We start from the raw sequence: 144,179 nt of genomic DNA, 5'->3' as shown, positions 1-144,179 counted from the left end.
TTTCTTAACTTTGTTAGGATGCGTCTCCTTTATCTATAAAATGAGGACAATCAGAGCACCTACTTCATAAAGGTGTTGTGAGGATTAAATTAGCAGAAATACATGGAAAGGTCATATGGCACATAATAAGTTTTTAATAAACACTAACTGTTTTTAGGTGCTTGGAGTCTTAGTATACTGGATACTCACATTGTCCAGAAAGGAAACTGGAAAATATTGCCCTAATCGTAAGCACTTGGAAACACTCAACCCTGCATCTGCCAAAATTTATAGCTGATTAAAGCTGGACAGAAAGACATTTACATTTGAGAAATGGTTAAATTTAGTTATGAGACAAGAGCCAGGCGATATGAGATTTATTCTTTATCAATGAAGGGTTCATAAGTTAAAGTGAGTTGCTAGAGACACAATTTTGAAGGAGAAACGAACAAAATAGCAAACAAATAAGTTCATTAAAGGTTATAGCAAAAAGCCCAAAGCCTGTCTAGACCAGAACCTTACAAGCCATTGTTTTATAGAAGATTTTGGAGTAACTGAGCTGGTTGTAGATGCTATAATGGAAGGGAAAAGTTCCAGTTTGCCTCTTCATAAGCAGAGATTTTGCCCAGATCTCTTTTTTTCCCCTCTTTATAATTGGGTTTTGCTTGTTGTCTTTAGCTTGGCAGAATGTGGTCACAAGGATGCCTATGGTTTCTTCCAGTCTGCCTCTCCCTACAGGGTTCTCAAAGCCTTAAATCACAAAGAGGGAAACTGTTGAAATTGTTTCTCTCAATCTCGAGGGTTTTTTTAATATTACTTTTGCTTTGGCAAGTGCATTTATTCATGCATAGTCTCGTCAGTACTCTAGAAAATGTGATACCATTTTGCACTGAATTTTTAAATGCAAAAAAAGAAAATTGGCCGATTAACAAATATAACTTCTTCTGATTCTGTTCCAATAATCTTGGCGAATTGTTATACTGTAAACTCAGAAAATTAACATTGCCAGATAAACAGTCTGATTATATCTGGCATGATCAAGGTTTCACGGTGAGAAAATGTACAGTTTCCTTAGGCCCCTGACAGAAAGCCATTCTCAGACCTTTTCAAAGGTTTTCAGAAGTTATTACTTGAGATTAACTATGGCATTAGCAAAAAGGTTTAAAGTCTTGTTTATAGTTAGCCCATGGCTCTGAGTTGGCAAGTTCTCTCTTAAATGATCAGTATTTGAGTTCTGGGTGCTAATGAGCGAAGGTTAGCCAGAGGGAATGGGGATGAGGGAAGCAAAAGACTAAATCATTCTCCATAGGGAGAAAGAAGCATTAAAATAAGATCTCAATAATTTTTAGAAGTCAAATTGTGCTTTAATCACTGCTTCAAAATAAGCTGAAGAAGTCCCACGGACGTTCCCAGCTGTAAGAGAAGAAGTCTGGTTTCACATTTGCATGATTTTGAAGGTCAAATGCCTGCTATCCAAGTCTTACTGATCCATATGGACTAGAAATGCCACAATATGCAATCATCATGAAGGCAGATTGTCTCCTGTAAATCTGTCCTTTCTGTAACACATTCAAAATGTACCGTATTGGCTGGATTATAAATCCTTTCAGGAAATGTGTGCACATTTGCAGAAGCAGCTTCATGTTGATGGATGATGGCATTGGTGTTCAGAGAACCCTTAAAATAATTTATCATGTGTATAAATCTGATTTTGCATGTGTCTGGATTTCCTGTGACCAGGTATACCTCTAACTCAAAATCTTTTTTCTAGAAGTAAATAAAACCATATTCAAGCTGCTCCTCATGTCCTCATGTTTACCATAGATATGGGACCTGGAGATTTTGTGTTATTCCAGATCCCAACTTTATTTGCTAAGTAGAAATTCACTTAAACAAAACCTTAAAGTTTGAGAATGCATTTATCAAAAGATTCTTCTGAATAGTATTTATTTCCATTAAAGTAATCAATGTCCCTAATATTTTAAAAATATCATTAATTTTATTATTATTTAAATATACAGATTTTCAGAAACAACCATTGTATAAAAGAAAAATAAATAAATTTGATGATAATTCCAAAGCATTCCATTGTGTTGTGGGAATTAATAACTTTTGCAAACCTGTTTTTGAGGCTTTTCTAGTATGTACTAAACATTACTAAACTCAACTTTCACTATTCTCTAAGTAACTTCCCTCACTTTAAAAAAATAAGCTATCATTCCTTCTGTCTTAGAGACCATGTACCTTTTATAGCATTGATGAAATAAGCATTTTCTGTGGTCATAAATACATAAATTAGATCCACTCCATGGACACTGAGGAAAAACTTTTTTTAAAAAGTGAGTTCTAATTCCAATTGTTTGAAAATACTGTAGGACATTAGAATTAAGAGAGATTGCTTTCTAAATAAATGCCCTTATTAAGCAAACAAGGATACTGAAGCCCAAACTGAAGTGACCAAATAAAATCAAATGGTGAGTCTGTGGCTAGCCTGGATTTAGTACTAGAGCTTCAGCTGGCTGTCAAATTATTACGTGTGCTTTCCCACCACGGGGTACAAGGCCTCTCACTGTAGTAAAAGAGTAAATGAGAAGCCGAACAGATTTTCCACAAGTTGATTTTTGTTCATTAGTTTGTTTTGTCCAAATAATATGTCTCATTTTGCACTTAAATTGGTTTACTTATAGCATTTTCCTAAAAGTAAGATATCATTCATTCACCTATTCATTCATTCCACAAACATCTTCTGAGAATCGGATACATGGCAGGCACCTTAGTGGGTGATAAAAGAGCATTTATAATCTAGTAATATAACCCAGTGTACAGCAACACAAGTGTGGATAAACAAGGAGCTTCCTAATACAATCCCAGCACATGTTCCTCCAACTAACCTTAAAATAAGATGTAAACCCTGGGGCTATCGTACTTGGTCTTGTCTCAGCTCTACCACTTTCCTGCATGCCCTCAGGAAAATTACTAAATCTCACTGCTGCAGTCTCCTAATATGTATGATTATAGTACTTACCTTATAGAGTGGCTATAATGATTAACTAATTGGTAATTAATTGACATAACTTGAAGATTTTTCAAACATCCAGACACCTAAGAAGTGTTCAATAAACAGAATTATTATGATTACTTTTGCTACCACCAAAAAAATGAAAAGTTTTCCACAGATAGCCTCCAAGACAACCAAGGTCTAAACTCCATTTCCTGTTATTTTTAATCCCTTCCAGTTCCCCTGTCTCCCCTTTAATTCTGACAGAGCATCTAATTTTAAGATACATTTTAATGGCTATTTCTGCAAACAGAACATTTAGCAGTTTGGTGATGAAATCAGGGCAGTTTGAGATGTCGCACGCTAACTAGTTACACTGCACAAAGCCTAACAGTTTGCTTTCTGTTTTTAAAGAAGCGTTTCGTTTAGCCATACTTGTGGCGGCACATGTAATTGAAAAGAGGCATATGGAGACCAGCATGCGAAGCCTAACAAACACTTCAGAGTGGCTTAAAAACTATGCTAATCAGTTTTGGGAAACCATGTTTTAATCTAAAAGAAAAAAAAAAACCTCCTCAAACCTAAGGTGATTTTTAAAGAAATGGAGTCATTGTTGATATTAACTAACACTGGTTTATTTCCCTGTGCCCTGGCAAATGTCAGAAATAAAATGGAATAATATAAAAAGAAAGGAATGAGAGCACTCGTGACCTGTAGTTTTATGGAGCAGAAATGAACTCTTAATGGAGGCAAGCCAGGACACCAGCACATGGTCAGAGTCTGAGTGCAGACTGTCTCCTCCAGGACATGGAGAAACGACACAGGCTCATTCTTCCCTCTGCAAGAAGGCGCTGAGCATTACCTGAAAACAAGGAAGGCATCAGATGAACAGACCTTTATAACAGAATGTGCATCTGCCAAGACAAAAATACACGACAAGCTTCTGGTGCTGGCACGCTGACAGTATGAGCAAGCTGTCTTAGTAGTGATTTTGCAAATCATTTGAGTTTAAATTCTATATAGGCCGTAGGGCCCCTGGAGCATCACTTTCTATATTTGGCCTCCTCATTTAGCTATGTTTGGAATAAATAGGCTATGGATAAAAATCATGCCCTTTAAGAGTTTTGCATACACACACTAGTTCTACATATATATCATATGTGAACTGAGTGATTAATGCAAGTCTATGTTCGCATGCACACACACACACACACACGCATGCTTGCACGCAGGCTTTCTAAATGTATTTTTAAGTTGTTTTCCTTTGTGATTTTTTTTCCTCTCTCTTTTTTTTTAAGTTCAGCTCTCTGGCATTTAGTAACCCACAAGCTGCTGTTTCTTTTTCCAAAGAAGTTCAGCTCGATGGAGGGGCCAAGAAAAATGAGCCCAACTGATGATTGTAATCTCAAAAGAAAATATGCTTTTTATCAGGGACCACATGTTGCCAATGCCAATTAAAGTAAAACTGGGAGATTTCATCAGATATCAACCTGGAGAGCAGACATGACATGCCAAGTATAAGAAAGGAAAAGTATGTTTCAGGTGGAATTTCAGGGATGTCTATTTGAGGTGAAATGTAAAAATATAGGGTGGAAAGTGTAACACAGATTGCAGATTGAGCAACTGTTAACTATCTAGAGAAGAAATAGTACAAAAGCAATGTCATCGATTTTTATTTCAGCTGATCTAGATGACATCGTGACTCTGCCACTGACTGCTGGAATTATCTTCACATCTCCAAGGCTTAGTTTCCTCATTTGTAAATCAGGAATCACAAAATTCTGTTGGGATTTTTAAAAGTATTAATAATAATGTTAAGAGACCAGTTTCACAATATTTATTTGATAAAAGTTAAAACAGAGAGAGAGAAATTATTAGTTTGTGGATAGATGGATCAAGAAGGAGATCATGTTCCTTTTCAAGTGTTATGGGCAATCATTTAGACACATTCATCTTGCAAACATTGAATATTCTGTTCATTATTCTAGTGTCTTTCAATGGTAGGCAAGGAGTATTGCAACGGTATGGCATCTTCTTACAGTTTTATTTCTGACACCAACTAGTAACATAGTCATGAGATCACCTGATTGTACCCCGTCAACAGAGATTGCTTTTTACATTTGCTTTGGAGGTAAAAAATATTAAAGGTTACGGAAATCTTCACTTCAAGGTTACTCTGACTTAGTTCATTCCTAAAATGATTACGTCAACCTTGAAAGAGTATTGTATGGGTAAAATGAGAAGAACCATGCAAAATTACTGATACCCAGTATATAATAAAAATAGTTTCTTTCTCCTTTCCCTTAGGTGAGTTGAGTGTTTTTCATATTTTAAGAACTAGTAGGAGTTTGTTAGCTTTTGGACTGTGTCTTTGTCTTAAAAAATGGGTACAAGGGCTGAAATTCACGATTGAAAGCCTGGAAATATTTTTGTGCTTTCCGAAGTGTTGAACTTGAGAGAGTTCTTTGAACTTGATGAAAATGATTATTTAAAAAGTTGCAGGATGTTGGATATAGTAATTAAGATATGGAAACCTGCTATTGAGCATATATTTTTTCACACATATTCTTTATATAAACCTACCACGTTTCATTTTTATGCCTCTTCAAAGTTTATAGTTAGTAGAAATAGATACTTACACTGTACCCATCCATCATTTATTTGAATATTATACTGATCCTGAAATTCTGGAATTTGGTCATTTCTTTCTAGAAAGATTCACCATGCATATTTGTGTGAAGTAAGAAACAAGCTCTTACTCAAATAAAATTTTCCTTATTCTGTGTAGATAGATCCTTTTAAGTCAGTTAAGAAGTTTCGAGTTTCAAAAGGCCAATAACCAGGTCATACATGTACTAATTTGGCAAAACCTGAGGCAGTGTTAAGGTCACTGAAGGAAATGGGTTTGTATTAATGTTTCATTCAACTCCTCATATTTGGCCCCAATCACAATAATCACATACGTTTTGTCAACTTTCCTGGGTATTCTGCTCTCCTATAGGGAGAGAATAGAGTTAGAAGTTCAAAGAACTAAATAAAGTGCAGCTGCTACAACTTTGGTTGAAAAGAACATCATTTGTTTGGCTCAAAAGTTCTGTGATCCTTCAGGGTGTTCAATTTGTCTTCCCACATAGTTCCAGCCTTCTGAAAATGCTTTAAGACATTCTCAGGAAAACAACATAAGTGTAATTCATACTGTTTATCTGAAGTAGTCACACTCAAAAAAGCTATCTTATTTCCATAAATGTAGACTCAAGTTGGGTTCATGCAAAGACAAGATTATACCTACTTTTTAAGCAATCTGGACCTTGCTGTTATCAGTTGTTGCACAGAACACAATGTAATTTGTTTTCATAGAGTGCATATGTATGTGGATTTCTCTATCAGCTCAATACTGTTCATCTTTATTGTTGCCAAGTTTCTATGGTTTGAATGTGTCCACCAGAGTTCATGTGTTAAAAACTTAATCTCCAATGATTAACTTTCAGTGATATTGAAAGGAGAGGCCTAACAGGAGGTGTTCACATCATGGGGCACCACCTTCATTAGTGGAGTAAAGTCATTATCACAGAAGTGGGTTTCTTATAAAATAATTCATTCAGCCCCTTCTTATTCCCACTTGCTCTCTCTTTGCACTTCTTTCATGGGATGATGTAGCAACAAGGTCCTCATCAGATGGCAGCCCCCCAGTCTTGGAATTCCCAGCCTCCAGAATCATGAGGCAATAAATTCCTATTCATTGTAAATTACCCAGTCTGTGGTACTTTGTTATAAAAACACAACTAAGACACCTGTGTTGATGGACTTTGCTAACAATAATGAAGGGACATTGTTAACATAATTATTTATTATAGAAAAACACAAAAGTGATCTAAATATTCAATAAAGTTAAAATAATTATGAAACATTGTATAATATTACTAATGTCTATGTAATTAATGTTATTGAAATTTGACTTATAGGCAATTTTAAAAATTTTTGAGGGCTGCACCTCACGTCTATTAAATCAGGTAAAGGACTAGATAGTCTGCACTTTTAAGAAATAGATAAAGCAATTTTGGAGGATTTTGTAATAAAATGTGAGCTTAATGTGAAGGTAAGAACCATTACTGTTTTGCTTGCTTCTATAATGCTCTGTACATAACAGGCATTTAATACATTTATGCTGAATAAATCCATGAAGTATTATCCTCTACAGAAAACTATGTTATTTTTTCAATGATTGTTGAAAATATACAACACTAAAAGGTACCGTTGATATAATACTCAATGAAACAGAGAATAAAAATTGCATGTATTCTATGGTTACAAATAATTTAAAACATATTTTTAAATGGATAAAAATCACACCCAAAGAATCATTTATATACAATAAAAAATGATAAATAGAACCTCACCAAAATTAAAATTTTTCTTTGCAAAAAGACACTATTAAAGGAATGAAAAGACAGGACCATGCCGAGAGAAAATATTTTCAAATTAATCATCCAACAAAGGACTTGTATCAAGAATATGAAAAGAACTCTTAAGCTCAACTCTAGGAAAACAAACAATTTTAAAATAGTCAGAAGATTTGAATTTGTATTTTACCAAAGATACTTGGATGGCAAATAAGCATAAGTAAGGATGCTCAACATTTTTAATTATTAAGAAAATACAAATTAAAACTACTATAAAATACCACTACTCATATATTAGGATAGCTTAAAAAATGTTGATAATATCAAGTGCTGGTGAAGAATTAGATTAACTAGAACTCTCGTATACATCTAGTGGGGATGCAAAATGGTAGTTTTTTTAGAAACAGTTTTGCAGGTTCTTATAAAATTAAATATATACTTACCACATGACTCAACAGTCCAACTTGTAAAAATGGAATCTTTTATTTACACAAAACTCTATACCTGCATGTTTATAGCAACTTTAGTTATAATCTCCAAAAACTGGAAGCAATGCAAATATACTTAAACTGGTGATTCATAAACTGTGGTGCAGCCATTCAGTGGCATTCTCAAAAATACCAAATATATGGTATATTTTGCCAATCATTTATAAATATACATATATGTCTGTGTGTGTGTGTGTATGTATGTGTGTTGATCCATGCAACCACATGGATGAATCTTAACTCAAATGCATTACGCTAAGTGATAGAATCTGTGGGCAAATTGATACAACTTGTTTGATTCCATATATACGACATTCTATAGCCATTTATATGAAAAAAGCAAAACTACAGGGATAGTGAGTAGATCAGTAGTGGCTAGGGGTCAAGAGTGGCAGAAGGGTTTGACAACAAAACGGCAGCATGAGGGGATTTTTGGAGGGAAATGAATTGTTCTGTTTCTTGATTGTGACAGTGGTTACATGACTACATTTGTCAAAACTCGGAACTATACATTAAAAATAGTAAATATTATTATTATTATATTTATATTATACAAAATAAAAAGGTAAATGTAAAGAAATGAAAGGAACTCAAAATTAAAAGAGTGTCAATGTGTTATGTTGGTGAATTTCTTTTTTTACCTTCCCTTCCCAATTTTTTTTCTGTGATATAATTTAAAATATTTATTTAAGTAACAATTGAGTAATAATTATAGTAACTTCTCAGTATCCATAGTGGATGGGTTCTGGGACCCCCAAGGGCACCAAAATTTACAGATGCTAAAGTTCATGATATAAGGTAGTGTAATATTTGCAAATAACCTACACACATCCCTCTCATTTACTTTAAATCATCTCCAGATTACTTATAATACCTAATAGAATGTAAATGCTATGTAAATAGTTGTTATACTGTCTTGTTTATGAAATAATGACAAGGAAAAACATCTGTACATTTTCCACACAGATGCAACTTTTTGTGAATATTTTTGGACCACAGTTGATTGAATCCATGGTTGTGGAACCCACAGCTACAGAGGGATGACTGTATCATATATAAAGGAAAGAGTTCTACAATAACACTGTGTTTAATTAGCAGAGTCACTGGTCATTTGGTCTTCCTCATAAATTAACATTGCATTTATCTTTGCAAAGTTAAGTGTTACCTGCAATTGGATCCATATGGCTGCAAACCAACCAATTAAAAAAATAGTTAACAAACTAGATGCTTTCTCTATACCACATCCATCTGTTTAATTGCTACATTTAATAAAATATAAACTTTCTCTATATGCTCCTTCTTTATCTCAAGCTATTTGCCTCCGTCTCTTACCTGCTACCGCTACAGCTACGTTCACACCTTTGACACTTACAGTAAGACACTTCCAACCTGGCAAATTCCTGCACATTGTTCAAAATACGGCTTTGATATTTTCTCTCCTAAAATCTGTCTGATTCATTTGCCCAATCTTTCTTCTAAAGATGTCTTCTCTTTGCCTCCATATCAGAGTTCACATTAAACTCACCATATTTTATTAAAACACTCTTTGCAGTTGACTTTATTCACCACCTAGATTATAAGTTCCTTAAAGCAGCTTGCCTAATACATCTTACACCCTCAATTATTAGACAAAAGCCTGGTACACAGTAGCTACTTGACACATTTTTATTGTCCCTATACGATACGTTTTATTGCCTGTACTGAATAAACCTATTATTTTAAGTGTATCCTACATATATTGTTAGTTTTATGGTCAATACTTTTTTTAAGAAATTATTTTTAAAATGAAAAGAAAATCCCTCATTGTTACATGTTAAGGTGGTTGGCCTATGTTTTATTTGAGTTGGATAGATTCTTAGAGCCACATGCCTTGCTTGGTTCATTCGTTCATTAGAATGGGCCACATTCTGACAGCTGAGGGAAAGTACGTTGTAATAAACCTTCAATGATGCTCATAACCTGGCTGCTTTCTAAGATTGTGTTAGTTACTTTATTTTACTGAATAGATAAAGATTAAACTTTTATAGAAATGAGTAGATTAAATACTATACAGATAATTTGTACGGATGATATTATGCCACTTCATAGGTAATATACTAAGTTGTATGGCCTCCCAAAGTACATAAACTCATAAGCTCATAAAACCAGAAGGTGAGAAAGCTGTCATCCAATCCCATTATTTTATTTGTAAAATAAACATACCCATACTTTATCCAGCTAGTTAGGGGCAGAACCATGGTCAAAACTTTTAGTGACTGAAACATATGTAATTTAGTAATTTGTTTAAATTTTGAAAACAGAACATTGGGGAGAAATCAGAATGGATTAATGTGCATTATGGGCTCTCTGCATTTTTCTAAAACAAAGAATAAAAACTTTAATAAAGTACAGTGATTTACTAAAGTAAATTTAGGTTTTCTAAAGTACTGAAGGTGAAAAGTTTGAGAAAAGATAAGGTAATTCCCAATACATAAATTATACCCTACAAAGATTTTTATCATAGAAACTAGGTCAATCCTATTCAGAAGGGCAAAGATAAAGCTAATATTTGCCAGGACCTGCCCACCACACCACCCCTTCATCCCCGCATAGTAGACAAAGAGGAGTCCGGTTACTAGAATTTTCAGTTTCTGACATATCAACAAGACAAAGTATTTATATATAATTCTTTTTAAGATGACCAACTTCTATCTTTGAGTCTTACTATTCCATGATACTAGTTGTCAACAAGGATGACTTACAAGCTGGTTAGCAGTGCATATTTTTCAAGACAGGTGGCTAAGAAACCGCAGCATGAACCAGCTCCACTCTGTGCTCATCCCACAGAAACATCCACTCAGTGTGACACTTTCATTTGACCCATGAGCAGAGAGTTTCACCTGATACAGGGTGACCCCATTACAAATAAATACCTGTCTTTTCCATCCCAAGCTTCCTTGGTTAAGTAACACAGCTTCCATTAAAGACATTACAGGGGGACTCAATCACTTGTCCAAAGGGGATAATGAATTGAAAAGTACAGTGGGGATAAAGGTGGCATTTCCATGGATAACAAGAGACGCATCAGGCTCAGTTCAAAAGAGTAGAAGTGACAAAGCCAGTCCGTATTGACCACCAATTACTTCTAACAAAAATAGCAACCATGCTTCACAGAGAGACATTCTGCATCCAACTAGGTCTCACCTAAGCCCTACTGCATGTCTTCCAAGTTCCACTATCTTTGCCTCAGCCCCAGTGCATGTCTCCCAAGCACCAGTGCCCTTGAGTCTTCTGCCCATCAGAACTCTTGCAGAAGCAGTGAATACCCAAGCTTAAGTGGCTCATATCCCTTTGATTAAAAGATTAAAACATATTTTTCTGTCACTGTCTCTTTGTGCAAGAAATACTCTTCTGGCTTTCTTTTTTTACAGAAATTGGATTAAACAGCATGCTTTGCAAACAACAGATAGGAATGCTAATTAAAGGACAGACCTCACAATCACACAAAAAGAAGCTCTGCACAAAAGTCTTTTTATTTCATTTCGAATGTGATGCCTGTGATTTAGAAAGACAGAGCTTATGTGAACTCTATTTACTGAAGATAGAACACCAGCAAATAGACTTAGCAAAGAAGGTAAAGCCACAAATTTAAACAACAATTTCCTTACATTTCTATTATGATTAGTAATATTTGATCAGTATGAGTGAAAGCTAATGTCTTGATTACAGATGCCAGCAAAAGAGGTGTTAGAAAAGCCTAGGTTCCTTCTGAGAAAGGCAAAAATATAATGTTAAAATGTGATCTGACTGCTGAAATTTAAATATACTTTTTATTATTACTCACTGGGACAAAGAATTTGATTAGAAAGTCTTAATTTTTAAAAGCACAAACACAATAGAAACATTAATATAGTACAATCTCTATTATTTTTCTTCTAATTTGGACCACAATTATTCATTCAACATGTTGATATTGAGTGTATCAAGCCCTATGCTTTGTACTGAGAATACAAAGGTGAAGAAGTCATGGTCTCCACTCCCCAAGTATCACACTCTAGAGGGGATGAATGATGTTTGAACAGATGGTTACAAAGCAAGGTAATAAAGGCAACAATAGTTAAATGCACAAAGTATTCTGAGTATCTTCCATAGTCTAAGAAATATGTGTGTTGCTAAGGCTGCAGGGGAGGGAGGAGCGCTGATCAGGGTAAATCCTTGTAAAGGAAAAAGAGGAGGTTAACTATATTTAATATGAACAGGGCAAGAAATTGAGGCATTGTGTCAGTGTTCCAAGTAATTTGTCATTACTTGAGGGTACAGAATTAAAGGGCGTTGCAGGAGCTAATGCTAGGATTGTGCACATCAGCTAGATTAGGAAGGTCCCGGCACACAATGCCAAGAAAAGTAGGCTCTGTTCTCTAGGTCTGTAAGCTATCAGAGACTCTAGCTGAAGGTTCGTGTGTGCAGTGTGAAGAATCCCAGGTGATTCTGTCATGCTCTCCTGGTTCAGAACCATATATTAATTCCTTCAACAAATAATTGTCATGTGCTTACCTTAGGTCAGGCAGTGTTCTGGGTACTAGGGATCTGATATTGAATAGTTAAAGTCAGACTCCTTGTAGAGTAATTGATGGTTAACAATTTGAAGATTTTAGGTGAGATTTTAAAACTTTCTGGCTGTTATGTGAAGAATGGGACCAAGACTAGATACAGGAAGACAAGTTAGGAGGCTCTGAAAGTAATGAGAGGCTCTAAAGATTGACAGTGATAATAATACTGGACAAAGATGAATTATAAAAATATTTAGAAGTAAAGTAAACAGGATGTGATTATTGGAGGTAACATGAATGGAGTTGGAGAAGGTGAGGAAAGAAAAAGTTAAGAATAAATTCCAAGATTTTAATTTAGGTTATTGAGTGAACATTGGCCCCACAAACCAAGATAGATAATAAATCAAAAGTATTCAATCTTTACCCATGACCATAAACAAAAGGCATGGGAAAAATATACATAGCATTACATGTAGGATTAAATGTACCTACATTACATGTAGAATTAAAATAAGGATGGACATGCAGCTGTTGATTTATGGTGTGCAAGAAAACAATAAAATATTTGATGATGTATCAATAGAATTTCAGAAACAGGACTTTTTTCACATAAAAATATATTATCACATTAGCAGAGGATTTAATTTAAATATTTCAAAAATTCCAAAATTTTGAATATACATCAGTCATCACTTCATTTCTGTTGGTAATTGCTCATATTGACACTAGCATGAACTAACCATGGCTCAGGTAGGAAACAATGCAACTGACACTATATTTTCCTCTGCCAAGAACTCAGGAGGGAAGGAATCCACAAATTAGGTTGACACATGGTGTCTAGAAAGAATTAATTCCCACTCGATTCTGGGCAGCCTTACAAGCTGGGTTCCATCCATAAAGACTGATGGGAACTCTGGGGTTTGGTTTATGTGGTGATATTTTCTGTTGCCATCAACAACCGGACATAAGAATACTGATCACTGAAAAACATTTCTTTTGTTTTTGCTACTATATTATATCAAGACACTTGGGAATTGTTCTACACTTGGGAGTTGTTCTTAACCTGCATTCGATAGTTTTTCTGTATTTGTCATGTTGATATCTTCTGGCAGGAACACTGAGACATTTATTGTAAAAGCTTTATCAGGGGACAAAAATATTTTGGATATGCCAAATCAAATTAGAGTGCACTTGAACAGTCATCATCCATCTTTTATCCATGATTAGCATTCATTATGCAGTATCAGAAGGATTTACATTAGAATTAATAGACATCATGGAAAAAATATTTTTAAATGTTTCCTGCTGAAACCAGGACTACTTAAGGAGCAGTTATTCAGCATAACTGGATTAATTATGACCGTAGTACTCTCCCAAATATTTCTAACACCTATTGGCTGGCATTCAAATTAGTGTTAGACAAAAATGGTAAAGTAGGCCAAATTTTATCTTTTGGATCCCCTTGTTCTCAATTTACTCTCATTTATTCAAAATTTATTTATTAAGTGCCCATTACGCACTAGACACTATTCCAAGCAAAAAGTCCTACCCTCACAGAGATTACCCTCGATCTTCTTTCAGTTCTTCTAATTTCCAGCCCTCAGTGTGTTCTTTTGCTCTGGTTTTCCTAAAAGTACAAAATTCTATTTATTTTTCTTCCTCATTAGTCCATCAAGATACATCTCATCCATTAGTGATTACCTCTCCATGGGCTTTTGGAAAAAATTGCTTATCTCTAAGATATTATTATAACAAAGGGAAATTCAATTGTGTGTTCGGCTGATGTGGGAAATATTTGACGAAAATGAAAACAATTCTGAGTGTTCATATCAAATCATAACAGCTGGACACTGCAGCTCCTGGACAAAGCAGTGGCAGCATAACCAGCAGGAAGAGGGTGATTTCTGAAGCCAGAGAGACAGAAATTCAAATCCTAGCTGTATCCCTTGCTAACAGTGTGACTTACCTCTCCTGAAAAACATGTCCCTGGAGTTTACTAGTGCACACTAGTAAAGGACTAGAGATAACATGTTTAGTGGCTGGCATAAAGTAAATGCTTAATAAATATTTCCTTAATATTAAAATTATTTTATTTCCTTAAGATTAAAATTAAGGGATATGTCTATGATCAGCTCCATTTGTTCAGTGACTATATTGTATATAGATTTTTCTTTGTGTTCATGGAAATAGTGTACCATTGGTTTTAAGATCTATATGGTTTTGGGGGGAAACTTTAGAGGCAATTTTTGAAATTTTGCAATAATTACAGTAAAGTTGTATATTCAATACAAATAAATTTTTATTTTGCTGAACCATTTGTAAATTGCTGACCAGACGTGATATCAGCCCTACCTACTTAAACGTGCATTTTCTACAAAGACATTTTTAACATAACATATCTAAATCAAGAAGCTAATATTTATAGATTACGATCTTCAGATTCTTGGGCTTTAGTCAAGTTTCTTCATTCTTCCAATAGTATCCTTTATAGTAAAATGATCCAGTTAGGAATAACACATGACATTTACTAGTCATGTCTCTTTAGTTTTATTTCAAGCAAAACAGTTTCTCAGCCTTTGACTTTTATGACTTTGAATCTTTTGAAGACAACAGACCAGTTATTTTATTGAATGTTCCTCAATTCGGATTTGTTTGATATTTTCTTATGCTTAGAGTCATGTTATGTGTCTTTGGCAAAAACATAGAAGTGATTCTGTATTCTTATTGCACCCTACTTGGTGGTGCACAGTGTCAATTTGTCCTATTACTGAGAATGTTCATTTTAGTCAAGTGATTAATGATGTGTCTGCTAGGTATCCTTACTGTAAATATAGCTTTTTTTTATTTTTAATTAATACATATTTTTTGGGGTGGCACTTTGAAATTTTATACATTTATTGTTCTTCATCAAAATTTTAATGTATTCAGCTATCTGTTTTTATACATATGTGCTTGTGGATTCCAATTTTATCTTATGCTTTGTAATCTATATGACCATTCTTTAATTTTATGATAAAATTTTCCTGGTTTGGCCAGTGGGAGCCCTTTCAAGTGGGCTTCTGAGTCTTTTTGGCATGTGTGTCCATAATTGTAGCAGAATCACAAATACTCCAGCCTCATCTTTTACTTTCTTGGCCTCAGCCCTAGGAATCAACCATTTCTCCAAGAACATCTTTTCTTCTGAGTAGCAAATGGAATTAAGAAACCAATATTTGGGTGCTAGCTGCTATTGGGTTATCTCTTCTCACAGATCCTCCCATAATATATATGGATATTTTCATCTGTATTGATTTCTATATGTATCAAAATACATTGAAAACCATGAGATCTCATCAATAATTCAACATCCAGTCCAACACCACAGAGAAGGAAAGGAAAGAAAATAGAAAGAAAGGAAAGGGAATAGGTAGGGTGAAGAAGGAGAGTGAAAGGAAGGGAAGAGAAGGGGAAAAAAAGGAAAGGGGAAGAGAAGAAAAGGGAAAGGAGAAGTAGAATTCAATGAAGTTTAGAATATCCTTTTAGAAAAGCTTAGAGGAGAAGCAGGAATTCACATTCACAACCATAAATGAAGGCACAGAGAAAGTTTTTGAAAGACAAGTGAGTGAGAAGGGTAGAAGTTTTACTGATTCTTTTTTTTTTTTTTTCCAGATAGCAGATACTCTGAGATTTTTAGAGCTGTTAACAATGATCATGTCTCTATGACATGGAAGACAACTAATATGGTACTTTTGCCTTTTGAAAATGTATGTGGTTGTTGTTAGATCACCAAAATAATACTGGATGAATAATGGTTTTTCAGTAACAGTAATTTTTCCCTCTCCAGTTTTGTTTTTGGCTCTATTTTAGCATTTGAATCAAATTATGAACATGTACTAATGCCTTGTATGTTATAGGCTAGAAACTGGGGATACAAACATGAGTAAAAACTATATTCAAGAAGTTTACAGATGAATAGAGAAGAGACATAAAAGTAAATAGACCACTGTGATTTAATTGTAATTGGATGTTAGCTGTTCTGACAGAGTACTTCCCATGTGTAAAGTAGCATGCTTTAAACTTCCCTGGCACATTGGTCCCAGTTTATGTGCATCCCCAGATCCATACCACTCTGCCTGTTCCCCACCTCAGTAATGTCCATTGCTTCTTGGTCAGAGGAGACCTCTCAAAATCTCGCTTCATTCACGTGGCCATAAAATCCTGCCTGCTGCCCTGCCATAGGCCAGGTAGCCCTCACTTGTCATGCCAACTGGTAAGAGGAGACCATTCCACCCTTGCGGTGGTCAGACTAAACCCACAGAGGTTACAGCTTCCCCATTCGTTGCTAGACAAAATAGCTTAACCTTTACATGTGGGGGAGTAAGTGACTTGACCAATGGAAGACAGGAGTGTAGAAGGAGCCACAGAAAAATTGCTCATCTATCTTGTCCTGACTCAGTGATTTACAGCAGATCGGTTTTCCCTCACATGACTGAACAACTGGCTTTGTTGTATTGCAACACTGTGCTTACTTCTGTAACGTGCCACCTTGTGAATACGTTCTCTCCTTACCTGCCTTGTTCCTCTTTTCTTCTTCATTTGACTTCACTCTTGCCTCTCTAGGATTTTACCTTCAAATAATAAATTCACACAAAAATGTTTGCATCACTTATATATTCCAGGAAACACAGGCTAAGAGAAGTTGCATTAACTCAACTCTCATCACAATCTTCTGCACTTGGCATAAACTATTAATGTCACCTCTTAGGCTCATATTTTTTGACTTCAGGGTTCATGTGCGTGACCAGTAGACTGTATCATGATGGAACTAGAGACACATAACTCAGCCTAGAATGAACAGTCAGAGGAGTTAGTGCCCAAGCTGAGCCTTGAAAGACTGTAGGAATTTGGCTGGTGAAGGGGAAGAAGCATTACAGATATAACATAAACAAAGGTAAAGAAGAAATACAAAGCAAAAATATGTCTCTATTGTTGGAAAAGGAAAGAAGCACTGGAAATAATGATAATAGATGTTAGTAAGGGGGAAAAGTAGATAAAATAGTAGCTGAAATGGGATTTGGAGTTTGAGCACAATTAAAAACCAGTAAGAAGAACCAAGTTAGGTGAGGGAAGTAGAATATATAAGAAAAGGACAGGATAATCAACAGTGTGTGTTTCCTGAAAAGGAAGAACAGATGAAATTCATGGAACAGGTGCAGAATTTGGCATCATGTAGGGATTAAATAAAAAGGACAGTCAATGTCAAGAGAAAAACTTTTAAATTCTCTCTTGAGACTTGTCCATGTTTGTAGTCTGGAGAAGAGAAGCCCGGAGAAAGAGAGAACAGAGAGGAGATGAGACTGATTATTATCTAGAGGCTATCAGGATAACACTGAATTTTCTGAGACTGGAGGAAAGAGTTAAGTCGTAAATAAGTTAGCAGGAGAGAGGAGTATAATAAAGTTAAAGGACACACTGCTCCCAATGTTCTTTTTGGTTTTCATCTAAAATTAGAGAGGTAATCTGTTAATAATGGAGGATTGCCATTTGACAGCTGGTTGACAATAGTGGGGAATGTTTGGACTGCTTGATGAGAGGAAAGAGAGAAGGAGTTGTCCAAGTAAAACAAATGACTTGGTCAAGTGGCATTTGGGAAGCAGTGGAGACTTAAAACATAAATCAACACTGAGTGTCATTGAGTCACATAGCTTTGCATTATTTTTTCTCAGCAGTACTTACTACCACTGCTGTAGGAATGATTAAAGTTGGTAAATTGCTGATGGGTACAGGATTGGGCTTTTGCTGGTGAGTGGAGCAGAAGAGTATTAGAGTATATTTTCTAACTAAAAGCTCTTTTATGATCTATACAGCCATATAGTAACTTCCTCTTTGACATATCCCACAAATTAAATGTGATTCAACATGAGGACAGAATTAAAAACAAAAACCATATGATCTCCTCAATAGTGCGGAAAAAGCTTTTGAGAAAATTCAACATCTCTTTATATTAAAAACCCTCAAAAAACTAGGCACTGATGGATCATACCTAAAATAATAAGAGCTGTCTGTGACAAATTCACAAACAACATCATACTGAAGGGGCATACGCTGGAAGCACAACGCTTGAGAATTGGAACAAGGCGAGGATGTCCACTCTTACCGCTCTTGTTCAACATGGTACTGGAAGTGCTAGCTAGAGGAACCAGGCAAGAGAAAAAAAAAAAAAAGGGCATCCAAATAGGAAAAGAAGAAGTCAAACTATCTGTCCTTGCGTACAATATGATTCTATATCTTGAAAACCCTACAGACTTCACCAAAGTGCCCCTGGAACTGATAAATGACTTCAGTAAAATTTCAGAATACAAAAATCAATGTACAAAAATTAGTTACATTTCTATATACCAATAATATCCTTACTGAGAGCCACATTAAGAATGTAATCCTATTTAAAATGGCCAGAAAGAAATAAAATATCTACAAACTCCTCCAGCCTAGAAGGGGGAAAAAAGACCTCTACAAGGAGAACTACTAAGCACTGCTAAAAGAAATCAGGGACAACACAAACAAATGGAAAAACATTAAAAGCTCATGGATTTAATAGTAATTGGCCACACTGCCCAAGCAATCTATAGACCCAATGCTATTTCTATCAAACTGCCAAGATCATTTTTCACATAACCCGCAAAAAAACTATTCTAAAATTCATATGTAACCAAAAAGGAGCTGGAATTGCCAAAGCAATCCTAAGCAAAAATAACAAATATGGAGGTTTCTCATTATCTGACTTAAAAATATATTATAAGGCTCCAATAACCAAAACAGCACAATACTGGTGTAAGAACAGACACATAGGCCAATGGAACAGAAAAGATAATCCAGAAATAAAGCCACACTCTGACAGCCATCTAATCTTTGACAAAGTCAACAAAAATAAGCAATGTTGTTAGGACTTCCTACTCAGTAAATGGTGCTGTGATAGCTTACTAGCCATATGCAGAAGAATGAAACTCGACCGTACCTTTCAACATATACAAAAATTAACCAAGATGGATTAAAGATTTAAATATAAGACCTCAAACTATAAGAATCCTAGAAGAAAACCATGAAACACCATCCTAGACATGGGCCTTAGGAAAGAATTTATGACTAAGTCCTCAAAAGCAATTGCAATAAAAACAAACATTGACAAGTGAGACCTAATTAAACTAAACAGCTTCCGTCCAGCAAAATAAACTATCAACGAAGTAAACAGACAGTCCACAGAGTAAGAGAAAATATTCAAAAACTCTGCATTCAGCAAAGGTCTAATATCCAGGATCTTAAGGAACTTAAACAGCTCGGAAGCAAAAACAACAACAACAACAACAAAAAAGTCCCATTTAAAAGATGGCAAAGGACAAGAACAGATACTTCTCAAAAAAGACATACAAGTGGCCAAAAAACATATGAAAAAATGCTCCAACTCACTAATCATCAGAGAAATGCAAATCAAAACCACAATGAGATACTCTCTCATACCAGTCAGAATGGGTATTATAAAAAAGACAAAAAAATAGCAGATGCTGGCAAGGCTGTAGAGAAAAGGGAACACTTATAAACTGTTAGTGGGAATGTAAATTAGTTCCGCCACTGTGGAAAAAAGCTTGGAGATTTCTCAAAAAACTTGAAATAGAACTACCATTCGACCCACCAATCCCATTACTGCATATATATTTAAAAGAAAACAAATCACTCTAATAAAAAGACACATGCACTTGCATGTTCATTACAGCACTGCTCACAATACTCAAGTCATGGACTCAACCTAGGTGACCATCAGTGTTGAATTAGATAATGTAACAGATATACACCATGGAATATTATGCAGCTACAAAAAAGAACAAAATCATGTTCTTTGCAGAAACATGGATGCAGCTGGGGGACATCATTCTAAGTGAATTAATGGAGGAACAGAAAACAAAATACTTCATGTTTTCACTTACAAGTGGGAGCAAAACATTGGGTACTCATGGACATGAAAATGGCAACAATAGGCTCTGGGGACTACTGGGAGGGCAGGAAAGAGGACAAGTGTTGAAAAACTAAGTGTTGGGTACTATGCTCAGGACCTGGGTGAAGTGATCATTTGTTCCCCAAACCTCAGCATAATGGAATATACTCAGGTAACAAACCTGCACATGTACCCCCTGAATCTAAAATAAAAGTTGAAAGAGAAAATAAATACATACATAAATAAATGTTTGTTGAATGCTGTAATACTATGCCGAGATCATAATGGGATTAAAGACGTAGGCAACCTAGAAACCTAAGATTTTATGGTTAAAACATTGAACATTGGTATGAAATGATTTAGTTAGAATTGTTCCAAATCATGACAAGATTGAAGGTATGGCTGTGAAGGTAGATAGCTATGGTGGATAAAGTTGAAGGTTGTCAGAGTAAAACAGATTTTTAAAAAAATTTCTAAAGTCAATACGTTTGTGGATTATTCAAGAAAATACTTATAATTAAAGTCCTTAGGTTAGAAAGAAGTACAAATACTGGGGTCAAATTCTTTGATTAGTATGGGGGAATTGTAGATGACTGAAGCAGGGAGATGTAAAAACTACATAGTAAGATACCAAGGACTCCAAATGAAAAGGAGCTGTTACGTAAGATAAAAAGCAAAATGACTGAGAAATGATTAAATACTGAGAAGACTGTTGAGTACCTATCAACTCACTCACTCTGGGAAGATCCAGCTCTCCAGGATGATGGTAAGATGTCCTTGACTTCAAAGTAGAGCACCTGGAGAATAAGTTCCACCTCTGTCCTGTCCTGGGCTCATGATTTTTTGGTGCCCCTTCAAGTAGCACTGTAGAGAAGATGGGAAGAAAACTGAGATGTATACCTGCATGATTTGTATTTGGTATACCTGACCAGAGTCCTTAGGAGGAGCGATGAGTTATCAATACACAGTGAATATTCCTTTCTTTTTCAATGTGAATGCTCTAGTTGATCCCTTTGATACAAATTACATTCTTACTCCTCTTGTCTGTAGCACAAATTTCTCAAAGTCTTCCACAGATTTTGCCCAAAGCGGAGCTAGCCACTTGAGGCTGACCTTGATTTACACCATCAGTTGCATATTGTTTGTTCTCATAAAATTCTAGTGCCATAAAAAGGGAAATTTTAAGCAAGGACAAATAAAGTCTTAGGAGTAATTCTTTTTACAGAAACATTTAAATCTACCTAGCTGGAAAATTATGATACTATTGGCTATCTTAATTCTTCTGAATAAAAGAATGTAAACCATCCCACTATCCTGCTTGTTTTCTCTCTTTATTTTCTCTCTCTTCCTCCTCAAAGCTGCTGATCTTCAATCCATAATTTGACTCTTGTTTTTATGAGATAATGTCTATATCTTACACTTCCTATATAAGATATTCCCTCTCTGGTCAATATTTACTATTCAATAGCGTTCACTAACTATGCCTCATTTATCAATCTGTCTTCAGTGTGTATATTCACTGGATTGTGAGCTTTTCACATCAGAGCATATTATACATTGTGGTAAATTAATAGTATTAATAATTTTACTTAAGGCCCACCCTGAATGCACACCCTGTGGTTTAATAGTTCATCCCACCTGAGCACAACGACTGGCCATGTGACTTGCTTTGGCCAGCAAGATGTCAGCAAATGGAACAACAGCAAAGGCTTTAAAAATGTATGTGTATTTCTACTTGTGCTCCTAACAATTGAGCTTGCTCATTCGTATACTTGTCTCTTCATGAGCACATGTGAAGAAGAGTTGAGGCTATTCTAGACTAGTCATCAGCACTGATTCCTAAATACATGAGAGCTCAGTCAAAATGAATGCAATGGCTTTCCCAACACTCAGCTATTGGTCAGCACATACAGAGCATAGCTGAAACTACAGGAACTTTCCTGCTGACCTGTAGCCTTGTGAATAATAATAATCTGGTTATTGTGATGGCCTGGCGTGGTGGCTCACACGTGTATTCCTAGCACTTTGGGAGGCTGACGCGGGTGGATCACCTGAGGTCAAAAGTTCAAGACCAGCTTGGGCAACATGGTAAAACCCTGTCTCTACTAAAAATACTTAGCTGGGTGCGGTGGCACATGCCTGTAATCCCAGCTACTCAGGAGGCTGAGGAAGGAGGATCGCTTGAGCCCGGGAGATGGAGGTTGCAGTGAGCTGAGATTGCTCCGTTGCACTCCAGCCTGGGCAACAGAGCAAGACTCTATCACGAAAAAAAAGGAGTAAATAATAACAGTAATCTGGTTATTGTTTTAAGCCACTGAGGTTTGGAATAAAGTGTAATGTAGCATTGTTGTGTTGTATTGAATTGAACACTTAACTAATTATACATTTTCTGCAAAATTTAGTATTCCATAGGCATTGTTTTATTTAAAGATGGGTAAATAAACCATGGTCAGATTTCAAGGTAAGTTAGATGTATGTGAATGAGACCACCATAATAGTATCTCATCTCTGACTCATTACATAACCAGAGACTACAATCCATTGCCAGAAAATGAGCTTTTCCAGAGCATAATCAATGCATTTTTTTGTATACCCTGTACCTAGGAGAGTGTCTGGTATATTCACAATATCATAGGCACTCAGTAAATAAGTGAATGAATAAAAAGACAAATTAATTAATTCTAGTCAGTTATTTTAAAAATTGAGTACAATATTTATTTAATGAATGAGGGAATAAGGATTCAACATTGCTACACAAGAAGCTCTTTGTTTATTACAGTTGCTCCCTGAAATATGATTAAGGAGTGGAAAACAATCCAATTAAACTAAGCCTACAAATAAAGAAATATATAGGAATAAAGGAGAGATGGGCAATCCTGAAGAATGGAACATATTTTGTAATGCAAGCATCCCAGAGAAAGGAAGAGTTAGGAAGGAAAAACATTCTATTTTGCTAAAACAGCTTCCCCAGAACTTCTCATGCAATGTTTTCAAAGTGAGTGTGCATAAAGTCTACCAAGGACTTCTTATTTCTGTAAGTTGGGTAACATTGCTTTAGAATGAGATGTATGTAGTTGTATTTCTTGTGATTTCAACCAAAACTAATTTTGTTGTTAGTATCTTTTAAAAGTAAATGCCTTTCCTTTTTCAGATTCCAATTAATAGCAGGATTTTAGTAGTTATTCTTGGAGACCAAGTAATGTTGATACATTACTATGCAGATAGCTCCATGTTGCAGCAATGATGTTTTGTGCTTGGATGATAATAACTGTCAAAATGCAAGGGGTTAGTGAACAGGACCCATGGGGAATGGCAGGATGACACTCTATGCAAGACATTTTGCTAATAGGTCTGAGAGCAATTACTGTATGGTTTATGATCACAACACTTAACCCTCTCACTCTCAAATTGTGGGAAGCCTAGCCAGCAAACTGCTTGAGGAAATTTTTGACACTATATAATGTTTTATCAGTAAAGTCTGTTGAGGGAGCATGCTATGAAGACTGCTAACTATGTCTGTATATCAGAAACATCAACTTGGTCTATAACATAGCTGCTGTACAGGAAATGAGCAAATCAGAGAAGATAGGGGTATTTTTAATTTACTAGATCCTGAACTAGCCTATTCTGGTTACTTGCATTTATAACTTTAAGTTCAGCTGATCAGTTACTCTTTTCTCGTTTTCATTAACTGCTCCTTCACATCAGCGTTAAGATCTCTTCGTGTCATACTTGAGTGTTGTTATGACATTTTGCTAGTTCCTGTTTCGTCTGAAGAAAATGTAATCACATGAGTTGTGTTTACGAAGATACCATGGGCCCTTTACTCATCATTCAATATTCTTTCCAAAATATTCTAAATCTGCTTTCTGTCTTTCTGTCAAACAATAAGATACCTTGGCTTCTCAACCCCATCATTTTTTGTATACACCAACACATGTTCTGTTATTTATTTGCTCTTCATCTGCTATGAATAAAAAGGATCAAGTTATCTTCAGATTAAACCATAACCAGGAGTGTGGGGGTCATAAACAAATGCGATTATTAAAAGGAAGCTTTATAATTTAGAGATCTGGCAAGAGGGTGGCAATACGGTAGAGGGTAGATGTGACATTAAGTCACTAAGTGATTTGGAGATAGGCTCTGAGCCCATAGCATTCAGATGTAATACGTTTCTAATTCCAATCAGCATGCCTTGCAGAGATTGACAAATTAAGTTGAAAAATTCACAAAAATTATCTTCAAATTTGATAATTATGTATAATATAGGCATTTTTATAAGTAGCTACTATGAGGTCCTTCTAAAAAATTTATGTTTGGATAGGTGAGAATATAGTTTTTTCCCTAGAATCTCATACAATAAACTTGGCATTCTTTTCTGTAATACTTATACTGCATCAATTTGCAAAATAGAAGGACAATTGCCAATAATAATAAGCTTCATTTTTAATGTTTATTAAAGAAAGTCATTGAGGTACCTATCCAATCAGTTCATAAGAACCTCAGCCAAGGCTTTTTGATACATGTGTACCTTTGTAGTCATTATAGATATATAAGTACACTTATTATAATAAATTTCTAGCCTTAAGCAGTAAACTTTTGTTGAGAAATGAGCAGCTTTTTAGAGTTTACACAAAGGCACTGTTTAGTCCAGCAATAAGAGTGACATCTTCTTAGATATGATTTTTAACCCCAAAATGTGAAGTCTCCAGAAGGAGTTGATACTAAATGACTTTGCTTTCCTGGATAGAGCTGTTTGGCTCAGTGGAGGACACGTGCTCATGCTGGGCTGCTCAGAATCACTCTCCTGGTCCATTCCTACTTGAAATCAAAAGCTACAAGGTAGTTACTTTTTGCCTTGTGATGAAGTCAAAGAAGCTAATCTTATGAAGACAAGAATCATAAACTGATGAAGAGAGGAATAGGGAAAAGAAGGGGAGGAGGCATAGTATGTAACGGTTGGCTTCATTTTCAACGGTTTTCCACCTCCTGGCTCCAGGCACTTCTGAAGTCTGGCTATCTTTTGTTGCCATGGATTTTAGGAGATATGCACACATTATTTTAATGAAACAACTCCCTCCCATTTAAGAAAATCAACTTAGATTGAGTAGAGAATAGTAGCCTTATCAATAGAAAAATTATATCTGAGATGGAAAAGAACAGAGTGTGGTGAAAACCTACAGAAAAGACCTCAGACTCAAATTTGGGGAATGTGGTTATTTTCTTGGAGACAGTACCAACCATGGGGGTAGAGAGATGGAGTTAGCCAGAAGAATAACAGAATGGACTCCAGAAAGAAAAAACAGTGTCATGAAGGCCATGGATGAGAAAGATCAAGTGGAGTTGAGGGAAGGGAAGTGGTTCAGGCTGGTGAAAGATGAGGCTAGACAATAAAACAAAGTTTAGATTTTAAGATGACTTAATAAACTGTCATGAAGAGCTTGGACTTGATCCTGAGAGCAAAGGAGAACACCATAGGCAGGGATCAGCCACTTAAGATATTTGTAGCCTTGTGGTATTCATTATTTTTTATCCAAATAGCATGGGAAGAACAGGTTGGAATTTCAGGGAGAAATAGACACATCTAGTTAGAATTACTGTAGAAATGTAGGAACTAAGTGATGAGGAAAAACAGAAAAGGATAAAAAAAGATTACATGGTTATAAGAGATATTAGTAGATGGCAGATAAATTGGATATGAAGGGTTAGTGAGAGGGAAGGATCTTGGAGGAGAGCTGGCAGTATAAAACTTACCACATTATCAAGAAAAACCAGTGTCTTAGTTTATTTGGTGTTGCTATAAAGGAATACCTGAGGCTGGGTAACTTAAAAGAGGTTTATTTGGCTCACAGTTCTGAAGGCTGCACAGAGCATGGTGCCAGCATCTGCTTCTGGTGAGGGCTTCAAGATGTTTCCACACATGGTATAAGATGAAGCAGAGCCAATATGTGCAGAGATCGCATGGAGAGAGAGGAAGCAAGAGAGGCAGGGGAAATGCCAGGCTTTTTTTAACAACCAGGTCTCGTGGGAACTAATAAATGAGAATTCATTCCCCACCTCCTCACTGCAAGAGGGTATTAATCTATTTATCAGGCATCCCCCTCCACAAACCAAACACCTCCCACTAGGCAACATCGCCAACATTAGAGATCACATTTCAACATGAGATTTGGAGAGGAAAAACATCCAAACTATAGAAAACAGTGTGAGATTTTTATTTCCTTGAGAATCATGTTTTTCTCCCATTTATTCACTTGTATGTTGTGATGAAGTAGAAAAAACAGGAGCTATTTAAGATAAGACCAAAGGACCCAAATCACTATAGAACCTATTCTGTCTGAGAGCACCTGGCTAGTCCCAAAAACTATCCAAGGGGTGAGGTGATCTCTCGTCTAATATAGGGAGGTGTTAACATTCAGAAGCTGTGTTTTTTGTTTTTTAACAAAAGCACCCTAGTTTGAATTCACTTACAAGGCACTGTGCTAGGCATTGGAGGATGTATTGGAAGATATATAGAAGACACATCGGAAAACAAGGTATGAAAACTAACTACCTTCATGAAGCTTATAGACTACTAGGAGAGACAGACATTGAACACATAATTAAAAAAATTATTTGTAGTTTGGGAACTGTATAACAGGGAGTTCTGACTAAAGTGTATGTGTTTGAGAAACCTTGAGGAAGTAGTGCTTAGGTGGTGTTATGAACCAAATAGGGTTCCCCTTCCAAATTTATATATTGAAGCCCTAATCCCCAATGTGATTCCACCAGAAGATAACGTCTTTAAGGAGATAATTAAGGCTAAATTAGGTCACAAGATTGGAACCCTCATCTGATAGGACTGGTGTCTTCATAAGAAGAGGAAGAGACATCAGGAGAGTGTGCACATACAGGAAAGACCATGTGAGGAAACAGAGAGAAGGCAGCATCTGCAAGCCAGAAAGAGAGACCTCACCAGAAACCAATCCCACTGGCATCTTGATCTTGGACTTTCTGCATCCAGCACTGTGAGAAAAAAAAAAATGTTATTTAAGCAGCTCAGTCTGTGGTATTCTTTTATGGTGGCCCAGGAGGTCTAAGATGGATGGCATTCTGAGGGACAAGTAAGAATACACTTGTCACATGGGGGCAGCGGGGGAAGGAATATATCCTGCCAAGGGAAGAGCATGTGCCAGAGGTGAGAGGCCTTGAGGGTGTTGCAGCAACCAAGCGATCTGTGTGGGAGCAAGGAGTGAAGCAGCAGGACCAGAATGGCAGCCTTGGAGCCCAGGTATGTTGATTGCTTTGCTTTTTATCTAAAAAGTATTGGAAAACCCACTGTAAAGATAAAATTAAGGGAGTATTATAAACAGATTTTCTATGAAAAAAAAATGTAATCCTGGCTTCAGTCCAGAGAACGGGTTGGAAGGAGCCAAGACTCAATGCAGGAGGTGAGGTCAGTGGCCGGTGTAGAAATTCGCGAGTGACAATTGTGGTGGCAGTGCAGGGCAGGGGAGTGGATGGACTCTAGAGCTGCTTAGGAGGGGCCATTGACTTGTTTTGTGATTGGTGACATATTTTGGGATGAGCAGACAGAGGTGTTCAGAATGGCTTTTGGTTTGGGGGCTTGCTTACCTCAGTGGATGGCAGTGTGACTTACTTAGGGAACCATAGAGGAAAATACTTTTAATGGGGAATATTCTCATTTTTGTGACAGGTGAAACCAAGAGTCCGGTGGGTCTGGGAACTGTGTTTAGGAGCCACTGATTTTTGCATAACAGGAAACTACTGGCTGCAGATGTAGTAAACAAGATTCATCTGCTGAGAGCCAGGCAGCCTCCAAAGCAGGAGATCCTCAGTTACAGGCACTGGTCAACATGGGAGTGTGCACTATGATAGGAAGAATTCGGTGCCCTGGGATCACCCTTCATCCGGATACCAAGCCTCTAGTAGCAAGATTCACTTCACCTTCAATCAGGCTGAGGTGTTGATATTCTTTATACCCTAAGCAGGACTAACTCAGCATCTACACCAAGAGAAGGCATGGGTGATTCCTCCTCCCTGAGCCTGCTCTCTCAACTTCCAAATGAATGAAAGTCCCACTCCTCCCTTGTAATTATTGGCCAGGAAGCAATAGTCAGGCAGCTGATGTATTTACATATGTCTGCATAAATTCTTATTTAACAAATGTTTACGCAGTGCATACTGTAGCAACTTATTTTTTCCTCATAAGAACCTGATGAAGTACATAATATTATTATCATCATTATACAGAAAAGGAAACTGAGTCATAGAAAAATCTGTGACTCTTGCTAACAAACTCTAGCTGTTAAGAAGCATAGAGCTAGGATTTATTTTTGGAATGTTGGTCTATTCTTACCATACCTACTACAATATTAATTGATTTTTTTCCCTTTTATATATTTAATTAACTGGAATAACATTGACAATTTATGTTATGGAAGACTCAGATGTAAAAAGGCCTGTATCTAGTCCCTTGTGGTTCAAATGAGCTCCCAGAATTGGGCCCCTAGTAGGATCCATTATCAATCCCCACATTTTAGCAGGTCCTTCTTTGGTTTTGCCAAAAAAAAAAAAAAAAAAAAAAAAAAAAAAAAAAAAAAAAAAGTCACATGCCCTTTTAGAGGAATCCCAAGAATAAACCGTGGTAAATACAGTTGGTGCCAGACAGCCTACGCTAGAAACTGATTGTGTCTGCTTGGGCAGAGAACACAGACAGCCCTGGCAGAAAAGAAGTACAAGCTGTCCTTCTGTCGCCCCGGCGATGCATCCCAATTTCCACTACCTGCTGTTCCCACCTTCCTTTGGAAGGAGACAGAGAACTCTTGTAAATCTTCTGCTGGGTTTGTCAAGCCAGGTTACAGAATAAAGCAGAAAACTCCCTTGCACTCCAGCCTGCTTTGCAGCTCAGTTGTAGCTGCAGTGTGTGTGTGTGTGTGTGTCTGTGTGTTTCACACCAAGATGTGTCTCTTAAAGAAAGGCTGCAGCGAGGTACCGTGAACTGTTAGTGGAGAGAAGGGCTAGGGCACCAACCATCCATACAACTATTACCCTTAGGGGATGTTAGCTTTCGGGCTGCTATTTTTAAAAGTAAAGTTAAAAAAGAAACTTAAAATATAAGAAAGTACACAGTTATAATTTGCTCAAAGAGAATAATAGAAGGATAAAATTGTAAAAATCAAATAAAGAAAAAATAAAAACAAAATAAATAATATAGATGGCATAAAGGTAAAAGAACTGTTAGACAAAATAAATCTAAAGCTTAATACAAGCAGCATGAGACGCACGGGTGAGGGCCGTTACAGAGAAATAAGGTATTCTGTACTTCTCCCTTTTCCACAAAAAGCACCTAAATCTGGTGCTTTGGGCCTTGAGGCATGAGACCCTTGGAGGGATTGCCTCAGTAGAATGTCTCAGGCAAAAGCAGTAGAATCTAGCACCCCTGCCTAATTCAGACATGTCTTCATACCCAAGGTTTTGAAGGTCTAATCAATACCCAGCTCCCAAGGGGCCCCTAGTATCCAGCAGTACAGTAAATACTGATAAAAACCAAATGATCAAGCAGAAATGTCCATTGCCCTCACCTCCATCTGCCTAGAACTTGCCTTAATTCTACTACTATTGAAGAACATATGGTTTCCCTCTCAATATTCACTTAGATTTTCAGTAAGAAGGTTTAAGGCCACCTATCCTATCTCACAGACATCAAATTTAGCAATACTATTGTTGGTATTACTGATAATAACTGTGGCATTTGTTGCATGGTATTTGATTCTGTGTGTGGCGGGGGGCTGTATTTTGAACATATTTTATCTCTTTTTTTAATTAAATGGCACTGATTTAGGTAAGTATGTAGGTAGATTATATTAGTGGCCCTGAGTCTTCACCATTCCCTGTATGAAAGCCCTTTGCCATGTGTATTATTCAGGCTTTGATTTAAATATTAATCTCACCTAGAAACAATCTCACAGATACACCCTGAATAATGTTTTACCAAATGTCTGGGCACCACATGGCCCAGTCAAGTTGACATATAAAATTAACTAGCCATATGAGTTTGCAGTTACTCCCACAAAAAATATAAACTGTTTCCTCACCCTTTAACTTAGATTTGGCTATGTGACTTGCTTTAATCGTTGAATCTTAGCTGGCATGTCATGACCTAAGGCTTTAAAAGCACTTTCGTGTTTCTACCTGTCCTCTTGCATCTCTGCTAACACTGTGAGATAACGTGTCTGGGATAGCCTGCTGGTCCCAAGGGGAAAATGAGTGACTCATGAAGCAGAACTGAGTTGCCCCAGTTGAACCCAGTCCAAATCAGCCAGTTCCAGCTAACCCATAGCCACATTAACTAAATAAAGGCTTACGATTATAAGACTCTGAGAACTTGTTGGTTTCATTGTGCAATGTTCATTGTGCTCCTAGTTAACCATTGCAGCATCCTTTTTTTAGGCCTTTTTAAAAATCTCTTCTATATGTTTTGTTGTTGTAAATTTTCTTATGATATCCAGTTCTTTCATCTGATTTTTATAACAATACCTGAAATTATTGATAGCACAGATGTTTTAACGTAGGTTTAATAGCAACCTCATCAACGGTATAATGTTCACTTTCAGTACTGAAAGTTATGTAGGACAAGTTAAACAAAGCCAGCCCTCTGTAAGTGTATAATATAAGGGAGCACATACTTTTATGCAAAGAACTAATGTCTGTAACACAGAGATGTAATCCTGTTAGCCTCCTGTTCAAAACCCTTTGATGTCTCTCCACCAGCTTGCAGAATAAAATCCAGAATTCTTAGTCCAGTAGTCAGCCCTATGCCATTTCATCCAAACTCCTCTTTTTGTCTTGAGTAACCTATATGTTGAAAAGAATTAATGAAATACAATTACAAAAGTAACTTACTTTTTAATCTTTCACCATCCCGTTAAACCTGTTTGGTATGTGTACTCCTTCCCCTGCTCCTAGATGCAAACTTAGACAACTTCACGATCTTTTTCTTCCTGTTGGATTTTTTCTTTCTTTTACTCCTTTTAAGTTACATGCATAATCTAAATTCTGTGACTAAATTTGCCAGTAAAACAGATGAATCAAAGCTCAAAAGCTAATGTAAAGTCAAATCTCTTTTCTTTACCTATGCTGGATCCTGTGAGAAACTACTGCTTGCTGTAGAAAAGAGAGATCTTCCTTTTTGTTCATTCATTTCCTCCTTCACTAGTCAACTGCTGTTTCTGACCATGCCAAGGTGGAAAACTGGAGTATGGAAGGAGAGAGAGAGGGTAAGGGAAGTCTCATTGACCAATGCTAAAATAAGATGGCTTCATGTTTTCTGGTCCTGGCCAATGTTTACTATTTCTTCCTCATATTAAACCTCTCTGAATGCATTTAACCATGGGAGCAAGTCCTCTCCCCCAGCTGCGTCCCCCAAATTTCTTTCAGCTCCCAGTGTTCCCACATAATCTCTCACAGCTGGAGGTTCACTCAGTATGTAAGACTACCATCTTGGGTACAATCCCTTTCAAAGCAACTAACCTACTTTAGTTTCCATGGCCAGTCCTTCAAATCTGCATATATCTGACTAGCTGTAAGTGGAGCTGTAACTCCCATTTTGCTGCAAAGACCACGGGGCCAGAGTTCGGTTGCAGTCTGACATATCCCTGATGACAGGATACACACATTAAAGCCTCTGAGTGGCCCCCCCATTGAAATTCTTACTAAATTGATGTGAAGAAGTAATAATGGAAGAGGGAGAGATCCACCAATGCAGGTTTCTCTCAAGAAATCCTTCTGTCTAATTTTCCCACTTTTATTTTTCAATGCTTTTACAATGTGACACACTGAGAAGTTCAAAAGAGTCAGATAATTGGTTTTCAGCCAAATCCTTGGAAATGTTTCATCTGGTTCAGTATTCTATTGTATATGAACACCTCAGTCAAAACTTCCAATTTGTCACCTGTTTCACTTGTTTCTTAGTATTTCTCATGTGGCTTATTGTTCACTTTTACATGATTCTTGTGGTTCTCCAAACTTTTAAGCATTCATTCCCTCTTATGAGAGTGTTGTTCTTCTATCCGCCCTTTTTGCATAAGGCTAAACTCTAGCCTTCTTTCAAAGATTCACATACTTGTTTTCTCTTTGATCTTCTGGTCAAAATCAATATTTCCTTCCGTGTTTTCAGGACATGTTGCATCTTTGTTACAGCTCTTAATAAAGCATAGTTTATATTTGAGTTCTCAACCACCATATTTCATGAATTCTAGGATAAACAGATTTTTACACTAAAACATATTTGAAATTGACGTGCATCTTTCAGTGAATGCAGTGATACCTTATAATTACTTGGCAGCGTTTTGTTTTGTTTTTCTTCTACTCTGTGTTACATGAAATAATGGTGCCTCTCACAACTGATGGCACCTTAGTAGTTTGTGAATCCCTTAAATTTCAAACTTTGCCTCATTACATTGTATATATTGCCCAGCAATGAATACAGCACCTTGCATAAACTAGAAGCTAAAAATTTAAATGTTGAACAAAATGTGTGTTCTATATAGTGCTGGTATACTCTGATTTTCTTTAGTGTCAAAAACATTCCCTATTACAATTTCACTCAAATTAAAGAGGCTTTGATGGGACAGTCACTACCTAAAAAGTAACATTTATTAGTCTATGTGTTGTGATTGGAGCTTTAATGTCATCAGGAAGAAGTTTAATTTGACTTCATTTTCACTCCATTAAAAACTGTAACAATGTTCATAAATTATACCTCCAGAGTCATAAAAATATATGTCGTAGTTCCAATCTGCACAATTTAGACCACATTGGATATTTAGCATAATTTTAGATTTGGAAATCTCTACCATTTATACACATTAATGTTTCTCATGATTTTAATGAGGGCACACAAATATATAAATTGTATAATTTTGGCCTATCCTGTTGTCAATGACACTCATAAACCAGGGACATGTTGCAGCAATTAGAGTTCATTTGTTTGCTTAAAATGAACACTTTTTTATTGTGAGCTCATCATAGGCTTGCCTTGCCTACATAGAATTATAATTAGATATCATAAATACAGTCAACTAGACCTATTATTTTAGGAAAAAATAAGACCTAAGGGAACAAAATAAACTGAAATAGTAGTATTATGGAATGATTGTGATGCTTAAATGTCTTCCTATGCCCAAACCTTAATTACCAAGATTCTCAATTTAAAATCATTCAAGAACACACACATTTACTAACTTGCAGGCAATTTCACTTGTTCAGTGGGGTGAAGACCTTAGAGTGGAAAAGGGAAAACAACAAAAAAGAGATGAAAAGCCTTCAGCAATAGGCCACCCTACCATACCTCAAATGTTCCCTTTCCTGAATGCCAATATGAAAACATTTGGGATGGGAAAACATATTTTATGCATATACCGAGTGAAAACCTTCTCCGATGCAAGTAAATATGTAGGTTTCCACTAATCCATTTATTTCTTCTTTCATTAACTTTGTTAAGTATTTTCTGAGTTTCTCAAGAAACAAAAATAAATTGTTGGAATCCTAATAAACTGTGAGGTAGTTCATCAAAAGATTGGTTACAGAAACAATAGTTCCTAACTAGAAAATTCATGTTCTATTGTATAAGGTTGTTGTGAGTAGAAGTCATTAGCCATGACTAAGAATAGTTGTTTCCTAAAGTGTCCTCTTTGCACATATATTAATCAATGTTCACAATAACCCTGGAAAAGGTGTTACGTTCTCATTTTAGATTAAAAAAATTGAGTAAGAACTCACATAGGGTGAAGCTAAGATTTGAATCTTGGTCTTGATGTGTCTCTGTCTTTCATTCAATTTCACCACAGATAAGAAATTTTGCCATAACTCTATTTGTTGTAGAGTAGAACTATTCTTGAGGTTAGTCTTAAGACTATTTTAAAAACTCAAATCCTAAAGGCATTGTGTTTAGACTACATTAGTTATTACTTGGTTTACCAGGATATGCTCTATGTAAAATTTTGCTTTCTTATATGAAAGAATCTTGTAATGATTTAGAGCACTTCAACAATGGGATGAAAATAATTCTAATCCTGGGGCAGGACCACAGGCAGAGTTGCAGAGTTACCCTGCTTTGGAAGAAAGTTTGGACACCTTAGATCTGTAAAGTCGTTTCTAATTTTCATGGTTCATGACAACATTGTATAAAGTAGCTGTGATGAAGTAAAAAGGGTAAAGGAATGAGTCATAAGTTCTAGAGTCAATAGTCAAGAGATCAAGTTTTGGCTTTTAATATAAGCCTGTTTGAGGGTTAACTTCTTGATAGCTCTCTAGGTCTCACTTTATTCAACTAAAAAATAAAATGGGGGGCAGAATTGTGAAGTTCACATAGTCTATTAAAATTAATTGAGAAGCTAAAAGCAAAAACACATAATAAACTTTAATATACTAGCCACCATATTATGTGTTGATATAAGGCATAGTGGGTATAGTAATGCACCCAGAATTATTCTTTAAACTGATCTTTAATAGGAACTTGTCCATTCTCAAGAGAATTAGTCTGTTTCCATTATATAATCCTAAGCCTCTCATATGGTTTTCATCCATTTTTTCTTTTTCACTTACTATTTCAAGTAGAAAAGTCTGGTTTCTTTTTTTTTTTTTTTTTTTTTTTTGTAGTACCATGTTTGAAATTTCTTTAGGAATTCAATATGGGTGTCTTCTGTCAGAATAATACAAATTTCCTTTAAGTGTTTGCAACACATTGTTTTTTGTTTTTTGTTTTTTGTTTTCAGAAGCCTCTCTTTGGGCCTGTGGCTCCATGCTAACCTACAGATAACACTAGAAAGTAACTGTTCCCTATCCCATTTTAACTTGCCTTTTCTGTCTCATGCACCTACTGTTTGAAATGACTTCTTGTTCTGTAGGGATACCCCCTGAAACTATTGCTACGGAATAAAAGATGAAATGCTCCTGATTATTGTAAATACAAAATTGCATGCAGGATTGTGTAAAGACAATGCCAGGTTGGGCTGCCAGAACGAGCCAACAGCGGGTGACGTGCTTCCCCCTGCAGAGAGCCTATGAATGGACGTGCAGTCAGGGAGGTTTCACATCACCAAGATGCCTATCCCAGAAAAGCAGATGTTCATAGATCTGGGAATGGAATGCGACCCTTGTGGAGAGCCTATAAATGGATGCATGGGGGGCGCCTGTCCATATGGATAAGATAGGGCTATAAACGCCCTCATCTTGCTGCGGCTCTTCTAGGCCTCTTTAGGGTTAAAGCATACTCCCTTCTGAGAATTTCTGGTCTAACCGGTTGTCTAGCTTCACGTCCTGTTTCCATGGATTGTTTGTAATGAGCTTTTGTTGCAATTGTTACTGCTGATTATTATCTTACTAATCATAGGTTATGGAAAGATTGTGTTTCTGTTTTAAGGCTCTGTTAGAAATTACTGATGCACACACTATACTGTAAATTCTTATCTCTGTATACTGTACTTCTAGATACAAATGTACTGTACTTCTACATACAAATGTTATGTTAAAGAATTACTTCATCCCCATGTGACCATCTCACCTCACAATCAAATGACCCTAAATCTCTACTAACTAACCTACCCCCGCCCTCACTAAACTTAATAATAAATGCTGGTATATCCAGTGCATTGTTGGCACTGCAGGACGAGAAGGCGGTGACCCCCCTGGACCCAGCTTTCACTATCTTGTGTGTGTCTTTTTTTTCTCAACCTGCCAATCTGCCTGGGAACAAAGAGAGAGCCCCGTTGCCTTGCGGGCTGCTGGCCAGATCCCGCAATATTATTCAGTGTAGAGTGTACTTGAATGTAATGGTTAATTATAAAGATGGAAAAGTAACTGTTATACCTGCCTATGCTTTAAAACAAGTATACTTTACGCTTAACAATAATTATTGAAATAAAAATTTCTAGCATTTATTTGCTACCAAACATTATTTGTTTAGAGACCATGTAGGATTGTTTTCTGGATCTTAAGCCTACTCCACTTCTGATAGTGTAAGAAGGGTTTGTGGGGGAAAAAGAAGAAAATTTCTGGGCCTCATTTCTTCCCTACTTGTATATTTACCTAACTCTCGTAAGCATTTTATAACTTACTAAAACTTATCTGAATGAGAAACTGAAATATTGTAAATAATAAGAGCCCACAATGGAGGTGTGCCGTCTGTGTGGCTCAACAGGGAATAGTCATTACAAACGAGCATTGACAAGACTGGAGTAGTGAGGTCAAAATCAGGGCCAGAGCTTAAAGGGAAAAGCTTAGCTTATGAGGTGTAGGAAAGCTCAGCAGTGGTCAGGATCAGAAACTCTAAATTGAAAAAAACAGCACAAAATGTCAACATTCCTTAACTTGTATGGAATAAAGCAAGCTTGAGCCAGTGAGAAGATAGTACACAAAAGCTGGGAGGGAAACATGTGGGTCATGACAAATTATTAAGAATAGTGTTAAGTTCTAGCCCCTGGTCAATCTGCTTATATTCACCTATCCAAGACTGTCAGAATCCCCCAGACTTTTTCAGTAGACTAAAACAGACCAAGGGAGCAAACGTTATGCTTGGATGTGTAAAATTGATTATTCCGAGATAATGTCAAATCAGTTCTGCCTTGCCCAAGGGGAGACTGTATTGCTCCAGGAATAGCATTCAATTGTGGCAGGGATAAGAGAATTCGCCTGATCTATTCCCCTGATCTATGATAGGCTGTGAGACCATGTACCCAAGTCTCATAAAGAAGCAAATTACCAACCTTAATTCTATATTCCTTGAAGCACTAAAATTAACATTTTCGGGGGAGGAAGAAAACTGAGTATCCTACAACAAAAATCTAACTTTTGTCCTTGCAAGAACATGCTGACTAACAATTTCACATGCTAAAGGAAAAAATTAGCAATAGGAATCTCTTTTGGAGTCTCATAGAACTAGAGCACATATATTCTTCAATCAACTTTATTAATATCTCTAAGGGAACAGTGCATGCTTGACATTGGTTTACAATGTAGTATCATTAAGTTACTCCAAGTCGATTCTTTCTCATTTCTCTTCTATGTCATTAGTGGTTTGATGGAGCCTGCTAGAATTGCCACAGTGAACAGACTGTCCGAGTCTTAAAAATAAACTCTTGTTGGCAAGGGTTTATATCTGCAATTTGGGGTGGAATTTTGGCACATGAAAGATCAGCTACTTAAGTGATTTTTTTTTTGCGTTTGTCTGCATGATAAATTTGTTGTACAGAGTTCTCACATAGAGAGAGAATAATAAAGTGAAAGCCATGATCAGATCATTTACCTATCTCAAAATACAGCTTTTTAGGGTAATTCTTTATTCAGTCATAAATTCTTATACCAAAACATTTTACCACCTTCCTTTCTTTATATTGACATTTTTAATTGTAATGATTTGTGACCTCTTTTCCCTTGTCATTAAAAATACACGTACTTACAAACTGGATTTTGCTTTTAAAGATCTCTTATAGATTAGAATAAAATGTAGCTCTATATTAAACAAGCTTCTTCCACATACACACTTATATAGAAGATTATAAGTGAATTACTATTCAAGCTTAGGTAGTCCAAAATGGAAGCAGTAGTCAATGAAAATATAAACTCATTTTATCATAATTAAAATTATATACACATATTAAATATACACATATAAATTATATACACATATTAAATACTCATGTTATATATACACATATAAATTATATACACGTATTAAATATTTTTTCCAACTTTTATTTTAGGTTTGGTGGCACATGTGTAGGTTTGTTTCAAAGGTATACTGTGTGATGCTGAGGCTTGGGTTACAACTGAACATGTCACCCAGATATCAAGCACAATACTCAATAGGTAGTTTTTCAAACCTTTCTCTTTTCCCACCCTCCTCCGACTTGTAGGCCACAGTGTCTATCTTTAAGTCCATGTGTACTCAATGTTTAGCGACCACTTGTGAGAACATTTAGTATTTGGTTTTTGTTTCTGGATTAGTTCACTTAGGATAATGACCTCCAGCTGCATCCACGTTGCTGCAAAGGATATGACTTCATTCTTTTATATAGCTGCCTGGTATTTCATGGTGTATATGTGCCACATTTTCTTTTTCCAATTCACCATTGATGGGCACGTATGTTTCCATGTCTTTGCTATCATGAATGGTGCAGTGATGAACATATGGGTGTGTAAGTTTTTCTGGTAGAGTGATTTATTTTCCTTTGGGTATATATCCAATAATATTTGAATAATAAAAGGTCACTTGTCCAAGACTGGTCCCCAGCAAGCTGGCCTCTCAGAAAAGAAGCTGATCCCCTACAAATCTCCTAAAAAATTTACTACTGCCCTGTCCTTGAGGAAACAGATCTTGGTCCAGCAAAGCCTGGGACCATCATCCTCCTCATCACACCAGAGGAGGAGATAGAGCTTCCTGCAACATAAAAGCGGAAGTAGCAAACCCTGCAGTAAGCTTCCCTTGTCATTCAGCTCCACTATGTGCCTGGGACTGCAGCCCCCTAATTGCATAGTGTCGAGGAGGCTGGTGCTCCATCCTCCAAACATGTGCACTCACTTGCTAGAAAGATGAGGCTGGAGACAAGATTCCTCCACAATCATACTGCTATTGCATCCCAGCCCCTGCTTAAGCTAGGGAATTGATGGAGGGTTCTGTAATTTTCCTGCTTAAGAACTTCCCTGAACAGAGGGACTAGTCTTTCTTCCAGGGTTGGAAGTCTGGCTCGACTAGTCCTCTGTGTCTGCCTGAGAATGCATAGACAACCAGAGTCCCATCTTAGAATGCTGCTCCAGCAAGTCTGATGTGTGTGCTATCCAGCCATGTGCCTTGTTGACATGACATTAATAACAGTCACCATACAACTATTTACTGAGCTAAAGGCAAAAACCCAATGAAGTAATTAAATTGTCTTGAATTTAGAACTGGAATTATAGTCAAAAAATATTAATTAACTTGCTCACATCTTAGATAATATTGATGAGATCAAGTTTTAAACCCAGATTTGTCTTTAAAGTCTTTGCTCTGAACCTATATAGTATTATTTCCATGATTTATACTTTTCAAATAGAGGAAACTTAACAACTTTAAGTCCTAAACCAAAAATCTTTAAATCACTGTGGACTGAACATAAAATTTTCTGAAATGGCTAAAACCACACAAAATGTCCTCAGGGGATAACTATTTATAATTTTTCTTGAATATATAAAGAGGCAGGTGCTCTCATTTGGGCGACTGGAGCAAAACAGCAAATGGGAAATGACATAAGACACATCTAATTTTTTATCATATTTTATTTTTTCTGAAAAGAGTAGGCCACATTTTACTGAGATCATGGATTTGTTACATGTTACGTTTTGGTCTTCTAACATTCTTCAGTGGATTTTATCTAAAGTATGTACGTACAGAAAGAGTTGAATAGCAAAAGTGTAAATCATGTAATCATTGTGAGATTTTTGGGTTTGTCACAACTGAGAAATATTGTTGACGGTGGATGGTCCTCAAGTGTGAAAATATTCCTTGTGAATTGCTTGTATCCAAAATATACACACAGCATTAAGGGCTGGTTTTTATTTTTTATTTTTTCCAATCCTCTTTTCTTCTCAAGGTGTCCAAGTCACACAGAACCACAGAATCTCACAGGTGTCTCAGAATTCCTTCTCCTGAGACTCTCAGAGGATTCAGAACTGCAGCCTGTCCTCGCTTGGCTGTCTTTGTCCATGTACCTGGTCACGGTGCTGGGGAACCTGCTCATCATCCTGGCTGTCAGCTCTGACTCCCACCTCCACACCCACATATACTTCTTCCTCTTCAGCCTGTCCTTGGCTGACATTGATTTCACCTCGGCCATGATTCCCAAGATGATTGTGGACATGCAATCGCATAGCAGAGTCATCTCTTATGCGGGCTGCCTGACATAGATGTCTTTCTTTGTCCTTTTTTTTTTTTAATTATTATTATACTTTAAGTTCTAGGGTACATGTGCACAATGTGCAGGTTTGTTATATATGTATACATGTGCCATGTTGGTGTGCTGCACCCATTAACTCATCATTTACATTAGGTATATCTCCTAAAGTTATCCCTCCCTCCTCCCCCCACTCCACGACAGGCCCCGGTGTGTGATGTTCCCCATCCTGTGTCCAAGTGTTCTCATTGTTCAATTCCAACCTATGAGTGAGAACATGCAGTGTTTGGTTTTCTGTTCTTGCGATAGTTTGCTGAGAATGATGGTTTCCAGCTTCATCCATGTCCCTACAAAGGACACGAACTCATCCTTTTTTATGGCTGCATAGTATTCCATGGAAGACATGTCTAATGTTTAACGGTTGTAAATAAGGCAAATAACTCATAAATAAAACATGTCCTGTTCTCTTATCTTGATACATATACCTTAATAGCAACAAGATCAATGTATATACAAATGCATATGTATGCATAAAACTATGCATTTTTATATGACTGCAAGCCAGTAAAATATCAAGAGAGCTTAATTTAATTATTATTGTGCTTTTCTGAATGTTCTCTTTAGGCCTGCTGTGCTCTAACAAATAATAAAATGAAGATACATAATTCACAAATACATGTTTTTAATAAATTTATGTTTACTTTCATTTCAGCAAAATCACCAATTATGTAGTTGTAATCACTATTTTCACATAATTTGGCAATATTTACAGCAATTACAGATTAACCATTCTTTCTTGGAACATTGTGGCTCTTTGATGGCTTGTTTTAATACGTTTCCATTTAGAGAAACTTCATTTTGTTAGCAAAGTAACACTTGGGATTTTTTAATGACATTTTAAAAGCATTCCTTATATTCAGAAATTAACCATGAATTTTACAAATTATGTTTATTCATTGCAATAGGGTAGAATTGGATGCATGATTATCATAGAATTTATTGCAAAACATTTTAAATGTATCATATGAGTCACTATCACCTATGCAGCAATTTCACTTCCTCTTAAAGCAATAACTAGGTTCACAGAGTATTTAAGTTTGACTTTAAAATTTTTAAACACTGGAATATTATAAAGAAAATTATAAAATGTAGTATACAGCTATTTCTTTTTCAAATTTCTCTTTAATTCAAGACCACACTTGATATACAATGTCAAAAAAATAGTCTGTAGAGAAATTATTTGGGGGATAATTTGTATCTGATTCTTCTCTTCACAGTCATGTAAAGGTTTCCATGTGCTTCTTACTTCTACATATTTTAAAATAATGTCATGTTTGTTACTTGGTTTATTTGAAATTTTTTACGATTTAGGAAAACCTTTATTTTCCAGATTTTTACTAAAAAAATCAATTTTTAAAAAGTGAAATACTCAAACTTATATCTGCTTGGAGTTTTTCTGTATTCAATAACTGTGAATAGAACAAATTCTAAATAAATTTTCTTTTCCATGAAAGACCATGATTTACTCTTTACTTGATGATCTTTTGTTATTTAGCTCAAGTATTCTGATATGCCTCATATCTTTTATAAGTTAAGTCAAATTAGTTTAACATTCATGAAACGACATTTCCTCTCATGTCCAAGAATCCTTGGAAAGAAACCCAGCAGGGAGCGAGTTAAGGGAAATGCTTGCATGGCCTGTTCTAGCTCTCCATTGGCCAAGGTTAGCGGAAGCCAGAAAGCACAGATAGAAGCTGTTGTTATGCAGCCCAGAGCCCTGAGATCCCTCTCAATGAGATGGTTGGTGTGCTCATTCCTCAGTTGCTGCAGGTGCTTCTGCTATAGACTTACACCTGCATCCTTCTCAGAAGGCTTGCCCTTAGGTGACTGAGGTCCCCTTACCTGGAGGTGCCTGGGAATTATATATTCTTTCCCCATCTAGGGACCAATGGCCCAGGACTGACTGGAGAGGTGCTGCAAAGTCCCTGTTTCCTTGTCCCAAGTTGGAAAAGACTCTGCATCAGAATTTACACTCCAGAGCTTTCCATGGGATCATGCCAAAGCTAGATTTCACCTGGAACCACATTTTTCATAGCTCCTTTTCATTCCATGTCTGCCTCCCTCACTCCCCTGAAGGTTGCTCCTGGGAGCACTCTCTCAATACGTCATGTGTACTCAAATCCCCACCTCAGGATCTATTTCTAAAGAACTTGGCCTGGGAAAGCATGGTGGCCTGTGGAATGTAGCCCTGGAGATCAGCCTCCAGAGTAGAGAGCAGAGTGAGAAGGGCAGAGAGTAGGTCTGAAGGAGCACATGGAAGATTCTGACAAACTGGGATGTTGTGCAGCTGTGGGAGGCACTGCTTGTTGCCATTTCTAAGTATGCTACTCCAGTCTTCCTTACTAACACTTTCTACATTTGTTAGAGAGTGAAACAGAAATAGCTAGGTGTCACAGTTCAGGTCAATGAGATGCAAGCAGAAATCTCAAGGGGGACAGAGGGGAATTGTCTCTTCCTAATCAAACAAAGCTGCACTAGGAGAAAGATGTCTGACCCTTTTTCTGTTCCTCTTCTTCAGTCTGGAACACAGGAGCTGGAAGCCTGGAAGGGCAACAGCCATCTGGTGACCACGATCTGAAAAGCATGAGGACAAAAGACAAGATGTTAGGATTACACAGCGAAAGAGATTTCAGAGTCTGTTGTGTCAGCCTGGACTGCCTACCCCTCAATATCTGGTCATGTGGGAAAAATAAACCCTTCTCTTTTTATACTACTCTTGGTCAAACTTTCTATTATTTGTCATCATTTGTAACTCATTCCTATTACAGCAGCCATTAGAAGAATAAAGTAGAGTTATATCAGAGACTCAGAGTTTTATTTTATTAGAGCAACACCCACCATAACAAAAGATTCACACCTTTTACCTCTAAGCATTCAGTCCAGTTTATGGTTTCTGCACCAAGAGCACTGAAAAATAAAGCCTAGCACTCTGGCAGGACTTATCAATGTTTTAATCATGCATAGACTCTAGATTCTGCGGCCTGAGACAAACTATCTGGAGAGTATAAAGGCCATTCAGCATGCAGAACAATTTTAACAGGTGCAAGAAAATTAGCCAAATGGAAATGGGCTGAGGCTGAGGCTAATTCTTCATGTCTTATCCAAAAATTTGTCTGGGAATTATTAACTAGTACAAATGCTCCTGGCTCTGGTTTCAAATCTTGCCCAAGAGAGGAAATAAGTCTTGTCACAACAAAGTATCCAAGTGCCTTTTTGGCAGATATTGTACATGTTTTCCAGGAGGAATAGTTTTCTGGGTCAAGTAACATTCATATTACAGGGACACAGACACAAGTGCCTTATTTAAACAGCAATGCACAATTTGATAAGTGCTAATACTTCTGACAAGTGTTAAAGTTTAGGATCTATTTTTTAAGCACTTGTGGGTAATATCTTTTTGCCTCTGTGACATATATATAATTTTATAGTCAAGTACCAGAAGCTATAGCTCTGAGATTGAATTGAATAAATTGAGGGTAGGAGAATTATGAAAAATAATGAAGTAACAATAACCAAAACTAATTTATCACAGCCTAAATGAATATGCAAAAGATGTAACTTTCTAGTTTTCCAGCAGAGGTGATGAAATTCTGTTTAGTCCAAAAAAGATGCTTTACAAGAAGTTTTTATGTTTCAAAGTAGAACATCAGAATAAAACTATACATACTACACATACATATACATACACACACACTTCATACACATATATACACCTCATCCCCCTATAATCTTTCATTTATTTCGTAGCTTGAACCTACTGTTCTCTGTAGCTTTGAACAGTTCTTTATGAATCCCATTGCTGAAAACAAAATTCAGCCAAAATTTATATGGGGGAGAATCAATGCTGAATGATGTAAGAAATGTATTCCCAGATAAATTATAATTTCTGCATGTAAAATGCTATTATAAGGAGGAAATTTAAAGTTTATTCTTACCAACTACAAAAACAATGAGTCTGACTACCTTAGAAGAGTGTACAAATCAAAACCCATTTCACTAGTGTGTTTAATACAATCAATGTCTACATGGACAAGCAATTGATGGAGAAACACTATTTAAAAAATATTTTCAACTTTTATTTCAAATTCAGGAGGTGCATATGGAGGTCTGTCACATGGGAACACTATGATGCTGAATTTTGGGGTAGAGATGATCCCATCACCCAGGAAGTGAGCACAGCATCCAATAAGCAGTCCTTCTGCCCTCACCCGTCTTCCCTCTGGAAGTCTCCAGTGTCCATTGCTCCCATCTTCACTTCTGTGAGAAATACTCCTTTTTGAGAAAAATGTTTGGTTTAGTTTTATGTTCCCAATACTCAAAAAGTTTTCATGCAGGGTGTAGATATTGGTGAACCACAGAAGAGGGTTCATCTTCTAGTTCAAGTGCATGGCCTACTTCATTTCCTGTTCATTCACTCATTCATTCATTTAAAACAGATATTGACTAATTACTGTGTGACTGGCTAAGTACAGGGCTTCAAAGACATAAATGGCAAAATTCCTGAAAGAGCTTACAGCCAACTTAGTAGCAAATGCAAATCTATAAGGGAACAATTACAATTATAAATATATGTACGATAAACACACACAAACAAGGCTGTGTCATTGTACAACTCCAGAGGGAAATGTAGAAAAAGAATGTCAAGAAAAGCTTCACAGAAATATTTAGGCAAAATCTTAGAGAATCAGTGAGAATTTGTCAACTTAAAACTGAGTGTAAGAAGACAATACCAAATGAAATGTATTGCATAGAATATAAAAATTGTCATGGGAATAATTGTAAGCCTAAGTCTGTGGAGTGAGGCCTGGTCATTAAAATCCTTGTTGGTCACATAAGGATTTGGATTTCAATGAGCAATGGGGCCTTATGGAAGGATTTGAATATGTAATATGAGCACTTATGTATTTTAAGAGCATGACTTTGACAAAGGTAGCTATATTGGAGGGGAATGATGGTTGAAACAAAGACAGATAGCAGGGCAGTAAAAGAGTCACTTTTTGTATTCAATAACTGTGACTAGAACAATATCCAATAATATTTGAATAATAAAAGGTCACTTGTCCAAGACTGGTCCCCAGCAAGCTGGTCTCTCAGAAAAGGAGCTGATCCCCTACAAATCTCTTTAAAAATTTACTACTGCCCTGTCCTTGAGGCAATAGATCTTGGTCCATCAAAGCCTGAGACCATCCTCCTCCTCATCACACCAAGAGGAGGAGATAAAGCTTAGAAACTGGACTAAAACAGCTATTTCAGTGATAAAGTGGACAGTGCTGTGACATGTTTAGATGTAGAAGTTGGTGGGGATAAAAGCTGATAAATTATCTTAGATTTCTACTTTGGAGAGTTAGGCAGATAATGGAACACTCAATAGTATAGGAAATATAAAGAAACAGGCACATGACAAAGAGTAAATAAGATAGTTCAAATATGGTTATTCAGAACACACAGGTACAATTTTCTGGTGGGTACTAGAAAATATAAACATGAACCTCAAAAGAAAGGTAGAAAATGGAAAATAACTTGGAGTAAGAGTAGAATTTAAAATAAAAGGATTGGATGCAATCTCCCTCATGGAATGCATTATTGAAAACAGAAGAGAATTAATGATAGATTCTTGGAAAATATTCCCATTTAACGGTTAATCCAGGAATGAGAGGATGTTAATTTTAATTCTATCATTATATCTACTTTACTTACGTCTTTTTGTGTGCATGTTTATTTGTTTGAATATTTCAGTCTGGATGAAATTCCATTCAATTGGCCAGTATAATGAAAAAAAAGCCTGAATTTAAATTCCATATCAATAAATGTACTAAATATTTTCAGAGGAGTCTCATAAAATCAATATGAACCTATATTAAAATATTATGCACTTTTTTATTTGCATCAAGAAGTTTGAGACTTTTGGAAGATAGAAGTGGCATCTGCATAGTAACTTTATACAGATATATATTTTAAATTTCTCCAAACTATTTTAAGACTCTAATACAGCGTTAACACAATTCTTTACGGTGATCAGACCTTAGATTATCAATTCAAGAATGAAAATCTGGAAAGCTGCCTAGGAGAATACAAAAAACATAGAAACCTGTCTATGAAAAGAATCCCATTTCTAGGTATATATGTTTTAATGAATATTTACCACTGGGTTAATAGTTTTTTTCATTTTTTTTAATTTTCAGGGAATCTTAAGGGAGATAAAATATTAAGAAACTAAAGGTTTCCTATTTGGAGAATAATAAGAACAACAACAAAATACAGTGTCTCATTTATTAATTGAAAAAGAAAAAATTAATTGAGATGGTGATTTTGTATATATGACATCAATAAATGTTACTTTATTGACTTAGGACAATGTAGCTTTGTCGTTGACAGAGAGTGATAGCTTTGTAAGAGTAACTACTGTCCCAGTTTTACTTTCTTACTGTTAAAGTAGTAGACAGAAGAGAACCTTAAGATTAACATATCTTCTGGCAAAACATTTTCTAAGCCTTAGCATTTGGCACTGTTTTCCAAGTATGTTTCTGCCCAAGAAAATTCAAGAAAATCATTTATAAATTTCCTTTTTATATGTATAGTTTTATATACCACATTGCCTCATTTGATACTCAAAACAACCTATAGCGTAGACAAAGAAGATACAATTATTTCAATTTTAGTGATGAGAAAATAATAAAATAAATTAGTAATTTTTCAAAATGTAGCATGTTGCAAGCACTGTGCTATGAGCATTCATCTATAATTGATCTTATCTTCACAGCCAACTATAAGATTAATACTATTTTTAATTTTAGTATCCAGAGGAAGAAACTGAGTTTTAGAGGCTTGGGAAGTTGTCCAAGGTCACATAGCTAGTGAGTGTTAAAAATGGGACCCAACCAGTTCTGTCTGATGCTAAATTCTATGTTCTTAACTTTTGTTCTTCTTTCTGTATATGAAATGGCTTTGCAGAGTTCTTGTCAAAGAAGAGTATTTAGGAAGAGTTAGAGAATATGGATGTTGTAGCAATTGTGAATCACTTTGAAACATATGGCTACTAAATGGAAGAACTGGAATTGAATTCAGGTTTCTGACTCCAAATCATGGGACCCAAGTCTTAATCTCTGTAGGGTACCCTACATACTGAAACACTTGAGTTAAACAGATGACCAAGTTCACAATCATCCATTAACTCCTTAAATCATATGGAAAAATAATTGCTAACTTTGAATTTTAAATTTTCATATCATTATATGATTATCTATGCTGACACCTAGAGTAGTTAAATTTATTTAGCACTGATGTGTACTCTATCTAGGATTTAAGGACGGTTGACAAAATTTCTCTTGAATAATAAACCCAGAAGAGTCATGGCAATAATGATGTCTTAGGAGTACTTTTTATATTTCAGGCACTGAAGGTAATGATTTATCAGCATTACCTTCTTTATTCTTAAAAGCATCTCCATTGTAAGTTTATTTTTTATACATTTGTCATGTTGTAAGTTTATTCTTTATATATTTAAATTTCAAGAGACATCAGGTTTTCAAGGGAATCAGTGTCCAGGAAATGAAATCAGGCTTCAAGAGTTAATAGATTGTCTAAGAGATTTCCAGAAGCAATACATGGAGTTTACAGCAGAATTTAGTGAGACCAAACTGGCTGTATGATTAAAAGGTATTTTTGTCATTCCTAGACTGGGAAGGTGACTAGAACTGAGACATGTTCAACCGAATGGCTCAGCCCAGGCCTTCTCTGGGCAGAATGCATTTCACCCCTGTGCTGGCTGTGCTCGCTAACCAGAACCATGTTTTCAGTCCAATGACCCCCTGAGACAGTATGCTTTCAAGGCCTTCAGCTACAAGGTTTGGAAAGTCCTGCACTTTGAAATATATTGCAAAAATTACACCATTATGAAGAACAAAGGGAAAGCATTAGAACTCAATCCTATCACGAGACGAAATGTGCTGAAAACGTACCTACAGGGTAACTGCCTGTTTTTATTCGGTTGCCAACTGTATGATATGAAAGAATCAGTTTGCTCACCTAGTGATTATATATGAAGAAGAGTAACAGCTTCCAAATTAAAATAATACTCTTCCTTTGGTGAGTGTACGTGAGCATAATATTTCATGGAATTTTTTCCCCAGACAGTTAAATTAACTCATTGGAAATGTAGCATACTAAATGATTCCTTCCAAAAAGTAACATGTAATCATTTCTTTTTCAGGCTTGATTAAATTTCCTCTGCCTGTACAAATTTTATATCTGCGCCCAAATTTTATGTATCCATTTCTGATCATTGAACAGAGCACAGACCCTGCATGATCCATCTCTATTATTAGGCAAACTCAAGTAACAGCAGTTCTAGGGCATTGCACTGTATTTGGGGTTATGTTCTAAGGAATGCTATATACATAGGCTATGTGAATGGCACATACTCCCCAACAATCATACAACAGGATCTCATTTTTATCTAGTGATAGGAGAGCAGTCTAACTAAAGCAGGTCTTTACTGTAAGTGAAATGCATAGCCAACTCAACCTTTCCCATCCCTGTCCCTAATGACCTTCTCAGTAATGTAGAGAAACCAGATATCCTAAATGATCTTATCTCACCTTATCCTTGATCTCACCACCTAATATTCTAATCCCAGCGCTGCATGCTAATAATGTAAGTTGTCCATCAATACACAGAATTATTGTTATTCAGGTTTAACATACAGGACATTCCTATGCAAAGCTGGAGACCAGAGCAGAATCTCAAAGCAGAGTCCAGTAGACAAGCTAGAATGAAAGGGAGATTCCAGTGATGGTGGCAAATTAAACTAGATTGGGAGCATTTACATTCAGAGAATCACCACTTTTTCCATCAGCAACATAGAGACATGCTTAAACTATGAGGACAGGCACCGTAGCCGCCGCTGTGGCAATCCTGCCAGCCCTCCTTCTGTGGTCACTTCCCCAGTCACTGCACTGACCAGCTCTTCAGCCACAAGGGGAAGGAACTGGGGATACCACAGACCATTGCCAGAGCTTTGTTGTGGAATCATAGACAAGTGACAGAAATAAAAACTAAATGTGAAACTCTATAGCACTTATTATAGTTGATTATTGCCTACTCCTTTAGTTTGAAAGCATTACAAGCTATGTAGCAAGTTTATGAAACTCTTTAGCTGGTATATAAACTGATTTGGCATTTATTTTTACTCAAATATGTGTGAAAAACATTAGAGAAAAATCAGCAAAAAAGGATTTTCTCTCTTAAACAAAATTAAAATTAGAGATATTAGAAATTAGCCATATCCAAAAATCATTGTAGTTTAATACTCAGAAATAATGACTGATACTTTTATCCACACCTAACTTTCAGTGAACTCATAGTAAGAAATAAATGAAACCTCAGCGAAGCTATTAGGACATGTCATTTGAGAAAGCAATACCTGACCTTTGGGATTATATGAGATACTCCAGTGTCTTTGTAATAAAGTCCCCTTCTTCTGCTTAACTTTGTTTGAATACAATTTGTCATTTGCAAACAAAAAGAATACCAACCGAAAAACTGGAATAGTGACATTTCCCATGCAGATTTCTAAGGTTTGGGTCATTTTTTTGAAAAGGGATTGGCACACAGTAGGCATTTCATAAATGGTGGCTGTTAATGGCAGAGTAAATTGATCATCCTAGGTTGACATTATGTGTTTTATCCTCAATGAAATAAAGGCAATGGCTATTCTGTAATGTTGGAACCGCAGAAAGAGTGACAGATTGGTGAGGGATGAGGACATTGGATGTAGAAACAAAATTAATGCTGGTGGTCAAAAGATGGCAGATGTTAAAGCTGTGTCACTCTCATGTCCCAGTCAGCTATGCTGCCATGTTAATTCCAGGTGTAGCTGTTTAACAACACACAGTGCCTTCAACTAGGGTTAGGGTTAAGGTTATGTACAGAATGAGACTCAAACTGAGTTTAATTCTAAAAAGAATTGATTTAATAAATGCTCTCTTGTAAAATTTATATATAAAACTAATAAACGTTTAAGCTAACTTCCAAGAAAAATGTAAATTCTTTGTTAAAAATCAGAATAATTGGCACTCTAATAATAAACAATCTATTAAAAAACATGTTTAGGGTAAGAGAGACTATCCCATAATAGGATTAGGCCAGTCATGTTGAAAATAAGTGAACAATATTTCTATTTATTTATTTATTGAGACAGAGTCTCACTCTATCGCCCAGGCTGCAGTGCAATGGTGTAATCTCGGCTCACTGCAACCTCCACCTCCTGGGCTAAAACCATCCTCCCCCCTCCACCCCCAAGTAGCTGAGACTACAGGCATGCACCACCACACCTGGGTGTATTTTTTGTAGACCTGGGATTTTGGCATGTTGCCCAAGCTGGTCTTGGACTCCCGGACTCAAGCGATCTTCCTGCCTCAGCCTCCCAAAGTGTTGGGATTATATGTGTGAGCCAGTGCACCCAGTCATATTTTACTTTTATCCATTGATTTAAATGATTGAAAAGTTGAACTATAATTATTTTATAAAGACATGAGGTTAAAAGTCAGGTATCTAAACTCAAAAGCAACTAAACATTAATCTTGCCTGTACACAGGACTTAATAATATGATTTAAATATGCATATGAAAATATAGCACATACAAACTTGTCCACATGAATTAGTTCAAATTGTCACCCCTAAAATTGTCTTTATGCTCTGAGAAAAAAATGTATAAAATAAGAAATACACGCATAAGGGAAAAAATAATGTGTGATAAACCATGATAATAGATAAACGCGGTTATAATCTCTGTCACACATTCTCATCACAGTCATGTAGACATTTGTGGTTTAATTGTGTTACAATCATCTTTATATTAAAAGGTTGAAGACTGGGTGTAGATATTTTTAATCAAAGAATTTTGCCTTAGATAGAAGGAATTACATATACTTGTATGCATATGATGACTGACATCTCTAGTTCCTTTCCAAAAATAAAGCATCTGCTGTCATAATTTGAAAAATAAATAAGCAAAATGTCTGGATTTTGGAGGATACATGAGCAATGCACTGAAAGCATCCCTCTATAGTTTACATCTAGTACAATTTCCAATCAGTAGAGGGCTCCCTCGTCTGTGCAAGGCCCACAGTAAAAATGCACAGTCTATACATGCAGAAGTCACACATCATGTGCATGTTCGCGTGCACACACACACACACACTCTCTCACACACACATCATCTAGATTAATAAAGCTGTCATTTTTCATTGTTTTCAAATCACCTTTAGTATCAGTTGAGTTTAAAGCTTAGGGGAAGGAACACACAGGCAGCACCCATTGGCAATATGTTAGAACATTTTCTACCTAAAAATACTGATAGGTGTTTACAAGTTTTCTTCATTTCACTGTGACATTCCTCAGCTCTGATGTGCATTTGGCTGCTTTCCTGAATTCACACATCTCTCTGCTCATGTGCTTGTGCATTTTGCAGAAGTGTCACTACCCAAGCTTTGCAAAATAACAAACTCAATCTTCTAAGTGACTTTGCTGAGGCTATGTCTTTATTATGCCCTCCAAAACTTGAGAGTCAAAAATAAAAATTAGAAAAATGAAGCAACTAGTAATGTTTGCTTTTGACTGAAGTCACTGAGTCCAGCTGTATTTTTCCCTACTGAAAAATAGAAGAAGACATCCTAACTGGGTTGAGTTTTATTTGGGATTTTTTTCCCCTCTCCTTGGCCCGTAGGCTAGCTGATTCACTGATGCACAGTGAAAATGCCAAAAATATGCAAACCTCTCTGGGGTAGAAATTTGTAACAGAAAGGGAATTTCTGGCAGTGTAAAAGCAGGGCTGGAATAATCTCAGACTGTACCCCCAGGCCAGTTTTCGTGATACAGTTAAAAACTGGTTGGGCCGCCAGCAGAATCAACTGTTTAAACATCTTGCTGATTGTTTATGATAGTTGCCCAATAGATGCTTAAAAACATTGGTTTTCTTGGACCTCTGGTGGAAACCTCTTATACCCAGCTGATCCTAGTTTATTATTCATATATTTGCTCAGTAGCCAGATCCAAGAATTCATCTGGAAGCTCTTAAAGGAGAGAGAAGAGAAAGAGTCTATGATTTTTCAATTCTAGAATCACCACGTCTGAGAAGTTTCTCTTGCCCACTCTTTAGTGCTCCCCACAAGGCCCTCTGCTTAATAATCTCACCAGCTTCTTTATGTGTCACATATTTCCATTGTCTACTCTAGCCTGCAGTTTAAAATGGGGACATTTTGAAAGGAATGTGCTGCTTTTTGCCCTTTATCCCACTTGCTCTTGCTGAAGTTCAACCTTGAACTGTCTCATCCCATTAGCTATATGTTTCCGGGCATTTCCAGAAGGCATCTCACATATGCTTGAAACAGGTCAGTCAGCTCTCAGGTGACAACTACCAGATACAACAACCACTTTGGTTCAGCATTAGGAAGCCTGATTATGCCACAGATCTGAACCTTGTTCAGCAATCCAAAACTCCTGCCAGTGAAGCAGATATTTTGATCTCCTCTCCAAAGCTTGTGTTGATCTCTCCATTGGTTTCAAAACTGGAGTGGAAGAAAGAAGCATGATTAATCCTGACTATCTCTGCTCTCCAATCTCAACAGCTATGTATTATGATCTTCATAAAGAAACTAAGATTCAGAGAGGTCAAGCAACATGCAAAAATCATCCATTAGTAAGCGGCAGCCCCAGAATTCAAATCCACGCTTTCTAAGTCTTAATCCTGTGCTTGTTTCACAACTCCTGTAACATTAGATAAGAAGCTTACCCTTGCTCTGCAAGGGTTCATATAAAGATTAGTATACTTCTGCCTATAAAACATGAGATAAAAATATAATGGCCTCATAGAATGAAACGATACACAATTCCAAATAAAAACCAATTCTTTTGTTTTGACATTCAAAGTCACCTACTCTTTATGACCACTACCCTCATTGCAAATCCCCCTATTCTGATGTGCTTTTCCATTAAATAAGATTTGCACCATCCTTCTTTGGAGCCTTTGCTCATGAAGACCTTCTCACATTCCCTCTATTTTATTTCTCATTCATCCAATTCTCATTCATGCTTCAGAACCTTGCCTCTAACAACTTTCACCAATTAGCTCAGATTTTCCTCTGACAGCTATTGTTGTAAACCTCTCAATTTGCATTTATGCATTCTTCATGTTATTTGGGAATTTTGCAAGTGGATATACCATTTTCACATGTCTGGATAGTAATTTCTTGAGATTATGAGTAGTCTTCACTATATGTGTAGATATTAAGTGAGCTTATTTATATCAGATATAAGCCATAAAATCTCATCACTTATAGATGTTTTTTCACTGTATTGATAGATTAATGCTCCCCTTTAAACATACCTCTAAACTACTCAAACTCTATAAATGTATCTCCATATATCCCTGCAATTCTCTTTTTGAAACTAGAACAAATTAAGGGAATTGTTTCTAAAAATTTGAGCTTGAGGTAGAAAAGAGGAGGATGAAAAAATAATAAGTAACATTTTAAACTTTTTCTTACTCTGTTCTATATTCAGAAAATGTTTTAATGATACAATTTTGACATCTGTAGCAAGACAAATTTCCTTTCTTTTAATCACCAAGTCAAAGAATATTTCCATTGAGCTGGTTTCAATGAACAATGAACTCATATATTTCCATTGACTAACAAAGGAATATTGATATCAAACATATATATTTAATTATGGGTGAATATCAATACATGAGCATGGAGTCCTTAGGAAAATTACAAATGCCAAAGTACTTTGTAGAGTATTGCATAACTGATTTTATCAGCCAGAATAGCGGATGGATCTTATGCTCTAAATATTTAAATTTTGGGGACAACTTAACAAGTTTTCTTTCATGGTCATCGTTTTTAGAAATCTTTCTATAACTTAGGGAAGTGTTATAAATAATACAGAGTGGGAATATCCTAGGGAGAAATGAGAATTTCTGATTCTAAGAGGGACAGTAAATAATTTCATCTCATGTACCAAATCTGAGTGGTTGGCAGTGGCTGTCGAGAATTTTGAGGGCTATGTTGATGAGGATTTTGGGTCTGGGGCCAGGCTCTGTCATGTCACGAGTGATTAGTAATGTTTGCAATAAATGCAGAATTGTAAGGGAAAGCACATGTCATATTTTGCCACTGCTGCTATACTGCTGAGACTCTGCCATTTTTTTGTTGTTGTTTGGTGTCCAGGAAGGGCTTAGAACCATGAATGTTAACATTATAATGCAATATGGGGACACACAGTAAAAATATATGAAAATCTCCATGTTCAGGGTATGCCTATCCTGGGATATGAATGGTAGTAGATCATAGGCAGTGTTGTGTGAGTAACTAGATTGCCAAAGTGATGAGGCGAGGGACAGGGGAGAAGGCATTTGCTGGTTTCCATGCTGTAAAGACTTTTGCCCTGGCTGATTCCAAGCCACCAATGTGAGGTCATTAAACTCAGAGCTGGAAAGACATGTGTACAGCCCGGGTCAGTATGAGGAGGCTACAGCCAACCAGTAATTATAAGTGAACTTCTAGGGTTCAGGGTGCTGAGTAAACTCTGGGCCATAGAATGGAGGATGGACACAGGGATCCAAGGAAGGACCAGAAGGCCATAGACACATCAGCTGTGTGCAGCTGGGGAACAGTATCAGCTATAAGTCAGAGCTCAGGCCAACACTTCAAAGTTATAACAACATAAGAATCAGTTTCAATGCCACCCTCCAAAAACATACATTTTACCCTATCTATCAATATAATGCATCTTCCAGGTCCATATGCTGAGACAGCATAGTATATCAGTAATGAGCATGTTTTTTGTTTTCATTTTTGTTTTGTTTTGTTTTTTGAGAGGGAGTTTCACTCTTGTTGCCCAGGCTGGAGTGCAATGGTGTGAGCTCAGCTCACCACAACCTCTGCCTCCCGGGTTCAAGCGATTCTCCTGCCTCAGCCTCCTGAGTAACTTGGATTACAGGCATGCGCCAATGCGCCCAGCTAATTTTGTATTTTTAGTAGAGACAGGGTTTCTCCATGTTGGTCAGGCTGGTCTCAAACTCCTGACCTCAGGTATCTGCCCGCCTCGGCCTCCCAAAGTGCTGGGATTACAAGCATGAGCCACCACGCCCAGTCCTAAGTGCATGGTTTTTAGAGCCAGACACCATGGGCTTGAATTCTAGCTCCACCATGTATTAAATATTAGCTCTGAAACCTTGAGAAAATTACTTAACCTCTCTGTGCCTCAGTTTTCTCATCTATTAAAATAGGGATATTAATAGTACCATCGGGTCATTTAAAATTAAATGAGTCAGTAACTGTAAACCGCATAGAACAACATGTGCATTTGCTGCATGGAGACTGATGCATAAGTGCATAATAAAGGTACATAAAATGTAGATTTGCAACTTTTATCAAAATATCATTTTCAGTATATAATTTGCCCTTAAACTTAGGACAGAGGCACAGGATAGCTATGATAAAAATGCTCACTAGTGTAACTGATTAACTCTACATTTATAAGCATAACAATTTCACTTGTCTTTCTATATCATCCCATTTATCTTGGGAAGATAAGTAGGAATAACAATTATAATAGCAAATATACACCATTTTTAAAGTTCCATTTTATAGTAATTTAGATTTTTTTATGGCAAATTTAGTAACAAGGCCAAAATTGAGATGTTTTTATTCTTACAGGTTTCATTTTACATTGAAAAGGGGCACTGTTTTTCTTATGTTGAAGAGTTTACTGAAGAAACGTCATATCAGAGATTTAGTGTTTTAATCTATAACAGATTGTGCATATAATAAAGAACATTTTTTCCTATTGGAAATCTAAAAATATGTCAATTTCTCAAACATAAATTCATAAAATAAAAATTCTGGCAGTGGTCAAGCTCATTATACCACAGTGACCCTGTTTTCCGCAGCACTAGATTTAACCTTCTAACTCTGTAAATTTCACATTTAGCCAAGTTTTTAGCTAAAACAAGTTAAAATAGAGCAGAAAGAACCTTTCCTGCCTGTTCTATTCAGTAGCATGTTAATCAGATTGCAGTAATAAGTATGAAACAATGCATGCAATTAGCAGTGGTTAATTTGAAACTACTTCATGTCAGTTTCTTTCAGAGCAATACGTTAGTAGAGTAATTATTTATTACCCTGAGGACATGATCAATGATATCCTTCCATAATAACGTCTGCAAAAAGAGTAGGCATCTTCATTTGCATAAAAAGGAAGCTATAGAAACTGTTTTTTTTTTCAGCTAAATAAAAGCAGAAAACTGTTTCTAAGCTCTTTCCAACCATTTCATTAATAGTAGTAGATAAGCAAATCATTTGTTACACTTCAATATTTTTATGGTAACATAATGCTGAGGGGAAAAAACAGCATTAATGATTTAAATCCACAAAGACTATCTTTATTGAGAAAGGGGAAAATGACCCATTTCTAAATGTCATTGTCATCATTGATGTGTATGTGCTAGTCCCTTCCACACACGTGGTAATTCACTAGTTCCTTAGCTGGAGCTTGAGGATAGAATTTATGGCAAGCCCTAAGTGATAGCAAACACCTAGTCTACACAGCTGAGCCATGGTTGGGCAAAGGCAAGAAAAAGATGTCAGTTTAACCAGGTGGCCACAATTAGATGGTGCAGTTAAATAATTGGGAAGGTGATATTAGAGGATACCATCTTGGCTTTCAGAGTCCATTGTGTATTAGGCAAGAAATCCTGCATGTCTTCATATCCAATTAATTCATCTTATTATATAAAATACCCATCTTTCTGAGGAGGACAAGAAAATATCTCAACTTTGGAAGTAGTTAGTCTGGACAATGGAAGAGAGGAGACTGAAAAATGGAGTAGGCTGGAAAGGCCTAGTACAGCAGAAATGGTTAGAATGATGTACAAGTCTGAGAAGGATCCTCCACATTTTACAACCCCAGGGGCCTCCATTCATTTGGAGAATGGCATTCTACCAGTTGGGCAGTTGGCAGCCTGCACATCTACATGTGAGGGACCCAAACTGAGATAATGATTTGGGGCAGAGGTTGAGGTCAAATTTCAAAGTAGGAGAACCAAATGAAAGACACAAGCAGGTTTTAGAGTTCAAGTGAGGTACGGGTCTACAAATTCTATTCAAGATGTCCTCAGTATTTAGCCATTTGTGGAAGGATTTGTAGCTCTAATAGAGTCAAAGATAAAGCTAAACTGGTGAAATTACCAGTCATATTGTACCTTACGTACAGAAAGTCAGCAGAGTATCATGTGTGGAAGAAAGAAATTTTCAAATGTATAAAATGAAAATAGCCGGGCGCGGTGGCTCACGCCTGTAATCCAGCACTTTGGGAGGCAGAGGCGGGCGGATCATCTGAGGTCGGGAGTTGGAGACCAGCCTGACCAACATGGCGAAACCCCGACTCTGCTAAAAATACAGAATTAGCTGGGCGTGGTGGTGCATGCCTGTAATCCCAGCTACTGGGGAGGCTGAGGCAGGAGAATCGCTTGAACCCAGAAGGCAGAGGTTGTGGTGAGCCGAGATCGTGCCATTGCACTCCATTCTGGGCAACAAGAGCAAAACACTGTCTCAAAAAAGAAAAAAGAAAAAGCGAAAATAATAATCTTTAATAAAATAAAAATATTTGCTTTTAAAAGTTTTGAAAGGATTACATGAGAATTGTGTACATGGTGGACTTCAATGTTACAACGGCTCGGCTCCTTTTTGTTTTTCCAGGAATAGTGTTCCCTTTCTATGAGAGCCATCCTCCTTCCACACCATCATTTCTGCTGGGTATTGTTATACTTGTATATTACTCAGGCAACTTGATCCAATTATCAATGTGGGTATGGGAGCTACCTGCCCTGTTAAACTAGTTTGAATTCTTTTTTGCAATGTTTTGCATTCAAATAGGGAAAGAAAGTAGCATCTGGTGTGGTGCCCATGAAATGTAAAATGAAGAGCTGTCAGCAGCAATGTTACCTATCATATGGAGGAAGATGGTCTGCAGTAGGACAGAAGAGAGCTGGCATGGAGAGAAGGAGAGAGAAAGTCCTGAGGAAATTCAGTTCCCCATCATTTTATTTTTATTCTTTTAGGGACAGGGTCTTGTTCTGTCATCCAGGCTAGGGTGCAGTAGCATGATTATAGCTCATTGTAACCTCGAGCTCCTGGACTCAAGCAGTCCTCCCACCTCAGCTTCCTGAGTAGGTAGGACTACAAGTGCACACTACTATGCCCACTATTTTATTTTTTTGTAGACATAGGGGTCTTGCTATGTTGCCCAAGCTCTTCTAGAACTTCAAACAATCCTCCCACTTCGGCCTCCCAAAATGCTGGGATTACAGACATGGCCTGTCCACTTTATCATCTTATTCTTGAGGCCCAGAGGAACCCTTGCTCTTCCTGCAGTTTATTTAGTCAACTCTTCTTTCAGTATTGTTATACACTCCATGTCCTTTCAATGAATCACCTTCTCTCCTTAAGCTACTTTGAACTTGTTCTCTGAGTAAAGCAGAATGCAATAGACTCTGCTTAGCATGAAACACATACTAGGTCTAAAGAAAAGAAAAGAAGATGAAGAAGAAAAATAGGAAAAAGAGCAGCATATCGAACATAAAATCCTGTTAAGCTTATAGATAGTTCTTTGTAGATGAGTATTTAATTGCTTTCTAATTGTTTCAGGTATATTAATCATGCTTTACTAAATAGTATTTGACTATTTAAAATAAGATAATATATATTGTATATTAACTTATCTCAAATAGTATCCACTACAGTTCCAGCCTAAAAATAGTAAACAAAAAAAACTAATTAATTGATCTAATAATTTGCTTTTGTCCATTCACTTTTTAACTTTTCTAAGACTCTGGGTTACCATTTAATGCACCAGAAGTAATAACTTCCTAATGGTATGCCAATGATAAACAAGATCTAAGGTACCTTTGGGGAGCCATTACCACTTTTTCCATCAGATTTGGTGCCATATTTGCATGATTCCGTGTGTTACTAATTTGACAAGAATGGTTTCACTTCATGAAAACCTGAAGCATAAAGTAGAATTTGGGGCAGCTTCTTAATTTATCCACCAGCCAATAAATTTAGTAAAACCTAGAGTAATAGCCAAGTACCAGACATCTAAGGAAAAAAGTCCTGAGAATCAAGTTGTTGAGATTTTTTAGACTTCTCATCCAGTAAATGGGATAAGTACAGTTAGCAGCAATAGAGAAACGTTTCCTATTTGATTTTATTAACTGATAGATATGAATTAATGCATTAAGATATTTGATTGTGTTGTAAAATGTGTATATGAGCATCATGATTCAATTTAATGTACCTATTACTGGTTGATGTGCCATTATATTAGGCTAAATTAAAAGATTTTATGGAAAAAAAATTACAATTAAAGACTCAAAATTGATTGCATTCATAACTTAAAAGAAGATATTCTGTTCCATTAATATTTTGAATAATTAAAATAATATATCAGAAAACAATATGGAAAAATTGAGAGGTAGACAAGGTAAAACAAAGAAAAATAGATATAAAGTCAAAAATAAAGTTCACTTTCTATGTTAAATCAATATTTTCTCTTTAGCTCAAGTTTTTAAGAACTGAAAGAGTAAGAAAAGTCACATGGTTAACTGCTTGTCTCAGCAAGTAAGTTTTAGGTCACATTGTCATAAAAGATATGAATATCCCTCCTTTCTTCTTCCAAATTACAAAACAAATTGATTCCAAATACAGCATTTTAACTTTGTAAAATAATGTTTTCATAGATAATAAGATGACACTTTGAACAAACCATGAAAACTCTCTTAATGCAACATGTGCCTTATGAAGGGTGGCCATCTGTCTAGGACTGAGGGATTTCTGGGTCATGAGAATTTCAGTGTTAATATGAAGACAACCCTCCTGGTAAATTGAGGTAGTTGGTCATCCTATATGAGCAAATTACTTAGCTTATTTGTAAACATAAGTATCCAGAAGCAGATTTTTTTTTAATGTTGTGATTTACCCTTGAAGACTTAAATTTTCTTCTCTCTCATTTTAAGTAGATAAAGTCTGATTACTATAAAGATATATGGCATTGACATATTGGGATTTTTCTAAGATTTCTTATTTCTTTTAATTCTAAGGATCAGGAAATATTCTACTTTTCCTACTGGCAGTGTGGTCCATGGACCAAAAGCATCAGCCTCACAGGAGTTTATGAACAGTTCATAATAATAAAATTAAACCCAGGCATACTGAGAACACAGAATCTATATTACTAACAAATTCCCAGGTGATTCATATATGCAGTAAAGTTTAAGAGGCACCGATCTAAATTCTCTTAAGAATTTTCTAAATGGATTCCAATTTTTCTCTATTGTCAACTCTTTTGAATTCCTGTCTAGTCCACTACAAAGCCAATACAGCCTCATTAGCTCAGCTGCAATTGATTTGAGATGTGTAATCATTTAACCTGGGTTGGACTGACAATTTTGCCCTGCAACCCTTGCCTACATATGAAAAGGAGTTACCTAAGTAAGAGGGCAGAGTTGGAAAAACCTACCTTTTTAAGTTGTTAACAAATTAATTCTTTGTAAAGTATTGAATGCTATCTGGAAATTAAAATAGGCCTAACAGGACCTTTATTTGAAAACTTTTTGTTTGCAGGCAATTCAAATTAGTGAAAGAAAGAAAACTATATGGGATTAAAAAATATTTACACAGCCACCCCCCAGTTGGCCTGATGTTGTGAAGTTTGATTGAACATTTTAGCAACTCTTGTCTAATTAGTTAAGCTCATTTAATGTACTTTCCTGGTACATTATACTGCAAAATTGAGTCTAATTCTTGGAAGAAGCCATACTCTTTTAGGTGTCCATGTTTTCTTTGTCTTTTTGTTTTCTGATTAGGAATCCCCTCCCCACCATCTTCAAACCCTGTACCTGTTTTCTGACTAGAAAACTCATACTCATCCTTTAAATATCATTTTAAATGCTATTTCCTAGGTAGTCAATCATCCAGGTTTAGGTTCTCCCCTAGTGTCTCACTCTCTTTCTGTCTTTGAACAGTGTTTAACATTTATTACGTTGAATTATTAAGGTTTGTATGTGAGAGATACTCCAAATGGACTATTGAGTCCTGCAGGCAAATTACCTTTATAGGCTTAACAATCAACTCTGACTATGGGCTTAATAGATATTTGTTAAATGCCTGAATGAATGAGAAACTGATTGAATGAATGAATATGTTTTAAATGATGAAAGCTCACTGAGAATGAACATTTTGAATGTTCTTATATATTTATTTCAATAAATTCTTACTGTCCTAGAAGAACCAGAAGAGAGAGGAGATACAGACATGTGTGTCTAGAAATCTGATGCAGGTCCATCATTTTGGTACACATAAACATCTTATGGAAGCTGAAACTGAAGTAACTGATGCTTTTTGCATTATTTCTTCAAAGTTTTCTTTGTTTAAAAAGTCAGTCCATGTGTACCACAAGGCAAATTGTTCTATGGTTTGCTCCAATTTCCACTAGTCCTGTGCTAAGATGATGGGGCACACACTGGCTTGGTCTTTCCAGTCTCACTGTAAGAAGATAGACCTTTAATCTCCTAATGCATTACCTGAATGAAGACTGGCAATTGAGATTTGTTGACATTGGCAAAAATGCCATTTAAAGTTTACAAAGAGCTATGAACTTCAAGGATGAAGACTGAAATTTAATTTTAAAGTAAATTACACTTTTGGAGAAGATTAACACAAATTGTTAGATGTGAATTTAAGTCAAATGCTTGCCCATAGTTTTTGGAAAATACCTACCTATATGTATGTCTTAAAATTAGCAAAAAAAGCACCATTCTGGATCAAGAAGTGTACTGTTTTATTTAGGAATCTAAATTAACTATATCTTAGTGTACTTACACCCTTGTGGATTTGGGAGCAGGGACTGAATCTCAAATGTCTTCAGAGAGAAGGTTGATAAAGTAAATGAGTGAAGTGAGCCAGGTGGGGCTTGAGGTAACCCAAGAGTTTATGCTATGTTGAAGGGGTAACATTTACTCTGTCTCAACAGATTATGATCATGCAGAAATATGACCTTAAGATTGCCATATATTTTAGTTTTTCAAAAGAAGCTAATGTTCTAGACATTTATACAAAATATCACATCATTTAAATGTTGGCAAGTAATTCATAATTTTAAACCTATGTGAGTTAAATAGAATGTGTCTGCTGAGTGGATATGGCTCACGAACTAACAGTGTATACCCTTCGTCATGGAGGAAGGTCTCTCTTTGAAATCTGAATTTAGACTGTTCTGACTCCATAAATAATTGGATGTCCTTGCATGATAGAATGTGTTCTGTGAGTAGGTCTTTCCTAGTTGTAATGCCTAGTTGGAAAAGACTGCAGAAGGGTCGTGTAGACTCTGTCTGGAAAGAAACTAGTCAAGGATAAATGCAGTGCAATCTGAAATGGATGGGTGATATGTTACCCAAGGTAATTAGGTAAAAATAAATAATCCACACTTCAAAAAATGTATTTCAAGACTCCTGTAATAGTTCCTCTGGGGACATCAAAGTCTGTGTGCGTGTTTCCCCTATGGAAAATAGTTGCTTTAAGTATGGCCACTTTTAATAGGTGATGAAAGTTTCTCTACACCATACTTCACATCCATCATCCCTGAGTCTTGTTTAAAGTTACAGCATGATCTATTTTGTGCTATGGAAAATTTAAAAGCACCTATACCATGTTTTAGGAAGAATAACTAGTGAAACAGCTGTGTCCTCTCCCTAAGACCATATTGGAAATTCCAGCAATAGCTATCAGTGAAGAACTGTTGTACCCAGTAATAGAAATCTATTAATAGTAGGCCATAGCAAAGGCAGCAGCAAAACACAGCAATAAAAGGCAAGAGAACCCAATATAAAGAGTTTCCATGAATAAGCACACTGGGAATTCTCCCTAACCCCCAAATAACTGGGCATATATTGGCAATCTAATTTCTGGCAATAAAGCTTAAAGGGGCGTAATGCCATAATAATATGTATTTTAAAAATTGTTTCTTGTATTATACTTTTAGGATGATGAGGCTTAAAATATAAAGGTTACACTCTACAACATAAATATTTCGTAATATAATGCTTTGAATTTTGTGAAACTCAATTAACAATTTTATACATCTGCAATCTAATGTTGGTATTTACTAATATCAGCATTACTGCTGTCAATTTTACAAGAATAAAGTATAAAATATGTGGCTTGTCACCCATGTTTGCTTTTTGCTCAATTCATTGGTGCTATTCTTACAGCTTAGCACTCTGATAAACCCAAAACTTTCCTTCTTCTCCTTGCCCTTCCAGAACCTCCTCTATAGCACCCCATATGCAAATCTACAATACAAGATCACTTTACTAAAATAAACTGAATGAATGTTATAAGCTATATGAATAGCAAGATATAATATAGAATCTGTCCAAATTAAATGATTTATTTCAAGATGTTGGCATCATCATCTTTTGCTTCTTAATAATCATAATATCCTTACAAAAGAAATCATCACAAAATGGGCATAAATATAGGATTTATATTTTGTTTTTAAAGATCATCTCTGTTTATTGCAAAGCACTCACTCTTCCAAGATCTTCTACTGCCTTGTTTCTCTAGCTCTTCTGCACATAGTCATTCTGTTTTCCATTCCAGTGTATCAAAAGAAGCTTGAACACTATTTCTTACATTTTCATAATTTCATAATACAAAACATTTCTTAGACTGATTGAAATGACTCAAACAGACAAAGAAGAATTGGATGATCGTGATTTTTAATGCTTTCTCATGCATCCAGTTGGTCAGAATACAATTTGACCAATGGACTCTTACACATATGCATGAATTTCTGCTATATTAAAAAATCTGTACAAGAGGCAGTGTGGGATATTAACTCAACTTCTTTTTAAATCTTACTGTCTTTGTCTATATTGTTTTGTTATTTATTCTAATAGAAGATAAATAAGGCATCTCCAAGTTGTTATTCAATTAATTGTTGTCTATTTTCATATCTTTAGAGAAATTCACTTTTGATGGCACTTTACTGAGAAGCAGTATATGGCTTTGGAAGAGGGAAGCGAGGAGGAACAGTCAACAATACTAGAGGGCTTTACCTCTTTAGAAAATGAGTAGGACAGGGAAAGACACATTCATCTCAGCTTGGATCATTACTGCACTGGTTCTGTTCCTCTGTTTCTAGGTGACAGAAACAATTAAAATGGAAAACTGGTTCAAAGGAGATAAAGAAGAATAGGTCATTGCCCATCACTCTGAATATCCAGACACTAGTTCGGCGAGACTCATCTATCCACACTGTGAAACCAGTCTGGAGGGCTGAAGTTCTCACATATCTATAAATGATCATTTGTTTTATACTAAAAGCCTAGTATTATATCAGCTGTATTAATTGCCACCCAAATTAAAGTTTAAATATTATTCTGTTTTCATTTTGATTGGGGGAGGGATGGCTGTGGGGTTTCTTTCTATTCTAGCAATGAGGGAAGACCAAGGTGACTTTGAAAAGGAAGTTGCCTTGTGATACTATCATTATCAGTAATTAGCCACAGTTAGTAAGCTTCTATTAATCAAATCCACATGTGGAAAGACTTTAATTCTGTGAGATGAACAGTGTTTGCAAAATTTAAAGCATGGAAGGTAACATTGCATAATTTTGCAAGCCAATGCAGGGCAGAAAAGAGGAAAAACTCTATCATTAAAGCATAAATAACCTGGTTTAATTAAGCCTATTATCTATAAAATTATATATAACATTTACATACGTTCATAGAATAATTATAACTATTCCCTTTGACAAAACTGGAAACTCAAAATAAAAAAAAAATAACTTCTACATATATCCCTCTCATATATTAGTTAATGAGATGCTATAGCAAATGTCTAAGCATGTTGTAAATAAATAGGCAAAGGTAAAAATCTTAATTTTAAGGGACTATGAGTGTAAATCCTTGGCATTTCTAGGCATGAGGGGAAATGTCCAAATTCTAAGGAAGAATGTAAGGGGTGAAGATGTGATATTACTATCCCTTTCCTCTGCCCTAGGAAAGGAGAGATGAAATATAAAGAGGAAGTTGGGCAGCACCTACTCTCCTGTACTTTTAGCCAAGTGTTCTGGGGACACAAGAGAGGTACCAATCCATTCCAAAAAAAAAAAAAAGTCTAAAACTTGGAATTTTTACTTTCAAACACAGAGCAATTTTATCCCTGAAAAAAATCTCCCCCTTTGACTCATCTTAATATTAGCCAACTTCACAACCCACGTGTACTAGTCAGGGTTCTCTTAAGGGAACAGAATTAATAGGATATATGTATATATGAAGGCGAGTTTATTAAGAATTGACTCACACAATCACAAAGTGAAGTCCCACGGATATGCCATCTACAAACTGAGGAGCAAGGAAGCCAGTCCGAGTCTCAAACCTCAAGAGCAGGGAATCCAACTGTGCAGCCTTCAGTCTATGGCCAAAGGCCCGAGAGCCCCTGGCAAACTACTGGTGTAACTCCAAGAGTCCAAAAGTTGAAGAACTTCGAGTCTGATGTTTGAGGGCAGGAAGCATCCAGTGTAGGTGAAAGATGAAGACCAGAAGACTCAGCAAGTCAGCTCCTTCCACCTTTTTCTGCCTGCTTTATTCTAGCCACACTGGCAGATGCTTAGATGGTGACCACCCACACTGAGGGTGGGTTGGCCTCTCCCAATTCACTGACTCAAATGTTTATCTCCTTTGGTAACACCCTTACAGACACACCCAGAAACACTACTTTGCATCCTTCAATTAAATCAAGTTGACAGTCAATATTAACCATCATACCATGCTTTATTTAATTTTACTACCTCCTAATCCAAGACTTCCAAGAAACTATATTTATACCTAAATTAGCACAGCACCTATTGTATCTGCTTCCTGGTTTAGATGTAATGAAAAGAGCATCAAGTCTTGAGCCTACCATTTTCTAGTCAGGGAATATTGGGCAATTAATTAAACCTCACTGAGTCCTGTCTTTTTTTTGCAAAAGTCAAATCATTTTATGCTTTCTAAATTGCTCTACGAAGGAAAAATAGTAATATTCTCACAAAATAGATACTGAGGGATGATTGTATTTGCTTATATATTTTTTCTTTTATTGTTCTTTTTTCCTTCTGACTCTATCTGAAACTTGCCTCTTTCCCTAAGACATTCTTTTCATCAGAGCATTGTATCCTTCACTTTTTTTTGTCACCATGACCATGGAGACATGGCAGATGTCTTCCTTGCTTCTTATAGTTACTTTCAGACTACTGTCTTCCCCTACTCCCTGAAATCCCTGTATTTTAAGCTTATACAATCAGAATATATCACTCCTATCCTTCCTAATAGATTTGCAGCACCTTGGTCCACTTTCCTTCATTCTGTAAAAATTTTAGTCCCCTATTCACTGTCATTTCTCTTAAATATTGCAGCTCTACAATCTTTGATTATTTTAAGATTCATAAAAACAACTTTTTCAATAACTTGTCCCTTCATTTATAAGTCAAATATTTATTGAGTGCCTCAAATTTGTCAGGCCCTAATTTCAAGGTGGGAGATAGAGCAGGAAAGCAAAAAACAAAATCACTGCTTTTAAGGAAATGGCATTCAAGTGGAGGAGATAGATAATAAATAAAACCAAAAAGTAAAAATATATAGTATTTCAGATACTGATAAGGGCTGAGAAGAAGAAAAAGATAAACCAAGAAACATAGCTATGTAATGTATATGTTTGGGGGTGGGGTGATGGGGGTTTGAAATTTTAAGAGTGGTCAGAAAAAGTATCACTAAGAAGATGACTTCTGAATAAGGATATGAGGGAATTCAAAATACAAAGCCTTTTTAGCTTCTTGACCTTCTCCCCTCTAATAGTCTGTTGCCTACCCTACCTCAGCAGTATGTCCCCATAGACACAACTTATATCTTCTCAATACCAAGAAATGTATCCTTCCGTTCTCTCAGTTCCAAGCCTGCCACTCTGTGATCATCACCCCTATCATTCCAACCCCTACCTTTGCTCATTCTAGCTCATACAGTCCATCATTCCCACTGGATCTAGGGTTAGTTAGTTGTCTTACCAACTTTTTATTATTTCTCATCCCTCCTTTTGTTTTTACTTCCTTCCTTAATTAGTTGGTATTAATGGCCCACTACTAAAATCACTTTCTTGTATATAATATTAAACCTCAACTGCCCTGCCTACTCCCTTTATTGTCCCCACTTGGCAGAATCCCAATCTTGATTAATCTACTCTGTCTTACATCTCAACAGCTAAATGTGATAATTACCTCATACATACTTCAATCTCCTCAAACCTTTAATAGTTCCTCTGACTCCCTCAAACTCAATTGAGGATTATGTGTCTTACGTTTCTGAGAAACTTAATTTCTGCATATTTCCAACATTACATTTACCAACCAACCCAAATATACCAATATATTCTGCCTTGTTGCTTCTCAGCAAGAAAAAACTGCCCATGATTTATTTATTTATTATTTATCTATTTATTTTTTGAGATGGAGTTTCACTCTTGTTGTTCTGGTTGGAGTGCACTGGCATGATCTTGGCTCACTGCAACCTCCGCCTCCCAGGTTCAAGCGATTCTTCTGCCTCAGCCTCCCAAGTAGGTGGGATTCCAGGTGCGTGCCACCACACCCAGCTAATTTTTTGTATTTTGAGTAGAGATGGGGTTTCATCATGTTGGCCAGGCTAGTCTCAAACTCTTGCCCTCAGGTGATCCGCCTTCCTCAGCCTTCCAAAGTGCAGGGATTACAGGTGTGAGCCACCACGTACAGCCCATGACTTTCTTTAGGATGAACTCCTCCTTTAATAGACATAAATTATTCTCTAATCACATTAAATCCCTCATTTTACTAAATCCCCCATCAGCACACAAACATACTATAATATTTTATATCAAGAGAGAAAGAAAGAAAAGAAAGAGAGAAAGTGAAAGAAAGAGAGGAAGGAAGGATGGAAGGAAGGAAGGTAAGAAAGAAGGAAGGAAGGAGGGAGTGAGGGAGGGAGGGACAGAGGGAGGAAAGGAGGGAGGAAGGGAGAGAGGGAGGGAGAGAAATGCTTTTCAGCTTCATATTCCTCTTCAACCACTATACCATATCTCTGCTTCCGTTTATGGAAAAGCTTCAAAATAGTTGTGTGTACTCATTGTCTCCATTTCCTCTCCTTTTTTCACTCTGGAGCCCACTAAAATTAGGCTTTTGTTCTCACCATTCCAACAAAAAGCTCTGGTCAAAGTCCCTGCAATGTCCATTTTGATAAATCAAGTCCTGCATTCATAATTTTTATCTTTAATTCAACCTATCTGTGCCTTCCACACAGTTGATCACTTCTTCTTGTAGTACCCTGTTCATTTGGCTTCCAGGACACAATTCTCCTTCTTCTCCTTTCATCTTATTTACTGTACCTGGTTATTTTACTTTTCTGGTCTCCTATCATCTTATAATAATGAACTTTTCCAGGGCTTAATCATTAGACCTCTTTCCTCTTCTTGGCAAAACCCACTGACTTTCATTTCACCCTATGGATGTAAATACTATGCCTACACTGACACTTGCAAAAATTCATATTTCCATTCAGTACCCTTCCTTGAACTCCAGATTCTTATTTTCAACTAGTTACTTTACCTCTCCTCTTAGATATCTAATATATAACTCAAATATAACAGCTGCAAAGGTGACTTCATTTATTTTCTTCTTCCTTCCAAAACTATTTTGTTTTTCTGAATCAGTGACAACGATTTCCTTTAAATTGCTCAGGTCAAATTTCTTGGGGCCATTTTCACTTTTCTCTTTCTGTCATACTCTAAACTGTGAAGGAAAAAAAATGCTCTGGAGTGATTCATCAGGCAAGGAAAACTATTTGGCTCAGTGCAGTGGCTCCCACCTGTAATCCCAGAACTTTGGGAGGCTGAGGTGGGAGGATCATTTGAGCCCAGGAGTTCAAGAGCAGCCTGGGCAACAGAGTGGGACCCTGTCTCTTCAGAAAGAAAAAAAAAAAAAAAAGAAACTAGCCAGGCATGGTGGCATTCACCTGTGGTGCCAGATACTTGGGAGGCTGTGATGGGAGGGAAGTTGAGGCGATAGTATTCATGTTCATGACACTGCCTTCCAGCCTGGGTTCAGAGCTAGGCCCCATCTCCAAAAAAGAAAAACAAAAACTTTACTCAAAACTATTGCAATAGGGATCAAGTCCATTGCAAAAGGAGAGATAGGTTGAAACAAAAAGTAGGAGAGATTTTAAGCTCAGAGGTGAGATAGTGCAAAAGTACTGGAGAAAGTTAGCCAGGAGGTGAGTCAATGCCAATAGACCATCTGTGTTTGCTAATTGTCATTTATTGCCCCCCTTCCCTTTCACAGAGACTGGGAGATAAGGGCCCTGTGTTTCTAGCTTATTACATTTAAAAGAAAAGGTTTCCAGGTCTTTTGGAGAGACATTCCTGGGTTGTAGAAAATTTACATTTCAAAGAAACAGAGAAGGTATTTAAGATTGCAAAATTTCTAAAGGAAATGTTCGAAGAAAAGGGAGGTCAAGGGCCCATACTCAGAAAAAAACCTGTCTAAAGTTAAGTCAAGATGAAGGGAAGTCAAGGCCATCATGGTCAATATACAATCAATCACATATCTATCCACAAAATTCACTTCTTACAGGTCTTTGCTCAAAGGTCACATGACTAGGGAGTTTTCTTGACCTCCCTTTATAAAATAGCAATCTCCCTCACATTTTTCCACTACACATGCACACCTGTCCAACTTATCACCCTTCAAACTGTGGCATTTATTTATTTAGTTAGTTCATTTTTTCTATTTTATAAATTTTTATTTTATTTTAGATTCAGGGAGTATATGTGCAGATTCGTTACATGGATGTTTTGCATAATGGGGGTTTGGAGTTCTGTTGTACTCATCACCCAAATAGTTACGATTGTGCCCAACAGACAATTTTTCAACCCTCATGTCTCTCCCACCTTGCCTGCTTTTGGAGTCCCCAGCATCTATTGCTTCCATCATTACGTTCATGTGCACCTAGTGTTTAGCTCCCACTTATAAGTTAGAATGAGCGATATTTGATTTTCTGTTTTGGAGTTAGTTCACATAGGATAATGGCCTCCAGCTCCATCCACGTTGCTGCAAAGGACATGATTTCAGTCTTTTTCATGGCTGCATATTATTCCATGGTGTATATATACAACATTTTTTTTATTCATTCAACCATTGATGTACACTTAGGTTGATTCTATAACTTTGCTATTGCTATTAGTGCTATGATAAACATACAAATGCAGGTGTCTTTTTATATACCAATTTATTTTCCTTTGGGTATATATCCAGTAGTGGGATTGCTGGGTTGAAGGGTAGTTCTATTTTTAGTTTTTTGAGAAATCTCCATACTGTTTTGCATAAATGTTTTACTAACTTACATTCCCACCAAAAGTGCATAAGCAAACCCTTTTTTCTGCATCCACAACAATGTCTATTGCTTCATGACTTTTTAATAACAGCCAGAATGCAATTAATAGAAATTGCACCAAATCTGTAGACTGCTTTGGGCAGTATGATCATTTCAACTATATTAATTTTTTAAACATGGGATGTTTTTGCATTCATTTGTATCATCTATTATTTCTTTCATGAGTGTTTTATAGTTCCTCTTATAGAGATCTGTCACCTCCTCAGTTAAATATATATGTATGTATTTTATTTACTTATTTTTGTATCTATTGTAAGAATTGACTTCTTGATTCGGTTCTCAGCTTGAATGTTACTAGTGTATAAAATTGCTACCAATTTTTTACATTGATTTTTGTATTGTGAAACTTTACTGAAGTTGTTTATCAAGTCTACGAGTCTTGGAAGAGTCTTCTGGGTTTTCTACATATAATAAGATTCTGTTATCAATGAACAGAAATAATATGACTTCCTCTTTTCCAAATAGGATGACTTTTATTTCTTTCTCTTACCTAATCGCTTTGGCTAGGACTTCCGGTTCTGTGTTGAATAGAAATGGTTAAAGGGGATAGCCTTGTCTTGCTGCAATTCTTAGGGGGAATCCTTTCAACTTTTCCCTGTTCAGTATGATGTCAGCTGTGGGTTTGTCATATATGTCTCTTATTATATTAAGGCACATTCCTTCAATGCCTAGTTTGTTGAGGGTTTTATCATGAAGGTATGTTGGATTTAGATGAGTGCTTTTTCTCTGCATCAGTTGAGATGGTCTATGGTTTTTGTTTTTAATTCTGTATATGTGGTGAATCACATTTACTGATTTGTGAATGTTGAACCACCTTTGCATTCCTGGAATAAAACCCACTTGATCATGATGAATTATCTATTTAATGTGCTGTTGGATTCAGTTTGCTATTACTTTGTTGAGGACTTTTGCATTTGTGCTCATCAGGAATTTTGGCCTGTAGTTTTCTTTTTCTGTTATGTTCTTGTCTGATTTTGTTATCAGAGTAATAGTGGTTCCATGAAATAAGTTAGAGAGGAATACCTCCTACTTTATTTTTTGGAATAGTTTCAATAAGATTAGTATCAGCCTTTCTTTGTATGTCTGGTAAAATGTGCCTGTGAACCCATCTGATCCTGGGACTTTACTTGTTGGAAGGTTTTTTATTACTGAATTACTTTCATTACATATTATTGGTCTGTTAAGGATTTCTTTTTCTTCCTGGTTCAATTTTGGGAGGTTGTATGGTTGCAGGAATCTATCCACTTCCCCTGGGTTTTCTAGTTTGTATCTATAGTGATGGTCCTAGTAATCTATGATAATCTTTTGCATTTCTGTGGTATCTATTTTAATGTTGCCTTTATCATTCCTGATTGTACGTATTTGAATCTTCTCTTTGCCTCATCGTTAAACTGGCTAGTGGTCTATCAATTTTGTTTATCCCTTTAAAGAAACAGCTTTTTGTTTTGTTCATCCTCTTTATCATTTTGTCAGTCTCAGTCTCATTTGGTTCTAGTCTGATCTTTGTTATTTCTTTTCTCCTGCTAGCTTTCAGTTTGATTTGTTCTTGTTTTTCTTTGAGTTGTGACATTAGGTTGTTAATCGAGATCTTTCTATCTTTTTGATGTAGGCATTTAAGGCTATAAACTTTTTTTAGGACTCCTTTTGCTATATCCCAGAGATTTTGCTATGTTGTGTCTCTATTTTCACTCATTTTGGAAAATTTTTTTATTTCTGCCTTGATGTCATTGTTTACCCAAAAGTCATTCAAGAGAAAGTTTAGTTTTCATATACTTATGTCACTTTAAGTTTTCCTCTTAGTATTGATTTCTAATTTTATTCCACTGTGGTCTAAGAAGATATTTGACATGATTTTGATATTTTTGAACTTACTGAAATTTACTTTATGGCTAAGCAGATGGTCAATTTTGGAGAATGTTCCATATGCAGATGAAAAACATGTATGTTCTGTTGTTCTTGCGTAGAATGTTCTGTAAATATCTATTAGTTCCATTTGGCCTAGAGTCCAGTTTATGTCCAGAGTTTTTTTGTTGACTCTCTGACCTATCTAGTGTTGTCAAAGGGGTGTTGAAGTCCTTAACTATTATTGTATTGCTGTCAGTTTATTTTCTTAGGCCTAATAGTATTTGTTTTATGAATCTAGATGCTTAAAATGTTTAAGTGTTAAGTGTTGGGTGTGTATATATTTAAGATAATTAAATCTTCTTATTGTATTGAACACTTTATCAACATATAATGTTCTTCTCTTTTTTCTTTATACTGTTGTTGGCTTAAATTTTGTTTTGTCTTCTATAAGAGTATCTACCCCTGCTCACTGGTTTTCCATTTGCTTGATAGACCTTTTCTACCTCTTTACTTTGGGTCTTAGGTGTCCTTATGTATGTCTCTTTTAGGCAGAAGATTATAGGGTCTTGTTTTTTCATTGATCAGTTTGTGGCATTTAAAACTATCTGACATATTCAGATATGTAATATATTTACTAATTTCTTTCATATTCATCTCCCCATACTTGCCTGTAAACTTCGTGAAGACAGGTACCGTTTTGTCTACTGCTGGTTCTCCAGTATCTAAAACAGTGTCTGATACATAGTATCCACTCAATAATTATTTCAGAATGAATTAATGAATGAAATGCCAGATTATTTCTGGCAATTAAATACAACTTATTTGAGCTCCAAAGTGCCAAATTTCACATTATAAATATCTTTGAAAAATCTGATGAAAACTGTATATTCTTTCTGCAGAATAATTAATACACATGAAGACACACTCACTTGATTTTTTCCTTATGATTTCAGAGAATAGTATGGATTTCATAAAGTCCTAGGGTTTCATATAAACTCTAGGATCTCACTGATTCCAGGGAAACCTCTCTGGACTACCGTGTACCTGTAACTGTCTAAACATTTTGAGTCCCAGCAATCACATAGGCTTACTAATTTGTACACAACATACTTCCACTGCAATATATTTCAACTTAGGAAACTGAAAGTAATGCATTTAAAGATCACACTCAAATCCTGCTAAATTGTCCACAAATGGGATGGTGTCAAGATTTCTTATAAACTGCTTCAGGAAAAAACGTTTTTAATATTCTAATACTTCATAATATACTATTGATACAATGTCAAATAAGCATATTTTTTATTTTCCTCTTTGAGAAAAAGTATAGTACATGTGAGATTCTTAATTTCATGTCTATATCTTCAACAAAGAGCTGCGATCAAGGACAATCATTTCTATTATACTATTTAATGCTGCAATTATTAATAACTTAAGAATGTATGAAAAATGCACAAACATCAACTTACTGTTCATAAAGAAGAATCTGTCTTAATAAAAACACACCCAAATATGCATGGCTTAAATATCCATTTCCAGAATGACTATGTAATTGTGTCAAGTGACTCAGTATTTAAACTCATTGGTACAAAAGCCTACATTCACTTAATAAAGCCCTTTCTCTCAGTCTGCACACGAGTATTCAACCTGGAGAGGCTTTTGTTTATCTGAGGTACATTCTTTATTACATTCTTGGATAACAACTTGATACTGATTTCAATAGGCTAGAAAAATAAATTATGGAATATTTAATCAGAATGAACGTTATATGCCCATTTAAGACTACGGAGTTGGGCAGGGCGAAATGATGTGTGTGAACGAAGAGGGTAGAGAAATAATGTTTAGGGTCAGTGAAGAACATCCAGGCTGTGATACTGTTAAACATCAAAGGGGCCTGATTTTCTCTATTTGAACTTTGAACTAGTGGGTAAAAAGGAAAAATTGTGAAGCAGATACAATCAATGTATCACTTTTAATTCTAATAAAAGCTTAGGTTAGAACACACAGATTAACTTTGAGACAATTGCGGACTTCCTAATTCTAAAGCCAAAAATTACATACAATGATTTCCAAATCACAGGCTGTGCTTGACTTTGCCTGTAGGGACTTGATGCTATAAATGTATTATAATGAAGAAACTAACAAAAATATATGCCTCCTCTGATCAGGTAGGTCCCATGAAGAATAGAAAAAAATGCTTAGCTTTACTGCCCCAGTTTCTAGGATGAGGGAGGTATAGAAGAGATAATTAGCATTATATTAACGTATTCACAGAAGGGGACATCAGAAATGGGGTGTTAACGTTCACATTTAATTTGAAAGGAGGATGTGCTATCTAGCCAAGGTGGACCACCAAGAGGGAACTTGTAGAAAACGAGAATCAAGCAAAAAGAAACATTAAAACTTATCCAAGAATGAGGGTCAAGGAGATCATGGACAAGGTAGCAGCAGACTAGAACCCTCACTAAGATGATTCTATACTTTCAGGCAGCTTTTCACACGTGGCTATGACTAGACCTCATACAACCAACTTTTTCTGCTAACATGTAACTTAGAAATCATTTGTTTATTAGAATCATGTTTCTTATTTTGACACAATACTCCTTTTGCTAGAATTTTTATTTCACTTACTTGTGATCTAAGATCTTTAGCATTCTTCAAAAGCTTCTCATTATACACTTGTTTTTTAAATACTCAAAAATTCTACTAGGTAGATTCATACTTTGAACCTAGGAGAAGTAACTTCTATTTTACAATTCTAACCTGTGTATGCCAATCATTGATTACTGCCAAATTATTTTATACAATTTTTAAATTTAAAGACTGACACAATGCAGTTAAGGGGGAAGACAAAGCCCAAATAAAGAAGAATATATGTATGCAATCAACTTCTCCACCAAAGGCAGGCATTCTTAACATTTTAGTGTAGGTCTTTCCAGTATCTTTTTTGTTCATTATACTTTTTCTTTGAATCAAATGGTAGCACTTTTTAATATTATTTAATAGCAATATTCAGTATGTATTTTCTTATGATAAAACACACTTTCATTCACAGACATCTACAAATTCAACTAACATTTACTGAACTCTTTCTATGTATCAGGCACTGGGTTAAGCACTGGGTCTATGAGGATGAGTGAGAAAAACAGGCCTAGGCATAGCCTTCATGGTGCCTAAAATTCATGGAGAGAGAGACATTAAATAAGTAAACAAACAAACAAATTAATCAACAAATACCCTGTGAGCCAACATGCTATTATATATGGTATGTTCTTATTTTATTTTCTTATTGTTTATTGAGAAATACAATTTATTTTTACATATATCAATTATTGGTGAGTTCAAGATCTACATGTAATAAACAAAACAATAACTACCTGGTAAATGGAGTAAGTACAGTCTACCCTATCTCTTCTACTGAATACAGCTATGAAACTTGGACAGAATATGTGAAGATGAGAACTCTGAAAAGTAAATAATATAAGGCAGATGAGAAAGATGACCAGAATTTGAAATATCAAACTGGCAGTGGGTTTTACCCAGAAGGCACTGGATCACAGATCATAGTATGGAAATCACAGAGAGGGAAAAGTTTAGGAAAATAACCATAAAGTTGCTTATGGATGCCTGGGCTCACTCTCCATCTGTGCATGAATGGATCTAAGCTTAAGCATACCAAAAACCTTGAGAATTAAACTAACAGATAGTCCACTGCCCAGATTCCAGACTGGCCACTGGGGCAGTGCACATAGAAGGAAACATCAAAATGGGGCATTACTGTTTGTATTTAATCTCACAGTTAATATCGGAATGATACTGCAAAGGCTTTGAAACTGAATTGACAAGGGAACAGAAAGTGTGTCAGAACTGGTGAACTGACAAATCCGAATAGCTTGCCAATACAAAAATTATCAACATTCTCTATATAATTCAAACAAGACTCAGAGTCTCACATCATATGCAATGTATCCAGAATACAATCCACAATTACTCAGCATTTGAAGATCCAAGAAAAGCTCACAGAAGCCAGAAGAAAAATAGAACAAACTGCAAGAAAAGAGGTGTCAGCCAGGCGTGGTGACTCACACCTCTAATCCCAGCACTTTGGAAGGCCAAGGCAGGTGGATAACTTGAGCTCAGGAGTTTGAGACCAGCCTGGGTGACATAGTGAAACCCTGTCTCTACAATTTTTTTTTAAAAAGATAGCTGGGTGTGGTGGCACATGCCTGTAGTCCCAGCTACTCAGGAGGCTGAGGTGGGAGGATAGCTTGAGCCTGGGAGTTTGAGATTACAGTGAGCCAAATGGTGCTACTGCACTCCAGCCTGGGTGACAGAGCAAGACCCTGTCTCGGGGAGAAAAAAAAAAGAATAGAGGAGAAAAAGAAAAAATCTATCAACTCAAAATTCCACATTCAGTAAAATCACTCTCTAGCTGAAATTAAGACACACTCAGATGAAGGACAAATAAGAGAATGTATTGCCATAACACCTGCTCACAATGAAGTACTAAAGGAATTTGTTTAAACAAAAGAGAAATAGTGCCAGAAGAAACTTAGAACATCAGGAATAAAGAAGGGGTAGATGTTCAATATATTGACAAATATAATAGCTTATCCTTCTCTTTTTGAATTTGAAAAATATATTTGATGATCAACTTCTAGCAAGACTTAAAAAGAAAATTCTGATGTACAAAGAAAAAACAGAGAAGACAAAAATTACTAATATAAGGCATAAAACAGGGGATGTCACTATAGGCACATCAGACTTTAAAGGAATACAAAGGGAATACTATAACCAATTTGTCCATATAAATTTAACAATGTAAACGAAACTGACCAGTTCATCATAAACCACAAACTGCAACAGATAACATAGATAATCTGAATAAACTTATTTGTTTAATATCTTCCCCCAAATATCTTTAGACCTAGAGTATTATAAGTAAATTGTATGAAACATGTAGAAAAGAAATAAAAAAATAAAAAGTAGAAATAATAACAAAACTACACAATGTGTTTCAGAAAACAGAAGAAGGAAAAACACCTACTACTAATCTTCTTTTTTTTTTTTTTTTTTTTGAGACAGAGTTTCGCTCTTGTTGCCCAGGCTGGAGTGCAATGACGTGATCTTAGCTCACCACAACCTCCTCCTCCTGGGTTCAAGTGATTCTCCTGCCTCAGCCTCCCAAGTAGCTGGGATTACAGGCATGCACCATGCCTGGCTAATTTTGCATTTTTAGTAGAGATGGGGTTTCACCATGTTGGTCAGGCTGGTCTCGAACTCCTGACCTCAGTTGATCTGCCTGCCTCGGCCTCCCAAAGTACTGGGATTACAGGCGTGAGCCACCATGCCTGGCCAACATCTGCTAGCCTATTTTATGAAGTCAGCACTACCCTGAGAGGAAAACCAAAGATAGTACATATTTTTTCATGAACATATATACAACAATTTTTGAAAAAAAAATCAAATTCACCAATATAGAAAAAGCATTATACACTATAAGCAAGTGACGTTTATCCATATTATGGACTACTAGTTCAATATTCAAAAATTAGTTAATGTAATCCACCATTTTAACAATCTGAAGAAGATATGATATCATAATGGTGAAAGACTGAGTCCTTTGCCTCTAAGATCAGAAACAAGGGAAGGATGTCCACTCTTACCATTCATATTCAATGTTAGATTGAAAGCACTTTCAAGTTTAACAAAGCAAGAAGAGAAATAAGTCATACAGATTGGAGAGGAAGACAATGTCAAGGAACCTGAAAGCAAACAAACAAAACTCCTAGGAATAAGAATGATTTTAGTAAAGTCAGAGGACACAATGTGGACACACTAAGATCTATGGTATTTCTGTGCAAAATATTAAAAGAACACTTAAAACTCAACAATAAGAAAACAACTCCATTAAAAATGGGCCAAAGACCCTAACAGACAACTTATTGAAGAAGACATAGAGATGGCAAAGTATATGGAAAGATGGTCAATATCATATATCATTAAGGAATTGCATATTAAAACAATAAGACACCACACACCTTTTAGAATGGAAAAGAAATGTAAACACCAATGACACCAAATGTTGGCAAGGATGTGAAGCAACAGGAACTCTAGTCCATTGCTTACCTTGTGATCCAGCAATCATGCTCCTTAGTATTTACTCAAATGAGTTGAAAACTTATGTTTACACAAAAACTTGCACACAGATATTTATAGCAGCTTTATCTGTAACTGCCAAAATTTGAAAGCAACCAAAGTATCCCTCAATAAGTGAATGAATAAGTAAATGGTGGTTCATTCAGACAATGGAATATTATTCAGTGTTAAAAGGAAATGAGGAATCATACCATTTCCATGTAAAGACATGGAAGAAACTTAAATGCATATTAGTAAATGAAAAACAATCTGAAAAGACTATAAAATTGTATGAGTTCAACTGTGTGACATTCTACAAAAGGCAAAGCTATGGAGACAGTGAAAATATCAGTGGTTGCCAGGGGTCGGGAGGAGGGAATGATGAATAGGCACACCCCAGAGGTTTTTAGGGTAGGGAAACTATTCTGTATGATACTTTAGTGATGGATACATGTCATTATAAGTTTTTTTCAAACCCATAGAATGTACAAAAAGAAGAGTGAACCCCAATATAAACTATGAACTTTGGGTGGAAATTATGTATAAATGTAGGTTCATCAGTCATCACAAATGCATCACTCTGGTGTGGAATGTCAATAGTTGGTAAGCTGTGCATATGTGGGGACAGAGAGTACTGTATATGGGAACTCTTCTACTGTTTTTTCAGTTTTGTATGGACTTAAAACTGTTTTAAGAAATAAAGCATATTAACAAAAAAACTCAATGGTCACATTAAGATTAAAAATGTCTACTCTTTGAAAGACATAATTAAGAAAATAAAGATGCAAGTCACAGAATAAGATAACATATTCACAGTTTATATATACTTCTGTCAAATACATATATATAACTATATATATTTCTGTCAAATATATATATATATATATATTTGGCAGAAGACATATTCAGAACAGATAAAAAAACTCTTAAAAGACAATAATGAGAAAAGCAAACCTATAAAATGGGCAAGGGCTGGGCATGGTGATTCTTGCCTGCAATCCCAACACTTTGGGAGGCCAAGGCGGGAGGATCACTTGAGGCCAGGAGTTTGAGACTGGCCTAGGCAACATAGCGAGACCCTGTCTCCACAAGAAAAAATTAAAAACTAGCTAGGCATGGTGATGCATGCCTGTAGTCCTAGATTCTTGGGAGGCTGAGGCAGGAGGATCACTTGAGCCCAGGAATTTGAGGCTACAGTGAGCTGTAATTGTGCCACTGCGCTCTAGCCTGGAAAATAGAGTGGGACCCCATCTCAATAAAATAAAATAAATAAAATGGGCAAAACATTTGAACAAACACATTATAAAAGAAGATAAAGTGCCCAATAAGCACATAAAAAGAGGCTGAACATCATTAGTCATCAGGATATGAAAATTAAAACCACAATAAAATATACCCCAGAATGGCTAAAATTTAAAAGGCTGACAATATAAAGTGTTTGCAATTATGAGGAAAAATACTCTTATACATTGCTACCGGAAATGTAAAATGGTGCAGCTGCTTTGAAAATAGGTTAGCAGTTTCTTATAAAGTTAATCATTTATGTATGACCGAGCAATTTTATTTCTAGATATTTACTCACAAAGACTTAAAAACAAATTTTCATAGCAGCTTGACTCAGAAGAGCTAATAAATGGAAATAATCCAATGTTCATTAACAAGTAAACAGATAAACAAATTATGGTATGTAACAAAATGGAATATTACTTAGCAATAAAAATAAATGAACTAACAATATAGAGAGAGCAACAGAGATGAGTGCCAAAAACATTATGCTATGAGCAAGAGACCAAACACAAAAGAGTACTTATTGTATGGTTTCATTTATGTGAAGCTCTAGAAGAGATAAATCTAATTTGTAGTGATACAAAGTGAATCAGTGGTTGCCTATGGCTGAAAGTTGGGGGCAATAACAGGATAGGGGAGCAGGGGAATTTTGGGATATCAGATATCTTCTATGTTTCAATTGTGATAAGAGTTACATCAGTATATAAACTGGTTAAATTCATTGGAAATATACAAAGTGTATGCATTTTATTGTATTTAAATCATTCTGCAACAAAGTTAATATTTAAAAACTCAATGGTTTTACTGAGACTCTTGCTTTCATGATACTAAATACACCTTAAATTTGAGCAACAAAATAATTTATTGGCTTACATAGCCAAATATATACTTTATATACTCATACTATAGGAAAGGCAGGCGGGAAGCCTACCTCAAATAAAACAAGAATCAGGAACTCAAGTATTGACAAAACTCTCTCCATTTCTCTTCACAGGACTATCTCTATCGCTGGCCTTGATTGCTCAAGATGGCAGAAACTAGGACAGCTGACAACTCCTGGACTTACATTCTCATGGATTCATCAACCAGATAAAGATTTTTCTTTGGGGGTCAAATTTGAAAAATCTGGAGAAGGACTTCAACTGGCTCCACTTGAGTCATGTGGCTATCTCTGGATGGACCACTGTAAGGGTTTAGGGTACTATGATTGGCTCAGATTGAGGTAACTGGTGACTTCCTAACCAAGCATTCTGATGAGAAAGACCAAGTTATATAAGAAGAAAGAGGATGCTTTTAGAATATAAATTAAAACCAGAAGCAAAAGAGACTTTTTATAAATAGAAAGAAATAGTATAAACAAGGCTACTGAATCATTTAAAACTAAAAATCCATTCTTATTTATTTTTCCGACAGTGAATATTACAGAAAAATATTTTAAATTCTCGAAGCCAGTGTCTAGCTGAGACAACAAATTCATAAAGCATTTATTTCCATCTCTAAACTTCTTATTTACTAAGAATCTGGATATTTTATACCACCAGAAGTTGATCAGGCTTTTTTACTCGTGTTATGAAGGAAGAAAACAGTTGTTCCTATAATCATAAAATTGCTCAGTTCAAATAGAGAGATGAACCCACTGGGAACATCACTAAGTCCCTTCTTATGTGCATATTGTAACATTGTTACACTGTTGGATTCCTCTTCATAAGTTGGGTTACATTCACTGCAGATGGTACATCTGACTTTAGAGCAGGTGTTGTAGCAGGCCTGGCCCACAGCATCCTGATGCTTATCACCTGGACAGTTTCCAGCCACAGATTGGTCTTTGAGTTGTTGAGGAGATTGTCAGAGAGATTGATAGTGTGAGCCATATTGGAATTACCCATGATAAATGACACGATTTCCTCCACTCTTCTCAAAAGACAAGTTGTGAATCACAAGACTGTTCAGCTAAACTTGATGAGTACCTCTTTCCACGTGGAAGTTGCCTAAAAACACATTTACAACCAGACTTGGGTCACCTGCACAAATCAGAGCATTTAAGATCCAATGACTCACTCTTGGAATATGGAAATCAACTAACTGAGTATAAGATTTGTAGACCTAAAAGATAGTTTTGGTAATTTTTTTGTTATTTATTTTGCCAACTATTACCTGTTTTATGTTTAGTACTGTGCCAGTTAGGTTTAGCTAAGCTGAAGTAAAACATAAAGCCTGAAATATCAGTGTTTAAACATAATGCAATTTGTTTACTCATTTAACAGTCAGATGATATTGCTGAAGTGGGAGGGAAGGACCAGTAGTAGAATCTACACCAATTAGTCATTCAGAGACATGTTTCTTTTAATCCTAATGCCTCTGAATTCAATACGTCCCTTGAATAACTATCGGAAGAGGAAGAAGATGACAGATTATATGGGAGAGATTTTTATGGGGCAGATCTGGAAGTAATATTTATCATTTCTACCATATTCATTGTCTAAATCTGGATTACACATTCCAAATTTAACAGCAAAGGAACAGAAAATGTGGTTTAGCTGTTTAACCAGGAAGATGAAGAATAGGGAAATGGATATTGGTGATTATTAGCAATCTTTGCTACACAGGCACTGCAGCAATGCAAATGGGAAAACAGCAAGTTGATTGAAAACTGAAATTTACTGGAATGAAGTCAGTGATTTTTCATCTACAAGGAAGTCTCGTACTTTTATTTATTTCTTTATTACTACTGGATAAAATTCTCTTCTTAGAATGGGTAAAACTATTTCTCAAACCACAAAAGTAAAGTATGTAAAAATCTCCAAAGTTTCAATATTATCAGCTCAGCTATCATAGAGAATGATATGTAATTTACCCACTTAAAACATTCTTTAAACAGAAGGCAAACTAAAATTCAGTTAATAGACTTATCAAGAGAGAAAAGGTGCATTTAGAAAATTCTCAATTAGGCCGGGCATGTTGGCTCACACTTATAATCCCAGCACTTTGGGAGGCGGGGGAGGGGAGATTATTTGAGGTCAGGAGTTTGAGACCAGCCTGGCCAACATGGTGAAACCCCATCTCTACTAAAAACTAAAAAAAAATTAGCCAGGTGCTGTGGCCCACACCTGTAATCCCAGCTACTGGGGAGGATGAGACATGAGAATCACTTTAGCCTGAGAGATGGAGGTTGCAGTGAATTAAAAAACCCAGAGAAACCAGTAATACTATTTTTTTATAATAGCTAAATTACACATAAATTTAAAAAATATTAAAAATAATCCACAATCAAGAAAAAATATCTGTATTCTTTACTTTTGTTCTCTTTATTGTCCCCTACCCCAACCCTCTGAAAGTAGGAGCATAGGCCGGGCGCAGTGGCTCACGCCTGTAATCCCAGCACTTTGGGAGGCCGAGGCGGGCGAATCACGAGGTCAGGAGATCGAGACCATCCTGGCTAACACAATGAAACCCTGTCTCTACTAAAAATACGAAAAATTAGCCGGGCGCGGTGGCGGGCGCCTGTAGTCCCAGCTACTCCAGAGGCTGAGGCAGGAGGATGACGTGAACCCAGGAGGCGGAGCTTGTAGTGAGCCGAGATAGCGCCACTGCACTCCGGCCTGGGCGAAAGAGTTAGACTCCGTCTCAAAAAAATAAATAAATAAATAAATAAATAAATAAATAAAAAATAAAAAAAAAATCAAAGTAGGAGCATAAGTGATTTACTTATGGCTAAATATGGTGAGAAGCTGGGAGAGCAGTTTACTTCTGAAATGTCGGAGAAGACCTCGATCATGATTGCTGGGGCCTTGATAATTACATGGCAGTAATGTCCATCCTAGCCCAGAATTTATCCACCGTGGTCTTCCTGGACTCAGGAGCTAAATGGCTCCACTCATCATCCCCATATCAAACCTTGTAGTGATGTACTTTTCCTGGCCTGATAGGTAATTTACCAACTTTCGTTCATTCATTCATTCATGGTAAGTTGTGGGGTTTGTTTTTAAAAATTCAATTTTAGGAAAAAGAGAGAAACAGGGAAAAAGAGACAGAGATACCAAAGAGAGATATCATTCAAGAAGTGTATATATGAATACATTACAGACTTAGATTTCTTATGCAAATTCAATCCACTACTAACAAAATACAATAGAGTATTATGCCATATTTACCAAGTGCTCATTTTTCAAGAAGCATTATTCTAAATGCTTTAGAACAGCAGTCCCCAACATTTTTGGCACCAGGGACTGGTTTTGTGGAAAACAGTTTTTCCAGGACCAGGTGGTGGGGGATGGTTTTGGAATGATTCAAGCGCATTACATTTATTGTGCACTTTATTTCTATTATTATTACATTGTAATATACAATGAAATAATTAGACAACTCACCATAATATAGAATCTGTGGGAGTCCTGAGTTTGTTTCCTGCAACTAGATGGTCCCATCTGGGGTTAATGGCAGATAGTGACCGATGATCAGGCATTAGATTCTCTTAAGGAGCATGCAACCTAGTTCCCTCGCATGTGCAGTTCACAACAGGGTTTCCCCCACTATGAGAATCTAATGCTGCTGCTGATCTGACAGGAGGCGGAGCTCGGACAGTAATGTGAGTGATGGGGAGTGGCTGTAAATACAGATGATGAAGCTTTGCTTGCTTTCCCGCCACTCACTTCCTGCTGTGCAGCCTGGTTCCTAACAGGCCATGGACTGGTACTGATCTGCAGTCTGGGTGCTGGGGACCCCTAATTTAGAATGTCTAACGTGTGTCTAACATTACTTGGCATCACTATTATCTCCTTCCAAGGCCTCCCCTGAATGGGAGAAATGAAGCTGGGAGATGTGTTTCCCAGAATCCTCCTTTCTGTAAGATTCCTGGTTAGAGTTTGTAAATTATAGGAAACTGAAACCAATTAGGAAGATGTAGGTGAAGGAGCTCTTAGTCTCCAAAGGCTGATCTACCCAGACTCATAGACTTCCTGATGAATCCTTGACAGCCACCTGCTTTGCTGCTACAGACAGAAAAATTGATAAAATATTCTCAAAGATTCTGAAGAATTGCAGCAACTTCTCTTAGAAGTTTTATGAGAACTACACTATTTGTTGCTTTAATATGAGATCTTCAATGATTGCTTCCCTGACATTGGAAGCAGCTTCTTGCACTTCTAGTGTGGGTTTGAGGGTCAATAATCATGAAAGTCTCTATTTTGATATTAAGCACTTATTATCCAGAAAACATGTGATGACTTCTGTTTTACTGACCACACATTACTTTGATATAAGTAATCAAAATCATTTTGTAAGATAGACATATTGGCACATCACCTACATTTTTTCATATGAAACAAAAGCTTAGAAATGTAAATATCTTGTTAAAGTTTTCACAGCCAGAATTCAAACTCAATATGTTAACTCCAGAAATTATGCTTTTCCTTGTAATGTTCTACTCTCAATAAAGTCAGCACCGATGACAGATAGAATTTTATAATAAAAGAATAACTCAACAACATTAAACATGTACCTTCCTAATCAGCCACCATTCCTCTCCTTTTTCCTTAAAAAAAAATAAACCCCTTCTAGAGCTTCTTTTCCACAGTATCAGTATTAATGGTTTGCATTAGCTTTCTCATTAATCAGCCAACATTCCTCTCCTTTTTCCAAAAAAAAAAAAACAAGAACTTTCTAGAGCTTCTCTCCTACAATATCAATATTAATGGTTTGCATTAGCTTCCTCATCATGTCTACAATCTATCAAATTTATTGGTAAATGTTGAACTTTCTAGACTCCTAGATTTGCTCATGATCACCTTAAACTATTGAATGCTCAAGCATTGTAGTTTCTGCTTAGTTAGTAGTTACAACTCTGAATGCAAAAAAAGAATCTTACTTTTTTCAATAGTTGTTTCTCACAGGAAATTGCAATGAGCAATTAAGCATGGTAGAATCGCAAACTAACCTGGAAGATTTCATGAGAAGAATGTTTCAAAATTTAAAAAAAATAAAAAGACAAAATAGAAAAATTTTATCGTGTAAAGTAATCAGGACAAAAAACAGAGTTCTCAACTTAGAAGAGGTATTAATAATTTGGGGGTCACTTTAAATTACCATTCCTTTAGAACATTATTCTTCACTTTTCCATTTCCTTGAAGAATGAAAAATAAAACACATGCAAACTTGAATTGTATGCAAGAAAACCTGTTCATTACAAGCCATTGATCATGTGTTTGTGGATATAATTTATTATAACAAGATTGTATCCTAGCTCTTCTAGAAGAAATAGACACAGAGTTGAAGAACTTTTTTCTCTGAGTCCCATAATGGGAACCTTTAAACAAAGTTATAATTTTAAATTTAAATATTTAAGTTTAAAATATTATTAAATATTTATTTAAATATTTAATTATGTAAATTATTTTAAATGAAAATTTCAAATTTAAATGTAAACTTATTTTAAATTAAATTATTAAAATTATTAAAATATTTGATTGTTTAAATTATTTAATATTTAAATATCATTAAATAAAATTTAATATTACTCCTTAAATATTATGAATAGAAGCTTCTAGGATGCTTATGACTGCAGTTATAGATAGGATAAAATCCTTCCTTCCAGATGAGATGAATCCGTTATTCTAATTTATTTTCTTGGGCTTTATGATTTTTTCCTTGAAGTCTCCTGGCAGACTTTCATTATTCTCCTCATTTTAAAAAATGAGGACATTGAAACCCATACAAGTTTGCTCAGAATGACTGAGAATCCAAGGTAAAACTACACCCAATTCCATTTCTCTCACTAAATCCTCATCAATAATGCCATAGGAATACTGAACTAATGGAAAATAGCCGTACACAAGTGGAATACAGAGAAAATATTTGCCGTACAACTTGAACCAAAAAAAAAATGTATTTATTCATCAGTTTATTTCTTATTTGTCACATGCAATCATTTATTCAGTTTTCAGCTCTTTCAAAAATAAATTTGAAGTGGCTTATGCCAACATCACTCCATTAAAGAAGTCCTAGATGAGTTGATGTTAGTACCATCCCACATTCATTAGATTACTATTATTGCCTTTTCCTAAAATTGATTTTGATGGCAAATGTATTAAAGCACTTGCAATGTGAATCTAAAATTCCAAATGTTAGTATTTACATGTTAAACTTGAACTAAGCCTCCTATTTCCTCATCCCGATAAAGGAATGAGGCTAGTTCATATTGCGCCTTTGGGAGAACAAGAAAAATTCTTCCTCTCTGGAGAGAGGCAGGCATATGTTTGGAAGGCTGGGCAGGCAGTCAAAGTCATGGTGAGTATTAAGAAAAATGTGCCGCTTCTTCCTGGTGGATATAGGCCCACATCAGGTGTTTGGCTTGGCAAGCAGACTATGAGCTGTGTTGTAGCTCCCACTCACCCCGACACTGGGTGCTTCAGTGCAAGGTATTAATACAACCAACACAGATACAAGTAGTAATTACATAAGCACCCTTCTTAGCCCTCAGATCTCTGATTCTGCATTACAAAATATCACGGTTTTTTTTTGTTTTTTTTTTTTTAAGAATGGAATAGATTGTTAACTTTTTTCTTGTTTTGTCAACTACTTACTTGTAATATTTTAAATTTTACATTCTCTTACCATTTAGAGGACAATTTCTTTGCAAATGAGCCCTTTTCTGAGCCCTTTGATAGTCATTGGGAGTGTTATTCGTTTGTTCACTTTTTGCTCCCTCTCTCTACCTGATTTCCTTGGATAATTATCCCAAGTCGTACCTACTTTCCATTTCCTCTCAAACCCAAATCCTTCCATCTTCGTCACTAATAGCCTCTCATTTTACTTAAGTGAAACAATAGTACAATCATAAATGAATCTTAATTTCCTTCTCTTCTAATTTAGAATATCTCTACATTAGTATTCTAAGCATTCCTTTTCTGTGTCAGAATTTTTGAAGTTTACTTTTGAAAACTGAACCACCATGTTTATTATTTGTTTTGTGTTTTTTCCCCAGGTTTATTATTTGAATACAAATGTATTAAGTGCTCATGTTTGCAGGGTCCTGTGCTACCTGCTGGGGGAACATTGGTGAAAGATACTCATGTGTTCCTTCATAAATACACAATCAGATGGGGAAGTAAACAAGGACTAGGCAATTGATGATCATATAGTGTAAAAATTTTCTCTGACAGAGGGATGGAGTATTGTGTAAGGACAAATCAGAGACATCCACACCAGATTTGGAATCAGTAGTAGTTTCTTTTTTTTTTTTTTGAGACAGGGCCTCATTCTGTCACCCAGCAGGCTGGAGTGCAGTGGGGCAACCATGGCTCACTGCAGCCTCAACCTCCCTGGCTCAAGCAATTCTCCCAAGGAGAAGCTCCTTAGAGAAAGGATTGATCCCTCAAGAATGAAGAGGAGATGATTGAGCAGAGATAACGGAGGCAGGAGTAGTTTGCACATTCTTGGGAGAGGGAGGAATGGGTTTAAAGGCCTGGAGATAAGAGACATTGTGATTGGCCTTGAACATAACTCAACAACAGAAGACAGCAGGCCTTCATGGTGCTAAAGGGAATTCTGTGTATTGAAGCATGGAACACCGTTGAAGAACAGTAATAGAAGAAAAAACAGAAGTAAACAGGGATAGATAACTCACGGTTTTGGAAGCCATTACTAATTATAGTTTTTTACTGATAACTTGATTTCAATATTACAATCTTTTTACCATTTTTTAGCAAATAGTTTTCAAGCCTCTATTATGTATTAGAGTCTATTCTGTGCTAGACATTTAAGATACATCTACAATATGCTAGATTTTCAAGATACATCGGTGAACAATAGAGCAAAATAGTCTCTGCCCTTTTGAAGCTTATATTTAGCAAAGAAGATGCAATATACCTAAGAAAGCATAGAAGTATGAAGAAAAAGAAAAAGTAGAATAGAGTGAGGGGGTTGTGAGAGGCATGAAGTTGTGTTTGAAATGCACAGCTGTGGATTGGCTTCATTCACTATCTCTTCCCTGTCTTTCTGTGCTCTCTAGTTTAATTGAGAGCATCACTGTCCACCCTGATACCGATGTTAAAGCTCATTGGTTGCTAAAGTCTTGGGACTCTGCTTCTCCTTTTGTATTCTCATTGCCATTGCCCTACACCACAGCATCCTGTGCCCTCATTCAAATTATTCAACAACTACCAGTCTGTTGGTCTCCATTATTTCTCCATTATAAATTCTTCTTCATCCTTAATCAGAGTCTTCATTCCAAATGACAAGTAGTCATGCCACTCCTTTGTTCAAAAACTTTCCCACCTCTATAATGTCTACAGATAACGGTCCTGACACCAAGTATGGCATTTAAAATCCCCCAAAGTCTGACCTCTGACTGGCTGTGGAGCTGTCTTCTAAAATTTTTCTCCTGTAGCCCACCAAGCTAATAAAGCATTTAGGCATGGACTTTTCCTTCTTTTGGATAATATTTTGCCTATAATGTTTTGTCTTTTGTGTCTCCCTCTTCCTCCTCATCATTGTATTTTTGTAGTCAAAATCTCCTCTATCTCTAAAGCCAGGTCACATTTGCCTTCATTGGTGAAGAGTTTCCTGTATCTTCCCAGTCATTCTAAATAAGTGTTCCATTTTCTGTTCTCCCATGGAATTGTGTTTTTTTCCTTATGGCATCCAAGTCTTGTAGTTTCATTCTGAATAATTCTGTCTGTAATTGTTACAGACAGAAGACAGTGCAGTCATTAGACTGTAAGCATGCTCAGGACATGGACCTTCCCGTTGCTCTTCCCCTGGTTTTCCTGCCATAATTATGGCTCAATGTTTTCTGTAGAGTAGGGGCTCCATGAGTGTTGAATTTAAATTCATTTTCTTAAACTCTGGTTTAGGCAATATTTTATTTTGGAGGTCAATGTGTTAGCGATCTCATTCATAGAATTAACATGATGGATAAGAACATTTTTAACAAGCATCTTTTAATAATTACAAATGCCAGATTTCATCAGAAGCCTAGAGCAAGTATTATCACTGTGAGACAAAATAAATGCTACATGTGTCAATATTTACACAAGCAGATTACAACAGTGTGGTCTCATCAGTTCAGCTATTGTGTCTTGTGAGCTTAACTAAATTTCAAGCTCCATAAGGAACTGCATTTTCCCCTGAAGTTATTAAAGGGTAGATTTCTTTTAATTAAACTCATTTGCATGACTAAATTAGATTTAATTACTCTCATTAATTTCACTAATACCTCTCTTTGATTGGAGAAGGAGAATTTTTATAATTGATTAAAATAGGATGCTCTGGCCTTCTCCATTGATTCTGGAGAATAGTTCTAATTTATGCTTTTAAATGACTAGGGAAAGACATTTTTTTTGATCTGGTGCTACTGCCAATACTCTTCATGAACCTGGGATGGACACACAACCAATCTGCTCCTTAGCTTCTCCCTCTGATAAGCACTGTAGTACTGATGGTAATGATACTTCTTTTGGCCTATCATGCAAAGGCAAATGACGCTTTCAATGCGGAAGTGCTTGAAACATTCATATAGATTATAAACCATGAATATTATTGAAATCATTAATGTCAGAAATTAAAGCTTTTGTTTTAAATGTTTTCTAAAAATGAAGTTCCTCTTTGCCTTTTGGATGGTAATCATTGTTTTCATAATTTTAGATTATCAAAGTTTATTATTGTATTCATTCATTCACTCATGCCTGCATGCATTTATTCAGTGTAAATTTGTTTTCATGCAATATTACAGACATGATGACTGTCATTGGACAGAATTAGATAAACTCTTAACAAGTCTAATAAAACGTATTCCTCCCTCAGGAGTTCAGTCTTGAGAGAGAGAGGTTAATATGTAAAAAAATACATTTTGATAAATGGAATAAAAAAATTGCATACAAGGTTCATGGTTGAAAAGGGGAAGTTTTTAACTCAGCTTGAAGTTACCTAAAATAGATCTTATGAGATAAATGCATTTAAAAAGATAGGAGAGGAAAGTTATTCTAGGACAAAGGAATTCTGTGTTCAAAGGCACTCAAGCAAGAATAGAATGACATATTTGGAAAACTCTAGATTACTTTGGCTTAAGTTTTGGCTTAGAGCATGAATTGACAGGGAAGGAGTTTGGAGAATAACTCATCTTGGGGGTGATTTGGCTTAAAGCAGGTAAGTAAAATGAATATATTTATGTATTAGAATGATAACGAAATAGCAATATGGAAAGTAGATTCAAAGGAAATAAGTCCAGTTAGGATATTCTTCAGTTCAAAGATAACATATACCTGCAATAATGTAGTAACAATAAATTTGGAGAGAAAAAAACAAATGTAACATATTTCATTGGTATTTATTTAGCAGATAGAATTGTTAGGCAGAAGTTTAAGGTATCTTCTATGTTTCTGCATTGGATGATATTTTAAGTAGTGGTAGCATTACCAAAAGCTTAAGAAGATAAATATGTTTAGGGGTGTGACTAGAAGGAATTCTAATTCAAGTTTTGGGGATGTAATTTTGAAATGAAGACGATACATTTGTCTGGGTCCTAGGGTAAGGGTATAGAAAAAAGTTCTAGATTTGAGAGCTGTAACTGAGGTTTTCATGTGTTGTTTTGTTTTAAATCTACTCTTTACTTTCTTTTGTGAAATGCCCCTTTCCTGAGTTACTGGTTTGACTATTAAAAGGCCATGCCTCTCGCTCTGATGGTGGAGGGCACTTGAATCAAGTCAGGCCAATCAGAAAACAAACATAGGTACTGGTGAGGATGCTGGAAGAGAGGTGGTCGTGTTTTTTCCAGTGGGATTACTAGCTGTTAGAATAAGTAAGCCCAGAGTAACTGGTGGTGTCTTTGTTTCTGTATAGGTAAAGTTTGCAGATGAAGACAATACAGAAGTTAAAAAGCTAACAAAAGAAACAGTTCTGCTGATATTTTTGCACTACTGGATCCAACCAAGCCTTTAGTTAACTTTCTCCTTAATGTTTTAGACATGTGAGCTAATAAATTTTGAGTTTCATGCCTTATGCATGTTTTTATTTCTGTTACTTGTATCCAAAAGCATCTTAACTAACTCAGAGGTTTTCACCAAGTGAGCTGTAATTCACATGGGAGGAGGAGTGTCATAGCTCAGGTCAGGGTGTGGTAAGTGAGGAGAGAAAAAGATTAAGATAAAATAATCAGAGGAAACATGAAAATTGAAAGATAGATGGAGGGAAAGAATCCCACAAAGAAAGGTAGATCAATTAAGAAGCCTAGCAAAGAGTAGTATGATAGAAGCCAAAGAAGTAAAGAAAACATCACGAATAGTGGACTGTCATAGGGAAGAGATGAGATCATACTAAATACGACAAGATATATCAAAATGTCTGTCTGATTCAGCAATCTGAAGGTCATAGATGACTTTAGTAAGAACCGTTTCAGTAGAGTGGTGGGTGCAAGACAGATGGAATACGTGTGAGAAAGTGAAGTCAGAGAACTGATTTTGTCTCTCAAGAAGATTATGTGTAAAGGGGCAGTGGGAGATTGGGCTTTGTCTTCAGTGAAATGCATAGTCTTTCTAAAGGCTAGAAAGAGGTTTTTTTTCCTAAGTTGGGAAAAGCAGCACCTGTATAAGTGCTAAGAAAATGCACTATTTTTTCTTCTGTCCTTTCTTGTTTAAATATGGTACTTTTTACATGGCTTTTACAAGAAAACTTGTGGTGATTACCAACATAAAATGCCAACTAGATAAGAATAGTGACAAATATAAATCAGAGGCCTGCTGGTTTCTTTCATTCACTTATGTAAGTCCTAGAGGTTTCCCATATTCTGATGCTTCAGTTTTCTTTCATACTAAAAAGTAGAAAATCTTTTTTTAACCAAAAAATGCATACTGAGACATAGAAAATCATAATGTATGCCCTGTTTCCATATCATAACACATATAGGAGCTAATGACTGGCTCCTGCAAATATTTTCAAAACAATGCTCTTGATTTCAAAACCTGTGCTTTGTTACTGAACAGAACTGTTTTCCCAACAGAGGATTGTCATTATTCATTTTAAGATACCCGTGTTTGCTGAAGTTGATATAATATGATTTATCTCAATAAACTAAGCCCAAAGCTTTGCATTATTTGGTGCCATTTCTACTCATTAAATGTGATATTTTTAATCTCTCTATTACAATGTATAAGTAACATTTATCAAACCACCTAGGATATGAATCTATTTGTCAGTTTCTTGCTTTTTAAAATATAATAATAATAAACATAGAAAAGAAACATTTAAAAATAAAGCACTGTATTGCTTCTTAAGTAAGGCATCACATTGTTAATAAGTGGCCTAGAATTGTACTCATTAAAAAGAAAATTCTCAAATATTGCAGTAAGTAATAATGTACTAATAGTCATGTCTGTCTCTTCCAGCCTATTAACAAAATCTAGGTGTATAAGCCAAAATAACTCACCACAATGGATCAATTTTTGGAGAGTTAAAAAGCCTATCAGCATTCTGGATGTAGACACCTGATTCCTAATCAGGAAGTGCTTTGAGGTGAGCACCTTCCCTTTCAAGCCTGCATTTGGGTATTTGGCTTGGGTGTACACAGTCATAAAAGGGAATGTGTCATGAAAAGAAATGGAAACAAACAAGCCACAATATCAAAAGGAAGAAAAAAATACCACAAACCACACTTTCACAGTCCTCTATTTATACTAGCACATTCTGGGAAAATCACTCAAAAACCTGTTACTAATCATTTAAACCTTAGGCTGTCGACATTTTTCTGCTTTGCTAGCCAAATAGTCATGTGCAGCAGCCAGAGGGTTAAAGAGCCAGATTTCCTGTCCCATACTGTAGCTTTGTGTGAGCAATATGGAGGACCCCATCATCGCTGCAGAGGCTCCTGTTGAACATGAAGAGGTCTATCCAGGCAAAAATATGTGCAGCCTTCTGGGCCAGATTTGCTCCGGAAGGGCTTCTGAGTTGGCTGTGCAGTGAACTAAGCTGTCCAGACCTGCTGTTTTGCAAAGGCCAAGATTCTCCCTTTGTGCGTCTACTTCTTCAGCCACCAGATCATACAAAGCCTACTTTCCCTGGGTCCAGACACTCTACACGATCATAAAAAAGGTCTTTGTTTTGTATCAGGAAATAAAATACACAATTTAATATAAATTTGATTATTTAGATTTTGGTAGACTGAAGACAAACATTTCAATATTCACATTGAAATAAAATAAGTGAAACCGAACAAATAACTAGATAGTTCTGGGATTTAGACTGTGGAAGACAACAAAATTTTCTATTACTTGATTTAAAAAAATACGTACAGTCTGTCAATTACGCAACAGTTTTATTTCCAGTGGCCTAGGCACAGTGCTATATTTGTATTATTTTAATGGAAGATTTATGATATGCTGATAATAAGTACTGTATCCTATGTCTTTAATACATACATTAGGAGAGTTCATTGTCAAGGGAATGGGAAATTAATGCTCTCAAGACCCCGGTCACACATCATGATTGTACTTTGTGACTTGGAGTGAGAATTCATGATTTTAATTTTCTCCAGGCTCTGCTCATTTGACTTGTGCTCATCCCTGCTTAATAAACAAGATAAGGACAAAAATACTTAAAGTCAGCAATATTTTGTGGACAATTATTAGTATTTTTCACTTCATAAAAAATCAAAGTTCAAATTCAGTTTGACAAGAGACCCACCCACACTACCTCCTTCTATGAAGTTCCTCATTGACAGTCTGAAAATCTAGTCTCTTCTGCAATAAGAGACAACAGAAACCTATAAAAACAAGCAAGAAGTCTGTGTCACACACAGGCTATAGCTGAGGACTGCTCTCTTCAATATTCATGTGATTCAGTCATCGCGAACAGAAATTTGAAAGTACACCTTGCAGGTGAAAACAAAACCAGTGAAACATTTGATTTGTCTTTGACATCTAAATATCATATCTTGCTTGTTTGGAAATCTGACTAGAGATCGACAATACGTCCTCTTGTAGTCAAAGCTCAGTGATGTAGAGGAGGTGAAGTTTGACTCAGGATTAACATAAGCCACTGTGGGTCCTTGGAGTCAGACTCAAAAACTTAGATTCCATCATGCCCTTAATTATCAAATGTGTTTCCTGTGAAGAAAGAAGTACTGTTTAAAATGTTTGATAATCTGACAAGGCCATAAGGCTTAATGGAATCGATGATTACACACAGATGGACGATTAACTCTCAAGGTTTAACGTTAAAAAAAAAAAGAAACTGTGCTGGATTGCTACTTAATGGAATTACACTGCCCATATGGAAAAGAACTATACCCTAAATATACCCAGAATGATGGAACAGGTGGCAGAATCTGGGCAAGACTGCTTGGAATGCACAAAAGCATTCTGAACTTGCAACTGCCAGAAAAGATTCCCCGAGAAAAAAAAAAAAAAAAAGAGGGGAATCTTTGAAAGTGTGTTAACTTTTCTACATTTTGGAAATATGAGTTGCAAAAATAATTAGAAAACTGAAACCCAAAGTACATTTTTTCTAGTAGGTCTTTTTTCTATACTATCTTTTGGAAACCTACACACTATGACTGAGGTAATGTTACGATGCATGAATTAGTATTTAGCTTCTACATAAACTCAACAAGGGCAGAGACCATTTCTTTCTTAGTCATAGCTTGATCCTTCAAAAAATATACTTGAGGAAAGGAAATTAAAACTATTAGCAAAAATAGTTTTAAATGAAGATTGGCCATCATTTCTGAATTTCATATTCTTTACTAATGTTTTACATCCCCCTTCCATGAATAAACAAGAGCTGCATATGTGAAAATAGTGGCAGGATATGAACAGAAGTAAGCATTTACATATAAATGAGCAAATGATAAGGTAATATAATTCCAATTAAGAAACTACTGCTGATAGAAGGTAATTTATTTGTGATGTTTTGCTCCAACTCGGCAGGGTTTTTATTTTGAATATTAATAACCTTTTAGATCACACAGACTCCATCCTTCATGGACATAGAGGGGCATGAGGATAGAATTTGGAAGTCCTTAGTAATAATAAATTTAGCAGGGAAGTGGCCCTGAGCACTTACTATGTGTAAGAATTAATTTAGTTATATGCATCTTTTTATTTAATTCTTAATATAGCCCTTTGTGTTGTTTCCCTATTTTACCAATGAGGAATCTGACATTAAGTAGCTTCCTAAGGTCACAGAGCTAGTAACTGATAAAGTTGGGACTAAAATAAGAGACCAGTCTTGTCGAAGTCCTTTCACATATAACCATTTTTGTCAATGCCTATTTAGCATGATCTCTCCTTGCGTCTGTGTTACTTCTCCAGTTTTGCACATGCCTGAGCATTCTTGGACTCTTTCTTGTGCCTGATGCCTTCCATAAACATTATGGATCCACACTGTTTGCCAGGTCTCTGTTATTAAGATCTTTAGAAAAGTCATAAGGATAGAAAGACAAGAGAACCCTACCCACAACAAAATAGTTAACCACACACACACAAAAAAATACTAAATGATGAAATGAGTGTAAAGAAGCTTTACAACATTTAGTTTCTCTTCCGTAAAGTACTAAGTTCTTTTTTTAAAATTAAATGTTAAATTCTTAAAAATATTTTGTTGGTGTCTCTGTTTTATTGATGCATGTAGCATATGCTTATTATGCCTACTGGATAATTCAGGAAAACTCTACCCCTAGGTCTACTAAACAATTCTTGGTATGGACTGAATATTTGTCTTCCCCAACCCCAAATTCATATGTTGAGGCCCTAACCCCTATTGTAAGGGTATTTGAGGGTCAGGCGTTTGGAAAATAATTAGGTCATGAAGTTGGAGCCCTCATCAATGGGATTAGTGCCCTTACAACAAGAAACATGAGAGATATGATCTCTCTCTCAAACATGTGAGCATACATCAAGAAGGTGGCCATCTGCAAACAAGTAGGAAGCTCCTCACCAGATGTCAAATTTGCTGGTACCTTGATCTTGGACTTCACAGACTCCGGAACTATGAGAAATAAATGTCTGTTGTATAATCCACCTAATCTATGGTATATTTGTTACAGCAGCCCAAGGGAAAACCATTCTGAAAAACTGGAAAATAATTACCTTGGTTAAACCAATCACTGCATTTCGTCATATAATTTTGGCAAATTAATACTTTTAGATCTCTTTTATGACTCTACCATGAAAGTAAAACACACTTAATTGTTCTCCCTAAAAGTAATTTTGACATAATCCCACAGACCAATTGCCTACTAAGATTATAGACACAACTTCTTCTAACTGCTTGATCCTTAGCATTCCATATGCTTAGGATTTTTTATACATTTTTATATATGTATACGGTTAAAATATTTTTTTCAGACTTTTTTCCCTACCCAGAGAAATTTTATCATTGACAAGATACAAGATAAAACAGTGAACAGACTTCTGGTCCAGTGAGAAGACCTCCTTTTAGTCTTTAATATTTTATTTTCTGCTAATTAGTTGTAAACTTTTTTCTCTTATATGTTCCAGGCTTCCATTTTTCTCTTAGGATACTTACCTTCATTATGTCATAGGAATTACAAGACAAATTAAGAATGAAATATGGAAAATTACTTCAAAAAATGTAGAGTAAATGAGCTGTTGAAAATTGGAGACAATATGCTTTCCTTCCTCACCGTATACTGCACAGTATAGATGTTCAGTCAGCCTCTATCACAGATAAATGAAAATAGCTCTTATCCAAATAGGTTGTAAAAAACTTGACAGTAAGGGGCTTACCTTACGGTGGGGCCACAAAAAAATGTTGCTTTTGATAAGGGATTATACAAAATACAATGACTAGAGTAGTATAGAGTGCAATGAAATCCAAATATTTTAGGTAGAAAATATATGCACTTTCTTTTGCACTGGGACTATGGACATAGTACCCTTTGTTATTGTGGGGATTTTATTTTTTGGAAAATAAAGAGTATTTTATCAAGGTAATATAAATTATTTATGCTACTATCAAAGTTATTTTGTGCCTATCTAGAAATCTTGAATTTCTAGAATTCCAGAATTTCTAAAACATTTTGAATATCAATTATAGTCTTATTTTTCAATAACTATTATAGCCTCCAGCTCTACATAAGATATTACTTCCATTTCCCAGCAAACAGCTTACTGTTTTGATGATGTGGAGTAAGGGAAATACATTGGTAGAAACTAGTGTTGAATCATATCTTTATCTTTTTAGCAATTGATAGGTGTACTTTTAATAAGATAGATAGAATCACTATTTAATATCCTTAAAACATTTAGTATTTCATCACACTGGACATACTTTGAAAATTTCTTATTAGTGGTTTTTAAATGGTGGGCTTGTTTTATTTATTCATTTTTGATACAGTGTATTTTTTGCCTGATAGATACTCAGTCTTATGATTGAAATGAAATCTTAAAAACTTATCCTAGTCCAAAGTGGCTGTCTCAAGGAAACTATTACGCTACAATATTTAATGCAAGATTAACTAATAAGGAAAATCCTAAGGCAGCCTGTGAGATGAAAATCACCCGAGGACTCTTCCCAAGAGTAAATGGGTTGATAGAAATGCTGCAATAGCCCAGATAGAGACAACGGAAATAATGGTATTCCTTTGAGACTGATAGCAGGCTCTCTATTTAAAGGCACAGTTTTCACACTGGGAATTTCAACACATTTTGCTTTTGTTTCTGTAGATCTAACCATGGTCCTGAAAATGATCCTAATCACTTACTTCTTGGTTGGTCCAAGTATATGACTGCCTCACTAAAGGCCAAATAGAAGAGAAAGAATGGTGATTTGTCCACTGGATGGACTTCAAAACTAAGAAAGTAGAAGTGGTTTTTATGGTTTTATAGAAATATCATCAGAGAAGATGAGAAATTGCAGGCTCTGGAGAATACACACACACACATACACATTCAGTCAGTCAAGGAACAGAGGGTCAAGTAGAATGAACAGTACCGTCCAGGTTCCCTATCATCTATAGAACATTATCACACATGGCTTTTCTTAGCAGGGCCGAGGAAAGAATATTTACAAGATCACAGCTACTCAAAACCCAACATGGCAACTTCCAAATATACGCCGCTGGAAAGTATAGGAGTGGAGAAAAATACAAGAGCTTAAAAATGTTGGTTTTTGATGCTTTTGAACCAATTCTCATGGGGATTTACACCATACCCTGCAAGACATATCTCAGGCATTTCTTGCGCGGAATAAGACTTTCCCAACAAACAGCATAATAGCTTCAAACCACACATGATGGAAACAACTTTATCTTGATTGTTCTTCCTTATAAGACATCAAAGATGGAACAGAGCAGAATAGTCATGACACAGATGGAAAAAAAAAAAAAAACATAATCATCAGTGCTTGTTTTTACCATCTTCCACCTAAATGTTTTCTTACACTGTTTTCTTTCTGCTTTCTCCCCTTTCCAGGCTCTGTTATCCTCCCTACACTCCAACTATACTACTCTAATTTTGCATTTGAATGTCTTTATGCTTTGGTTCTAAATCTTCTAAAACAGGCCCTGATATTTCATATTTAGATGTGTATGTATATAGTCTCATTTTTTTACTTACCAGTGTTCACACACACACACACACACACACAAGATACAGAAAAATGAGAAGAAGGAATATCTCAATTAAATCATGATTAGCAACTTTTCAAAGACAAGGTTCTAAATGTCAGATCCAGGGAAGTTGGCATAATAAAGTGTTCCTAATTTTAGTTTCCATTGAAGGTGAGCGGTCTGTGGCTACAGATTAACATCCCTCTCTAATCAGAAATATCTGAGACACTTTTTATTCAGGTATGCCTAGTCCTTTTTCTGTAGATGATTCTAGTATAGCTTTATATTTCATGAAAGTCAGTCTATGAAACCTATTTCTGAACCCACAGTAGTAGTCCCTTAGATAGGACTTCTCTTCACTCAATCACCAATACATACACAATTCCAGCGTTCTTTAATTCAAAATCTGGATTTTTTTCATCATGTGACTCCAGTGAAACTGGTGTTTCACAATAATCTACCCAAGTTATATGTTCAATACCATTCACTTACATCTGAATGATCTGTTCTATAACCATGAAGGATACCCAGAATGCATTGTTACAGAGAAGCAAGACAAAATCAAAATACTATGAGCCCTATCACCCCCTAAGGCCCAATTTTAGGCACATTAAAGGTTTTGTATATATTTAAAATATTCATTATTCTTTATTAAATCACTTTCAGAATTCCTTATTTTCCCATAGCTTCTGGGAACCAGTTGCATAAAACTTAGCACAAAATTCTTGTACAAATTTACCCTTGTGCCTTTACTGCCAATCATTACATGTCCTGTTGACATACTAAACCAGACATGCCATTTAAATAGTAAGCTATCATAAGAAATATATTATACAGACTTTTATCTTAATATAATATCATCTATATGTTGCTGTGAACCTGGATTTGAAAATATAATAGGATGGTCATTCTAAGGCAAGAGCGAGAGGGAAGTATAAGGTTTTTACAGGTACCTTCAAAAGCCTAATTCAAGCTTAAATGTGGTGACTGACAAGTGTTTATTTTATTCTTTAACTGAAAGCTATTCTGGGGTTTATTTTGTCATTTTAGGGGTCTTCTTTTTGTTAATTAAACCATCCTTTTAGAGAGTTTTAAAAATATTTGTTTCTTTGTCAGCTATTGGTTATTAAATTGTAGTCCTCAACTTATGACTGCAGTAACAGATGTCTCCTAGTTAGAGTGAGGTCAGAAGGTTCCTTTTGAATGAATGTAAGGAAAATACACCAGTACAATAGAGCAAAAGGTATGTATGTCCCAGACAGCTGAAGAAGTCTGCTCGGGATACAAAGTAGAGATAGGGCATTAGTGCACTTAATCACTTTTGTGTTTGGCCTAAAATAATTTAATGATTAACTTAGAAACCAGGGAAACAGTCATAGAAAGTTGACAGTTTCAGTATGATACTGGCTCGGGTTTGTCATATATAGCTCTTATTATTTTGAGATACATCCCATCAATACCTAATTTATTGAGAGTTTTTAGCATGAAGATTTGTTGAATTTTGTCAAAGGCCTTTTCTGCATCTATTGAGATAATCATGTGGTTTTTGTCTTTGGTTCTGTTTATATGTTGGATTACAATAAATTATAATAAATTACAAATAAATTACAATAAATTACAAATTTATTGATTTGTGTATGTTGAACCAGCCTTGCATCCCAGGGATGAAGCCCACTTGATCATGGTGGATAAGCTTTTTGATGTGCTGCTGGATTCGGTTTGCCAGTATTTTATTGAGGATTTTCGCATCGATGTTCATCAAGGATATTGGTCTAAAATTCTCTTTTTTGGTTGTGTCTCTACCAGGCTTTGGTATCAGGATGATGCTGGCCTCATAAAATGAGTTAGGGAGGATTCCCTCTTTTTCTATTGATTGGAGTAGTTTCAGAAGGAATGGTACCAGCTCCTCTTTGTACTTCTGGTAGAATTTGGCTGTGAATCCATCTGGTCCTGGACTTTTTTTGGTTGGTAAGCTATTGATTCTTGCCTCAATTTCAGAGCCTGTTATTGGTCTATTCAGAGATTCAACTTCTTCCTGGTTTAGTCTTGGGAGGATGTATGTGTCAAGGAATTTATCCATTTCTTCTAAATTTTCTAGTTTATTTGCACAGAGGTGTTTATAGTATTCTCTGATGGTAGTTTGTGGTTCTGTGGGATCAGTGGTGATATCTCCTTTATCATTTTTTATTGCATCTATTTGATTCTTCTCTTTTTTTCTTTATTAGTCTTGCTAGCGGTCCATCAATTTTGTTGATCTTTTCAAAAAAACCAGCTCCTGGATTCATTAATTTTTTGAAGGGTTTTTGTGTCTCTATTTCCTTCAGTTCTGCTCTGATCTTAGTTATTTCTTGCCTTCTGCTAGCTTCTGAATGTGTTTGCTCTTGCTTTTCTAGTTCTTTTAATTGTGATGTTAGGGTGTCAATTTTGGATCTTTCCTGCTTTCTCTTGTGGGCATTTAGTGCTATAAATTTCCCTCTACACACTGCTTTGAATGTGTCCCAGAGATTCTGGTATGCTGTGTCTTTGCTTTCATTGGTTTCAAAGAACATCTTTATTTCTGCCTTCATTTCATTATTTACCCAGTAGTCATTCAGGAGCAGGTTGTTCAGTTTCCATGTAGTTGAGCGGTTTTGAGTGAGTTTCTTAATCCTGAGTTCTAGCTTGATTGCACTGTGGTCTGAGAGATAGTTTGTTACAATTTCTGTTCTTTTACATTTGCTGAGGAGTGCTTTACTTCCAAGTATGTGGTCAATTTTGGAATAGGTGTGGTGTGGTGCTGAAAATAATGTATATTCTGTTGATTTGGGGTGGAGAGTTCTGTAGATGTCTATTAGGTCCACTTGGTGCAGAGCTGAGTTCAATTCCTGGGTATCCTTGTTAACTTTCTGTCTCGTTGATCTGTCTAATGTTGACAGTGGGGTGTTAAAGTCTCCCATTATTATTGTGTGGGAGTCTAAGTCTCCTTGTAGGTCACTAAGGACTTGCTTTATGAATCTGGGTGCTCCTGTATTGGGTGCATATATATTTAGGATAGTTAGCTCTTCTTGTTGAATTGATCCCTTTACCATTATGTAATGGCCTTCTTTGTCTCTTTTGATCTTTGTTGGTTTAAAGTCTGTTTTATCAGAGACTAGGATTGCAACCCTTGCCTTTTTTTTGTTTCCATTTGCTTGGTAGATCTTCCTCCATCCCTTTATTTTGAGCCTATGTATGTCTCTGCATGTGAGATGGGTTTCCTGAATACAGCACAGTGATGGATCTTGAGTCTTTATCCAATTTGCCAGTTACTGAATGGGCAAAAACTGAAAGCATTCCCTTGGAAAACTGGCACAAGACAGGGATGCCCTCTCTCACCACTCCTATTCAACATAGTGTTGGAAGTTCTGGCCAGGGCAATCAGGCAGGAGAAGGAAATAAAGGGTATTCAATTAGGAAAAGAGGAAGTCAAATTGTCCCTGTTTGCAGATGACATGATTGTATATCTAGAAAACCCCATCGTATCAGCCCAAAATCTCCTCAAGCTCATAAGTAACTTCAGCAAAGTCTCAGGATGCAAAATCAATGTATAAAAATCACAAGCATTCTTATACACCAATAACAGACAAACAGAGAGCCAAATCATGAGTGAACTCCCATTCACAATTGCTTCAAAGAGAATAAAATACCTAGGAATCCAGCTTGCAAGGGATGTGAAGGGCCTCTTCAAGGAGAACTACAAACCACTGCTCAATGAAATAAAAGAGGATACAAACAAATGGAAGAACATTCCATGCTCATGGGTAGGAAGAATCAATATCGTGAAAATGGCCATACTGCCCAAGGTAATTTATAGATTCAATGCTATCCCCATCAAGCTACCAATGACTTTCTTCACAGAATTGGAAAAAACTACTTTAAAGTTCATATGGAAACAAAAAAGAGCCCACAATGCCACGTCAATCCTAAGCCAAAAGAACAAAGCTGGAGGCATCACACTACCTGACTTCAAACTATACTACAAGGCTACAGTAACCAAAACAGCATGGTACTGGTACCAAAACAGAGATATAGATCAATGGAACAGAACAGAGCCCTCAGAAATAATGCTGCATATCTACAACTATCTGATCTTTGACAAACCTGACAATAACAAGCAATGGGGAAAGGATTCCCTGTTTAATAAATGGTGCTGGGAAAACTGGCTAACCATATGTAGAAAGCTGAAACTGGATCCCTTCCTTACACCTTATACAAAAATTAATTCAAGATGGATTAGAGACTTAAATTTTAGACCTAAAACCATAAAAATCCTAGAAGAAAACCTAGGCATTACCATTCAGGACATAGGCATGGGCAAGGACTTCATGTCTAAAACACCAAAAGCAATGGCAACAAAAGCCAAAATTGACAAATGGGATCTCATTAAACTAAAGAGCTCTGCACAGCAAAAGAAACTACCATCAGAGTGAACAGGGAACCTACAGAATGGGAGAAAATTTTTGCAATCTACTCATCTGACAAAGGGCTAATATCCAGAATCTACAATGAATACAAACAAATTTACAAGAAAAAAACAAACAACCCCATCAGAAAGTGGGCAAAGGATATGAACAGACACTTCTCAAAAGAAGACATTTATGCAGCCAAAAGACACATGAAAAAATGCTCATCATCACTGGCCATCAGAGAAATGCAAATCAAAACCACAATGAGATACCATCTCACACCAGTTAGAATGGCAATCATTAAAAAGTCAGGAAACAACAGGTGCTGGAGAGGATATGGAGAAATAGGAACACTTTGACACTGTTGGTGGGACTGTAAACTAGTTCAACCATCGTTTAAGTCAGTGTGGCGATTCCTCAGGGATCTAGAACTAGAAATGCCATTTGACCCAGCCATCCCATTACTGGGTATGAACCCAAAGGATTATAAATCATGCTGCTATAAAGACACATGCACACGTATGTTTATAGCGGCACTATTCACAATAGCAAGGACTTGGCACCAACCTAAATGTCCAACAACGATAGCCTGGATTAAGAAAATGTGGCACATATACGCCGTGGAATACTATGCAGCCATAAAAAATGATGAGTTCATGTCCTTTGTAGGGACATGGATGAAACTGGAAACCATCATTCTCAGCAAACTATCGCAAGGACAAAAAATCAAACACCACATTTTCTCACTCATAGGTGGGAATTGAACAATGAGAACACTTGGACACAAGAAGGGGAACATCACACACTGGGGACTGTTGTGGGGTGGGGGGAGGGGGGAGGGATAGCATTAGGAGATATACCTAATGCTAAATGACGAGTTAATGGGTGCAGCACACTAACATGGCACATGTATACATATGTAACAAACCTGCACATTGTGCACATGTACCCTAAAACTTAAAGTATAACAATAATAAAATACAAGAAAAAAGGAAGTTGACAGTTTCATCCATGTAATTTTCTTTTAAAATGTATTTCACTCATGTTAGCAAATAATACTAGGTAAAGCACTGTCCTTTCATATCCCTTAGAACTGTTATTGTAAAAGTATTTATTAGCAAAATTGAAACTGTCACTTCAGATTTCACTTATACATTTTCACATAGCTCACCTTCAATGTGATCCTATATTTATGCCTGTCTAAGCTCAATGTCTTTCAATATTTTCTTATTCAATTTAACATTTACTGAGTACCTTTTTATGCCATAAAACATACTGGAACGTGGCATCTGCCTTGTGTCTTGAGGATGCTATATAAAGAGATAGATAAATATAGATATAGATGGGAGGATTGATTTATAAAAATAAATGCAGAAATGAATATGTAAAAGTAAATATAATAAGGTGATAATACAGTGTGGATATTTAGAGAGTACAGAGCTTATTTTAAAATGCTTTTTATTTTAATATATTTATCTTGTTATTTAACAACTATTTGTAAGCCTGGCAATACAGTTGTCATAATTCATACATATTATAGAAACTTCAAAACAGAAATGATTCATAGATTCTGTTCAGTGTTAGAAATTGTTAGTAGATTGAAGGCCAATTCATGTCTTATGGAACAGCTCCATTTTCAGAAACTCACAAAAAATGTCTACCAATCAAATCCCAAAGAAGATCCAATCATTCATTTATCTTGAAAAAATAAAACTTGCTCAGTTTAAGCTCTTTTATACTATACTTTTTTTTCTCTAATTCCAGATTATTTCTATTATTTTTTTCTCCAAATATAGTTTTTTTAATTTACTTTTTTTGTTGTTTTGGAAATAGTTGTGTTTTCTTTTCGACAATCTGAAAGCTGATTCAGGTGCTTTACTCTCAAATGAAAGGTCAGCATTTCTAGATTTCCCTCACGGAATTTTCTAACATTGTTATCTATTTTGTTTCAGTGTTAGGAGTTCTCTGACAAAGAATTAAAAAAACCAACCAATCCTAGGACATAGGGCGAAGGGAAAGAGGAGACAGGCTAACTCTTTCTACCATTTGCAATGAAATCTCTGCTAAAGCTTCCCAGAAGTTGGTATGCCCAGTCCATCAGGAGTCATATTATCTGATACTCTCCTAACTGAAATCTCGACTTCTTTATTACTTTGTGAAGCTCCTACAGCCACGTTTGATGAATTATCTGAAAAGCTATTAATAGGTTCATTCTGAATCCACCAAATAATCACATGTCCTGTCACAAGTCCATCAACGCTGGACTCATTGAAAATTCAAATCATAAATTGCTTGCCAGGGAAATATGTGATCTATTTTCAGTGTGTGCTGGTGTTCAGTAAGATGCTGCAAAACTAGAAATAGAACATCGATTTTTAAATTGAACATAATATTTTCTTGAGCCACCACTAGATTCAATGCACTGCAAAAAATGCAATTATGAATAAGACAAGCCTAACTCTCAAAGGTGGAGATTTCGAACTCATAGCACAGAATGTGTTTTTAAGACGTGTGTTAAACAATCCTGGACATAATAAATGGTAGAGAATTTTGGTAAAGGGAGAATGAAGGGCTCATGGGTTCAGGGTAAAAAGGCAATTAAAGAAAGCTTCAAACATAGGTGACATTTGGGTTTGTCTTCAGGGAAAGACAGTGAGTGGAGAATATTTCAAGCAGCAGAAATCAAATGAGCAATAAAAGTAGAAAAGTGCAAATGCCTGATAAACATTTCCTGAATGAAATGGTCCTAGTAACACTCGAATCTTTTTTCTTTTTTTCCTTTTGGCAGTGGTAAGGATTTCCCCATCTTAAACTCTGGATTTTGGGGATGTTGAGTGTATTTTATCACTTTTTATAACTGATTTCCACAGATAAAGTGGTTGTTTCCCTATCTATCCATCTGCTAATCAAGGATCATTTTGGAATTAAGTGTGAGGAAAATTTTTTTAAAAAAGGAGACCATGAGGCTGTGTTACATCTTGAAGTGCATTAAAATATAAAAACAAAAAATAGGAACACACTCCAAATGACTCATTTGTTTTTCAGTATTCCAGAACTTAGTGACAATAACTGGCAGTAGAATAATTTCACAGTGTCATCCTGGTGGAACATAGGGTTCTCATAAGAATACATTTCTATCTCCTTCAATGTCACTATTAAAATGACTTATTTGTTTCTGATTAATTAGGACCCGGTTTCTTCCTTCTTGGCATTGTGTTTTTCCTCCTGTTCGTCTATCTGGACAGGCTAGATCTGCGTGGGCATGTACCAGTTTGTGAGATTCTGGATCAGAACTCAGTGGCTTTGCAACAGTGATAAACCTAACTTCTGGTAACTGTGAATTTGTGTTCCAAAGTGCCACAAACCGCACGGTAAGATGCCACAAAAAGGAGCAGTAACTAGGTCGAGTTTTTGGCAGTCTCCATGGAGCAGTAGCTCCAATACTGGCATGCCAGTGATTAAATAGAACTAAGAAATATTTTTTCCTTATCTTCCTTTAGCAGAACAAAAGAGCTCAGATTAACTGATGGGGAGTGCAGAGGAAAAAAGAAATCTTTTTAGAGAAGAGGAGTATAACTGCCAACTATCTAAAATCTAATTATGTCCAGTATGAACAGAACTCAAATAAGGGTACATACCATGGGTATAGCCAGAATGTGTGTGTGTGTGTGTGTGTGTGTGTGTGTGTGTGTGTTGGGGGAGGGATTTCTCCTAGAATGGGGCAGAGGTGAGTCTTCTCTTGCTTTCCCACAATGCTGTCATAGCCTATGGTTTGCAGCTGTCAACAAAGTCTTCAGAATAATGACATTTCCCTAGTACTCTTCCTTAGATCATCATTAGGTAAGTGCTAAGACATTTGCTATTTTGGAAAAGCAAAGCAATGTGCTAGACTTGGTAGTATAACATTGAACTCCAGGAGAGTCTAAGCCTCCTTCCTGGGAGCATGATAGGAAGTTCACTGTAGCGCACACTAACCATAAGTGTCATTGCTGTTCATATTTTTCATATTTGCCCCATGCAAAGATATACCCAACTCTCTAATTCTGAGTGTACTCTTTCCAATGAGTTCATGATTCTCAATAATTAAAAAATAAATATGCAAGAAAGCAAAAGACTAAAACAAAACTGGTGAGCAAACAAATGAAAAAAAAAGCATTGAGAAAGCTAATGGACATGCTTTGTAAAATGCCAGAATTATTACCTTTCTGTGTGTTTAGAAAAGAAATTATCTTAAAATGTAACTAACACTTCTTTCTCTATTCATCCTAGTGAATCCAGTCGACAGGAATTAGCACTGGGAAGAAACCCAGAAGGTTTGAAATCCTGTAAGAAAGAAAAGTATATTTTTAGAATTATGGTAACAGCTGCTAAGAAATGTATTTCTATTTTGTAGTTAGTCTGAGCTGCCTAACATAAATGTGTGGTAGAAAAAAGATAACAGAGATAAGGCAAGTGGAGAGAATTATAGCAAAGTGAACACTATCTTTGGTTGTTGTTGAAGGAAAAATTGAGTACTAAAGATGGCATTTTATCAAAATAAAACTATATATTGTACATCTAAGAGCTAGAATTAGATGTCTATCCTCTCCCTCTCTCTCTCTTTTTCTCTCCACTCTTCTCCTCCCGTCCTTGTATTTCTTATCTATTTTTAAATCTTTTCCTAATGGAATCTTAGGGAGTATTAACATAATAATATTGATCTCATTAAAAATCACCTTCTAATGTTCCCAAATCTGCTACTAACTGTCAAATACACAATCTATCAAAATTTTACATTAAAAATAGCAAAGATATTTAAATAAAGCTCTAAGAAGTCAATTATTTTGCAAATGACTAAATAAAAATTTTATTATTGTTTATTTTCTCATGCAATTTTTGTTTCTTAGATTTTATTATTAAAGTATAGGGTAAGTACAAATAAAAATAAAAATGCATTGCAATTTCTTCACATAATGAAATGGGTATAATATTTAATATTTTGTCTTGCCTGTGATTGGGTTTGTTAAAAAATAGTGACATCGGCCATGCGCAGTGGCTCACGCTTGTAATCCCAGCACTTTGGGAGGCCAAGCAAGCGGATCATGAGGTCAGGAAAGCGAGACCACCCTGCCAACATGGTGAAACCCTGTCTCTACTAAAATACAAGAAAATTAGCCGGGCGTGGTGATGTGCGCCTGTAGTCCCAGCTACTCGGGAGGCTGAGGCAGCGGAATCCCTTGAACCCAGGAGGCGGAGATTACAGTGAGCCGAGATCGTGCCACTGCACTGCAGCCTGATGACACAGCAAGACTCTGTCTAAAAAAAAAAAAAAAAAATAGTGACTTCACATATTTGGGAAATGTTTAAATATTATCAAACATAATATATATTTGTGTTATGTTTCTACCTCTTGGGCTTATTTTGTCCTTGGATTTGATAGAAAGGGCCACTTCTCCAAATGAAAGAAAATAGATGCTTTTTCTTTGGGGATTTTTCAATCTAGTCTCCACTGGGAAACAGCCTGGGCTTGGTATCAAAATGGCATAATGTGCATGTGGTTTGTTACCTAGGGGCTGCTATAGAAATTTAACTTATTGTCTCATAAATTAACTACATTAATAACATACATATTGTTGTTATGGTTAGTAACAATTATTAAATGAATATCTGGGAGGGTCAATGTTTTACAGGTTGAAGAAATCTCAAAAAATGCTCTTAAATAATTATTCCTTGGTCTAGAATAACACATTTTAATTAGTCCTTAATTTTGCTCTCCTAGATTTTCCTGGAAATATTCTATGGCTTTTTCTATTTTACATACACACATATAAAAGCTAGCACACCATATTTTTCTCATTCATATCCTAGAAGATGAAACTTACCATCATTATCAATAGTTACTCCTTCTACTCCCTTCCCCAACAGCTCAAATTTATGTGCTTTTTCTCACTACTTTTCTCTTTCACTGTGTCCTTCTTGTGCTATGCTGTTCTGACCACCATAACTTTTACAAGGGAAAAATAAGTGGCTAAATAGCATTGGGACCTTTGAAATATTGAGAAATAATGATACATACATCTGCATGCACAAAATATCTATTTTCAGATATACACTTTATGAATCAGAGAGAAGAGGATGAGAAAATAATATTCATCATGGTGAAAAGTTTGAAAACTGAAAGATTGGTTGAGAGATCAGACTTATTTGAAAAGAGCAGATTTTTTAAATGGCAACAATTCATTTAAAATTGCCACTGTTTAACTGTTTTTCTTCTCTCCCTAAATCCCTTCTCTTCACTGTGATGTATTCCATAGATCTGAAAGGGTACTCCTCAGAGGATTCAAAAGGTTTTTGCAATTTGTTTAACACATAGCCCACCTCCAACCCCCATACCACAACTTATTCCAGATTTTACAATGTTATTTTTCTCCTCTATTGGCAACTATTAAAGAAAAATAATTAATAATAATGTTGTTTGTATTTGACCATGATATATGCCCAGGAGCCACTTAAAAAATATTGTCATCAACATGGTAGCCTGGGATAAGATGATTATAGGGAATCTTTGCACTTTATTGTTAGAACCATGTCTTACTCTTCCTTATACTCACAGCATCTATCAGAAGGACTAACGTAGCAGGAGATAGTCAAATATCTGTTGCACTAAATTTTATTTAATTTTTTATTTCTCCTTTGAAATATAAATTGAACATTTCAAGTTTAATTTTCCCAATCAGTACTGTTTTCTGAATTCCAAACATTTTCTCCCCAAATTAGTTACATGATATAACAGAGACCAAAAAAAAAAAAAGTATAAAAGCTGGTCAACTGAAAGCCAGTTATGGACATTTGGTTGTTAATCAAAACATTATCTGTTATGTATTGAGTAATTCTATATGTTAGGGACTGTTTTAAGTGTTTTACATATTTAACCTCATTTAATCCTCAAAACAAAAGTATAAGGCAGGTATGATTATTATTTCTAATTCATAGATGAGAAAATTCAGGCACAAAAAAGATAAGCTACTTGCCCAACAGAGTCAGGATTTGAATCAATGAAACCTAAATAGAGAGTGAACAAATTTAAAACTAGACTTTCAGGTTTATATGACAACCTGGGACAAATTTGATTTTGATTTCCACAGTAGATAGTAGTATATATTTATATGGTATAACAAATTTGGTTTCCACAGCAGATAGTAACATATGTTTATAATACCAAACAGGACACAAAGTTTAATGATTTAAACTTTCTTGTTCTATACTGTTCTGACCACCATAATTTTTACAAGTGAAAAATAAGCAGCTGAATAGTATAGGGACCTGTGGAATATTGAGTAATAATAATAAATCTGCATCCACCAAATATATATTTTCGGGAATACACTTTATGAATGAGATAGAGAGAAGAGGATAGGAAAATAATATTCATCATGGTGAAAAGCTTGAAAACTGTAAGATTAGTTGAAAGATCAGATTTATTTGAAAAGAGTAGATTTTTTAAATTGCCACAATTCTCTTCTCCCTGAATTTGAGTCTCTGCTACTTCTCCCATCAAGAAATTCTATTTCTCCATCTCTTGAATTGAATCTTATAACTTGATTTGGCAAATAAAATGTGGTCAAAAGGATTTGCCAGTTCTGAGCCTAGGTTTCAAGGAGTTTTCCATGATTCCACTCTTGCCCTTGGAGCCCTGCAACTACCATATAAACAAACCCTGCCTACCCTGTTGGTTGTTAAGAGAAATGTGGTCCAGTAGCACCATCACTCCACCCAACAACCAGCCAACTCCCAGAAACAGAGTCACCTAGATGACCTGCTAACTAAACATAAATGCATGGGCATGTCCAGTCAAGATCAATCAGGCCTGGATCAGATCAACACAAAAGTCCATCTGATCCATAGACTTGTGAAAAGTAATACATTGTTATTATTTTAAGGATCTAAGTTTTAGAGTGGTTTGTTATGCAGTAATAGGTAATGATACAGCATGTATTACAATGACTTAGATATTGGTAGTGCTGTTTTAATGTGAAAATGTGCTTGGTATTTTCCTGGAATGTCATGACTCAATATCAGTCATTTTTAACTGTTTAAACTTTTTTGACAAATCAAAATGAAAAGAAAATTTGCTTATCTGAGAAATTTCAGCTTTGCTGTCTATGGCAGTGGCATTACCCATAATGATTTGTCATGCAATTTTATTTTCAAAGCCCCAAATTAATTACAAACATGAAACAAATCATGGTGTTAAGACATACATTAAAAACAAATTATGATCTCAAAATGCATAATTTACAGCTTGGAAAATGAATTGATTAAACTCAAAGTGCATAAAAATAATTGGAAAAACTGAGGACTGAACAAACTATTGACACTGTTATCTAACTGAGCAGAGAATAATGTATAATGAGCAAAAATCACAGCCAAAAAAAATCAATCGTCGTAATTAAATCATAAGAACCTGGGTGAAGATAGGTTGAAATTCCAATTTGGGAATATCTCTATATTACAGTGATGGGCACAAGAAATCAAATCCCATCTTTCCAATAAAGTCAAAATAGAAACTATAATATTGGCATCAAAATCAATCATAATTTTTTAAAAAGATATGCAATAGATTTTACATATTAAAGCAGCACTATACACACGTAAGTAATTTAAATGTGCTCTATCAGTTATCTATTACCATTTATTCTATTCTTTTCATGTTCTTTTGACCTGGCTTTTGTGAAATGTATACATATAAAATGTATTCAAGATATTATCTATAGATCAGAAATGATAAGAAAATAAAGCAAATAACACAGCATTTTTTATACCAAATAATATTTTGTTCTAAGCTTTTTAGATTGTTTAATACCTATTTTAAGAATGATGAAGATTTGAATTTTAATATTTAGAACTAATATTATAGGCATTTAAACATATATGATGGTCAAAGAGTATGTTTCAAGCAATTGTCTATATGTTAAAGTTTTTAGGTAGCCAAATTTCCATTTTATGGTGTATAAAATGTGTTATGAACAACTTCACACAGAAGTTCAACACAAATAAAACATTTAATCATCATTGTTTTCATAACAACCTTCAATTCTGCTTATATTTAATATTGAAAAATTGAAGTAGACCAGGTTATTCAGTTTATCCATAAAAGTTTCTATGGGCTCAACTTTTTACCAAAAAATTAAAACTCCATATTTGGGTCCCCTTTGGTCAGAGTTTGGCAGCTTTTCAGAGGAATTATATCACTAATTCACCCATGCCTTCATTTGGATTCGCCCCATAGCACTTGGAAACCAGATCTTATATTCAGGTACTTTATTCGGGATTGATTCAGGCAGGAAAAGTGAGTGAATGGGGAAAGTGAGCAACGAAGGGTGAAAAAAAATCAATAAATAGACACGGATTTACATTTTGCCATTGTTAGCAACTGGGACTTAAGCTTTCTGGAATTGAATTATGTGGAGAGCAGTAAAATCCTGTGAACTAGCTGGACTCTCAGTCCCTGTGGAAAAACTTGATAAACTCCAAGCGTTATTTGAAGTCAAGAGTTACAAGAAGACTCTCGGCTTTCGGCTCGGAGGAGGCCAAGGTGCAATTTTCTTCGGTTGTCCCGAATCCGGGTTCATCCGACACCAGCCGCCTCCACCATGCCGCCGAAGTTCGACCCCAACGAGATCAAAGTCGTATACCTGAGGTGAACCGGAGGTGAAGTCGGTGCCACTTCTGCCCTGGCCCCCAAGATCGGCCACCTGGGTCTGTCTCCAAAAAAGGTTGGTGATGACGTTGCCAAGGCAACGGGTGACTGGAAGGGCCTGAGGATTACAGTGAAACTGACCATTCAGAACAGACAGGCCCAGATTGAGGTGGTGCCTTCTGCCTCTGCCCTGATCATCAAAGCCCTCAAGGAACCACCAAGACACAGAAAGAAACAGAAAAACATTAAACACCGTGGGAATATCACTTTTGATGAGATCGTCAACATTGCTCGACAGATGCGGCACCGATCCTTAGCCAGAGAACTCTCTGGAACCATTAGAGAGATCCTGGGGACCGCCCAGTCTGTGGGCTGTAATGTTGATAGCCGCCACCCTCATGACATCATAGATGACATCAATAGTGGTGCTGTGGAACGCCCAGCCAGTTAAGCACAAAGGAAAATATTTCAATAAAGGATCATTTGGCAAAAAAAAAAAAAAAAAAATTAAAAAAAAAAGAGTTATAAGAAGATAAAAGAAAAGGATGAATGACCTAAACAACAGAACTAAAAACGTGATCTACACATTCTAGTAAACTACTTATTTGCTCATTTATTCATTTACTTATTCACAAATCCTATTTCCTAAGTACCGATTATAAGGACACTTATCAAAGTCTTTGGTGATTAACTTAATCTTATTCTTGCATAGGAGACCTATAAACACAGATTTTGCACTTTATTAAAATATGTAGAGTAATGTGATTCCTGAATTTATTCATGCTATCATTCAAACATTGTTTAGTGAATAGCTTTACAATTGTGGGTTGTTGTTAAGAAGTGTTATGAAGGTAATTCAGGAGAGAAAGGATAGTGTTTTCCAGAAGTAATGTTGATAAAATTGGCCCTCCATATGCAAAAATAAAAAGCCTTCAAACTGTGCCTCATATCATACACAAAAATTAACTAAAATGGATTATAGATCTAAATGTAAAACTGCAAATGATAAAAGTTTGAGAAGAAAACTTGGACAAAAAATCTTTGTGACTCTGAATTAGGCAAAGTTTTTTCAATATGATGCAAAAATAATGATCCCTACAAATTAAAAGTGATATATTGTATCTTATTGCAATTAAAAGCTTCTGCTTGTCAAAGCAACTTCAAGGAAATGAAAAGCCATAGACTAAAAGAAGATATTTGCAAAGCATATATCTGATAAAGGACATATATACAAAGTACATAAAGAACTCTTAAACACAACAATAAAAAGCAAACAACCCAATTAAAATAAGCAAAAGATTTAAATGGACACTTTACTAAAAAAGATATAATAATGGCAATAAGTACACAAAAAGATGTTCACATGATTAATCAACAGAAAAATGCAAATTAAAACAATAATGAGATATGGCTACACACCAGTGAGGGTGGCTAAAATAAAGACTGATCATATTATGTCTTGGGGAAGGTGCAGAAGAACTAAAACTTTCGTACATTGCTACTAGGAAAGTAAAATGGTAAAACTACTTTGGAAAACAGTTTGTCAGTTTCTTAAAAATTGAAAAATATAACCCCCATATTACCCAAACAATCCAATTCTAGACATTTTCCCAACTCAACAGAAAGCATACATTTATGGAAAGACTAGTATGTGAATGTTCATAGTATTAAGAGTTTTATTTGTAAGAGCCAAAAATTGGAAACCATTCAAATATCTATTGACAAGTGAACAGGTGAACAAACTTTGGTATTTTCACACAATGAAATGTTATTAATACTTAATAATAAAAAGGGATGAACAATTAATGCACACAACATGGATAAATCTTAAAATTATTATGCTGACTGAGAAACTTCAGTATCTGCTATATGATTCCATTTAGCATCTACTATATAGTTCTACTTACATAAAACTATAGAAAAGGCAAATGATCTATAGTGACATAAGTTATATCAGTGGATTCCTGGGGAGAGGGAAAAAGAGTGGGAGTGGGTGGAAAGGAAAGACTTAAAAGGAACACTAGGAAATGTCTGAAGGTAATGGATATGTTTCCTATCTTGATTGTAATGATTGTTTCACAGGTGAAAACGTTAGTCAAAAGTTATCAAATTGTACATTGTAATTCATTATACATTAACCATATTTCAATAAAGCTGTTAAAAAAAAGAACCCTGTTCTGGCATAGGTTGTGTCAAGCATATATGGAAATTGTAGCCTTATTGGTCATAAGAATATTAATTGCCCAAATTGAAAAAAATCTAGATGTGACTAAATCTGAGTGCAGGGCAGAGAGGTTGTCCTGAGAAGGGAGTACCAAATGATACAGTTGAAAGAAACATCACAGCTAGAAGACAGTGGTTAACTAGGACTGAGGCGATAGATGAATGGCCCCAAGAAAAAATACAATCTAGCTGAGACACATGGGATTCATCCCTCTCCTGACATTTAATATTTTCCTCTGTGCCATCTTTGGCTACTGTCACCTGCCCCACATTACTGCTACCAAAATTCTAAATATTGCCATTTCAAGTGAATGATTGCTTTTTCCAATGTGCAAAAGAATATGCTGGCAATATGAACATTTCCACAAATGCAAATAATGAGTTCTTTGTTTTAGAATTTGAAATCAAATTTGGTAAGTAAATGTGTTAATGTTCAGGGAACTTTATGTCTGAGATGATCATGCTACTATAAAGACACATGCACACGTATGTTTACTGCAGCACCATTCACAATCCTATGCAGCCATAAAAAACAATGAGTTCATGTCATTTGCAGGGACATGGATGAAGCTGGAAACCATCATTGTGAGCACACTATCACAAGGACAGAAAACCAAACACCTCATGTTCTCACTCATAGGTGGGAACTGAACAATGAGAACACTTGGATACAGGGCGGGGAACATCACACACTGGAGCCAGTTGGGGGGTGGGGGGCGGGGGAGGGATAGCATTAGGAGAAATACCTAATGTAAATGGTGAGTTAATGGGTGCAGGAAACCAACATGGCATATGTATACATATGTAACAAACCTGCACGTTGTGCACATGTACCCTAGAACTTAAAGTATAATAATAAAAAACAACAACAACAAAAACCACATTTGATCACTCAGCTGTCAAGTTGAATACTTCCTATCCTCCTTTCCAAAACCAGTAAGTTAAAACTATTTAAATGATTTCCTGAAACACTGTGGTCAGTAGTTGCCTCTGGAGAGAGTGTTCATTTAACATAGGACTGTAAAACTTTAAAACCAATCCATGCTTCTTCCTGGCATATAGCTTCAACACCCATTTCTCTTACAGCTAAAGCTCTTTCTTCAATTTAATTCGCCTTCAGACTCTTTTAGACAGAGTGCTATACCATATTTTGCTGTTAAATCATGAAAAATGATAGAATCTCTAGCCTTTTGCAAGAGTCATTGTCAAATTATGCCCTCAAATAGGTAATATACAGCTTGAGTCAGTAATTTCGACTATTTGTATGCATTTCAGGTTTGCCAATTACCCTTCCAAGCTGTAAATTGCCTATTTTGAGAGCATAATTTGATTTTTAATGTTTGTCTTAACAGCCTGATTTGTTTTGTCTTTTGATTTGTTTCACATTTTAGTAATTAATTTTAGACTAAAAATGTCTCTCCTAAAAGGAAGGTGGAGTTTGGAAGCCTTTGAGAACTACAGCCATTTGATACTGATATAAATTTCTGTCTAGGGTCATAGACCTTAAGCAAAAAATGCCAGGCTCCATTTTCTTTTCTTTGGAAAGAAGTCATCACTTCTTTTCCAGGAGATATGCTATTTTGAGTTTCAAATGCACACTCCGTAACTCCCCAAATATAAATACACATGAATTAGCAAAATTGGTCCTAAGAAATATACTCAAAACAGAAGTGATATTTTTCAAGGCATCAGTCTGAAAATAAAGACTAAAATGTGTCTTGGGGTTATATAAGTGTATTTGTTCTCAAGTGTCTTTTGAATTCATTCTGCATATTTAGCCTACTGACAAAAACTGTAAGGTGAAAGCAAATCTCTGGTTCCCAGACACTGCAAAAATTCTGTTACAGTTACTTGGGAAACACTAACACTTTTGACTTAGATCTATAGCCTTTAATACGCTCAGTAACATTTTTAGTTAGTTCTGTGGGATGCAACAAGTTTTTCCTCTTATACATCTTTTTGAGACTGAGTGTGGCAATGAAAAAGGTAACCAAAAAGTAAGATGTGTAAAAGCATGAGAAGGAGATCATAGCTGATGGAGAAGGGAGAAATAAGGGACACTCAGGAATAGAAATTGGAAATAAAATTGGAGGGTAAAGATTTCCATGACTTGTAAAACATGTGAGGGAACCTCTCCAAATCATTTAATAATTCCCTAATGACACCAAATTGCCAAACTATAAAAAAGTTTGATTTCTGCTCTATTTTTGCAAGAACATAGAGTACCCAATGTCTTATAACTGGTGGGCAAATTGAATTAGAGGTTTGTTTGTTTTTTACATTTAATGTCAATAATACATTCATGAAAGACAGAGTTTCTTTCCATTTGCAATATGTAAAATGTGCATAAATTATAAAAAGAGAATGATGTCTGAATGTATCGCCTGTTCTAAATGCGAAAAACTTTCTATATTCAATTACTATTTAGAAGTATTGGACAATGTAGATAGGAGAGAAGAGCAATTAAATGGTTAATTATCACTCTAGAGCACACATGTTCTCCTGGAACTATGTGTTGGATATTTAACACTTCAATTTACCAAATTCAAACATTCCAAATAAAAAGTACTTGTGTTTGGGGAGTTGGGAGTGAATTTGAGATGTTTTGGGGGATGGCTTTTTTTTTCCACAGCTACTTGTTTTATGACGATTGTAGATTCACACAGAGTTGTAAGAAATAATTTCGAGGAATCTCATCCATATTTCTCCAGGTTTTCCCAAAGGCAATATCTTGCAAAATTATAATACAATATCACAACTGGGATACTGACATTGATGTAGTAGAAATACAGAAACTTCCATCGCCACAAGGATTCTTCATGTTGCACTTTTATATTCATACCCATTTTTCTTCCACTCACTCCACCCCCTTTAATCCCTAGTAACCACTAATAATCTTCTCCATTTCTATAACTTGATCATTTCAAGAATATTATATAAATGAAATCATAAAGTATGTAACTGGAATCAACTTATTTTCACTCAGCATAATTCTCTAGAGATTTACCTGGTCGTGGCACGTATCAGGAGCATTTTCCTGTTCATTGTTGAGTAGACCACTATGGTATGGATGTACCATAGTTTAGTCATTCATCCATTGAAGGACATCTAGGTGGTTCCAAATTTTTTCCTATTATAAGTAATGTTGCTGTGAACACTACTAATGTACAGATTTTCATGTGAATCTAAGTTTACATTTTTCTGGAATAAATGTCTAGGAGTACAATTGCTGGGTTTTATGAAAATTGCATGTTTAGTTTTTAAATAAACTGCCATACCATTTTCCAGAGTGGTTATCCACTTTACATTTATGCAAGTAAATATGAATGATCCTAGTTTCTCTGCATCCTCACCAGCATCTGGTGTTGTTACAATTTTTTGTTTTAGACATTTTAATAGGTGTGTAGGGATACCTTCTTGTGGTTTTAATTTGCATTTCCCTAACAACTAATGATGTTAAATATATTTTCAAGTAATTATTTTTCAACTTTATAGTATTTGGAAAAGTGCCTGGTCATGTCTTTTGCCCCCTTTCTAAATGGATTATTTTCTTAATTTTGAGTTTTGAGATTTCTTTATATGTTCTAGACATAGGATAGATACTAGATTCTTGGGAGATTTCTGATTTGCAAATATTTCTCTTAGTTTGCAGATTGTAACTCTTTGCATAGCCCCAGATCCCAAAGACTTTAAGTTTTATAGTTTTACATTTTATATTTAAATCCATAATCTATTTTGAGTTATTTCAGTTTAGAGATGAGGTTTAAATTGAAGTTTTTTTTTTTCTTTTTTGCTGGAGATTTTAAATAGCTCCAGTACTATTTGTTGAGACTCTATCTTTGTTGATAGATTTATTGAGACTCTATCTTTCTTCTATTTCTTTTACAACTTTGTTAAAAATCGGTTGCATTTATTTATATAGATCTATATTTTGGGTTCTGTATTCTGTCCCACTGTTCTATGTGTCTATCCCTCTGCTAATACCATACAGTCTTGATTACTGTAGCCATATAAGTCTTGAAATCAAGTAGACTGATTTCTCCCATTTTATTCTACTTTTTCTAAATTGTTATGGCTATTCTAGTTTCTTTATTTTTCATATAAATTTTGAAATAATCTTACCTATATCTATAAAAGTATTGTTATGTTTTGATAGAAATAGCATTAAATCTGTATATCAATTTGAGGAGATAGGAAATTTTTAGCATACAAGTCTCTTTCATATCTTTGGTTAGAGTTACACCAAAATATTTCATTTTTTGAGCAATTGTAAAGAAAACTGTATTTTTAATTTTACTGTACTTATGTCTATTGCAAACAGAAATTTGATTTTTGTAAGTTAACAGTATTCTACAACCTTGCTTAACTCATTTATTAATTCTAGAAATTTTTTGTACATTACTTTGTATTTTCTACATAGACCATGCTATCTGCAAATAAGTACAGTCTCATTTCTTTCTTTCTAATCTGTATGACTCCTTCTTCTCCTTCTGTTTCCTTCCTGCAGTGGTTAAAACTTCCCATACTATGCTGAATAAGAGTGGTGGCAGCAGATAAGTCCCACTTGTTAATAGACTTGGGGAAAGCATTTAGTCTTTTACTATAAAGTGTAATTTTAGCTGCAGATTTTTTTGCTTCACATATTTTGCAGCTCCATTGTTTGGTTTATATGCATTTAAAATTGCTACACCTTCTTGATAAGTTGATCCTCTTTATCATTATGCAGTCTCCCTTTCTGTGTCTGGTAATTTTCTTTGCAGCAATGTCTATTTTATCTTATAATAAATAGAAATATTCCTGCCTTATTTTGATTAAGGTTTGCATGATGTATTAGTCTGTTCTCTCATTGCTATAAATACCCGAAACTGGGAAATTTATTTAAAAAAGAGGTTTAATTGCCTCACAGTTCTGCAGGCTGTGCAGGACTGTGCAGGAGGCATAGTGGTTTCTGGGGAAGACTCAGGAAACCTTTACTCATGGCAGAAGGCAAAGTGGGAGCAGGCATCTTTACAGGGGGCCAGGACAGGGAGAAGAGAGAGAAGGGGAGGCTACACACTTTTAAATCACCAGATCTCTTGATAACTCCCTCTTGCCACATCACCACCAAGGGGGATGATGCTAAACCATCGGAAAGTACCCCCATGATCCAACCACCACCCACCAGGCCCCACCTCCAAAATTCTGGATTGCAGTTAAACATGAAATTTGAGTGGGGATACAGAGCCAAACCATATCACATGATATAGATTTTTTCCATTACTTCACTTTCAACTTATCTATCCTGTTATATTTGCAGTGAGTTTCATGTAGGCAGCATATTGTTGATTCATATTTTTAATTCACTCTGCCAATCTCTACCTTTTAATTGTTATATTCAGACTATTTCTATTTAAAGTAATTATTTATATGTTAAGGCTTAAGTCTGGCATCTTATTTTTCATTCTGTTGTTCTTTCGTTTTCTTTTAAAATGTTACTCTCTTCTTTTTCTTGCCTTTTTGAGGGTAAACTGGAAGTTTTTTAAAACTCTGTTTTTATTTTATGTGTACGCCATTTGAATGAATCTCTTTGTATAGTTTTTTACTGTTTTCTCCAGGTAGTATATATATGCTATATATATATTATATGTATATATTATATAAATATTCTATAGATAGATGATTGATCGATTGATCGATTGATTGATTTCTCTAGTCATACTTTTACCATAAGCCTAGTGGTCACACACTCGTAGTTTTCCTTTACCTGAATACATTTTCATTTCTCTTCAGTTTCTGGCAGATATTTTCAAAGAATATAGAATTTTCTTTTCTTTTCTTTCAGCACACAAACATGGAAATGTTCCACTTCCTCTGTCACAGGTTCTGAAGCGAACACCATTGTAATGTCAGTTTTTTAGTTTTTTTTCACCTATAAGGTGACATTTTGATCTTGATGCTTTCAAGATTTTTAGTTCTTGTCTTAAGTTTTTAATTATTTGTTTATGATATGCCTTGATAGGAGTTATTCAGAGATTTATCCTGTTTAAGTTATACTCAGCCTCTTAAAGTACACATCTTTACCCAAAATATGGAAAATTTTCAGCCGTTATTTTTGAATACTTGTTCCATTCCACCCACTTTTTCCTCCCCTTCTAGGACTCTGATTACATAAATTTTAGATGTCTTGTTATAATTCCACAGATCTCTGAGGCTCTTTTTATTTTAACTTCTTTTCTGTATGATTCACATCAGGTCATTTCTGTTGTTCTAATGTTCTTTCCTCAAGTACAATGAGTCTTTCCTCTGATCCTTTTATTCTGTTATTGAGTCCACTCATGTTCTTATTTTGATTATTGTATTTTTCAACACTAAATTTTTTACCTAGTTCTTCTTTATACCTTCTATTTCCTTATTGAGAATTTCCATTTATTTTATTTGCTTCAAGTGTGTTCATAATTCCTTGTTAAAGATTTTTTTTTATTGTGACTGCTTCAAAATTTTTGCTAGATAATTGTGAGATCTCTAGCATTTTGGTTTTGGAGTCTATTAATTTTTTATTACATATAAGTTGAGATTTTTCTGGTTCTTGGTGTGATTAACAATTTTGTAATGAAACTTGGACATTTTAGACATATGTTATGAGACTGTATATTTTATTTAGACTTTCTGTTTTAGCTGGCTTTCTCTGATGCCACTCCAGCAAGAGAAGAGGTGAAGGGGATTACCTCATTACTTCCAGACGGGGTTAGAAGTCCAGGTTCCTCACTCAGCCTTCACTGACACACAAGGAATGGTGGCGCCCTCTTTGCCATTGGGTGGTGGTGGGAGTTTGACATCCTACTAAACCTTCACTGTTACTTCTCTGGCTGGGAGAGGTAGGGGTGCCTCACTACTGTTCCCCAGATGGCCAGACATGGGAGTGACAGTGAGATTGCCTTCTTACTGCTGGGCAGTAGTGAAAGTCAGTGGGGGAATGAGCATCTCATTGCTGTTAAATTAGAGCAAAATTATAGGCTTCCTACTCAGCCTTCTCTTACACAACTGCAGTAAGAAAATTGGGGTAACTTGTTTTATCTTGACAAAAATGACCGTGTAGGGTCCCCATGTGATCTTTGCTAGTATGGGTGGAGTGGGGCCACAGATTTTTCTGTGGTGTTTAGCTGAAGTACAGTAGCTTTTCTCTAAAACATTTTTGTTATCCTGCTAAGCACCTTTTGAGGCTTAACTAAAGAGAGAAGGCTTTTGTTGAAGCTGGGTGTTTTTTCTTTGTTGCTTTCGTTGTTGTTGTTGTTGTTTGTCTTCTACCATTTGTGTTTCTTGATTGCTGTTTACTTCAGGTCCAAGTCTAGGATATATGGGGCGATAAATACCTACATACATACATTCACATGAAACTCACCACCATGTACTTCCTTGGGACTCAAAGTCCCTAACTGGTCTGCCTTCCTTTCTCCACATTTCAAAGTCTTCTATTTGTTTTGCAAATAATTTCCAGGGTTTTTGTTTATTTAGTGAGAGGAATAGGAAAAATTAAATCTATTTTATTGGAGGCTATTTTTAAATAGCAAGTACTGAACACCATTTTTTCTTGTCGGTTTTAAGTTACTAAAGGAGTATGAATCCCTTTACCAAATTGTTTTGATGGTAGAATCTAAAAATCATTTTGGTCATAATGCATTAATCAAAATAGATGCAAATGTAATTGCAAGTGAGAAATTCACATTAATTTATTTATATCAATAATGTATTCATATTATTTTGTCTTGAAATGGAGATAATTTTAGTAATATTTTAATACTTGACATTTAAGCTGAAAATTAGAAATAAAAATAAGTCAGACCCAGTTGCCACACATAAAGCAAAACAGAAAATTATCCCTTTACCTGGGGCTAAAACTTTTCTTCCTCCTAATATTTTCTAAATTTCTTATATCATTTGTAATATATTCATAACTTAAGCAAAATAACACACTTTAGAATTTGAAGAGCCTAGCAATATAGATGAGGCAAAGAGACATTTTCTCAATCAACTTGGTGTTTGGATAAATCCTAATACTCTGAAAACCTAGTGTTAAAGTGAAACTGCACTGTCCATTAAATTTCATGGAAGATAATATGAAGAAAAAACAATAATTTGTGTTATTTGTCACAGATACGAAATAATTATGAGATTTTACAATCTTGTAAAATATGCTTCTACAAACTGCACAACTTCTAAAAAGAATGTATAATTTCACAATATCTTAACAAGTATTATTTCAAAGTCCTCCTAAAAACAAACACAGATGTCTAAAGTGATTTCAACAGCACAGGCCAAATACCCTACTATTGGTAGGCTAGTTTAAGTATCTCCTCAAGGATTCTTCCATTTAGCTTAACTTCTGAAGGACACGAAAGTTCAAATAAAAGGGAAGAATGAAAACAATTATGCCAGGATACACTATGTTACTACAGAGAAAAGACAGCCAGGATCAGTTTAAAGAGGTATCTGTATTTAATATAGTTTGTGTAAATAACACTAACTTACTGCTATAGCCTGAACCTTTGTGCCTTTTCCATCCCAAAATTCATATGCTGGAACCTAATCCCCAGTGTGGTAACCTTAAGAAGTTAGAGCCTTGTAGAGGTGATTGGGGCGTGAAAGCAGAACTCTTGTGAATGAGATTACTGTAAGCTAGTTTGCTCCTTTCATCCTGTGAGGACACAGTGAGAAGTTGGTAGTCTGCAACCTGGAAGAGGGCCCTCACCAGAACTTGACCATGTTGGCACCCTCATGTTGCACTTCCTACCCTCCAGAAGTGTAAGAAATAAATTTCTGTTGTTTATAAGCCATATAGTTTATGATATTTTGTATAGCAGCCTGAATGTACTTAAACACTTATATCTTGACTATATAAGTGGTTTTCCAATAAATGAAGCATTGTAAGCATCACCTTATCCTCTTCAAACTCTATTGTCTTACATAAATACAGATGTTTAGCATTTTTCACTTCATTTCCTCTATATATTTCTTGCCTCAGCTTAATGGAAGAGGCAATGTGCTATAAGGAAGCCATGAAGTAACAGTTCAGTGTTTTGAGAGGTTAACCTCCTGCTTCTGTGCAGATTATTTTATCATTAGCAAGCCAAATAAGCCATTCTCCTTTGCTTAGATAAAAGGGGATTGATAATAATAATTAATGATAAAAACAATAACAACAAAAACAACTACTACTAAAACAATGGTCTGCCTGCCTTAAAAGCATTAGCTTCTCAAATTCTAGAGCATACCGCAGGTTGTTCTTTTTATGGTACATGCTTATAAAACAATCATCTTGATTCTTAAAAATGAAACCAGTCTCATCCATAGCATTGTCACTGATACAAGTGCATTTTATTTGCACTTATGTAGCATGAAATAGTGCATGAAAGCCTTTTATGGTGATAAAATAACTTCTTAACTAGGGTGAAAAGGGAAAACTGTTAACTTGGGTTCACAGGACTAATGCTCACATATAATTGTATCTATATATGTCCTAGATGCTGTGATCCCTCCCATATGTGTAATCCTCCTGTTGATGTCATTCCAAAACACTATGCTCATGTTACAGTATCTCCTCTACATCCTTATTGTAAATTCACATTCTGAGTTAGAGCAGCTGAACATCTAGTCCTCAAACAGCTGACTCCAATTTTTCCTTCCCTGTCCATTCCTGCCCTCACGGTCATAAGATGGGCACATTCTTTGCTCCCAAGAAAGATGCTTGCCCCTTGTTTTGTAAAACAAAAAACAAATAAAGAAACTAAATAACACCTCCTTGAAGATAAGATATACTGGAGAAATGTTTGTTACATTGAACTAAATTGCATTCCACAGAAGATAGAAGAGGGTATCATGAATGTATCAAAACAACTAAGTTAAACATAAAATAAACTGCAAATCTTTTTCATGCCTGAATCTATCTTCTTTTTTTTACTTTTCCCTCCTCACCAAAATACTGAATGGGAATGAAACAATTCAGATATCTAGATTAATAAATCTATAAAATTTTAAATTTTCTATCAGTATGAATAAATTAAAGCAAAGCAAATAATGGGGAGAATTTTTGAACATGTACTCTAGAAGTGTTTTGTTATTTCTATATCTGTACATTTTATAATTTATTGAGTTTCAATATTTTATTGAAAAATATATCATGATTCAATCTAGCAAAGTTTTAGAGGGTGGCATGCCTCCAACATAGGACTCATTGATTAGTTTAAGCACATCAGAGACTGTATCTTCTGTTGTCCCTCAGTATCTGTGAGGGATTGTCCCAGGACATCTGTCCTACACTGCGCTGCCCCTGCAGAATACCAAAATCCATTGATGCTTAAATACCTTATATAAAATAGCATTGTATTTGCATATAACCAACTCACATTGTCCCCTATAATTTAAATTATCTCCAGGTTATTCATAAAATGTAATACAATGTAAATGCTATGTGAATAGTTGTTATACTGTATCATTTTTTATTTTGTGTTAGTTTTATTGGTGTACTTTTTTTTTCTGAGATTTTCAAAGGCATGATTGATGGAAAACATGGATACAAAACCCATGGATATGAAGGACTGACTATACATTTACAATGCTTGAGTATAATAAAAACATAATAATGCTTCAGTTTAGAATTTCAATTTTAGCATCTATTTCCTAAGATGAGAAGAAAAAAAATATATCTTCCTTTGCTCTGAGTGGTTTCATCTTTTCTTTGACATTTTGATAGGAAAAAAAGATTTTTAACTCAATTTAATAGTTGTAGGAATATGCCTACTAATAATTGTACTGACTTCTCCAGAACAAAATGAATTGTATATCCAATTCTCTTCAAACTGTCATGCTTATCTCAGTGTGTATGTGTCGCTATAAGATGAGAAAGCCTGTCAACACCAACTTCTTCCTTCTAAACAAGAACACTAGGATGTTCATTTCTGGTTGAAAATTTGGATTTCTGAGCTGTCTCCTTCCCTTAACTCCTACCCTCCAACACAGAACATGCCTGACATCAGACCCTTACTCCTGAGCCTTTTCCCACCTCATTCACCTGACAGTCTCCTCCACGACAGACATCTTATCAGACGTGACTGATTGCTGTAATCTGTACTCTGGGCAGCCATTAAGCAAATTACCTGAATCATTGCAAGGATTAGTCTCATTAACACATGATTAGCATCAAATTAAAATAATGAGTGTTTAACTTCTGATGTCTTCCAGTTGTTTGAACAGCTTGATCAGCCACACCAGGCTGGCAGGGAGGTGGGGGTGTCAAAGAGCCACAGAAAAAAAGGGAGGCAGCACTGTGCAAGACATAATACAGCTCACCAGTAGAATGAGGCAAGATCAGACTCAAACTGTCTGGATGAAAGGTTTCTTCCAAACAGCAAAGATGCCAGGTCCAAACAGAGGTCTCTCTCTCTCTCTCATTGGCACTGTACTCCTAACCATTCATCTGAATCAAGGCTTTACATACTAATGGTGCACAACCTCACCCGCTCCACATCCTGGATATTTTCTTTCCGCTGGGCTTCCGTGTCTCAGGAGCACAGAATGCAGCTTTTCTCTTTCCTTTTCAAAACTTTATCAGACTTAAGACCCCTAATGTGCAGGGAGTATGGTAGACTGAAGATCAGAGCACAGATCCTCCTGAGTTCCCACATTTTTCGCTGGAAATGGCTGACCAAATATCAAAACAACAGAAGGCTTGCATCAGCTCTGGAAACTATGAAGAATATCATCCACATATAGAAAGTTAAAATAATCTGCTAGATCCTACATAGACTGGTCCCAACTTATGATGGTTTGACTTATGGTTTTTTGACTTTAAGATGGGTGTATAGGGGTATTAAATGCATTTAGACTAAAGATACTTTTGATTTATGATGGATTCATCCAGATGTTACCCCATTGTAAGTCAAGGAGCATCTGTGCCCATGTCAAAGATTTTATGGAAGCCTAAAGGAACAACTCACTTTTGTCCTACCTGTGGAAGATCAGCATTTATGGGAAGTAGGCGGGTAGCTTACAGTGACCCTTCCACTCCAAAACTTCGGGCACCTTATCTGTCCGGTGATGGTCAAGACAATCAGAGAGCCTGGATGAGCTCTTTTTGCCTGAGCTAGTGAATAAAATAAAGGGCTGTTGTGATAAATTTCTCTATCATTCCCTTGAAAAAGATTAATATGAAGAGTGTAATGTTGTGGAAGAAACAATCTAAGATGAGGAAAAAAATGTGAAGATAAAAATCATTGCTAATATAAACACCCACAGTTAGGTATTTCAGGAGAGGAAGACAACAAATCATTTCCTCTACTCATCTTAGGTTCTCCAGCAGAGGCCCTGTGAATTAGACTAGCCAAAGACAGATTAATTAGAGACAAACAAGCAGAAGTTTTCTCAGTGGCTTTTAACAATAAATAAATAAATAATAAAAAATAAATCGTATTCCAAAGAGGCATATTTTGGAGTGATATATTCCAGTACCCCTCAGAATACATTTCTGTCATATAAAATAATCCCATGAACCATAAAGGAACAAAAAAACAGAATGTCTGTAGATCAGACTTTATTTGCAATATTAAATGCTAAGAAAAACAAAGGAATGAAATAATGTTTACAGAGCTTTGGGCAGAAAAGATTGAGATCCAAGGAATATTAGTTAGAAAAGCTCATATTTATATGCTAGAGCAACAGAAAGTTGTTTTTAGAACTAGACTGAGAGGCAATGTCATCTAAAATTCTTTGTGGAAAAAAACTATTTGACTAGTCACTTAGGTCAACTAAGAAATGAATATAAATAACTCAGCAAATAGAATTCTTAGCTCTATAGAGTGATTAGCTTTAAAATTTCAGATGTAGTACTTACAAGATAAAAATACTTAATATTAAGCTAATAATTAATAATAACCTGGATCTGAAATCTGAGATTATATCAGCAAAACAGTGTGAAGGAAAAATAGAAATGTGAAAATTATGCCAAATGTGTCATCTGAGCTGGAGGGATGTGAATGATAATAGTTACTGTTTTACTCTGTTCATAGACGATGAGAGAAAAATAGACTCAAGTAAGTTTTTAAAATGCTTAAAATTTAGAAAATTGAACTTTCTGTGTATCTGTATTAGTCAGGGTTCTCTAGAGGGACAGGACTAATAGGATAGATGTATATATAAAGGAGAGTTTATTAAGGAGTATTGACTCACACGATCACAAGGTGAAGTCCCACAATAGGCCATCTGTAAGCTTAGGAGCAAGGAAGCCAGTCCAAGTCCCAAAACTTCAAAAGTAGGGAAGCCAACAGTGCAGCCTTCAGTCTGTGGTCAAAGGTCCAAGAGTCCAAAAACTAAAGAACTTGGAGTCTGATATTCAAGGGCAGGAAGCATCTAGCATGGGAGAAAGATGCAGGCCAGAACACTCAGCCAGTCTAGTCTTTCCAAATTTCTCTGCCTGATTTTGTGCTAGTTGCACTGGCAGCTGATTAGATGGTGTCCCCCCAGATTGAGGGTGGGTTTGTGTCTCCCAGATCACTGATTCAAATATTCATCTCCTTTGGTGACACCCTCACAGACACACCCAGGAACAATACTTTGCATCCTTCAATCCAATCAAGTTGACACTCAATATTAACCACCACGGAATCCTTTCCAAATCCCTAAAAGAAAAAAAATAATAATGTAGTCAATATAATAAACAACAGCTAGAAAAGAAACAGGTGAGAAAAATAGAGAATCTCTGACAAGATAAAAAAGAATAATATAATTAGTGTAAAACGGTTTAGTAGTTCAATTAAAAACTAAAGTCTCTCAAATTAACACATTATTTTAAAATCTTTACTTAATAGAAAAAGACCAAAACTTAAATGTCAGAGAAGTAGTAAGAAGTTTTTTAAATGGCAGAAATATATCATAAATACAAAGAAAAATAAGGAAATAATAGCAATCATAATGTAGAATAAAATATAATTCTAGATAAAATTGGTGAAGAATCACACCAGGAACATATCAGAAAAACCAAAAGAATTCACAGACCATTTGAAATAAGCAGCTTGCCACTGGAAACTCCATAAGACTGCCAAAAAACTGAGTGCCTGAAGTGTGAGAGGGGGAAATCCATCTCCAAACATACATCGGCCCTGGAGAACCTGAAAATCCAGAAGACGGGAGAAGAGTTTAAACTTACCTAGAGCTGAAATGAATTTAGAGAGCCCAGCGAAATAGAGAAGTAAAAGAAGAAGTGGGAAAAGAACTGCAGGCACTCTCGGTCCCCAGGGAAGCCAAGGATAGCCATTTCTGAATTTATCTCACAGGAGTCCTTGAGGAGGGCAGCCAGTGGAATTGGGGAAGGTCCACAGGGAGAAGGAGACTTCCAGCTGAACTTTGTAATAATTTCCAAAGATGACAAATTTTCCTGGGCAGAGTCCAGGGGGTTGGGGTGTGGGGAACGGGAAGTACAGATAGGAGCACAGAAGCAGCAACAGGAAGGGAAGGGTGAGGACTGAAAGCCATGCTTGCTCTCGCAACAGGGAGGCTTGTAGCCTGGGGCAGGATCTCAGCCCTGTGCACCAGAGGCCTGGATATAAATTGGGCACTGTTGGCTGCTGGGGGAGTATGGCAGGAATGAGACTGGCCTTGCTGGTTTCATGGGAGCTGGGTAAGGCCTCTCACTGATGGCTTTCCACCACTTCCCTGGCAACCTGTAGGAAGCAGCAGAGGCAGCCATAATCTCCCATGGAACATAACTCCATTGGCCTGAGACACACCCTATATCCCTCAAAGTGGCCACTGCAAGCCCAAGGAGAGTCTGGGCTGAGACCTGCCTAACCCTGCCCCCACCTGATGGTTTTCTCTACCCGTCCTGGTAACCAGAGACAAAAGATATAAACTTCTGGGAGCTCTATGACCTCATCTATTGCCTGAGATGACTGAATACTTACCCTGGCCAACTTAGGGCAAGCCTGTATCCCCCTTCTACTACCGCAGCTGATGCTCTCTTGAAAGTGCCACCTCCTGGCTGGAAGTCAACCAACTCAAGCCATTACAGCAACTTAGAACAATCCTACTCCAAGAAAGGAAAAAACACCACTTGTAACACCCTGGCTAACCAGAAGTCCTGAGTCTGTCCACATGACAGCTTCACTGCTAGCAAACCAGCATTCAAGAAAACCTGCACACTAAACAAACTTCAACCAGCACTCACACAGAGTCCACTTTGCTCCCCTGCTACCTCCACTAGGGCAGGCACTGGCATCCACAGCTGAGAGACCTGAAGACAGGTCTTCACAGGATCACATCACAGGAATCTTTGCAGACACTCCCTAGTACCAGCCCGGAGCCCAGTAGCTCCACTGGGGGACTAGACACAGAACAACAATAACAATCACTGCAGTTTTATTCTCAGGAAGCACTATTTCTAGGGAAGAAAAAGAACACCACATCAAGGGATCACCCCACAGGAAAAAAAAATCGGATTAGCAGCCCTTGAGTCCCAGATCTTTCCTCTGAAATAGTCTACCCAAATGAGAAGGAACCAGAAAAACAATTCTGATGATATGACAAAGCAAGATTCATTGACACCCCAAATGATCACACAAGCTCACCAGCAATAAAAAACAAACAAACAAACAAAAAAAACAAGGTAGTCAGGCAACAACTAGCAGGATGAATAGAACAGTACCTCACATCTCAATAATAACATCGAATTTAAAAGGCCTAAATGCTCCACTTAAAAGATACAGAATGACAGAATGGATAAGAATTCACCAATCAAGTATCTGCTGTCTTCAAGAGACTCGCCTAACACATACAGACCCATATAAATGTAAGGTAAATGGATGGAAAAAGATATTCCATGTAAATGGACACCAAAAACAAGCAGAAGTAGCTATTCTTTTCTTAGACAAAATGAACTTTAAAGCAACAACAATTTAAAAAGACAAAGAGGGACATTATAGAATAATAAAAGGACTAGTCCAACAGGAAAATATTACAATCCTGAATACATATGCACCTAAAACTGGAGCTTTAAATTTATAAAACAATTACTCCTAGAATTAAGAAATGAGATAAGAGGCAACACAATAATAGTGGGTGACTTCAATACTCCACTGACAGCACTAGACAGGTCATCAAAAACAAGTCAAACAATGGATTTAAACTATGCCCTAGAACAAATGGACTTAGCAGATATATTCAGAACATTCTACCCAACACCTGCAGAATATATGTTCTATTCATCAGCACATGGAACATTCTCCAAGACAGATCATATGACAGGCACAAAACAAGCCTCAATAAATTTAAGAAAATCAAAATTATATTAATATGCTCTCAGACCACAGTGGAATAAAATTGAAAATCAACTCCAAAAGGAACCCTCAAACCATGCAAATACATTGAAATAAAATAATCTGCTCCTAAATTATATTTTGGTAAACAATGAAATTATAATGGAAATTTAAAAATTACTTGAACTGAATGATAGCAATAACACAACCTATGAAAACTTCTGTGATACAGCAAAGGCGATGTTAAAAGGAAGGTTCATAGCATTAAATGCCTACATCAAAAAGTCTGAAAGAACACATATAGACAGTCTGAGGTCACACTTCAAGGAACTAGAGAAATAATATCAAACCAAACCCAAACCCAGCAGGAAAAAAAAAAAAAAAAAAAAAAGAAGAAGAAGAAGAAATAACAAAGATCAGAGCAGAACTAAATGAAATTGAAACAAAAAAATACAAAACATAAATAAAACAAAAAGCTGATTCTTTGAAAATATAAATAAAATTGATAGACCATTAGGAAGAATAACCAAGAAAAAATGGGAGGAGATCCAAATAAGCTCAACTAGAAACATAAAGGGAGATATTAAATCCAATAACACAGAAATACAAAAGATCATTCAAGTCTTCTATGAATACCTTTACACACACAAACTAGAAAACCTAGAGGAGATGGATAAATTCCTGGAAATGTACAAACCTCCAAGATTAAACCAGGAAGAAATACTCTGAACAGACAAACAACAAGCAGCAAGATTAAAATGGTTACAAAAAAAATTTGCCAACAAAAAAAAAAAGTCCAGGAACAGATGGAATCACAGCTGATTTCCATCAGACAGTTAAAGAAGAATTGGTACAAATCCTACTGAAACTATTCCAAAAGCCAGAGAAAGAGGAAAGCCTCCCTAAATCATTCTATGAAGCCAGTATCATGCTAATACCAAAACCAGAAAAGAACATAACAACAACAACCAAAAAACTACAGACCAATATCCCTGACAAACATAGATGCAAAAATTCTCAACAAAATACTAGCTAACCAAATCCAACAGCATATCAAAAAGATAATCCACCATGATCAAGTGGGTTTCATACCAGGGATGCAGGGATGGTTTAACATCTGCAAGTCAATAAATGTGATACATCACATAAACACAATTAAAAACAAAAATCATAAGATCATCTCAACAGAAAGATAAAAAGCATTTGACAAAATCAAGCATGTCTTTATGATTAAAACCCACAGCAAAACTGACATAGAAGGGACATACCTTAAGGTAATAAAAGTCATCCATGACAAACCTACAGCCACATTATACTGATTGGGGAAAAGTTGAAAGTATTTCCCCTGAGAACTGGAACAAGACAAGGATGCCCACTCTCACCACTTCTATTCTTCATAGGATGAGAAGTCCTAGCCAGAGCAATCAGATAAGAGAAAGAAACAAAGGCATCCAAATCAGCAAACAGGAAGTCAATCTGTCACTTTTTGCTGATGATATGATCATATACCTAGAAAACCCTAAAGACTCATTCAAAAAGCTCCTAGACCTGATAAACAAATTAGGTAAAGTTTCAGGATACAAAATCAACGTACACAAATTGGTAGCACTGCTATATACCAACAGCGACCAAGCTCAGAATCAAATCAAGAACTCAACCCATTTTACAATAGCTGCAAAATAAATAAAATACTTAGGGATATACCTAACCAAGGTGGTGAAAGACCTCTACAAGGAAAACTACAAAACACTGCTGAAAGATATCACAGATGACACAAACAAATGGAAACACATCCCATGCACACGGATATGTAAAATCAATATTGTGAAAATGACCATACTGCCAAAAGCAAACTACAAATTCAGTGTAATTCCCATTGAAATACCGTCATCATTCTTCACAGAACTAGAAAAAACATATCTAAAATTTATATGAAACCAAAAAAGAGTCTGCATGACCAAAGCAAGACTAAGCAAAAAGAACAAATCTGGAGGTATCATATGACTTGACTTCAAACAATGGTACAAGCTTATAGCCACCAAAACAGTATGGTACTGGTATAAAAATAGGCACATAGACCAATGGAATAGAATAGAAATCTCAGAAATACAGCCAAATAGTTACAGCAAACTGATCTTCAACAAAGCAAACAAAAACATATTTATTTAACAAATGATGCTGGGATAATTGGCAAGCCACATGTAGAAAAATTAAACTGGATTCTCATCTCTCACCTTACAGAAAAATCAACTCAAGATGGATCAACTACTTAAATCTAAGACCTGAAACCATAAAAATTCTAGAAGATAACATTGGAAAAACTCTTCTACACATTGACTTAGGCAAACATTTCATGACCAAGAACCCAAAAGCAAATGCAACAAAAACAAAGATAAATAGATAGGGCTTAATTAAACTAAAAAGCTTCTGCACAGCAAAAGAAAGAACCAGCAGAGTAAACAGACAACCCACAGAATGGGAGAAAATCTTCACAAACTATGCATCTGACAAAGGACTAATATCTAGAATCTACAAGGAAGTCAAACAAATCCGCGAGAAAAAAAACATGTAATATCGTCACAAAGTGGGCCAAGGACATGAATAGACAATTCTCAAAAGAAGATAAACAAATGGCCAGCAAACATATGAAAAAATTCTCAACATTACTAATGATCAGGACAAAAAAAAAAGATAAATAAGTGGGAGTTAATTAAACTAAAAAGCTTCTGCATAGCAAAAGAAAGAATCAGCAGAGTGAACCGACAACCCACAGAATGGGAGAAAATCTTCACAAACTATGCATCTGACAAACGACTAATACCTAGAATCTACAAGGAACTCAAACAAATCAGTGAGATAAAAAAAAGCAGTATCATCAAAAAGTGGGCCAAGAACATGAATAGACAATTCTCAAAAGAAGATATACAAATGGCCAACAAACATATGAAAAAATTCTCAACATCACTAATGATAAGGGAAATGCAAATTAAAACCACAATGTGATACCACCATACACCTGCGAGAATGGTCATAATTAAAAAATCAAAAAATAATAGATGTTTGCTTGGATGTGGTGAAAAGAGAACAGTTTTACACTGCTGATGGGAATGTAAACTAGTACAACCACCATGGAAAACGGTGTGGAAATTCCTTAAAGAACTAAAAGTAGATCTACCATTTGATCCTGCAGTCTCACTACTGGGTATCTACCCAGAGAAAAAGAAGCCGTTATATGAAAAAAACACCTTCACACACATGTTTATAGCAGCACAATTCACAATTGCCAAAATATGGAACCAGCCCAAATGCCCATAAATCAACAAGTGGAGAATGAAAATGTTATATATCCACACACACCATGGAATACTACTACTCACCCATAGAAAGGAATTAAATAATGGCATTCACAGCAACCTGGGTGGAGTTGGAGACCACTATTCTAAGTGAAGTAACTCAGTAATGGAAAAACAAACCTTACATGTTCTCACTTATAAGTGGGAGCTAAGCTATGAGGGTGCAAAGAGGTAAGAATGATACAATGGACTTTGGAGAAGAGTGAAAGGGGGTTGAGGGATAAAAGACTACACATTGGGTACAGTGTATACCGCTTGGGCAATGGGTACACCAAAGTCTCAGAAATCGCCACTAAAGAACTTATTTATATAACCGAACACCTCCTGTTCTCCCAAACCATTTTTTTTGAAATTCAAAATTTGAATATTTAAATGTACTTACTCCGTAGAAGAGACTTTCTACGCACTGGAAACAGCAATTAATGAAACAGAAAGTGATCCCTGCCTTCATGGAACATTTTACTGATTTGAATAGATGATGATGATCACGATGATCATGATGAATATAGATACATAGATAGATAGAGAGATGGGTGCAGTTCTGCAGGCTAGAAGTCCTAAACCAAGATATTAGCAATGCCATGTTCCCTCTGAAACCTCTGGGAGAGGATTCTTCCAGGCCTCATTTCAGCTTTTGGTAGTTCCAGGCACTTCTTGGCTTGTGGCAACATCACTCCACTCTGCTTCTGTCTTCACATGGCTGTCCTCCCTGTATGACTTTGTCTTTTCTTCTTCTTATAACAACAAGTCATATTGAATTCGCCCCCTCCCCCGCCCCACCGACAACCTAATCTTAATTGCATCTGCAAAGATTTTATTTCTAAATATGATCACATTCACAGATACAGGAGTTAGGACCTCAGAATATTCTTTGGAGATACAAAATCTAACCTATCATACCTCTCAAGAAACTAAACAAAACAAAATAAAGCAAAAACACTGGATTAAACCAAAAGAATAAAAATATAAGTAATAAGTAAACTTGAATCAAAACCTCATCAGCTAGAAAATAAATGTACAGTAAAGAAAAATAAATAAAACCAAAAATCAGTGCCTCAAAAACACTAAAAATTCCACTGACCTCTAGTAAGACTGAAATGAAAAGAGAGAAATCACAAACACCATACAAATAATAAAGTGATAGTAAGGATACAGAAAAAATACCTTATGCCAATAAATAAAAAAATTAAATGAAATTAAGAAATGCCTTGAAAAACAGCACCTGAAAATTATAAGAATAAATTAAGAATCTAAATAGTCCTACATTTACAAAAAATTAATTTCTAATTAAGACTCTTCCCTCAAAGCAATCTCCTGGCTCAGATGACTAGTAAATTCCTCCAAAGATTTAAAGAAGAACAAAAGTCCAACATTACATGAAACCTTTCAGAAAAGAGGAAAATTGAAAACACCTCCCAAATTAATCTTGATACTAAATCCCAAATAAGACAATAAAAGAAAGTTAAATGACAGGTTAGTTTCTCTAATAAATGCAAATGTAAAAATTCTAAATAAAATATTAGCAAATCACATCCAGTGATATACAAAATAGAACACATATCACAGGCAAGTTGCTTTTATTCCGGGAATGCTGGATTTGATTAACATTAGATATCAAATTAATGTTATTCACTACATTAAGAGAATAAAGGATGAAATATACAAGATCTTGCCAATAATCATTTGATAAAATTTAACACAATATGAGTTTTTAGAAATCAGCATACTAAAAAGTAGAGAAACAATTTTTAATCATACACATACTTGTTGAAAACTTGAGATTACTCTGGAGATTGTGAATTAAATATTGATACCCACTATTACCAATTTTATTGAATGTTGTAAAGAAGACCAGGACAGTGCAATAAGGCAAGAAAAAAAGAAAGAAAGAAAATAAATAAAACTATCAAGATACCAACATCACCTTTTTTTTTTTTTTTTTTTTTTTTTAGATGGAGTCTCATTCTGTGGCCCAGGCTGGAGTGCAGTGGCACGATCTTGGCTCACTGAAACCTCCGCCTCCCAGGTTCAAGCAATCCTGTGCCTCATCTTCCTGAGTAGCTAGGATTACAAGCACGCGCCATGATGCCCTGCTAATTTTCATATTTTTAGTAAAGACAGCATTTTGCCATGTTGGCCAGGCTGGTCTCAAACTCCTGACCTCAAGTGATTTACCTGCCTTGGCCTCTCAAACTGCTGGGATTATAGGCATGACAAATATCAAAATACTTAAGGATAAATATAATAAAAGGTACATACAAATGTTATTCTAAAAAGTATAAAATAATATTGATAAAAATTAAAAATCAATGATAAAAATTAAAAATCAAAGCAAATAAAGATATCATTTGACTCAACAATTCCACTCTTAGACATATATTCAAGAGAAGTGAAAACAAGTGTTCATGTTTTCATGGACTTACACATAGATATATATCTTGGCATTTCTTATAGTAAGCAAAAAGTGAATAAAACCCAAATGCCTATCACCTGATGAATGTGTAAAAAAAAGTGATATATCTATACAATAGGATATTATTTGGTAATGAAAATAATAAAGTTCTGATACATGCTACAGCATAAATGAACCTTGGACATACTATGCTGAATACAAGAAGCCAGTTACAAAAGCCCATATTATAGAATCTAATTTATATGGAATATTTAAAACAAGTGAATTGATAGAAACACAAATTAGACTGGGGTTTCCAGGGACTAGATGGAAGGTCATGGGAAATGACCTGTAATGAATGGGTGTGTTTTCTTTTGGGGTAATGAAAATGTTCTAGAATTAGATAGTTATGATTATTGTAAAAGTTTGTGAATGTATTAAAAACCACTGAATTGTATACTTATGTAGATTGTATGCTAGGTTAATTATAGCTCAGTAAAGCTATTATAATAAATAAAATGAATTATTTTATTTATTTATTTATTTATTTTTGAGACAGAGTCTCACTCTGTTGCCCAGGCTGGAGGGCAGTGGTGTGATCTTGTCTCACTGAAACCTCTGCCTCCCAGGCTCTAGCAATCCTCCCAGTTCAGCCTCCTGAGTAGGTGGGACTACAAGCATATGCCACCACACCTGGCTAATTTTTGTATTTTTATTAGAGATGGGGTTTCACCATGTTGGCCAGGCTGGTCCTGAACTCCTGACCTCAGGTGATCCGCCCACCTCAACCTCCCAAAGTGCTGGGATTACAGATGTGAACCACCACGCCCGACCTAAATAAGATAAACTATATACTATGATTACGGATTAGAAAGCCAACTATTTTAAAGATATCAATACTTTCAAATTAATCTATAGATTTAATGAAATTCCAATCAAAATTCAAAAAAATTTTAGTAAAAGTGGATGATATTCCTAAAATTTATAAGAAATATAAAGGATCAAGAATACCCAAGACATTGGGAGGCCAAGATGGGCGGATCACCTGAGGTCAGGAGTTTGAAACCAGCCTGACCAACATGGTGAAACCCCATCTCTACTAAAAATACAAAAATTAGTTGGGCATGATGGTGGGCACCTGTAATTCCAGCTACTCAGAAGGCTGAGGAGGGAAAAAGAATGGCTTGAACTTGGGAGGCGGAGGTTCCAATAAGCTGAGATCTCAGCACTGCACTCCAGCCCTGGCAACAGAGCAAGACTCCGTCTCAAAAAAAAAAAAAAAAGAAAGAAAGAAAGAATAGCCAAGAAAATCTTAAAGAAGATGAATAAAGCTGAATGACTTACACTACCAGATATCAAGGTTTATTAAAAAGCCACAGTAATTAAGACAGTGTGGCATTGTACAAGTATAGAAAAACAGGTCAATAAACTTTAATAGAAAGTAAACAAAAAGATCCACATGTATTCAGTCATTAGATTTATGGCCGATGTAAAACTGCAGAGCAGTAAGGAAAAGATTGAGGTTTTGTCCATAATGAGTCCATCAGATGGCCATATAAACATACATTTTTACCCTTACATTATATGAAAATCTGTTCCAGATACCCTCTACATCTATATGTGAAAATGGGACAATTTAAAAAAATCTAGGTGGAAAAAAACAGAAACCTTTCCGCATCATTTTAGAATAGGCAGAGATTTCCTTAACAAGAAATGAATTACAAAGGGAAACAAAAATAACTGTACAAAGGAAGAAAAAATTGGATGTCCTCATGAAAAAGAATGTAATTGTACCCTTATCTTTCACCATACCAAAAAAAAAAAACCTCAAAATAAATAAAAGACTTAAACTTAAGGCCCAGAGGAAAAGGAAAAAGCTTCTTAACATTGATATTGGCAGTGAATTTTTTTAAATTATACTTTAAGTTTTAGGGTACATGTGCACAACGTGCAGGTTTGTTACATATGTATACATGTGCCATGTTAGTGTGCTGCATCCATTAACTCGTCATTTAGCATTAGCTATATTTCCTAATGCTATCCCTCCCCCCTCCCCCCACCTCAGCACAGTTAACAAAAGCAACAAATAAAAAGACAAATAGGATTGCATCAAACTACAAATTTCTGCACAGCAAAGGAAATAAGCAAAGCCTTGAAACTCAATGTACAGAATAGAAGAAAATACATGCAAACCATATATCTGCTAAAGAGTTAATATATAAAATATAAAAGGAATTTATGTAACTAAACAGTAATAGAACAAAAACGTGATAAAAAATTGGTCAAAGGACATGAACAGACATTTGTCCAAAGAAGACATATAAATAATCAACAAGTATATAAAAAGGTACTCAATATCACTCATTATCAGGAAAATGCAAATCAAAACTACACTAAGATATCACTCCATGCTTTTTAGGATGGCTATTATTAAAAAGACAAAAGATAAGTATTGGCAAGGATGTTGAAAAACAGGAATGCTTGTTGGTGAGTATGTAAATTGGTACAGCAATTATGAAAAACAGTATGTAGGATTCTCAAAAATTAAAAATAGATCTACCATATGTTCTAGCAATTCCACTAGTGGGTATATATCCAAAGGAAATTAAATCAGTATGTCAAAGAGATATCTGCACTCCCATGCTCATTTCAGCATTATTCACAATGGCCAAGTTATGGAAATAATCTAAATGTCCATTGACAGATGAACAGATTTTGAAAATGTGGTGTGTGTGTGTGTGTGTGTGTGTGTGTGTGTGCGTAATGGAATATTATTCAGTCTTAAAAAAGAAAAAAATCCCCTGCTATTTTCAACAACATGGATGAACCTGGAGAACACTGCTAAGTGAGATGTAAGACACGAAATGAAAAATATTCCATGATCTCACTTATATATGTGATTTAAAATAGCCAAACTCAAAGAAGCAGAGTGTACAATGATGGGGGAGGGGGAAAGAAGGAGGTCATGATCAAATGTACAAAGTTTCAATTATGAAAGATAAACAAGTTCTTGAGATCTACTACTGTAGAGTTAGTGCCTTTATCTAACCTTAGAGTATAAATACTTGAAATTTGCTAAGAGGGTAGATCTTATGTTCAGCGTTCTTACTGTACACAACAATAGTATTAGTAATAGTAGTACTAATAATAAAGGTGAACGGAGGAAACTTTGGGAGGAAAAAGATATGTTTATGGACTTGATGGTGATTATTGTTTCAAAGGTGTATGATTATCCCCAAATTCATCAAGTAATATATATTAAATATGTACAGCTTTTCACATGTCAATTGTCTCTCATCTAAGTGATTTTTAAAAACTTACACAAAATTGTTTTGGTTATTCTAATTACTTTGCTTACCCAAATACATTTTAGATTCAATCTGGTAATTTCATTCAAATATATTCCTGAATATTAGTTGTGATTGTGTTTAATCTATAGATCAACTTGAAGAGAATTGATACTTAAAATTCTAAATCTCCCACTCCATAAACACAATATATTTCCCCATTTATTTATTTTAATCCTTCTATCAGTATTTTGTTATTTTCTGCAGAGATTCTGCATATTTTGCAAGATTTATTCATAACTATTTAATGATTTTTGTTGCTGTTACAATTGGCACTTTATTAATTTTAATTTCTAATCTCTTATTGCTAGTATTTAAGAACATAAACATATATATAATATACATATCTTACCAGTAAAGGTAAGTGGATGGACACATATAGTAACCTGTACTATTATAATTTTGCTGCATAGAATTTAAATGACAAAAATATAAAAATTAAACCTATGTTAATGAACACACAATACATAAAGATGTGATTTGTGACATCAATAACAAAATGGCAAAGTGAAGCTGTAAAAGAAGTAGTTTTTGCATGTAATTGAAGTTAAATTTTTAGCTGTTTAAAATAAACGGCTATAATTTTGAGATGTTTATATAATTATAATAGCAACCACAAAGAAAACATCTATAGAACACACAAAAAAGGAAATTAGAAGATAATCAAGGCATATCACTACAAAAAATCAAGAAAACACAACGGAAGGCAGAGTAAAACCAGAGAGAAAGTACAAAAAACTACCAGACAATACAGAAAATAATTGACAAAATGGCAATAGTAGGTTTTTCCCTATTGGTAAATGTAATGGGCTAAACTTCCCAATCAAAAGGCATAGACTGGCTAAATGCATTTAAAAAAAAAATAGAGTTTAACCATATGCTGACTACAAGGTATTCACCTTAAATCTAAACACATACATTGAAAGAGAAAAAATGGAAAATGATTTTCAATGAAAATGGAAACAAAAGAGAGCAGGGGTGGCTGTACTAACATTAAACAAAACAGCAAGGCAAAAACATTTATAGGAGACCAAAAAAGAATATTATTTAAAGACAAAATGGTCAATTTACCAAGAAGATTTAAAAATCATAAATATTTATGCACCAAGCCTCAGAATTCCTAAATATATGAAGCAAACTCTGACAGAACTGAAGGGAGAAATAAATAGCAACAAATTTATAGTAGGAGACCTCAATACTCTACTTTCAATAATGGATAGAACAATCAGACAGAAGATCAATAGGAAATAGAGAACTTGAATAATACTGAAGATTAATTGTACCTAACAGATACATACAAAACACTCCACACAACCACAGCAGAATACACATTGTTCTCAAGTTCTCCAATAAAGAGCATATATTAGCCCACAAATAAGTCAAGAAATTCAAGATTGAACTCATACAAAGCATCTGTTCTTACTACAATGGAATGAAACTAGAAATCAATAGCAAGAGGAAAACTGGAAAATCCACAAATATTGGAAATTAAACAGCACATTCCTAAACAACCAATGGGTCAAGGAAGAAGTTCCAAGGGAAATTTTAAAAATGCCTTGAAATAAATATAAATGAAAATATAGCATACAAAATTTCATGGGATGCATTGAAAGCTGTGCTAAGAAAGAAGTTTATAGCCATAAATAAATATATTAAAGAAGAAAAATCTTGAATTGATAACCTAACTTTACATTTCAGAGAACTTGGAAAAGAACAAACTAAATCTGAAACTAGCAGAAGGAAGGAAAAATACAATTTAGAAGAAAGATAAATGAAATAGAGAACATTAAAAAAATCAACAAAGTAAAGAATTGGTTTTTTGAAAAGACCATCAAAATTGAAAAACCTTTAGTGAGATTAACTAAGAAAAAAATGAAGACTGAAATAACTAAAATCAGAAATAAAAGAGGGGTCATTAAAACTGATGCCATAGAAATACAAAGAATCATATGAGAATACTATGGACAATTATACACCAATAAATTAGATGACCTTGAAGAAATGAATAAATCCCTGGAACACAAAATTTGCCAAGATTTGTCCTCAAGAAATAGAAAATCTGAACAGACTAACAACTAGTATGGAGATTGAATCAGTAGTCAAAAAACTCCCAACAAAGAAAAGTCCAAGACCAGTTGGCTTCACAGAAGAATTCTACCAAATATTTAAAGAAAAATTATCACCATCCCTCCTCTAACACTTAAAAATATTGAAGAGAAGGAAATACTTCCAAGCTCATTCTATGAGGTCATCAGTCTCCTGCTACCAAAGCCAGCCATAGACACTACAAGAAAAGGAATCTACAAATCGATAACTGATGAGCACTTATAAAAATACTCAACAAAATACTAGCAAACTAAATTCAACAGCATATCAAAAGAATGATACACCATTATCAGGTGGTATTTGCTTCTCGAATGCAAAGCTGGTTCAACAAATGAAAATGAATTAATGTAATACACTCCATTAATAGAATGAAGAGCAGAAACCATGTGATCATCTCAGTGGTTGAAATTCTTCACAGAGCTAGAAAAAACTGTTTTAAAATTCATATGGCACCAAAAAAGAACCCAAATAGCCAAAGAAATCCTCAGCAAAAAGAGCAAAGCTGGAGGCGTCATGCTACCCAACTTCAAACTATAGTAGAGGGCTACAGTAAGAGTTTTGCATGGTACTGATACAAAAAACAGACACATAGAACAATTGGAACAGAATAGAGAACCCAGAAATAAGACTGCA

General features: G+C 35.6%; 1 long non-coding RNA gene and 1 pseudogene across 1 annotated transcript; one reads left to right on the top strand and one right to left on the bottom strand.

Annotated features, from left to right (window-relative positions):
* Positions 1-51,595: 51,595 nt before the first annotated feature.
* On the bottom strand, positions 51,596-130,274 carry LOC112133097 (uncharacterized). The gene is made up of 4 exons (XR_002914764.2): positions 130,094-130,274; positions 129,269-129,717; positions 108,371-108,492; positions 51,596-52,915 (listed from the first exon to the last, which is right to left on the bottom strand). It is a non-coding gene; the product is annotated as an uncharacterized LOC112133097 (long non-coding RNA).
* On the top strand, positions 113,769-114,342 carry LOC100462329 (large ribosomal subunit protein uL11-like; annotated as a pseudogene).
* Positions 130,275-144,179: the final 13,905 nt, after the last annotated feature.

Source organism: Pongo abelii, chromosome 3 (assembly GCF_028885655.2).
Source record: "Pongo abelii isolate AG06213 chromosome 3, NHGRI_mPonAbe1-v2.0_pri, whole genome shotgun sequence".
NCBI lineage: Eukaryota > Metazoa > Chordata > Mammalia > Primates > Hominidae > Pongo > Pongo abelii.
This window is presented reverse-complemented; position numbering and strand designations above follow the sequence as displayed.